General features: G+C 40.4%; 8 protein-coding genes across 9 annotated transcripts; 5 read left to right on the top strand and 3 right to left on the bottom strand.

Annotated features, from left to right (window-relative positions):
• Positions 1 to 27,943: 27,943 nt before the first annotated feature.
• slc16a1a (solute carrier family 16 member 1a) lies at positions 27,944 to 31,866 on the top strand (the record flags this gene model as incomplete). Its single annotated transcript, XM_079218276.1, is given in 5 exon segments — positions 27,944 to 28,160; positions 30,422 to 30,534; positions 30,538 to 30,565; positions 30,763 to 31,533; positions 31,640 to 31,866. Coding segments are annotated over 5 exon segments (1,356 nt in total).
• A 3,324-nt stretch (positions 31,867 to 35,190) lies between these two features.
• On the top strand, positions 35,191 to 43,111 carry sycp1 (synaptonemal complex protein 1; the record flags this gene model as incomplete). Its single annotated transcript, XM_079218275.1, has 31 exons — positions 35,191 to 35,319; positions 35,601 to 35,676; positions 35,753 to 35,796; positions 35,913 to 36,077; positions 36,213 to 36,280; positions 36,391 to 36,464; positions 36,579 to 36,637; positions 36,765 to 36,831; positions 36,978 to 37,051; positions 37,130 to 37,238; positions 37,444 to 37,538; positions 37,629 to 37,813; positions 37,906 to 37,973; positions 38,053 to 38,114; positions 38,218 to 38,334; positions 38,443 to 38,547; positions 38,661 to 38,764; positions 38,863 to 38,980; positions 39,111 to 39,181; positions 39,253 to 39,334; positions 39,441 to 39,503; positions 39,583 to 39,645; positions 39,728 to 39,790; positions 39,895 to 40,011; positions 40,095 to 40,205; positions 40,318 to 40,410; positions 40,506 to 40,580; positions 41,676 to 41,771; positions 41,861 to 41,968; positions 42,084 to 42,149; positions 42,262 to 43,111. 31 exons carry the CDS (start codon positions 35,191 to 35,193, stop codon positions 42,394 to 42,396), a joined length of 2,862 nt encoding a protein of 953 aa, XP_079074401.1. The 3' UTR covers positions 42,397 to 43,111.
• Positions 43,112 to 45,712: 2,601 nt separating this feature from the next.
• slc5a8l (solute carrier family 5 member 8, like) lies at positions 45,713 to 52,618 on the bottom strand (the record flags this gene model as incomplete). Its single annotated transcript, XM_079218874.1, has 15 exons — positions 45,713 to 45,826; positions 45,920 to 46,005; positions 46,118 to 46,227; positions 46,775 to 46,968; positions 47,064 to 47,150; positions 47,257 to 47,324; positions 49,482 to 49,594; positions 49,871 to 49,959; positions 50,096 to 50,225; positions 50,326 to 50,466; positions 50,726 to 50,880; positions 51,227 to 51,294; positions 51,606 to 51,657; positions 51,883 to 51,948; positions 52,265 to 52,618. 15 exons carry the CDS (start codon positions 52,616 to 52,618, stop codon positions 45,713 to 45,715), a joined length of 1,827 nt encoding a protein of 608 aa, XP_079075000.1.
• A 1,657-nt stretch (positions 52,619 to 54,275) lies between these two features.
• tshba (thyroid stimulating hormone subunit beta a) lies at positions 54,276 to 55,285 on the top strand (the record flags this gene model as incomplete). The annotated part of the gene is made up of 2 exons (XM_079217826.1): positions 54,276 to 54,437; positions 55,007 to 55,285. 2 exons carry the CDS (start codon positions 54,276 to 54,278, stop codon positions 55,283 to 55,285), a joined length of 441 nt encoding a protein of 146 aa, XP_079073952.1.
• Positions 55,286 to 60,705: 5,420 nt separating this feature from the next.
• On the top strand, positions 60,706 to 66,343 carry slc25a55a (solute carrier family 25 member 55a). Of its 2 annotated transcripts, none has more exons than XM_079218070.1 (10): positions 60,706 to 60,793; positions 61,471 to 61,579; positions 61,946 to 62,071; positions 62,401 to 62,456; positions 63,696 to 63,786; positions 63,878 to 63,996; positions 64,109 to 64,301; positions 64,398 to 64,552; positions 65,035 to 65,110; positions 65,217 to 66,343. In XM_079218070.1, the coding sequence occupies exons 2-10, from the start codon at positions 61,560 to 61,562 to the stop codon at positions 65,374 to 65,376; spliced, it is 996 nt and encodes a 331-aa protein (XP_079074196.1). In that variant the 5' UTR covers positions 60,706 to 60,793; positions 61,471 to 61,559; the 3' UTR covers positions 65,377 to 66,343. The 2 variants fall into 2 exon arrangements, with proteins under 2 accessions (XP_079074196.1, XP_079074195.1); XM_079218069.1 differs by having other exon boundaries at positions 64,106 to 64,301.
• Positions 66,344 to 67,028: 685 nt separating this feature from the next.
• tspan2a (tetraspanin 2a) lies at positions 67,029 to 82,475 on the bottom strand (the record flags this gene model as incomplete). The annotated part of the gene is made up of 9 exons (XM_079217663.1): positions 67,029 to 67,831; positions 67,929 to 67,997; positions 68,110 to 68,193; positions 68,994 to 69,062; positions 69,138 to 69,230; positions 69,332 to 69,406; positions 70,137 to 70,234; positions 74,433 to 74,535; positions 82,407 to 82,475. 8 exons carry the CDS (start codon positions 82,473 to 82,475, stop codon positions 67,932 to 67,934), a joined length of 657 nt encoding a protein of 218 aa, XP_079073789.1. The 3' UTR covers positions 67,029 to 67,831; positions 67,929 to 67,931.
• Positions 82,476 to 89,910: 7,435 nt separating this feature from the next.
• Positions 89,911 to 90,498, bottom strand: ngfb (nerve growth factor b (beta polypeptide); the record flags this gene model as incomplete). Its single annotated transcript, XM_079218960.1, has 1 exon — positions 89,911 to 90,498. The coding sequence occupies one exon, from the start codon at positions 90,496 to 90,498 to the stop codon at positions 89,911 to 89,913; it is 588 nt and encodes a 195-aa protein (XP_079075086.1).
• A 47,435-nt stretch (positions 90,499 to 137,933) lies between these two features.
• kcna3a (potassium voltage-gated channel, shaker-related subfamily, member 3a) lies at positions 137,934 to 139,382 on the top strand (the record flags this gene model as incomplete). The annotated part of the gene is made up of 1 exon (XM_079218129.1): positions 137,934 to 139,382. One exon carries the CDS (start codon positions 137,934 to 137,936, stop codon positions 139,380 to 139,382), a length of 1,449 nt encoding a protein of 482 aa, XP_079074255.1.
• Positions 139,383 to 141,766: the final 2,384 nt, after the last annotated feature.

Below are 141,766 nucleotides of genomic sequence, written 5' to 3'. Positions count from 1 at the left end.
CACAAGCCCCAAAAGAACCAGCTCAGCTTTAACTATGTTGTTGTTGTTTGTTTGTTTTTTACAATCTTTTCATCTACCAAAAGTTCCACATTTGATTACATGCGTCACAAAGTGTAAACACGGGAGCTTAGTGTGTGTCTCTGCTGAATCCTTGCAGTAAATATCAGTCCTGTTTCAACTTTCATTTTTCAGAGCTTCCCGTGAGTCAGCAGTTTTTCCAAAGAATGAAGTGAAAAGGACGGCGTGCACGTTGGGGATTCGAGGAGAGAAGCAGGCCGATGGTCAGAAGGAAAGATTGGCGGATCGATGGACGGAGGGCATGGTTGACTCCTCTTTTCTTCCACCTCTTGAATGATCAGAATCTTCATTGGAATTCGGGAACATACACGACCGGGGTAGTTAGCATGTCTCCAAGGTTAACATTTTTGATGCAAGACTGAGGGATTCAGAGAAGTGCTCCTTTGAAGTTTCTTGTTGGAGTCAGAAGGGAGGCTGCGAGGCTGTTGAAGACTGTCTGCGATATTGACATTAAAACTGAACACATAGAATGATGCCAATTGAAATTTCATAGTGTTCCCTTCGGGAAGCTGGGGAGTTGGGTATGCCAGTGTGAGATGAATAATGAAACCTCCCTCGCTTTGCTCATTTTTTATTTAAAGTGGAACTCTTCTTTGTTGCTCCCTGAAGCTCCGCTGGAGCCGTCGTGCACGTAGTACAGGTGTAGAGTCAAAAAGAAAAGAGTCAAGTTCTCATTTTATATATGCATGAAATTGGGCATGAAGGTTAAATGATTATGAATAGTCTGTTGTTAGGGATTGATGGATCACTGCTGGCTTTCACTACTGTTTGTCATCACATAGCGAATGTGTTTCCCCTGAGAATGACAAAGATACCTCCGGGTATAATTAAGTCATAACATTGACATCACATGCACAAAATATGGCTTCTTGCACATACAAAACAACACACGTGTGTTTCAAATTTATTCGCACTGGGAGTTTAGTCCCAATGGATTTAATAGGTGTGATGTCCCTTGAGTTACCTGCATTAAATACAGCTGGGTACAACATCTGGCCAATCAAAGGATGGCATCTCGACTGTAAAGTGCTGCATCTATTCCAACTTGGGAAGATACTTTGTGGCCACATAGACATGATGTAAGAGCATCGCAAACATGCCAGTAGGCATTGAATTAGTGGGAAGACATGTAGGCATGCTTTACTTAAAATATAGTTATTGAAAAAAAGAAGAAGCTCTTGTATGCTTTTCTTATTGTCAAAAAATCCGATGAAAAGATCAAAACAATTGATTTATTCTATTACCTGTATAGCCAAAGGCTGATGTGGATTATTCCTGTGAGCCATAGACCTCCATTATTGTCTAAAAACGTATTTTTACATCTCAGACTGCATATATCAAGAGAGTGTAGAAGAGCTAAACATTGCTAACACAATGTAGCATCATCGAGGATCGGCCTTAATGCTTTATCGCCCGATCACATATTTTTACTGGATGTCAGCTGATATCGATCGTCAGTAAAACTTTATTTCTCACTGTGACGGTTAAACTGTATAATTAATCCGCGTAATTAATAGATACTGAAATCTATCCAGACAAAGTAGCACATTTGTTTGTTTTTTCATTCATCTGTGAGCAATAGTTGTAGGCTCGATGCATTCAGACAGAGACACTGGGACTCAACTCAACAAGACTTATTAAACATCTGTTGTTTTTCTGTTTGTCAGAAACACCTGCCGGCTCTCCTCTCATGCACCCTTCTCCGTCTCCCTGTCGCTACATCACCTGCTAGTGTTACAGCACAGCCTCCAGGGACTCCGTGCCCACCTCTGAATCATCGGCCACCTCCCGAAAGGTTAATGAGCAAATGAAAAGTCAAGGTCATCTTTTTGAGCCGTGCCACAGCTGAGTGCTGGGGAGGCAAAAAATGTGAGAGAAACTGCCAGGGCGGTGTATTGGATTTTGATTTAAGTAAACAAAGGGGCTCCCCTGCTCCCGAAAGAGTAACTGTAAGAGCAGTGGAGCTTTGGGCTTTTTGTCTTTTTTTATTAGAACATTAGGTCAAGGGGCGAGAGGGTTGTCTTTGTCTCCCCATTAGGATTTGACGGTTGGGGAGATGGTGCGTGCTGCCAAAATATTAAGAAGAATAGCGTTGCAGGCCACACTGTCATAAAGAAAGATGATTCCCTTAACCTTTATATTGATAGGAGCTTAATCGTTCTGCTCCGTCCGGTGCAGACCTACTTCTGTGCACAGCGTTACATCATGAGTCACTTACTTTTCATTTGGTATAAAAGAAGTTATCTCCAAAAAAAATGGGAACGGGGGCTCGCACACATTTAAGAAAAGTTGAGATTAATTGCATGGCCTCGTTCATGAGGTTTCCTCGCTCTCTAAAACCCTCTGAGAGGGAAAATGATCCACCTGTGAGACTGTAGAATCAGTGAGTCATGCTAATTAGCAATTACATCTACAATCACCCATGTTAATTCACTTAGGAGGAGGTCAGTGTAATTCATTCTCATTTTCAGAAACTAGGACCGACATTAAATAAATGCTCCTAAAATAAGTGGCATTTAAGAAGCAGAGTTTTCCGCCCACAGGGGAAGCTGCAGTTATTTTCTGTACCGCACACACACACACACACACACACACACACACACACACACACACACACACACACACACACACACACACACACACACACACACACACACACACACACACAGTCTTTACTCTTTAGCTCTGTCGGGCTCTAAATCTAACTTCTGGTTAGAAAGCAGGTCTACTCTGTTTAAAACACGTGTCATAACGTGAGCGTCTTGTTTTCCACGTGTTTCTTCTTCTGACTGCACAGTTACAACCCTTGGTATGAAAATCTAATGCACTCTTCAGCTCAGGACAGATTAGATGTTGTCTAAAAGTCGGATAAAATCATGCAAACTATAACTTGACTGAAATGTGAGTTAAAAATACCTGCAATATATACTATATATTGGATATAATTCTTTCTTTTTTAGTGTAAACACAAAATATATATATATTTTTTACAATTTTCACATTTAAACTTGTCCTCTCAAGTGTCTAATATCCGGTTAAAATCCAGAAGAGATTTAATACACTTTTTATTCACACTTAGCCACATACTTTATGTGCGTCTCCATAGGGCTGATCACAAATCTGATTGCAATCCATCGTGGTTTTCCCCGGCTGAATGCAAATCACCTCGTGCACTCAAGCAGTTTAGTTCCAAACAATAAAAGCTTCGCTCGCCAGCAAACAACACAAATACACAGAGGAGTCATGTTTACTAGAGGAGAGACAATAGTATTGTTGTCTTCACAGGCTCTCGTTTATGCCCACTCCTCACCCACACCGATCACTCAGCCGCCGAACTGATCAGGGATCAGGTGAACGCACAACAGCGCCCTGTGTCTTCTGCTTTTGTGTCTTTTTCCTGTCGCTGTAACGAGACAGTGAATAGCAGCTAATATCTGTGTAATTTAGGCTGCTGTTATCACCGGGGACCGACCCTGCAGAGGTTACCTCCACACACATCTGGCTTCAATGTGAGGCAGTTTTGAGCAGTCAGATTTCAATTTGGACTCATTTACATGTAGCTTTTTCGACATTCGATAGCTATCCAATCTGCCTAAGATGCTTGAAGCGTAAATGGGGTCCGAGCTCATTAGAAAAAGAAATGTGTCTTTTCTGTCCGGTGGACAAACGATGCGCTGACACTGTTTGAAATCTACTTACGAAATATCCTTTGCATTTTGATATATAATTCATCAGTTCCCGTCTGACACAAACACGATGGCAGGGGGATTGTTTACCCATTTAATATTAAGCATGGCCCTTTAACAGGAAAACAAGCTTTCAGGGTCAATGTGTTAATCCATGAGATGTAAAGATATATTCACACACCACAACTGATATGCATAGAGAGTGGCACACAACCTTCAAAATAAATTCAAATAAAAAAAACATCTGTGGGGAAACAGAACCTACTAATGTCTTTTCTGTGGTCATACGTAATTGTAACGAGCAATTAAGAAAACATTTCAAGGAAAAGGAGACGGCACACAATCCATCACACTCTTCAGATGCCCTATCAAGAGATTACTTGATGAGTTGCCCTGCCTAATCTGGTTAACATGGTAATTTTTCAGATTTTAACGATTCATTTCCTGTCTGTGGACACTCCTTGTTCTAAATGGGAGAGCCAGCCACATTGATTGAACCTGAAATAGTACTCTTGTTGTTCTTGCGAGCGCGGCGAATCTGGAAAAAAAAAAACAGGCTCAGTGCCACAAAGTCTAAACTCCATTTTTGTATACGCCGTCATTATATGAAATGTGCATTTAGTTATGTGCAAATACTGTTTATGTCTGGTCAGTGAGCATCATTATTTGAAGCCTGTGCAGTTGTCATTTACCCGCCACACAAATCTAGTGAATTTTCCCATCTGCATCTGCAGATAAACAAGAAATCCAATCCCGAGGCTTTGCTGCTTAAGCCCGGAGTTCAATTCCAGCTGACAGATTCAGGGGAGATTTTCTCTTGCAACCTGAACTTTCACCATTAACCGAGAAATGTGAACCAGCAACCCTGGACGTGAAGTAAATTGCATGAGTTGATATCATCAATCTTTATCTGTTGGCAACATGTCTTACAAACTTAGCAGAGCCAAACTGGATTGTGTTCTGTATCTCAGTCACACAGGTCTCTTCAGAAAGACTTGTGTGACAGGCCATGAAAGATCCTGTGTGAGCTTGTGGAACACACAACATGTCTGATATTGAGGTTTTGTATTTGTATTCTCTCTTCTCCCTTTGCAACTGCTGGTTTAATTGTAGGCTTTCTTTTATTTATTTACTTTGTATTACATTGCTGAATCGGATGGAGAGAATTATCACAAATCCTGTATAATCTCATGTGCATCGTTTAAGCCTACTTTGTGTCAACAATTATATACATAATTCTTTCATCTCAGGTTTTTTAGAAAAAAAGTAGCTGCCCCTTAAGTAACTGCTTTGAAGAATTACTGCATTTTTTTGGTATTATCAATCTGACTTTTAAAACTTTCACAGCACCAAAAAAAAACAGCTACCCTCACTAATGATCTGCTACTGGCTGCTAGTGTTGAGGCTCTGTTTTAATCACTCTTGATCTCATCAGTGCCTTTGATACAGATGATCGCTCCATTTTACTCTCAAGAAAAATGAGTTGACGCCACAGGCACTGTGTTCTTACAGGCCTAACTCGCAGGTCTTTCTCTGCATTTTCATCTTTTCTTCCTCTGGTGTCCCCAAGGTTTGATTATAGGTAATGTATTGCTTTACAAGCTAAATGTGTTAGAGCTGAAACAATAGATTCACTCATCATTCATTTACGACAGCCTCTAGATCACACAACAACAAAAAACGGTTGGTGTATTCTGGGTAAGGGCTGGGGCTAGACAGGGCCATGAAAAAAGGTATTTATTGTTTGCAGAAAAAAATGAGCCGACGGCAGATGGTGTGTCTTTATTGCTTAAGTTCCATTTTCTGGACACGTTTCCAGTTTGGCAATCATAATGCTTTTTTATTCATAATGATGTACAACAAATCTGTCGATTCTTGTCGACCTGCAACAGTAATATCACTTCTCTCACTAGTTTAACATCCTGTTGCTTGCAGCAACCACTGCTGACACAGATCCACAGAGGTTTAACTGACGTTGTTACATCCAGTGTTTTGTCAGATAGCATTTGCTATCTACTCTCTGTTGGACTGTGTTCTCTATCTCTTTTCTATTGCAGCTGTTTTCTGACTGTTGATTTGGGACATAGTAGAGTTTAGTTTTCTACGATTAGCTCGCTGCTAACCAAGCTGGCCACTGGCGCTCTTGCATACTCTCTATGAACTATTAACTGTGCTGTACTAATTATGGGGGACTTAAAAGAGCTGGAATTAACATTCTGAACATTAATACAGCAGTGAATCTTATCTTATCTATGTGAAGATGGAGTGGAGTAATGTCTACCTTCTCCTTGCTCTGTTGACATAGCTGGGCCGGCCACGCGTGCATGTTAGTGCATGTGATCGTGCATGTTAGTGCATGTGATCGTGCCCCGCTGGTTAGCTCACAGCTACTGCACAGCACTGCTGTCATACAAAGTTTACAGCTGATAACACAACATCCATCAGGTAAACGCTATTAGCAACATTAGCAACAATAGCTAGCATTGAGCCGTTGGCTCGCCGATGTCGTGTTGAGAGCCGTCGCCCGGCAATCAAAAGTCTCTCCCTTTCTTGTGTCTTGCACAACGAAAGTAGTTGAGACTTCGGTGCCAACCATAAACATCCTTACTCTTATTCCTTATTCTGGGTTGATATCAGAATCTAATTTGGAAAAATTTGCGGGAGCATTTGTTGTCACAGTTGGAAAGGATTTGTTGCGGCCCATCGACGTGATGTTGGTGGAGCTTTAAATACAATATTGACTTTATTGGGTTGTTGGTTTCTCTTCATTAAAATCCCATATGCAAAGTGTGTAGACTGGAGAACATCTCATGATCCGCTGGCCTCAATAATGAACAACACATTAACTTTCAGTATGCTTCATAGTGGACCCATTTATTTTTGCAGGCCATAAAATGCGTAATATATGCTCCTGACAGTCATCCTTATTAAACACAGCCATAATTGTTCTACGCTTGTCAGCATTTGTGATTTGTTGAGAGAGAACTTTCTTCGAGCAACGGAGAAGCAAGTACACTTGTATTGTTTGCTCTGGACTCAAGGGAACTGCAATTGCAAGATAATATGCAAGTTTTGCATCAGCGCTGACATCTTCGGCCAGCAGTGCGTGACCTTTTTATTGAAGTATCTTTGCTCCCAAAACATAGAAAGAGATGAATAGAACATTGACTATACATGATGTCAAACTCATCACAAGCGCAACGGTGTTTTTCCACAACAATGCTCAACGTCTTCGCAAAGATGGTTTATACATTTTCAGAAAGGGTATAATCCTCTTCAGTTTCCTCCCAAAATCTTCCCAAATTTTCTTTTGAGAAGGCACAACGTATGTGGGGAGGTAATGTCGTTGAGGCAGAAGCACTTTATAATAATAATAATAACCAGTCATGATCCAATCATCCTAATTTTTCCCTTTTTTACTAATCTTTTTTAATCTTTTTATCACATCACATGGTCTTGATCAGTTGTTGTGACGTGCTGTGAGAATCTCTTTTCATACCGTATAAAGCAGATGTGGACAACATATAACTTGTGAGGTGATAGATGATCCTTGATCCCAGAGTAATAAGAAAACACGTAGCAACTTGCCCGAAACTTTTGCTAAAAGACCGATATTAGGGACAAACTTTACCCCACATGTTCTTCTTCTTAAGTAGTTTCTTCCTGAGTGTGACATTTTTATATTATCAGGCCTATATCAATGAATATGCAAGACATCAGGATGTATGGCGTCAAACAATATCTGCAGTGAGAGATGCACTGATATTGATATCGGAAATTGATCCGATTCTGACTCGAATGGCTTGATCTGGTATCGGTGACAATGGGCCGATCTGGTATCGGATACGAATATTTTGATGAATACAATTCAGTACATTTATATCTGTACATTCATTTGAAAAAAACACTTTTGACATCATAAAGTAATGTTTAAGCTTCAATGTTTAAGTCAAGCCTGATGTTGCCTTCCACAAACAATTAATGATCCCAGTCACTTCCACAAGCATACATTATTAATTAAACACTGGTACCGGATCAGTACTCGGTATCAGTCGACACTCAAAGACCAGATATCTGAACCGGGACTGTAAAAGTCGGATAATACATCACGATCTACAATATCAGATCTGTGTTTAAAAAAAGTAATTACTATCTAGATTTAGATCCATCCTTTTGTTTGTTGATATTCAATGGATTGAAGGTCAGTAAAATATTTGAATTTGAATAGAGATTGCCATGTTCATTGTTGGAAGGAAACAATCCCCTCTATGGTGTATATCCAAGAGAGAAAATCCTTCAACATGACAAATGTGTAAAATCTGCAATTTATTCTTCTTTTTTCTTTCTTTACAATGACCTTTCATATTCCAAGTTCAGTCACATCCGCCTCTCGAATCCGCCTCGTCCTCCTGATCTCAGCAAGCTGTGAAAAACAGGAATCATCATCTTACACCAGCGCCAGAAAGCCGGATCCTGACATTTAAATATAAGATGATGCAATTCAAAAGAAATGCCGGGCTTCATAGAAAATCTGATAACACAGAATAGCTTTTACCCCGATTTTATGAAGAGGTGCGTACTTGAAGGAAGAATTATTTTTATCTGCTGTTCTACATTGCCAGAAAATCAAATATTCATGGACTGCTTTCCTCGTATTTACATACAATGTGTTTTATTTTTCTGTGTTGGTGAGCCATTTTCAAGGACATTGTTTCTATCACGCTGATTCACTAACCTCTCATTTAATTGGCTGTTTAATTTTGAGTTTCTAATTTGCGTTGGCACTTGAGCACTGAATGAAACAAGTAGAAATGATGTAAGGCAAGTCCTCTTTTGGATATGTGCGCCTCAGACATTTGACAGTGAGAGACCACTGTTAGTGGTTAGTGTTTCATTGTCTAAAGACAGCAACGGATGAATATTTCATCCCTCTTGCCTACCGAACCTTTCCTGCCTGCATACAGATGTTCAGTGCATTAAAACCCTTCTTCCTGTACACCGGGTTGGAATTGCTCACCGGTGCAAGTCGGTCATAAAGCTGCATTTGGTCCTTTGTTTGTTGCTCAAATAAAATACTTTAAATGTATTGAACAAAATAAGAACCCAGCTTTTGATTAAATTGATCACTGCATATCTGATACAGAACAACTGCATGGGATCAACTTTATTGATCCCATAATCAAAATATAGTTCTCATAGACTAAATTGCATGACTGTACTATGATGAAACGCATCAATGCTGCTGTTAATCTTACCAAACTTATCAAAATTGGCAACTTATGTTTGTGTCATTTTGAAGTTTCCTGCTTCTTGTGTCCTGTGTTCACTTCACTTCCTACCTTTGTATGTCTGCCCCGCCCCCTGACTGAATCCTTCTGTGTCTAATCACCTGCACCTCCCAGGTGTATTTAAACCCTGTGTGTCTGCGTTCTTAGTGTTGGTTCCTCTCTTCTATTCCCGGTGTGTTCCCTGTTGTTCTGCTCTGCTATGTTCCCTGCCGTCTGCGCTGCCCTGATCCCTATACGTTTCCCCGCTACCCTGTTGGTGTTCCTTGTACTGTTTTGTGTTATGCCCGTTCTGGATATTCTTTGATTTTTGTTTGTTCTACATTTTTTTGACTCCCCTACCAGTTTTGTTTTGGAAGATTGGCTTTTTCATTCAACTCACCATTGATGATCCCTCTGTTTTCCTGTGTCTCTCTGCTTTTGGGTCCATCCCTGTTGCCTTTTTTTGTTCCCCTGGTGCCAGTCAGGACATTTTGAAAATGGCTCAAAGAACGCCATCTATTGTTTTTTAATTAGTCCTAATCTTTGAAGTTAAATTCTGAGATTATAGTCCACCATTTGGGACTGATCGTGAAATAAAAGAATGTTAACGGTCTTTAAGACCAACCTCTTCATGTATCTCCACAGCTTCTATCCTTTTTTTAAACCACTGTATAGCATTATAATCACAGCACAATGTTGTTCTCTGCTTTCTGTGTCCTAGAAAATAAACACAACACACGACGTGACACATGACTGATTATCTGCCGATAACAATGAGCTTTCCTACACTATGACGAGAGTGTGTAGATGAAGCATTAAGTTGTATATTTTTTCTCAAGCAGTGGTTGGCTAACCAGCTTGCTATTTCCACCATGTGTTCATGCCAACGTCAAACGGGAAAATGACCGGAACAATGGGCTGGTGGTTAGCAGCAGCGCTGGGTACCGGCTCCCCATCGCTAGGAGACAACTCAGAGGAGAGCTGGCATGGCGGTCCGTCCCCGGAGCTGGCGCCCCGCTCTCCTTCAAGGTGAGGTTGTCTCCCAGAGGTGGGGAGTGAGGCGGAGGGACAACAGAGTGTACTTCTTGTCTCCTTTGTTGTCTGATAAACAGTAAACTAATCGGTAATCAAATTATCTATTACTATTTTCCAAGCTACTGTAGCTGCCATATTTGTTGATGCTGTGTCTTGCCCACTTTTTGCTTTATTTTTAATTATGCAGTGGATCTGGGGTAAAGTTTCACTTTAGTCGGGCTACTTGCAACTCCTGCTACAGTTTGGAAATAACATCAGAAAAAAAAGAAGAAAAAAACCCTCCTAAACCAAAAATGATTCAGTATACTAATTTCAACACAAGCTTGTTTTGGTTCCTTAATCTTGTCTGTAGACAATAAACACAAGTTTTTAAAACTCTTTTATGTTGCTTGATCTCCCAAAACCAAGTGGATTATATTGTAAAGGGGGTCTGGCTGCACAGTCATGCTTTACCCATGCAGATCTTGCTGTTATCTTAATTTTGAATGGGCATGCAGAAACATTATTATGAGTAGAGGTGGTAGTAGTTGTGGTAGTAGAACGTAGCAAAGTTAGGTCATGTACTTTTGAGATACTTGGACTTGTATGCTGCCTTTTACTCCTCTACATTATTCACCAGCTACTGTATAGCTATTACATTTCAGATAAGATTTTACATAGAACACAATTGATCAGTTGATCAAATATGAATCAAATAACCCAATATATAGGACGTTTTTAAAATGAGCTTCAACCAAACTAACGATAACAATTAAAGTACTGCTTGTATGTTAGGAATAATAATGAAGATAATAAACACTGGCATACTGGTACATGGACCTTTCAGCATAATTAGTATTTTTTACTACAATATGCATGTCGTTGCTAATACTTGCATATTACGTACTTTTACTTCGGGTAACTTTTGAATGCAGGACTTTACTTGTAATGGAGTATTTATACAGTGTGATATTGCTATTTTTACTTGAAGAAAGGAATATTTTTCCACCACTCAGCAGTTGTAGTAGTGGGTGGAGTAGCATTCTAATCCTGACAGTGTAAAAACTGGCTTGGTAACTTACTTTGGCTCATACTGTATCTAGTGCACGAGACAGCGTGGTGGTGCGTTCACTGCTCCCCAGCCCTGCACCGCCGCTCTGCAGCCGTATTCCCTGGAGGCCACCGCAGCATTACGAGGTATGAGGACAGCTCCTCTCAAGCCATTTAGCATCCTGCAGAAAGGTCTCCACAAATCCGCCAGGCACACAGGCTGGAGGAGCTGCGAAGCATGCCAGGCCTTTACAAGAGGGTGGGGATTTGTTGATGTTATTGTTGCTTTTTCTAAATAAATCCTCCGGCTATGAGCTGTTGTCCCATGCATCTTTCCTCTGATGAATATTGCATGGATTCCTACTTGACTGGCCAGCCAGCCGCAGTACTTAATAAAATCACTGTGAAATGGTGAGGTAAATTATGCCCTAACTGCGGTGGCACCAATTCATTATTCATTAGGAGCTTTTCAGGCGGTGGAAGCCTACATACCTTTCCTGACAAAGCTTCTGAAGGCAACGCAGAATTAGCATTCAGAGAAAGTTCTGTAAGGCAGAAATAAAGGATTGTATGTACCTGTCGTAGAAACAGATGTAAGAAATGCAAATAGTACTGTATAACAGGCTTGTTCACTTCTTCAGAACTTTGTTTGCTCCGCGTTTGTCTCTAAATTAGCATTTTCATTCTCTGGAAAAAGTTAAATTATTATGATGGATGTGGCTGCTTTGCATGCTGCCGCTCTTTAGCTGAAGAGGAAAAGAACACGCATTGCACAAGGAACTGGTGAGCTGATGCGTTCAGTGTTTTAATCAAATTACTGTCCTGGCCGCTGCAGTGCAGGGTGTATGTAAAGAATGGGCCGTTCAAATGAAGTGGAAAATGGGAAATGGTGTCAAGATTGTGCTTTATATCAAAAGAAGCACACCTACCGGTACAAGAAAAGGAAAGCCTGTGTCATCCTTTCTAAATAGTCTTTTTTTTGCGTCTCCACAGGAAAGAAGCTGCATCTTAAATTCATCTTCAAAACCTCCGTACATTAATGAGAGCGGGGAGTGCTGATGTTTTTTTGTATTTACAGCACGGACGCCCCTGGTCCCCCGTCTGTTGAAAACCATGCATACCTGTGTGCCACACTCTGATGCCCTGTGTCTAACCATGTGAGTGGAGAGTCCTGCTACTTTGCATGGAGCAATTCTAAGTCAATTTTCCCAACTTCCTCAAGCGGAAAATGAGCAGAGCAGATAAGATGCGATAAGGTGCATTGGTCGACTGTGTAGTATATCTGCTTTATGATGGCATACAGTGAAAATCCTGTATAAGCAGGAACCGACTGTACCTCGAATCACATTCACATTGCATAAATATTCTCCTGTGATCGCCATGTTAATGAGTCCGCCGACCATTTCTGGCTCTGATTAGATTTTGTTGTGCTTTCATTCGGTATTAGCCAGCATACACATATATATATACTTCAGTCTTCAAGCTGACAAAGCTATGCAGTCATGAATTCATGGATAAATGGATTTGCTAAACTCAGAGTAAATGCTTGTGATGCAGCCGTGGCATTGCAAAGACACTAATGGATGCAGTTAAAACCGACACGTAATGAATGAGTCATTGACCCAAGCAGACACACAATGATGAGATTTGAATTGTAATAAGATGGAAAGGGGTTTAAAACTGTACAGTGCTTTGATCGGCACTTCACCACTAAAATAGCTGCTGAAAGGCGTCAGAATCTTCTCTCTTTTTATATTTTTTTGGAGCCAAACTAGTTGTCGGGCTCCAAGGATGCAAAGGATTGACATGAATTATAGCACAGGCATTCATGGTTCCCAGAGGATAAATCCTAATGAGTTTGGTCCCCTGAGGTTCTTGTCCTGAACCACCACAAGCAGGTTGACATTTCGGTTTATTCTTTTGTGACAAGTCTTGACAGCTATTGGATGGATTGCCTTATAAGTTAGTTCATATATTGATCTTCCCCTCAGCATGATTTGATTTACAATAATGTCCACTTCTGATGTTTGTCTAACTTGTGCAGCGAAATGGCAGGAACACAAATCAACATAGGCAAACATACAATAAACATACAGTTCATGTGAAAGAAAATTCAAATGAATACAAAACATAGTAATAATACAAAGCTATTTGATAGTTTCCCCTGCAACAAGAACCTATTTTAAGGTGTGGTTGTTGAAACTTGAAACTATTCCTTTGTGCTTTCTCTTTGGGATTTAATTAAGGAACTGAAGGGCCATGTTGGGTTTTCTCTTTATTTGTATAGCCTTTTGAGTCCTCCAGTGTCATATTAGGAACATCCACATGGTGCAAAATAAACTTTGTCCACAAGATATCCCAATATTAATATATTGTGTTTCATGCGTCTCACAATTTGGCTTTACAGTGAAAACTTTACTTTAGAAACGTCTCATTTCCCTCAAAATAGTCCATTCAGTTTGGAACAATCTGCATAGATGTCCTATATAAGTCACCATCTTCATTATGTTGGCCTGAGCTGTAGAGCATATGAGCTGGGCTCAGTCTGTTGGCCACACAGGAGGAGGAGATAATGAAGGGGAATTCAAATGTTATGCTGGAGTTATGTGCTCATTCCAGCCTTTACTGAAGCTGGGGCCCGAGCCAAAGAGTCCTGTGGTGTAACAGTGCTCTTGTCTCTCAAATTTTATCACTCAATAGACCTGCCATCTGGCCGGTCTCAGAGGTCCAGAGAGACAGTGATCCAAAATAGAAGCAGCAATAGAAAAGGTCAGACATTATAGTAAAGGCATCTGTAAAATTATTCTCTCTTGGCATTGCAGCGATGCACTGACAGATTTAGTGCAAATCTTTGATGTCTTTTCTATACAGGGGAGGAATATGCTTTGTTCACAAATGAGCGTGTTCAGTTTTAATGCTGGTAATAATAAGGACATTAATGCCTGTATCCTCCAGATAATAACCTGGTCCATGTCCTTGATATGTAAAATAATTGAAAGGAACATCGTGAAATTGGCTCTTAAAAAAAGATTTGATTTGGACCAGAGCCAGAGCGCCAAGGCCACAAATAGCAGGAGATAAATCTACTGATGCACGCTTTCCTGCATCACAAATCCTCATGATTACCCAGGTCTTCTGTGTTTTGTGTGAATGATTTGCCGGGGCTTGATCAGCGGCTCAGTCATTCGAAAATGGATCCATCCCAACCTCTCTCCCCGTGAAGGCACGCTCGGGCTCGAAAACTCTGATCTATGGTACTGCAGAAGGAATTGACCCTCATCGGATAAACCGCTCCAAATTGCCTCCCTGATATATCGCTGGCCCTTGTTACCGCTCTCCCCCCTGTCAATTTTCCCCATTCCCCTCAAGGTCAGCTCTCTGTGCTGTTGGACAAAGTAGCCGAACAGTTCCCCTCTTTGCTCCTGCTAAACCTCACATGCAGCTCTCCGGTCCTCGTGCCTCCACGCCTCTGGGCCCCGTGCTCCAATCCCATATCGGACACCTTAATGACTACAGCCACCTTCCCGCAGCACAACTGGGGTTACAGCAACATGTTGACAACATAAGATGGCTTCAACTTGAGGCGACGCAGGGTTTAGAAATACTATTAAAGCCTCAAGGCATTCAACCGTCTCCAGGATGCATATGCGTGTTCTGATTATAAAACGGCAAGTCACAAAAGAAATCCCATGAGCTTTATCATTTCATGTGTGAGTGTAGTCTGTTCGGGCTGCAGTAGTGAGTGCAGAAACAATATGACACTTTTGTGCATGAATTAAAACAGGGGTGCGTTTTATGGCTGATGAGTTTGTAAGAGGGAGAGTGTGTTATTTCTTTTTTTTCCCTTTTTGCTTCAGAATGATTCATGATCAAGCTAGAATGAGTTGTTATTGCTCATAGACAAAAGACAGTAATTTTGCTCCTGTGGAAAAAGGAGAAGGAAACAAAACTCAAAAGGGACTTTGTTGCCCTAGGATCTATTGCAGCGGCCCTCGCCTCGTTTCCTAAAATGCTTCTTCGTCAAAAACAATGGCCCCCCTGTGATGACGAAACATGCCGGGCCAAAGGTATTTCATCTGTGGACACAGGAAGCACCTCTGTGCATTACCCATTGTTGGAGGAACTTATCCTAACTTGTCATAATATCCAGACAAATCTGTGTGTGTGTGTGTGTGTGTGTGTGTGTGTGTGTGTGTGTGTGTGTGTGTGTGTGTGTGTGTGTGTGTGTCTGTGTGTCTGTGTGTGTCTGTGTGTCTGTGTGTTTTAGATTAGATAAGATTTTTATTTTTAGGTTAGATTAATCCGTAATGATCGCCCTGGGAAAATTAGGTTGTTTGAGCTGCAGGAAATCAGTTATAGATAAGACTGGAGCAAGAACAGAGAATATTGAAGATAATGTAGCACATATCCACAACAAAAAGAGCGTACCGAAGATAAAAACAACTAGTAACAAAACAAAGATGAATAGCCGTTGCTCCAGATTTCGATTTTTAGAACTACTGACGTTATCGAGCAACGGTTTTATGAGAGGGTTTTGTTTGACACAGTCCTGCCAATGGTTTTGCATTATTCTGGTAACATTGGGCAATACAAAATATTCAGAAAAAAATAGAAAACTGCTTAAAACATGTTCAAGGAAAATGCAGAAACTCTGCAAGTAACCTTTTGACAAGAAAACTCAACAGGACACATTCAATTTGCAATGAAAACAACAATATCTGTCTAAAGCGTGCATTGTCAGATTGCGTTTTTAAGATGGAAGTATACTAATGTTTAAAAAAACATCCCATCCCCTCCGCAGAAAACTGTCAACACGACAGAAATGTCCACTGCAAGAGACTCAAGGAGGGAAAAAAAAATCAGCCCTCAGTGGTAAATGAATGGGAGAGCCCTCGGTTCTGCACAACTTTTAGTGAGCTGAAGCGTTAATGACAGGAAGTACTGAGTTGCCGGTAATTTGACAGAACAAAGTAGTGCCTGAAGTGCTCCATAAACGATAAAGTATACACTCCGTATGTCTGCTGGAAAGGAAGGAGGCTTGTAAACAAACAAAGGATCAAAATAAAGCTGGTGTGACCGAGATATTTATCTCGAGCTGTGGTTTCCGATCCTGTCACCAATGCTGGGTACGCTGGTCACATTAGGATGCACAGTCACCCGGTAGCAGTGCAAATCAGAAAGATTCAATTGTGTAATGGCATTAATGCACTGAGGTGTATCTAGAAAATAACTGAGTGCTGTAGCTGTTATCATCAATATGCAGCATGCTGCATATTTTGAATGTTGAATCAGGTGGCTGCTGTTTGCCAGGGTCCAGATCTTTGATCCCACCCACTCCACCAAGTTTGAGTCGACTAAATTGCTTCGTGGCATGAAACAGTATTTTGTTCCGATTAAGATGTAATAGACCGTTGAGCACCTGTTCTAAATATCGCCCAATATCATGGGTTAGTTCTGTTTTTAGTTTACTTTCTGGTGTATCCCAGTACTACTTTTACTGCTGTTATTTTGAGGAAGTTTAACACTCAAAAGAAATCTCCAGTGTTTTTTCAACCTGGTCTTGTTCTCGTAAATTTGTCCAGAAGAAATATGAAAAATAATAAATGGTCTTTTTGTGTCACGTATTCATGTACTTCATTACTAGATTCTAATTAATAAAGTAGGCGTGTAAACTGTATTAATTAGCCTCAAGCGCGCTGAGAGTGTTTTGTGTAAACATTATAGGGACAAACATAAGTCATTTATTCCGAGCCATCATGTCGGATATATGTTCGAGATGTAAATTCATATTTACAAGATTGTTTATGTATTATTTGGTTTATTTCCTTCTGTTAACTGTTTTTCTTTGGTTATCAGCGACCACACAATTTATTCTTTAGGACAAAATGAAGTTGAATTCACATAACGGATTAGTTTTAAATTGATTTATATGCAGGTAAAATTAATGTTCTAAGATGTACCCATCTAATATGTTTTCCAGGATCTACTTCTCATAATTTAGTATTTTATGCAGCATTAATGTTTGTAGACATTTGTATCTTCCACCATCAGGTTGTGCTTTTGAGTGAAGAGAGAGAGAGAGAGATAGAGAGAGAGAGAGAGAGAGAGAGAGAATAAAAATAGTAGAAGAACAACTTCCCCGGTTGTTGTTGTACGTTACAGTACGCAGCACAAAGCTAATGGGTTTTAGCAGCAGAGAAAATGTGCTTGCAGACTGTAAGCAACATATATGTATTTGTTGTTGTTGTAATGTGCGTAAATACAGAGACTGCATGTTGTACTGCAAACCAGTCTCTGGCTGCAACACCTGGTCCAAACAGTTACCCACCAGTGTGGTGGATGGGCCTCCTAGGTTTACTATCCAAGTGTAAAAACCTACCTGCATTTGAACCCTTATTGTGGCTTTTCTGGTTTTATGCTGACGTTGCACTCTCTCTATGCAAAAACCACGAGTCTCCAATAGCCCATGCTGTATGTGTTGATATGTGAATATTGGACCTACATTGATCATGTGGTCAGAGACACAAAGAGCAACGTAACAAGTGTTAATATGTCAATGATGTGTTCACACAGCTTGTTGTCACTGTCTGGAAGTGGTCCCAACAAAAATCTATGTTTTATGTACATTTTACATAACTCATTTAAAAGCTTGTCTCTGAATCTGACCGAAAGTAAAGAAAGAAATGAACCACCTGGATTAGCTATTTTTGCTCTTGCTGGTAATAAATATAATTTACAGTAAGGGGAGATATGAGAATGACATATAAAATATATATATATGTATATATGTATATGTATGTGTATACATATATATATATATATATATATATATATATATATATATATATATATATATATATATATATATTTATTGTGCGGTATGAGTAATGACTCAACAGCTGGAGGTATGATTATGGGGCAAGCAGCCAGCATATTCAGATATTTTTTTAATCAGGAATTATCGAGAGAATGTAAACCAGACCTGGCACAGCGGGTCATTGCCAAGTGTTGGTGCTTAAAAGTACTTTGGATCAATCAGTATTTAAAAAGTAGTGTTCGTTCGATACCCAGCCATAGTTCTAACTTCTTCCAAGAGACAAAACAGACTTCCTTTTTCCCAAAAAGTGCATTGTCTCCCAGAATGATGAGTGTATCGTATTGACTCTCAAGGATCTAATAAGTGCATTACATCCTTTAGTAAGCCATTCGAAAGACTGATGTCCCCTGAACCGCTTTCCTGAGCAAATGATGCATCGCCGTCGAAGCCGGGGCCGAACAGACCTTCAGTCACTTTCAGGCTCAGTAGCTCCGTTACTTTGTAACCGGGTGTTGTTCCACAGCAGGAAATGTCTTTCCAAAAAAACAAGCATCTTGTCTGTCCTGAGAGGAACAGAGATAAACACACACACCGTGTTAATGCGAGTGTGTGTTTGAGCTGGAGCTGCAGTCAGGCCTTTTTATCCACTGTAGCAGGTGAGCTCTCTCGTCACCGCAGCCACTAACTGGAATAGATATTTTCGTACTTGTACGTGCGAGCTAATTGGCTTTTGCAACACAGTGCCCTCACCCTGACCCTTAATGAAGACCCCGTTCTTTCTCTTGGTGCACCAAGTCAGGATTTATGCCACTTTCATCTGCACTACCATGTCTGGGCAAAAGGTAATTGCCACTGACTCTTGACCTGCGAGTGTCAGTTCTGTGGGCCAAGGTGCAATTACATCCAGTCCACTGGAAGCTGGAGGCAAAGTTGATTTGGCTCTTGTTTACACTGCTGCTGCTGTTGTTTTTGTAAAATAACTAACCATGAGACACCTAACGCTCTTATTATATGCCAGATCAGATTTGTTTTTGTAATATCTGAGTAGTGAAGGAGCTGCGCGCTGTGCACTTGATGGGTATACAGTCCAAAGCATCGCTATTGATATCAAGGCAGCTCTTGTGTTGAACAAAGATCACTGGCGGTGTTCGCTGACTGCGAATGTCCTTGTTTGATTGAGAACGTATAGCAGTTAATGCAGCTTATTGTACCGTATAGGAGCTGTGTTTCGCAAAGCTCAGCTAATCAATTTGAATCCCCCTGACAATGCCATGAGGTCATTTACAGCCGTGGCTCCTAACCACCGAGCTGCAGGCTGAACCAGACCTCGGAAAATTTGCTCCCAGGTGGAGAGAGTCATTTAAAAAGCTGAATGATAATTCTTCAACTTTATTGGCTTCACTCATCACTCCCTGAGGTGCCCACAGAAGCTAGATACTAATTTTGAACTAAAGTATGTCATCAGCAGTGGCGGGCCGTCAGGGCCTGCTAAGCCTTCTTTGCTGGCCTAAACAGAATCACAAAGTTATAGCTATTTTATAATGTAATTGTTTTTCACAAATAAACTACATGTGTTATAATACGCCGGACAGCATCCCGTGCTCATATTTATGTATACAATATCAGACAGCAGGTCTAGGTAGAAAATGCACGGCCCGCTACTGGTCATCAGTACATTAGGTCACCGCCACTTCTCTCACTCGATCTGTGCGCTGCATTCCTTATGTTCATGAGAGCCACCTGGTGGAAAAGAATGAGTGCACAGCACGCTAGCGGTCCTGTCAGGCTTTTATTTGCTAGAGTCAAACACAAAGTGCATCCAAGGCTGAGTTGCCAAGGTACGTCACTCGGATCCACAGATGTCAACCTGCTGGTTGCGCCACAGCAAAGGTATGGGGGTTTACCAACTTCAGGACGCTTCTTCTTCTGGGGACCATGAATGTCTGTACAAAGTATTAGGACAATCTATCCAATAGCTGTTCAAATATTTCGCTGACTGAGGTACCGACCGACAGAACAGCTGTCAACAATCTGTCGAGCAAGGCAGCTATCATGGCTCAGTTAGAGGTTTGAGGAAAAGATGAATTTCTAAGTGAGTATGCAATGTATGTTTGTTGGAAATTGCAGATTGCATGAATACCTGCCGCTATGTAAGTGTAGGTTTGAGTGAGTGAGTGAGTGAGTGAGTGAGTGCAAATGGGTTGTTCCCAAATCCATTTCCATTCAGTTCAGAAGGCTTTCTTTCAGGTGGAAGAGGTTAACAATGTCTGTTGTTTAGGTAAATTGTATTTTCTATATATTCAATAGTGCTCAAAAATCAGCTAATGCAGGAAATCAGCGCCTCAGAAAGACATTATTGGATATCCTCTCAGATCACACATGCCATAGGGCATGTGAGGCACACCTGTGTGTGTGTGTGTGTGTGTGTGTGTGTGTGTGTGTGTGTGCGTGCGTGTGTGTGTGTGTGTGTGTGTGTGTGTGTGTGTGTGTGTGTGTGTGAGCTCAACATTTAGCACCATAGTGTCCATCTGGGCACTGAATGAACTGAACTTTTCAGTTTCACTCAAGTCACGTTCGACGAAGTCTGAGGCAGAGGTGCCGCTGGCAACTTTTGGGCTGTCACAGCGGATATAGATCCACGGATAACGTCTGGAGCATCTGTGAAACATACGCAGCGATTTTTATTTCATTTCATACATATTCAGAGATGCTCAGTCCCATTCAATGATGTCGGCAGTGTGTTAACGTGCCTCCGAGACTGCTGTTTATCTGTAGAGCTCATCTGTCCCTGTTGGAGAGCTCCTGCCAAGCTAAGACACTTGACACACAGACACTATGCACTTCTAACGCTTGACAGACGTCACTTTAAAAGTAATTGCTTGCATAAGCAGGCTATTTTCAGTTGGATACTCGTATAAGATGTGTTGCTTTGTCAGTGTTCTAACAATACAGTACTCACTATGCGAGTGTGTGATTTTTCCCCGAGCAAATATTTAACAAGCTTCCCTCATCTATAATTAATCAGACAAATTCACCAGGTCTAATAAGCGGTATTAGAAACCTGGGGTCATAAAAGACCCCGAGCATGGCTGCAGGGAGAATTAATGAAAACTCTTTGGCTGGAGGCTCAAACATTAAGCCAAAAATGAAACATTTCATGTTCATTCAACACTATTATGGATATTTTTGTTTGGAATTTTATTCAACTTTAACATCTATTCTGTTTAATTCAGCGCAGCTCGCTATTAATCCAAACACAAAATACATCTAAATAAACTAAGAAGAAGAACTGTTAAATTCCTTCTGGAGATGATGGACTACAGATGCGAATTAGCTGTAGCTAAAATCTTAAAAAGAGAGATATATATATATATAGTGCATCCGGAAAGTATTCACAGCGCTTCACCTTTTCCACATTTTATTATGTTACGGCCTTATTCCAAAATGGATTAAATTATTTATTTTTCTCAACATTCTACACACAACACCGCCTAATGACACAGTGAAAAAAGTTTTTGGGAAATTTTTGCAAATATATTAAAAATAAAGAACGAAAATATAACATTTACATAAGTATTCACAGCCTTTGGTCAATACTTTGTTGAAGAAACTTTTTGCAGCAATTACAGCCTCAAGTCTTCTTGAGTTTGATGCTACAAGCTTGGAAAAACCTATTTATGGGCAGTGTCTCCCATTCTACTTTGCAGAAACTCTCAAATTCCATCCGGTTGGATCGGGAGCGTCGGTGCACAGGCATTTTCAGATCTCTCCAGAGATATTCAATCGGGTTCAAGTCAGGGCTCTGGCTGGGCCACTCAAGGACATTCACAGAGTTTTCCCGAAGACACTCCTTTGTTGTCTTGGCTGTGTGCTTCGGGGCGCTGTCCTGTTGAAAGATGAACCGTCGCCCAGTGACGTCCCTAGGCTAGGTTTTTTAATTAGCCCTGAATATTAATTTTCAACAAAAAAAAAGATTATTTTTAGTTTGGTGATGTCATTAAATTAAACTATTGTTTCTCACATGGACAACTTATTTATAACTCTAACATGCTACATATGTGCGTGTGTTCTGGTTTGTATGTTTTCTCCCCTTAAAATTACAATCCAATAGCCTATCATCATACTTAGCTTTAGGGCACTAGGACCTTGGGGAGACTGCTGCGCTGGCTGTCTCACTCTGCCAAGTAACGTCTCTCATCAACCACAGCAGGATTACACCAAGGAGTTTATCTCACAGTAAACTAAACCAAGGAGTTTATCTCACAGTAAACTACACCAAGGAGTTTATCTCACAGTAAACTACACCAAGGAGTTTAGCTCACAGTAAACTACACCAAGGAGTTTAGCTCACAGTAAACTACACCAAGGAGTTTAGCTCACAGTAAACTGTACCAAGGAGTACCATTATACAATATTTATCATTCGATAATTAAGATGTACTTGAAATGTGTTTTTTTGTTGTTGTTGTTATTCATGTGTTTTTTTTTACTATTGAATGGTATATTTGACACTGAACTAGTTCATCTTTATCTCAGTGATAGTGTCCAAATTAGCATAAAATATCACTGGTTTGTAAAAACTACACAGACAACAAAATAGATGTAAATGTTGATCAAAATCTTATTCCCTTCTGCTCAAAATAAAACAAGTAAACAACTTAAAAGTTGACACTGTCAGGTCCATTCTCCATCCATTGGATTTGGGAGTGACGTGAATATGAAAGCTAGTTTATCCGTCTTTCCTTTACAAGCAGGAAAAGTATTTCTCTCGTTATTTGAGAAAAGTTCATATTTGTGTTCACTATGATCCTGAAATTCTGTCTCTTCTATTATCATATACTGAATGAATGCAAGCAAAACTAGAGAGCAAAATCACACTCTTTCTGATTGAACCAATCTATGAACTGTCTGAAACAATGGATATCCGGGGCGCTGCGCGCGCACACATGCCAGTTCTCTAGGGGCTAAGCCCCCCCTTTCCTTGAATCCTAGAAACGCCCCTGCCGTCACCCCAGTCTGAGGTCCAGAGCGCTCTGGAGCAGGTTTTCATCGGGGATGTCTCTGCATTCATCTTTCCCTCAAACCTGACTAGTCTCCCAGTTCCTCCCGCTGAAAAACATCCCCACAGCATTATGCTGCCACCACCATGCTTCACTGTAGGGATGGTATTAGCCAGGTGATCAGGGGCGGTTTTGGGCACGGGCGAACCGGGCAGCCGCCCGGGGCGGCACTTTTTCATGACACGTGGGGGGCGGCACTATATCATCTGGGCCGCGAAGCGGTTTTCCATTATCTATCATATCACTGTGTGGGGAATTGGCAAATTGGTGTCCCCTGAAGGTGCCGTCTACAGATCATGTGTGAGGGGGGGGAAGGGGAGGGGGCGCATTTTCGTGGACCGGCCTTCACGGTGTGGGCGAAAAATGTGACGTAATAAATATGAATTAATACGACCGGCATAAAGACAATTATAAAGTGCATAAAGATACAACTCACCATTACGCTGCATTAGTGGAGCCCTGAGCTTGTTTCTCTGCTACGAGCCGGTGCCGTCTCGGGGTGACCGAGCCCCGACGTGTGTTTATGTCCAGTCTACTGACTCTACTCCATAACTTAAACCTTTATGTCACTCTGTAACTTCATTAAAACCCTCTTCACAAAGACAGGATGTTGAAATGGAGGCAGGGTTTCAGAGCTTTTTTGGCGATCTCAGTATACTCTGCTTTGATTTTAATCCAGAACACCGAGTTGAAACGGACTTTTAAGTTTCATTTTTGGGGTAACGTATCAAACGTAACCTCTTCACATGTATCAAGAGGCTACGTTTGAGGCTACGCACAGACGGATGTATCCGGTCTTTTTTCACTCGGAGGGGGTCTCGCTCGGGGCGCAATTACATGTAGAACCACCACTGTAGGTGATGAGCAGTGCCTGGTTTCCTCCAGACATGACCCTTGGCATTCAGGCCAAAGAGTTCAATCTTTGTTTCATCACACCAGAGAATTTTGTTTCTCATGGTCTGAGAGTCCTTCCGGTGCCTTTTGGCAAACTCCAGACGGGCTGTCATGTGCTTTTTACCAAGGAGTGCTTCTGTCTGGCCACTCTACCATACAGGACTGATTTGTGGAGTGCTGCAGAGATGGTTGTCCTTCTGGAAGGTTCTCCTCTCTTCATAGAGCAACGCTGGAGCTCTGCCAGAGGGACCACTGGGTTCTTGATTACCTCCCTGACGAATGCCCTTCTCCCCCGATTGCTCAGTTTGGCTAGGCGGCCAATTCTAGGAAGAGTCCTGGTGCTTCCAAACTTCTTCCATGTCCGGATGATGGAGGCCACTGTGCTCATTGGGACCTTCAATGCTGCAGAAATGTTTCTGTACCCTTCGCCAGATCTGTGCCTCGATACAATTCTGTCTCGGACGTCTACAGACAATTCCTTGGACTTCATGGCTTGGTTTGTGCTCTGACATGCACTGTCAACTGTGGGACCTGATGTAGACAGGTATGTGCCTTTCTAAATCATGTCAAATCAACTGGATTTAGCACAAGTGGACTCCAATCAATTTGTAGAAACATCTCAAGGATGAACAGTGGAAACAGGATGCCCCTGAGCTAAATTTTTGAGTGTCATGGCAAAGGCTGTGAATACTTATGTACATGTTATATTTTCGTTCTTTATTTTTAATAGATTCGCAAAAAATTCCCAAAAACTTTCTTCACTTTGTCATTATAGGGTGTTGTGTGTAGAATGTTGAGGAAGTGTGGGCCTTGAATGCACCACATGGATGATGTTTCTATATGGAGCAGTGCTTTGCCTCCAGCTAATGATGGTCAAGTCAAGCAACAGGGTTTCATCGCTTCACATAACAAGCTCAGGGTGTCGAACAGTGACCTGTGATAGTCAAATTAATTTTAAAGAACATTGTTTCTTTTTTCAGTAACACCAACGAAGAGTTGAGTCGTTAGTGTTGTCTGCTGAACAGACCCTGCTTTGTGCTGGAATGTCTGCGTTGTCAAGTGGCGCTTTGACTGCTTTATTTAGAGCTTTACAATGTGACGGGGTTTAGAGTCGATGCCTCTGCCCATTTGTCTACTTATTTCATTCTCCGATACCTGGCTTAAATGAATCAACGCTGCAGTTTTCAGTCAATTGTTTGATGCTTTTCTCTCCATTTTAGATCCAAGCGATCAATCCTTAGTGGGAAATTATCCGGTTTATTCATTATTCCTGCGGTTTTGATGTTTTATCTGGAGTCCTGTCTGTCTCAACTCATTCCTCCATTCATCATCTAAAGTCAACCACTGAATTTTTCATTCTTTAAAATTGCAGCGCTGCCTCTACTGCCAGTGAAGAACATGTCCCCAGCACACTGGCCTATTTGAGAGGCTGCCTTCTGGATGTGTGGCAACTATTTTCAGACAGTGAAAGTCTTTCAACTGACCTTTCATGTAATTGCGGAGACCCTCCGTTTCCAGAGTGGAAGACGCGACAGGTGGGAACCAGAATCCAGCTCTTTTTATTTGACAAAAATTGTGTTCATACTACAACATAGATACAAAAGTAAAGTTCAACATACAAACATGTAAGTATTAACAGTGACAGAGGAAGGTTCAGACTTAACTTTAAAACTAGGAGGAAGTTGAGGAACAAAAGCTCATAGGTGCTCCGTTATGCTAAACAACATAAATTAGGCTTATGTTGTCACGGAATATAGACAGTGGTTTCTAACCAACCTAATTATTTTTCATTTAAAGTATTTCACAACACTTAAACATGATTACATGTTAATTACACATTGTTGTATTTCCAGAGAAATACTCGCTGTTTTCACAGACCTACAGTTGTTATGCTAAGCTAGGCTAGCTACCCAGGCAAGGACTGAACACACAGATTGATATGAATTTTCTCTAAGCGAGAAATCACAGTTCACCAAACTGTGAACTTTCTCTTTAAGTAGTCTTTGTCATTAGCAGGTATTAACCTTTCCTGAAGCTTATCTTAGCACTTGGTATTTGTTGAAATGTGTTGGTCTGTCTTACAAATGTGTCGGCTGTGACACCTTTACGCTATGTTGGCTGTTGTTCCGAACAATTCCACTTCCTCCTGTCGAAAAGTAAAAGCCTGTAACATTTTTAAATGCCATTTATATGCAAATATAATTTGTAACATCCAAGTGGTTACTACCTAATTATTCTAAATGACCCGTAATATCTGTGTGAATAAATAAAAGGCATAAGCTCTTGTTTCACCTCCATTACCTATTGCATGTGTAGAATAATGCAGGAGGCACGATTACAGCTGCATAGCAGCAGCTAAAATCCCAGCTCAATAAAAAAAGTTCTTTAGGACATTAAATATTCACTACTCGCTGCACACAACTGGCTTATCCAATACGTTTTCAGAGCCCTAAACCAATTCATCAACCAAATCAAGTCCTCCTCGGTTGAAAAACACTATATCAGCCCTGAGCTATTCAACAGTGTGAATTCTTCTAGGGTTCATGGTCTGATCGATGTTTTCTCTGGATAGTCTCCCCTGTGTAAACAATACAGTAACTTGTTTGACTCTGCAGACGGACTCTTATTCATCACCTCTGAGTGAGACTGCGGGAGCTCAGTGGGTGGGAGCTCAGTAAATACATGCAGAGAACAACTCAAAGCAAAGCGAGGCCAAAAACGGCATTCCTTAATCCTAAAGTCTCTTAGCGAGTTGGGGAAGTATTTTGAGACAAATCTGATCTCTTACCAAATATGCATGTGGCCCAAGCAAAGCAGAGGCACTCAGGGTTGCTTATAGGTCAGTGGTGAACATGCACTGCATTTTGCACTTGTTGAGGGTGAATTTATACAGTAAAACAAGTTTCTTTTGGTCAGTTAGTGCTAAAGATGAGGCACGGATGGCATCAGACAGATGGAAAAAGAGAAAATGCAGACACAAATCTCAGACACAATATCTTCTGCATAGGAGTTGAAATAAATACATCAATTACTCGATCACCTTGAGGATTCATTGAACTTTGAAAATAGCATAAATGTATCATATCTGAACCACAGATCACAGCTGTGACACTTTTCTACCGCCATGGAAAAGGTCAAGGGCGAGTCTGTTGCAACAATATTGACAAACCTTTTCTACAGAAGACAACTCAAGTTAGCCGTTATTAGAGTACCGGTAGGCAAATGGAGAAGTAAATGTGAAACCAAGCTGGTGGAAAAATCTGAGTTTTACTTTATTTTTTGACACATCTTTGTGAATTCAGCAGTAACGTTAATGTTATTATTGTCATAAAATTGATATATTATGTTTTTAGTTGCTTTAATATCCCTTTTTTATTATCCAATTAGATATCGTTTGATGAACGGCTTTTTAACCATTTGTAAGACTCCTTAAGTGTTAAGTTAAACTGTTGCTAACGTTGACACAATCTTTTTTGAGTTAAACTGTTAAAAATGTTCAGAGCTTTTGATGTAAAATGTTTCAAAGCTGAGGACAAAACATCAAGTATAGGTATGATACACTTTATTAATATAGCGTCTTTCATACAGGGGGAGTAGTTCAAAGTGTTTTACAACAATGTGCGGGAATGAGAATACATAAAAACTGATTAAAGTGTGGAAATACTGCACAATAAAACCAAGCAATGAAACAAAGGAAGGAAGTAGAACAATAAAACATTTAAAAGATAAGTATGAAACAAAAGAAAAGTGTCAGCTTGTTAAAGGCAACACGGAATAAATCTGTTTTCAATTGTCGTTTAAAAAAGAGCTTGCCTTTCTTATGGCCTTGAGGAGGTAGTAGTCTTAGTGTAAGAAGGCTGAGCTGCCGATTTGCTTTTTTTGTGTGATAGTTTTTATTTTTTTAAACGTCAGCAGAGGATCTAAGAGGGGTTTTAAAAAGAAGAATTAGTCATGTGGGCCGATCCCGAGCCATTAAGAGTTGCAGTAACCAAAGTTATGTTCTGTGCTGTTTTGTTCTCTCCTAGATCCTCGTAGCTGTAAAACGTGTTGAAAGGGAAGAGGAGTTTCGTGACTGGAAATGGCGCCCGCCGTCGGTGGCTCTGAAGGCTACACGCCACCCGAGGGTGGCTGGGGATGGATGGTGGTGGTCGGGTCCTTCATCTCCATTGGCTTCTCCTACGCAATCCCCAAGTCCATCAGTGTCTTTTTCGAAGAGATTGAGATGATCTTCGATGTGACCAGCAGCCAGGTGTCCTGGATCTCTTCCATCATGTTAGCGTGCATGTATGGCGGAGGTGAGCCACGAGTCCAAAAATCCAACCTGTCAAACATTGCTGAACACTTGACATTCAGCACATCAAGACGATTTATAGATACAATCAGTCTCTAGCTCTTAGCACAACTTGAAAAAGCTTTACTCCTGGAGTGTTAAAAAGCTGATCCATTGCTCCAAGTACAGACTTGCTTTGTAGACGTTCAGCCTCACTCTGTCCACAAAGAGGCCAGAGATTCTAAAAAGTTATAGTGCGGCATCAATCAAACATTTCGTACTGAGATAACACAACAGTGTAACTCCTCTATTGAAGATTTGCTCTTTGGAGCACATTAATTGGTTTTGAGGGTACCGGAGGTTAGGTTGTGTTCCTGCACTGATGAGATGAGTGACGGCCAGTCACGTTCCCTTCATGTGCGTGATATTCAACACGGAGAAAACCGAGTTCAAAGGAGCTCACCTGGTCCCTCAAGACCGTCTGCTCGGAAATCAAACCACTGCACTTCTCTTTTCTTGTGATAAACCGGAAAAAATGATGACTTGGGCATCTTTTTCTAATCTGGGGGAAGTTTTTGGAAAGTTGCTTTAGTGTGCCAAACTGATGTGAAGTGGAAAATATTACACCATATAAAACTACTTTGAATCAAATTCTCTACAAAATATATTTACAAGATCTGCAGGCAATAAAAGTGGGTACAGTATTTTATTGCCAGTATTGCATAATGTTGAACATATTACTCTTTGGCTACGTGAAGAGTGTAAAAGCAAGTTGCAAGTTTCAGAATTGCATATTAAAGGCGAGCAAAGCTTCATGTCAAAGTTAAGCCCTCATTACGGTACAAAATAAGTGCGTTAAAAGAATCAATGCTGCTTATCGTTCGGCAGCACATTCCAGTGATTAAAGGTCACAGAGTTGCACTTTGAGAACGTCCGATGCTTCTTCATTAGTCCGCCACTTCCCAGTGTGATGTTCAGTAGCAGTATTTATCAGCTGGGGTTGGTTTACCACCTTTTCCAAGCCTTTAAAAAGAGAATTATACACCTGTTCTGACAAGTTATGAGTCACATTCGACACAACATACATATTCAGGTGTATTGTTAATTAATTCAAATGTTTAGATGTAAATATACACAGATGAAAGCAAAGCTATGCATGGTAATTGAAAGTTAAGTGATGAAATGTTTGCCCGCGCCGTGAGCAGCTGACAGCCAAGTCTGTTATCGTATGTTAAACATTCTGAGCACATCAGCAGGAGAAGTTCATTAACAACCTACTGTTGCACACCTCTGTACTCCTTCAATGTTTGATTCATTACATTCATAATATTCTACATTGGTTTGTCTCCAACCTTTTTATCCCAGGCAAGTCTCCCTGCAAGGCGAAAGGAAAGAACTCATTGTTAGTGTGGAGACTGGCTGCATTACAATTTAAAAACCCTTTGTCTTGTACCGTGCTGGCAAATGAGTCTGGACAACCTCTAAACAAAAACTGTCAGTTTCTATTTAGGTTCATTGGCTAGTGCAGGGATTTGGCAGGAAGGCAGAAGTGTCTTCCGTGTGGGTCCTCATACTCATTTAGGCCGCTTGTTATAAGCCGAGGACGGAGATGGTGTTTGGCGACGTGAACCTGCCGCACATTTTAGTCATTTGTTTACAAGTCATACTGATTTTTCTGTATTGATGTTGAGTCCAAGGTGCATGCATATTGATAAGTTGATGTATTGTTCCCTCATTCTGTCACTGTTTCTTTGGAACTAATGTACCAGGTGCCGAAATTGCAAAAACTGTACTTAATAAGATACACACACACACACACACACACACACACACACACACACACACACACACACACACACACACTCACACTCTTACACACCAGTCCCTTCATCCCACCCAATAAAACAAACACACACACACTTATACTCCCACCCACTCATCTGAACTGAGCTTCTTCCAATAATCATTTCAAATGCATTTAGAGTCCATTTAAAGAAGAATCCACCAACAAATGATTCCTCTGTCAATTTTTATGAATCTCTCGAACAAATAAATGCTTATTTCATCAGCACCGTCATGGTTTTTCTGACACATCGCATTATTAATGAGACGGGAACACATCTACTGCAGTGCAGCACTGACAAAAATGATTGCAGAAGTTGTTTTGAATTTTCCGAGCCACGGCTGTGGCACTAGAGCCCTCTGGTGGTTCGAGCGAGACCTGTGCATTGATGAGTGGATAGAAATTGGATAGAAATCGTTCAGCAGTGTGTTTTTGCTCTTCAGGTCCAATCAGCAACATCCTGGTTAATAAATATGGGAGTCGTCCTGTGATGATAGCGGGAGGATGCCTGTCTGGATCAGGCCTCATCGGTGCCTCTTTCTGCAATTCTGTTGAATGACTGTACCTTTGTATTGGTGTGGTGGGAGGTACCTAATTTAACTTTATATATTTCTAAGTATAGCCATGAGTCTCTTTTTTTTCTTTTCTTTATTTTGTTACTGCGCACTGTTGCCATCTAGTGTTAATCTCCAAACAGTTTAACGTTCAAATCCCTTTTATTTCAACTTGTATATGTATAGATGTCAAATGCACTTGCATGTTTTCTTTTTTTTGATCATGTTAGGTTTGGGATTGGCCTTAAACCTGAACCCTGCCCTCATCATGATTGGAAAGTACTTCTACATTAAGCGGCCTATTGCTAATGGAATTGCTATGGCTGGAAGCCCCGTCTTCCTGTCCACCTTGGCTCCGGTAAACACCTGGCTGTTTCACAAGTTTGGCTGCAGAGGAAGTTTGTTGATCCTGGGCGGCCTGCTATTCAATTGCTGTGTTGCTGGTTCCCTCATGCTTCCCATTGGACCCAAACCCAAACCTGCAGAGAAGAGCACAGAGAGGAGGACGGTAGTCCAGAACATCAACACCGCCATCGACCTATCGCTGTTCAAGCACCGAGGCTTTTTGCTCTACATTCTGGGCAATATTGTCTTGTGTTTCGGTTTCTTTGCACCGCTGGTGTTCCTCAGTAATTATGCAAAGAGTAAGAACATCCCGAAAGGCAAAGCAGCTTTCTTACTGTCTGTGCTGGCTTTTACGGACATGATTACCCGGCCCTCAATGGGCATTGTGGCTAACACCAAGTTCGTCCGGCCCAGAATACAGTACTTCTTCGCTGCCTCGGTGCTGTCCAACGGTGTTTGCCACCTTCTGGCACCATTATCGGTAGACTACAAAGGCTTTGTGATTCATGCAATTTTTGGGGGGTTTGCTTACGGGTGGATGAGCTCAGTGTTGTTCGAGACCTTGATGGACCTGGTGGGAGCCCAGCGCTTCTCCAGTGCCGTCGGGCTCGTCACCATTTTGGAGTGTGGTCCTGTATTGTTAAGAACCCCTTTGAGTACAGCGCCTTCTAAATGAGCTTCCAAGTTCACTGTCACCCTTTCTTTTTTCTGTGTCTCGACCGTGACTAAAGAATCATGCGATGTGACTCTTTTTCTTCACAGGGATGTTCAAGGACGTGTTTGACGATTACAAGTACACATACCTGGTCAGCGGCATCATCTTCATTGTCTCCAGTATCATCCTGTTTGCGGGGATGGGGCTTAACTATCACCTGCTGGCCAAAGAGAAGAAAGAGGAGGAGAGTAGGGCCAAGGTGGGAAGTGGAGAACAAAAGTCCGTTGTTATGAAGGAGGTGACAGAGGCGAAGAAAACAGAAGACACCGTGTAATATTCTGTACCATGTTATGTGACGTTTTTGTTCAATTTAATCTCACATGTATACATGTATATATATATGTATATACATTTAAAAAAACAACGTTTTATAATGAATTGTTTTTGAAGACCACCACCGAAAGCCTCAATGGGATTTCATGTAAAACATGCATACACCGATTGATGCCCTTTAAACACATAAAATACCTCTGGTATTCATATAGGGACTGTGATGTGTTGGATTTAGGTTTGCTTAGCCTTTTATATCACTTATATTGTTGGGGTATTGTGATTTTTTAAAATCTCAGACGGTATCACTATAACCTTCCTGCAACACACTTCCTGCAACACACAGTTTCTGGTATTTTAACATTGTAAAGTGGAGATTAGATAATTACATTTTTAATAAGGTACATGCAAAGTGCTAAATGCTCAATTTATTTAAAAAGGTTATCTGTGAAAGTGTATAATTATATCCCCCTTAACATGCTTGCCACACTATCTCTCAAACACATTCATAAAAATGATTTAATGTTCACAAGGACCGTCTGGCTCTGTGCAGTTTTGAACGGTTTGAAAACATCCTTGGTGTCCATCCACTCTCACTTTATACATTCCACAAATGTATTCATACTAATTCCCGATTTCTGTTTGAAACATGCTTTGCTTGGTCCATTTGTGATGCTGAATGATGGGAATTTACTATAATTCTGAGGGTATTAAACCTCTTTGCATCTCTTTCTGTATTCACATGGTGAAAAAATGTGCCACTGACTGCAAGTTACTGTATACTGAACACGCTAGAAAATCAAACAAGCATTCATTTGCAATTCATTCTGTTTATTAAAATTCTGAGATAAGAAAAATGTTTGTTCTTTAGAGACGCACTAACTCTATTTTTCTTTGAAACTACACCAGTGTCATGCCATTAACCGTTATCAAATGAACTGGGTGGACGAATGATTAGATTCAAGCTATTGTCATCTGTTATATCTGTTGTATTATTGGACAAATGACTCCACCGCATTTAGTCAGTTTATCAAATTATGTTCTTGCCATTATATAACAACCACAGTAAAAATAAATAAATAATATAAAGTGGCTTAATAGAATATTGGCTTGATAATAAAAGCTGCTGACGTTATTTTTTGCTGGTTGAACATTGTAATCTTAATGTGCAAAACAGATTATGTATTGTTGATAGTATCTAAGATACAAATCAGTGCAATACTGTGCTTCTCATTAAACTGAATGACATTCAACCAGCAGAACCAAGGCTTCACTTGGCAAAGGTCATATGAATTAGGAAGAAGCTTGTCAGCACTAATCAGGTCCTCCTCTTGGATCATAAATTAATTAAATAAAATGTAGGATATGAGAAAATAGTCATGAGAGTGTATCTCTTACCTAATAAAAATTAAGTTATAGTAAAAATATAACAACATATGGCAATTTTGGTTTCATGTCTTTAGAGAATGGCAGTAGTTGGTATCTTGCTTTAGGCGAGACGGAATTATGGTGTGAAAGGAACTGAGAGCTGTTCCTCTGTAAACAAATGTCACCTGCAAACTTAATTGGATGCAATGCTCTGTATGAAACGTGTGCAGTCATGCTTGAGGATATTACAAAAAACTGAATTTCAGGGACACAGACAGGATTTCACATTCTCACTTCATTTTGCCTTGCATAATGCATGTCCTTGTAATCCCTAACCAAAAAGGAGGAAGAACCAAGGAGGACCAACGTGTTTAATGAGACCATCTAATTATTTTGGAACCTCTCTTTCTTCTTCATTAGATTTTACTCAAGGTTACATTGATTATTTTCCAGTTGCATGGCCTGACCCTTCCTGAATGTATGATTATGAACCTCCAGGCCTCACCTCATTGAATCAGTGCTTTACACTTCATAGGTAGATAATGTATATGGATCATTTTATGGACCATCATTGATTAGAATCAGAATCGTTGATTTACCAAGTAGATTTGCCGATTTGACTCTGTGAAAGGTGCCGAACAATAAACATAGACATAGAATAAAACAATAAAACAATACAAATAATTAAAACAATAAACATGCAATAATCAAGACATAATTTAAAGATAAATATGGGAAACAACAAACAGATAACAGTACTTAAAATAAGTATATACTATAAAATAAAATTGGCAAGTGTATTTTAATAAAGAAAATATGTGCAAGGGTGTTGAAGAAAAATTGGCTTGGGAGTCAGTGTCAGTAGGGGCTTTGTTGATGAGCCCGACTGCAGCTGGAAGAACATGTTCTTCAAATATGCCTTTTATTCAAATAAGCGTCTGAGGAAACACAATATTGACCTGGGACTTGGGGGGAAGTAACAATCTGGATCCAACCAACTAACACATACAGGGCTCTCAAGTTTTTAAGACAGGTAAGAGTGACATCTCTCTCTCTCCCTCTCTCTCTCTCTCTCTCCCCCTATTGGCTATTCGTGTAGCCCATTTCTTTTATTGATTGGCAGGGGATTCGGGGGAGACGTGCTTGATTCCTCCATGGTGAGGGCAGCGCGACCAGGTCATGTTTGCGCGCTGCGGCACATTAAATAGCCTAGAGTTTTTTTTCTGCGTGAGAAATACGATGTGTGGCGGGAGGGCGTGACTTAAGACCGAAATGCGTGACAGTCACGCTCAATGCGTGACACTTGAGAGCCCTGCACATATATTCAACGGTGAGAGAATTATGGGCCTGATGTCCGATAATGGATCTAACCTCCCTACAGTAACACACAGTACAAAATAAACCGTTTATGTAACGTATTGCGTATGCGGGCGCGCGAAGGAATACTCCAGTTGGATTCATGCCTGCATGCGCGTGCGTCGAATTGAAACCGTTAATTAGCAGTTAACGTTTTCTCACAGTCACCGTAAACCGGAGCTGACGAACGCTACCCGGCCGTTATTTGACAAAACAACGTTGTGTCGACGTTAAATGTTTTCACTGGCAGACATTTCGTTTTTTTATTAATTAGGAATACTTACTGAAGGTAAGTGAGGGTTCGCTAACATTCAAATTAACTAACTAAATAAGGTAGCTTCAAGTGGCGCCGGTTAACGTGATAATGTTAGCTAGCTAACGTCCAAATGAAATGCTAATTAGCGAGCATATCTTAACGTTAGTTGACCATACTGTAGCGTTATATAACTCTAGTTATATATAGCTTACATATATATGCTATTTTTACCTCTTGATAATGTACAAATGTGCATTAAGAGCGAATGTACGTTAAAGCTCGGTAAACCGTAACGTGTCTTTACGTCGGTTAACGCTAATATACACGGTATCTTCTGCTCATTTCAGGATGGAGAGAGACCGGGGATTTAACTTCAAACTACTGTTACCCTCCTGGGGGAGTAGCGGGCAGGTATCTACGGTTCGACCTCAGGAAATTGTTGAGAGCTGCGGGGATTTCATGAATTCATTTCAGCAGGTAAAGTTACTTTAAATAGCCAATAGTTAACTGCTAGTAAACATGAATGAATAAACGTCCAGGTGAAATACTGTCTATCAGCACTATGATAATGAAGTGAACCTGGTTTTCTTTCTTTCAAGCAATGTAAGTCTTTTAACATACAGTATGTGTTCTTGTGTGCATTGTTGTCCTTGTAGTAGGCTGAATGCATTGGTGACTAGAGGCAGCTGTCTAAAGAGGCAGTAATCATTAGGACATAATTCAAATGGTGACTAAGCATAACTGCGGTTTTCCTCTAGGGTCACAGTAAAGATTTTGAAAAAGAGCAGAGCGTGCCTTTCCACAATACAAGTGTGGTTGCACCAACTAGACCAGGTAGTTGGCAATTATTGTTAAGTTGGCAATTATCACAAAACCTTAAAGTAAATTGAGTATTGTCTCTCCTCTAAAGAAATCTCCAGGATGAAAGCTGTGCCCCCAATGGAAAAGGGCGAGGTAATATTTTCATTATACAAAAAAATGTGAAGCATGAATAGGATAGATTTGGTCTTTGCAAAATGTCAACTCAAAAGCATGTCAGTTTACTTCCCACCATTGTAAATATTCCCCAGAATAATTGCAGTCCTGGGCAGCTGTATTCCAAGCTGTTTGATGAAGTTGAGAAAATTAAGTGTTGGAAGGTTAAAGCTGACTCTGAGACTGTGCAAAAAGAAAGGAAACTCCAAGAAAACAAAAGAACAATTGAAACTCAGCGCAAAGCCATTCAAGACTTGCAGGTGTGTATCCTCATCTGTCATTCTCTCTCTAACTACTTTTATTCATTTGTTTATCAAAGGATTATTGATAAGAGAGGAACAGCATACTCTTTGATATCCATAGTGGTATGTATTATGTCTGTTCTGTCTCTACAGTTTGGAAATGAAAGTCTCAGCGTAAAGCTGGAGGAACAGATCAGTGAAAATGAGGATTTGAGAAACAAGTAAGAGTTTTGTTTGAAAATATCCTGAGACTAGACATGCTCTGCAAAAGTCAAATAAACGTAATAATCAAATTTATAAATGTCTTATTTGTGACGCATTTTAAATATAGAAACAACGGCACAAGGAACTTGTGTAATATACTCAAAGATACTTTCCAGCGGTCAGCTGAGAAAATGCATTTATGTAAGTATAAGTGCTTCACATTTCTCTGCCCCAAAAAGTGCCTTAACTAGCCATAGTAATACTGTGTTGCAAATAAGCACACATTGCTGCATAACAAATCTTTACATTTTCTAGTTGAATCCGAAAGAGAAGAAACACATCACCTCTTTATGGAAAATAGTGGTAGTATTCAGGTAAAACACCTCTAAATTGACATCACAATTCAGTTTTTTTTATGATGATAATTTGTTGAACAGGAGTCAATAAAACAGTCTGACATAAGGTTTGATGGTCAATTTACATGTAATGTTTTTTCTCTAGAAAATGATCACATCATTTGAAAGCCTTCGTATTCAAGCAGAAGCTGATCAACAAGAGTTGCAGAAAGGTTTTTCTTTTTACTATTACTGTAGCCTTTTCACAACAGTGTTTTAATCAGTCAGGAATAACTTAAAGGACAAACATATGAATTGCTTCTCCAGCAAGATAACATGTCCACAAGCAATAAAAATGTACAATTCCTTCATTTTCCAGTCAAAGAGGCCTTGCTGCAATTTGAAGATCTAAAAAAAAAGTATCATCAAGAATATAACATGAAAGCGAAAGAGGTCAGTCAAATAAAAAGTCTTTTCAGATCAGTTCATTTGTTTCACAAACAGCTCAAGGATTGACACTCACATTCACAGGTTGCAGTGCTTCAAACTAAAATGAAGGATAAGGAAAATGAACTACAAAAACTCCTGCTTGACCTCCATGAAAACCAGAAACAATGCAAACAACTTCAAGAGGCAACAAGTAAGATCGTAAGCTTTGACTGGGACATCAGCAAACAAATACTTATGGTAAAATGGTTCTTATGTCTTGTGTGTCTCAGTATTTTGGGATAACTAATAATAATATTAGTTATAATAAGTAATAATAAGATGCCTTACTAAAAAACTATAACTTGTTTCTGTTAGTTATCAAAGATGTTATCATTAAATATTTACTGACTTTACAGATGAACAATATGAACTTCTAAAAAGCTCAAAACGGGAACAAGAATCCCTTCTTCAAAGACTGAACGCTGCAGAGCAGCACTGTAAAGAAACTGAGGTGAGTGTGTTGAGATTCTTGTCATTTTCGGTGAAGCCTGGTTGTTTTGTGGATTACCTGCTTTGATTGAAAATTAACTATATTCCTCAGAAAAACCGTGAAGCTATTACTGCAATGTTGGCCCAAAGCAAAGAAGAATATGGAGAGACGATTCAAAACAAAGACTTGAGCTTGCAGGAGCTCACTAGAGAAAAAAATCAGCAAGCAGACAAGCTGGAGGAGATTCAGACCATCATTCAGGAGCTACAGGATGCACTGGCATTGGAGATACAGAGGTATACATAGCTTATGTAATTTCAGAGCATTTTTCTGACCAAATACAGTTTTCCCTTACACCATTGTGTTCCTGTTATGACCCATTTTAAAGGACCAAGGAGCTTGAGGATAATCTTATGGCAAAAAACAAAGAACTTGAAAGGAGGAACACACTTTTAGGTAAGCCTCTCTGAGTGAAGTTTGTCGATATTTTTATTTGATGCTCCTTCAAGCTGAAAGAAGATGTTCTACTCAACAGGAGAGAGCATAGAGCAGAGTGCAGAAAAAGATGGGCAGATCAAAATCCTTGAAGATGAACTGGTAGGGTGGATTTTAATGCATTCTTTGTTTCTAAACTAGTCATCATAGTTTGAACACAATAGACGAGAACTTGAAGACACTCAGAGTATGCTTTTGTTCTTAGGATACAAAATCTAAATCCATTGAGTCCATGAAGGGTACAATTGAAATCACTGAACTCAGAGTGGAGGAACTCGCAGCTGAACTGTCAAAGAAAACTGAAAAAGTGCAGCTATTTAAGGTGATACACATAGATACCTCATCTCAGAAGAAAACACTGTGTTTATATCGTAGTCTAATGCAGATGACTAGAAATGTAAGGCCCAAATTACATTTTTTGTTGATAAAGAATGATGCAGATATTGCGAAAGCAGAACAGATTCGACTGAAGAAGACTTGTGAAGATGCTGCAAATGCACAAGAAGACTTAAAGGAGAAGGCCACAGTGACAGAGGTTTTTACATGGTTTACTTCTACTTAAGCTATTTTTATAATGGAAAATGTAGTCATATTGTGTATGTACACAATTTATGGCTTCACCACATTGTGTTTTTTATTTATTCTCAGCTCAAAGTGCAAGACCTGGAGGAACAACTGAATACTGAAATAACGAAGAATAAAGAACAAACCTGTCAGATGGAGCAACTGAGGAAAGACTTTACGCAGCAGATGTGAGTTCTTAATAGCCAGCCATTCCATAATATCAGCATATCAAATATTGTATTGAATTGATGTAATCTTAATGTCTAATGTTTCATTTCATTTTAAGAGTGAAGTACAAAAAGCTCTCATCCACCTTTAATGAGCTGCAGTGTGAGAAGACAGCCATTCAACAGCAGTTTGAGAGTGGATCTTCTAATGTGAAAGCTATTGAGGCAAACATGAAGGTCTGAAATATCCATTCAAATGTGATCATTTTCCTATGCACATCAGCTGTTTGTATTAGGTATCCGTTTTTGTTTTTTATTCCTGTCTATTATATGAATAACATGCTGAAAGCTGTTTTGACTGAATCAGGTGAGTGATGAGAAGGTTGGGAAGCTCACAAGAGAAATTCAAAGACTGGAAGAAGAAAAGCAATGTTTACGGTGAGTTTTGCACTTTAGATACATGAAGAGGTTCAATAGGAGTTTAATATTTTATTATTTATATTAAATAGAGAGGAAGTAAACTCCATTAAAACCAAAAGCCAAGGGACATATCAGGAAACAGAGACTTTGCAGAAGAAAATTGAAGAAAATGTAAGTATGCCAACGAAACCCATTATCAACAGTAACACAAGGCCTGATGATGATGCCCGTCCTGAAAATTTGAAATTATGATTGTCTGTGATTGTTGTGTGTATAGTGTGAACATCTGCAGGAGGAAATTGCAGAAAAAGAAAATTGGATCAAATCTGTGGAAACAAAGGTCATTAGAAAACTAAAATCTGAAATGGCAATATTATCAATAATTTTGTGGAAATAACAAGAAATTGTTTGTTTTTTAGCTGTCTAATCTCAGAAAAAAGTTTGAAATTAAACTTAAAGCCCAAGAGGGATACCAGAAAGAGGTTTGTGACTATAACACTGTAGATTTACAGTACATGGAATAGTGTTATATATTCCGCTAACAGTGGAATTCTCTATTTTCAGAATAAAATGCTTAAGAAACAAATAGCAAAGGAGAATACGAAATCCAGTCAACTTGAAATTGTGGTATGTTTTTTCTTTTTTGTATCTTCCAGTATAATATTAATACAAAATATTTAAAATGATAAGTATAGCCCTGTATGATGTACATGGTTGTTTTTTGTCTCCAGATCAACAGTCTTCAGGAGGAGTCCCAGAACCTCAAAAGACTGAAAGAAGAAGACCATCATAAATTTCTTCAGGATCTTGAGTCCAAATCATCCTTTGCAGCAGAGCTTGAAAATGAGGTTACTTATACAATGTTTTGTTATTTACCACATTTGAAGTTCCTCATAATACAAAATTCCAATAAAAACACCCTTTCTTACAGCTACAAAAGCTCAGATTAACAGCAGTAGAGGCCGTCAAGAACAAGGAAGACACAGAACTCAAGTGTCAACACAAGATATCAGATATGGTCGCACTTATGGAGAAACACAAGGTAAGGTCATTATATAGTTAATGTTTTGCCGTCTGAAGATGTCTTCTCCAGTGTGGCTATCGATCCAAATACATGTTGCATTGGAAGGAATTTTAATTGATTGTTTTAATAGAGCCAGTATGACCGGATGGTTGAAGAAAAGGATGCAGAGCTTAATGAGAACAAGAGGAAAGAGATGGAGGCTGCTGCCTCAACAAAATCTCTGGTATGTTGCTGACAAATTATGAATTAACATATATTTACATATAAAACAATTCGCTAATCAATAAGTTATAAGCAAAACAAAATTCTAAAAATCAGGTGTTGGACCTCACAAAGCACAAGGCAGAGAATGATCAGCTGACGCAACAGCTGAAGACAGAAATAACAGAGAAGGTATGTGCCAGTTGGATTCAGATACATTTTTTGGGGTCTTTTTATTGAAACCGGTCGTACTTAACTTTTTGAGAGGCCGTTTATTCTTTGAGAAACACTTTTCATTGCTATTAGGAAAATGTGCAGAAGGAGCTGACTGACTTGAAGAAAGTAATATCGTCAACAAAATTCACTCCGCTGTTAGAAGCAAAGAACGAGCAGGTACAACATCTAATAGGTAACCGCTGATGACGTGGTTTGTCATCACATTTACTCAACCAAGAATTCATCTTTACATTTCCAGTCACCTGCCTCAGACTATAAACAGAGATGTTCCAAGACCCCAAAAGACAGCTCTTCAAAAAGACACACGTTTGACTTCTCCGAGACCAAGAAAACTCCCTCCCACAGCAAAGATGATGGAAGAACTGCATTTAAGAAGAAAGCTGTGAGTTTAATCTACCAAAGTTTTTAGGCAAATTGAGAAAACTGTCTAATCATCAAATTGTCTTAACTTGTATTGCATTCTTGTTGCTGGCAGTTTAATGCATGTTCATGTTCAAGACAGGTTGAGTAAAAATACTGAGGGCATTGTGTATTAACTCACCTGTTAGTCCCATTCAAACCGTCTTCCCTTTAAAGTATCCGACTTATAACCATTAAACAGCATTTGCCCTTTTCATATATTCATTATTCACCGAAACAGTTTGGAGCAAAATAATGGAGGCTGTTTTGATGTGTGTGCATGTGCAGGCAAAGGCTGCGCATTTGTATGTGCATTCATGTGTAGGGGTGATTCGTCTCAGTATGTACTGTACGTCATCAGTGAATGAATGCGGTGTGAACGAGTCACTAGAGGTTATTACTGAGTGATAGCCTGTTGCCAAGAGATAAATCAAACTATGATAACATTTTATGTCTTCTGTGGTTTAGCAATCTGACACCGAATCCATCAGAACATCGTGTGGAACAACCCCAAAGACCAAGGTAGACAACAGTTTAATCTATTTATAGAGTAAACGTTGACTTGATTTGATGATAAAGACCTGCGCAACATAAGAGTTTAGTTTATGTGAATCTAACCACTCTTGTGGAATTCATAATCATAAAACTCAGGCTGACACCGACTTTGTATCGAAGGAAATTCGTAATGAAGACCTGAAAACCCCAAGAAGTTCTGCAAACGGAGTTGGCGGAATATCAAAGATCAAAGTAATATCCAGTATTTTTCTGACATTTTCCAAAATTAATAAAAATATTTATGACTTTTGCTGACATTTCCTCTTTGAATTCCTTTCCAGTCGTACAGAATCAGGACTCCTCCTTCTACTGAAAAGTCAGCACTCTGGGGGAAGAGCAGCATCGAGCTTGACCCCAAGTCGGACAGCTCTGATCAGAGTGATCTCTTGGTGAGTTGTTCTTTGTCAGAAGAATACATTGTCCTTGTTTTTGTTTCGTGTTTTTCATCATTTGTGCAAGATTGACAGTGGAGCTGATTTGGCCTTCTATTTCTCTTCTTGGCAGACCTTTGCAAGTGCACCTGCACCCAATTTCTCTGCTCCACAATGCAAACAAAACATCTACAAGAAGGTAACATGCTATTAGAAAATTAGGTTTATGCATTGCATACATGGACAAAGAAGAAAATATCCCTGATAGTTTATATTTAAAAGAATTGGATCAACATTTTTTTCAGATTCAGAGCCCAGTCACTCATAAATCACCAGGGAACTCCTTGAAGTTAGCTGCGATGAAAAGAATGAGAGATGCTGGTTGGACTGCTGTTACTGGCGGTGACAAAAAAAAGAGGACGACCAATGTGAAGATCTTTGCATAAATAGTGCTGTTAGAGGTCAGATAGACAGTTATCATAATAGATGGGTTCAGGTGTTCATTTTCCAACTTTGTTAACTTACATATTTAGCACTGTTAGGGATCAAATAGACTGTATTAATGATAATAGCGTGCCAATTTGTTTCTTGAAAGTAGTGTTATAGATCAGTTAAACTGTATTGTTCAAAGCAGAAAGATTTAGTGTTCATATTCCAACTTTTTTAGCAAGTTTTTGTTGGTTTTAAAGGAGATTTAAGTGACTTGAGTTTCACGTCGCACTATCGTATTTATCTTTATGGGTGTTCACATGCAATCACATTTTGTATGCACAAGTTTATATTGTTGGTGTCGGAAATGGTTTATTATTTATGTACTACTAACTTAATGTATTCATGTTTCCTAATATTGACAGTGATACAAGTAAAATAAATGTTCAAATTGATCAGCATTGTCCATGTTTGTATGTTCTGCCCATCGTAAAGTTCTCTCCCTCTCTGCCGTCAGCCTCTCATGAAGAATTCAGATTTCACAGGGGTGAAGGGTCTTGAAATTGTACTAATTAGTGGAAGATGAAAAGCACTCAAGGTGACATCTCAAACTGTGGGAACTGCCTTCTCCTTAATGAAGGAACTGGAGACGAAATTGAGATTGGTCTTCTGAGGGTGTTGGCACGTTGTCGTATATTGGATGGCCATCATAAAGTCCTCCAGAAATTACGAGTGTGTCATCGTCTGCCACGAAATCATCTGCTGAAAATGGAAATAGGATTTTGAAATTGTTAACGACGGACAAAATCGTATGTACTGAGTGCATGATGAAGGCGAAGACCGTACCGGTGTTGTTGAGAGGTTGATGCAAGTATTGGATTTTATATTTGCATTTGTGAAACATGAACACAACCACTGCCAGACCAAAGACTCCAAGTATAACGCTGAAGACAATAGTCATGTTCTTTTCTGAAATGTTGAATCTCAAACCTTGTAACACAGGAAACAAAAAAAATCACAAATTCAAATTTTACACGTAAATTACATATTAACTCACATCGCGTAATTAAATCAGCAATGCTTACCTTGTGTGGTTCTGTTTGACTCTGAGGTTGTGTAGGCAGTGTGAGACAAACTTTCAGTTGTGATCACTGTCACATCCGCAGTGCTTATGTAACCTACTGTGGTCTGCGTTGTTGTCAGAGCAGTAGATGTAGGAGTGCCTGGTGTTGTGGTCGTCGGTGATGTGCCTGGTGTTGTGGTCGTCGGTGATGTGCCTGGTGTTGTGGTCGTCAGTGATGTGCCTGATGTTGTGGTCGTCAGTGATGTGCCTGATGTTGTGGTCGTCGGTGATGTGCCTGATGTTGTGGTCGTCGGTGATGTGCCTGGTGTTGTGGTCGTCAGTGATGTGCCATTTGTTTGTGAAGTCACGTTGGTTGTTGACTGAGAAGTCTGGAGACGACTTGTGCTCTCAGGTGTAGCCGCTGTCGTGTCGGTGGAGGTTTCATTGTCCCGGGTTGTGGCGGTAAATGGAGTAGTGTTCTCCTTCGAGTTTGAGATAGCGGCGATTTGTCCAGTAGAGTTGGATGAAGATAGCGTTGTTGCTGTTGTGTGCGTCATGTTTAAATAATGGCTCGGCATTGTTGGCGTGACAGTCAATTTCTCCTGTGGTTGCGCCACAGCAAAAGGAATGAGCAGAAGGTAACAAGCCAGAGTAGCAAAGATGGTATCCATGGCTGTTTAGTTCTGTACTGGGAAACAAAACACGGGCTGAAAAACACTGGAATACACTAACACATGTTTCTTTCCCTTTTCTTAGTAATACTCAGTCTGTGCAGTGAAAACAACACCATAAACACTGTGTTTGACCTTTTCCTAGTAGGTCATATGCGTTACATGAGCAGATCTGTTGCAGGAAATAACTTCAGACACACTGAACATGACTGTTGAGTGTGACGCACGACTCTGCTCTTTTGTAGCTACGATGGAAACATTTCTAATCTCTCTCGTGTGAGAGCTCGGTCAAGTCCAAACCTTGAGTGAGAAGTAAACGACAGATCTGGCTCACCTTGTTTTGTTCGTATCAACAGAAGCTCAGTTCAATTCCCTGACAGCGAGTCTGCCTACATGTCACTGCCGACGCTTCACTTCCTATAAACCTGGACCTGCTAGTGTTGATTTGCTGGCAGTGGCAGGTGAAAGTGGGCAGGTCCCTTCTTTGTAAACTTCCTCTATTGTATGTTTCCAAGGAGACAAAGGACACGGCTATTACCTCGACCAAAGCTCAATCTCTCTTTCTCTCTCCCTTCTCCTGTCCTTTCTTGCTCAGTTCAAATAGATTTACAGCCCTGAGTGGAAGAGGAACTGCATTGCCAAAGTATTAACTACGCTGTAAATTAATTTTTCTTGGCTCCACTGTCTTGCATTCCCGCTCACAAAAGTACAAAGGTCACAATACACCCGCTGGAGTTTACTGTGCTCAATGTGTGTCCTTGTGTACGTGTGTATTCAAACAACATGGTTGAACTTTGTACAAAATGTTTATTAACAAGTATAATTGGTGGCTTAATTCATGCAGGTAGTTCATAAAGAGTGCACAATTTCAAGATATAAATAACTAGCCACTAAACAAATACTCAAAAACAGATGGCCATTGTATCTTCAACACAGTAATGTTATCGCACGTATTGTCAACTGTCAGACAGTATTATAGTGTCCTGAAATACAGGAGGACAATGTTCAGAATATACGGCTAGCAGCCGCTGTCAGGGAGCACAGTTGAACAAAGGGGCAATTATAGTCAAGCTGCCACATTGCTGCTAAGCAGGAAATGGGAGCGGCTCAGTTATAGTGGGGCAAAAGAGGTGGTAACCTTATGCTATTTTAAAAGCTTTCCCCCCTAATGTTCTGGTGAATACCACAATAGCTGAAACGTTTTGGGTTTCATTCATTTATTAAAATATTCCACCAAATTCTTCTAAATATTTCTTGTTTTTTTCCTTAGTTGGGATCAACATAAATAGGCGAGCTTTTGAATTTGAATAATATTCTACTACAGTTCTGTTTTCGTTGTGCCAAGCTTTATCACTTTAAGCTCTTTCTTCATTTAAAATCTAAATTCATTTTGTATTTTGATTTAAGCAGCATGTTTAAAACACATCATAATTCATATCATAAATAGGCATATACCAATAATGACGTTACAAATTGTTTTGTTTTTTTACAAATCAAATGCACCACAGGGCCGTAGCAGCAGAACATCTGTGACTTGTCATCTGCGTGTTGAGAAAAAAGAATTGTTTAACGGAAACAAAACGTGCCGCTAGAGCAGCGTCACAGTTTGGTGCTTTTTTCAACATCTTTACTCATCGGGTCAAAGTCTTTGAATGTTGAGTTGTCAGCTTTCAAATGAAAGTCTGTGGCAGCCTTTTCTTTGACGTCTGATTCCTATAGCGGGTTGAGAACAAACCATTAAAAACACGACAAAATCGATCTATCTGTATGTAATATATCCTCATTTTGCTAACAATTATCTCCTACCTCTGATTTACTCCAGCAACTGAAGCAGATCAGGTCGCTCATTTTCACAAACAGATCAGGGTTCATTTCTTCTTGCTTGCATCCACCTAAAAATAAGTTCATATTTTCACAACCGTTTTAGGTTACAATGCTACGCAGATCATACGAGCGTTAATGTGCGTCTACAGCAGAAGTAGAGGTCGGAATGTAACGTCTCACCTGTGATCATGCTCACCAGCAGGCCGAACACCACTGTGGTCACAGTACCCAGGAGAGAGAAGTAGAGGTAGGACAGGGAGTACCAGGAGTCTGCCAGAGACGGCCTCACGCTGACACACAAAGGAAAGCATTTTAGGAACCGTCCTCCTGTCACTACGCATGTTACACCCAACCCGAGACCAGAGGATGTTTTGCATTTTTGCTTAATACAAAAAAGAAAACTGAGGTATTAATTGCTTATTAGTCAATCAACAAATTAGTTATATAATCAACCACTTTCTGCAGTTCAGGTTTGCATGTACAGCTAGACTGAGTGTTTTTGGATCCTCTCTGTGGAAATGGAATGCTAGAAATCAAATCTATTTCTGAAATATAGTGCAGAAAAGCAGTTTGGCGCAGCAGATTTGATTAAGTTGAATTAAGTGTATGCATATAGTGATACAGTATTGGAGCATTCCCTCTGAGAGCATTCTTACCTTGGTGACGGCAGAATGTGTTCCTTTTTACTTTAATGGTTTATTAAGATTCTACTTTTCCCGATGATTTGCTTAATAGAATCAAGTCTTTTGTCACAATTTTGTTTGTTTTATTAATTTGCGATGACCATAATAATGTAGTTGACAGCAGATGGACCTTTTTAGATGTAAAACGACTCACTCGGTATGTGAGGTCAGGGTCACCGCACTGGTCCACGGAGCTGCCGTTGTGTAGTTTTGGCCCATTGTGCTGTTGCAGCCCACAGTGCTGACTTGGAGAGGATTAGTCTTTTCATCTGTTGGTGGGAAAATCTGGCCTCCAATCCCCACCCACAGAGTCAACACTAGACCCAGGATCATTCCCACAAGTCCTCCCTGCAAAGTACACATGCAACTACTTCCTGGATGTGTCACTGCTGTTTTATTGGTGAGATTTCGTCATCAGAGGGTGTGAAAAGCAAAATGCTTACTATTGAATTGGATGTCCGGAATAGCATGCCCAATAGGTAAAGGCCGAGTAGAGGCCCGCTGATCATGCCAAATATAGACAGAGCTGCCTGAAAACAGAAAACCGATCAGGAGGCTTGTAGTTCCTAATATTCAGCTCTGGGTGGTGCTGTGGAGCAAGACTCGACTGCAGTCCTATCAGTGAATGGTGATTACCTGCAAAACGCTTCCCATCACTGAAGCAACTCCAGCCATCCCAATACACAGGGCACCAAAGAATACACCTGGGGGAATGTTACCACCAACTTTATTAACAGAAAGGATTTAATCATTTAACAGCTTTTGGTGCAAATTATATGGCAGGTTAGCTCAAGTTTTTCTTAACTTCTCATACATATTGAAATGTTCTCATGGGATAGATTTCAAAATAGTGCTTTTTTTCGGCTCAATGGATTTAAAAAAGATGTATTGTCTTGCTTTTATTTTTCCATCTGCAAGTCTTAAAGCATTAAATTCAGTTTTTTTTTTTAAACCTTGAATATTACCATAGTTATACAGTATGTTTGTAGCTAGTTGTAGGCCTTTGGGAGCTGTTAAACATAAACTAAAAGTAGGATAGTTGCAACAGTGGACTGTGCACGCAGGAGGCTGGTCGACCCTTTTTTATCTCAATTAGCATTATCAGACCTATAGTGAGTAGTCACTACTGTGGGCTACAGTAGCTCGGAAGCACCTTGTCCCATAACAAGTGTAAGCTTTAGCACAAACTTCAATAAAATTAATAATTTTAACCCTCCTGTTATCATTGGCGACCCCATTTTTATGTTTAACGTCCCGAAATAAATAATAATTTGAAGCGAACAACTGGCTCAATATATATTGCCTTGTGCACATTTTGTACACATCAGTATTATTTTGGATTAATTTGACCCTAGGCTGTTTTAGCCTCACATTTCACACACAACAGTTTATGTTTGTTTTGGACGATACTGACGGCACTATCGCGCGCAATTCAATAATCTTGAGGACCATAACTTTCCATCACCATACCTGTGATATTTTGCATGATGTGGGTGAAATATGGCTCCCGCGAGGACATTGATAGTTCACACAACATAGTGGAGGAACAAAAATATAAAAGTTTGTACAGCAGCCATGAAAAACATTTCTCTTTGTGCCCCTTTTGCTCTCTCTTTTTACTCTGCTTCAATTGAAATGAACCTCTAAACAAAGGTGTTCTGTCATTGTGACGTGGAGGAGATTGTGTGTGAGACTGAGGGTGTTGAAGAGGACCCTGATGCTTCCCCCTTTGGAGAGAGGGAGACCGTTGGGCTCGACCCTCCTGTTGTCTCTCAACCACCAGCAGACTGTGTTCTCACTCAAGTGGACACGTTTTCTTCCAAAACTGGAGAGCTGTCCTGTTCCCTTTCCCCACTTGAACAGGATGGGGACACTTTGAAAGGAAAGACTTGGATGTGACCCACTTGAAAGCCCACATTGAGTCACGCGTTTTCTTTTCTTGCAGGAGCGTCCACGTCACATGCTTGCAACACACTGGAAAGGCAATATTTCTAGCCACCATGTCTCCGAAGACTTTCTATGTTTTCCCCTGTGCCATACGCTTTGTGACAAACTCGCAGCAACTCAGGATGTCTGGGACAATATACCAAGCAAACACAGTCTCAAAGTATGTGCAGCATGTGATGTCCAGTCCAGCTGTGGCTGGAATATGCTGGTTATACTGGGAGACTTCATGGGGCGGAACCTGAAGAGAATACTAGACAGCCAATGGTTTTCTGCCCCACACGCTGGTTAAATGTTTTTTCATGAAACATATAACCAATGCTTTTGTTACAAAGGGCCTGCTCTATCTGTCATCTAGGACTACTCTGTAATTAGAGCGTTGTGAACTCCTTTAATAGATGCATAACTGAGCCACGCCCTTGATCTCACCATCCCAAAAATAGGTTCTTGGAATCTACACGATCCTGCCCATGCAGGTTTTTCGCCGTAAGCCTAACTGATGAAACTGTAGACCACTACTACTACAACCAATGTTTGCACTTTGTGCTCCTTTAAAGTTGTCAAATCTCTGCACAAATAAGGATTTCATTCAGTCGTTGGGCTACCAGGCTATCTCGTGTTAACCAGTTCTGGACATGTCGCAACCCGTCCAGTGGAACTGGAAGCACTTAGTTACCTCTAATAACACGTTAAGATAATAGTCCTCTTGGTGTCGACTGTTATCTCGTGAACTTTAAGGAGTCATACTGTACGATGATTACTGTGTTATTTATGATCAGAATGTACAGTGACTTCGTTAATGAGATATGGAAAGGTTCAGAACTGTCCTTCCTTGTTAGTTTGTCCCTCCAAAACTTTACGCTCTTCTGATGCCTGCTCAGTCTGTGGCCGACCGTGAAAGTGTTTTTTAAACTTACTCAGGCCCATGTTCATCCAGATCACCTGCTTCTCGGTGAGGTTTTTGCACAGCGGAAGAATAAAGTCTTCCACGGTAACGGCAACAAGGGCGTTAATGCTGGAAGACACCGTGCTGCAAACAAACAGTAATCTATTAAGTCTTTTTACAGAACAGGAAGTCTGATGCATTTGAATGGCAGATTATAGATTACGGATGAGATTAGTTTAGAATAGTCTGCAGATGCCGATGGCGTGGACTTTTCACAAGAAGTAACATCACCCAGGTATTGCCAACTCATTCTTTCCCTCCCGTTGTAACTTATCTACACGAGTATTTCCTTAAAAACACAGCTTTCTTTTTAATTCTGATTTAAAATAATATATTTTCCTTGTTCGTCTCAGGCCTCACCTCAGGGTACCACTGTATGCAGCAGCCACAAACAAGCCGGGAATGCCGGGGTAGTCTGCCAAAATATCCATCACAAGGTAAGGCAGCATCTGGTTTGTAAGTATAAGCAAGTCATAGTTTTAACGACAATACTTTGCTACACAACAACTAGAATGATGTCCATGCGATGATGATGATGATGATGATGATGATGATGAGTAAACAGACAATTGCAGCTGCGGTTACCTGGTCATAGGTGCCTACATCTCCGTTTGTAAGTGGGTCACAGTTCTTGTAAATGGAGAACATGGTGAGGCCAGAAAACACAGCCAGGCTCACAGTTACCCACAAGCCAACCATGTTCACGTACAAAGACCTGAGAGGTACAAAAAGGAAGAAAAAAAAAAGGAAGACGGTGCACGGGTCATGGCTATCAGCCAATAAGATACTGTTTGTTGCATTGCAGGAACACTCACATCTTGGCATGTCCCAGGGTTTTGCAGGAGATGTAGCGTTGCACCTGGGACTGGTTGATGGAGTAGATCGACACCCACATGACGCTGCCGCCGACGATGATGGTCCAGAAGGTATGTCGCTTCAGGGGATCTGGGTCGAAACTGATACAAGCCAACGACGTGTGAATGTGTTGAATGTTTGGGGACGAACATCTGGCAGTGTGAGATGGCACTTTTGAGGCAATAAGCAGACATGCGGTCTCAGTAATTTCCAGTGAACCTCCCTTCTTTGTAGTTCCTTGTATACTCAAGTATTTACAGGAAACAATTATAGGAAAGTTACGCCAATTAGTTTTTATGTGGCTGCAAACTAATTGATCTGATTCATGATTTAGAAACACAACTCTGCCTGTGAACATACTCAAACGCCTCTAGCCGGCCTCCTTGGCCGGCGTCTTCCCAAATCTTCGTCAGGCCTCCCTGCAGTACAGCTCCTCTGGCTATAACCGCCACGAAACCTGCCAGCATGATCACCATCTGTATCACGTCTGTCCAGATTACCGCTTTCAGACCGCCCTGAAACACAATCCAGGCTTCTCATTTCCTAGAACTTTTGTGAAGTATTTCCAATTAAGAGCTAGATGAGGCTTGTTATATTAAAATGTGTACAATTATACATTACCATGCAGAGAATAACTTGCATTAGTTTAGCAAGCAGATCAGACGTGGATGCTGATACTTAAGTGTAAAATCATAATGAACAGTTACAGAAATGAACATACATTCATGCTTGGATTTAAGGATTCCAGTCTATGTTTGTATGCATTATAGACCTCTTGTATAGGCATCTTGTAAACTCTTTGGTACACAGCTCATTCATTTAATACAGTACATCATATTCTTTAGAATGCACAATACTAACCAAAGTACAGTAGACGATGCACACCGCTCCTGTCGCCACCAGCACTCCCCATAGATTAAGTCCTGTGACTGTGTAATAAAAAAAGAAAAAGCTCCGTTACGATTTCAAAATAAACCTTCTGAGACATAACAACGTGTGACAGTGTTAGTAACTGAAATGGGGTATCTATCCATCTTTTTTTTACTTTGTACAAGCGATGAATTTTCCATTTATTCAAAAGAAAAACACATCTGGTCACCACTTTGGTTTTAGGGTCAATCTGTCTTTAAGACAAATGCAAGAGATGGACAACTCGGGACAAATTACATAAAAAATAACACGGGTACGTACCTGTGGAAGACTTATTATACATGCAACTACAGCCCTCGTATAGACTCACTTTGATTTAGTGCAAGAGCCGGAGCGTAGATGACCAAGCCGGTGTAGATTGCCTGAAAACAGATGCCGCCATTAGTTGATGAGGTGGAAACACAACGAGCGTCTGATTCATGTTCATCGTCTTCATCTTTATCTAGAATCAGTTTTATATAAATTCAAACAGGCATGCTTTTTACCGTGTTAATTATAGCTTGTTATATTATTCCTGGTTTTGTACTTTTGTTTGTAATTATCTAAATCCAAAACGTAGTTGAATATTGAAAGCATGTTTTACTTACCGTCTGCACGATGTACATTGAGGTCCCAATTATCCGGAGGTGCCGGCTGAAGCGCATCTCCAGGTACTAGGAGTGAAAGGAGAAACAGTCAGACATCATTTAACTGTTTACACACATTGGTTTAGTTTAACATTAACGAAATATTAAAGACGTTTGTTTCTTTGTTCACTTTTTAAACTCCAACTTAGGCACTCCTTTTGAAGGAAATACTTTTACAGCAGTTGGATTCTGCACAGCGTTTTATTGCCATTCAATAAAGATCACTTTATACCTCCATTACTGGGAATATCGTTAGCCACATTAACTTGTGAAAGTCATGTATGTATGTGAGCATGCTTGCTTTATTGATAATAATAATAACCGTGTACAGATATTTGCTCACCTCATAGGCGCTGGTGATCCCCAGTCTGTAGAAAAGCGGGACAAAGACCTCAGCAGTGATTGCCGACATGATGGCATAGGAGAAGCCGAAGAGCCAGAAGGCAGCTCCGAACCGGTAGGCCTCAGTCGGCGTGCCGATGACTGTGATGCCGGACATGAAGCTGGCAGTGAGCGACATGGCGACCGGCACAGCTGTCATTTGCCGTCCGCCCAGCAAGAACTCGACGCTGCTTGTCTCCTTGCGGCTCTGGATGGCCTGGAAAAGGCCGATGCCCGCTGCCACCAAAATTGTTCCGGCAAACACCACATAGTCCCACACAGAGAAAGTGGCCACAGGACCACCTGTACCGACCATGCTTAGTTCAGTTTTCTAACACGTCTCTTCTCTCTGAACTGTCGTTAGGAATGCTTATGTGTTACCTCAACTCCAGTTGTACATATACCAACACAGAGAGCAAAGATTAACACTGAAGACCGACTGAAAATTGCTTTTCAGTGCGTTTCAGACGGTCAAATGTGAGACATGTGTAAATCAGCTGCACTCATAATACACAAGTTTCCCTACAAACCATCTACAAAGAAAAGTAAAATCCTCAGAGTTCAGGGTTTTAGTCCTCTGTTGTTTTCGGCTTTTCCATTCGAACTATCAACAGCAAGAGTCGCTCCGACTGTAGTTGAAGAAGAATGAGATACTTCGACCGCTGAACATCTCCTGCAATTGTCGGCAGTCTGATGTTTTTTGCAGACTATAAAGATTAGTTCACTTTAGTTAATAATCCATCCAAGGACACGCAGTACTCGAGCCAGCTGTAATTTCAGTGATTGTAAAAGATACTGTGGTTTATTTGGAGACCTTCTGTTACATGTATTCATTCTCATCCAGGAATCTTTACACAACTCCAAAATACTCATGAGTGAATTGTTTTGTAAGGAATTTAAGGAGGCAGGGCAGGTTGAACCTTTATGCTTGGCACTTTGGGTCATGTCATGACTTTTGCCTTGCTTAGCACATCTTTATCTTTGATTAGCATTCAGCTACAGTCAAATCTGAGAAAGCTCATGTAAAATGATGCACGTTAATGTGAAAGGGAGTGAGAGCTGGGGAGAAGCCTGGAGCTGCTAAAACGAACAAAGACTGAACGTACACTCACTCACTGTCTTCCGATACTCTCTGTAAGCATTGTATTCATTAATAGACTCGCACACTATTGGAGAATGACGACGCTTGTCTGTGCCGTGGATTTGTGAGATAGAAATGAAAATAAATAGGCGATCAAAACAAACACCATGACAACACAAACAACTGCATGCTTCACAATTATGACTTAATGAATCAGAGAGACTTTGAATACCCTGAACAATGATTAAACAAAAATAAAGATAAGGAAATCAGTGCAGCCTCGCAGTCAGTTAATCACCTACGATCTCAAAGCGCTTGAAGACAGGAAGTGTTATGAGTAGTTCGCAGTTAGTTCAGCTTCAGTTAATGTTTACCCAAATGAGAGATGGATGAGGTTTGTTTTGGAAGATGAGGTCAAACTCGGGTTGAAATGTAAGCTCTTTACGAGATGTGCATTCTTCCATGAAGCTTTCATTTTCTGTGACACCTAGTGGACCGACCGCTTTGGACTGATTTGGGGACAGGCTTGCAGCTGCTGCAGAAACAATTTCTTTGGTTATTGCATGGACTTTGTCAATGAAGGAAATCATTAATTCATGTCATCCACATAATGGACTTCACTTTCAGTTTTTCCTGTTCGTCACAGATGGAAGATAACTGCTACCTCGGATTATAAGACGTTTGCATAAATACTGTTCAGCGGGGATGTTGGTCAGCCTCACTGCACCATCAGGAACCTCTCGAACAGGTGACCCACACATGTAAAGGCGAACACATGATATTTAAGAGACGAAACTTTGCATCCTCCGTGATATCTTGGTTGTCAGTTTGTCTCTGTTTCCTTCCAACGCAGGTCCCATATTGATTGGGGAAAAGCACATCATTGTGCAAGATGGAGACCACAGTGTTCACCTGTTGGCTCCTGTTTCTTCTGTTCAGCCCAGCTGTTCCCATGTGCTTTCCCACTGACTTCACCCTGTATGTGGAGAGGCCTGAGTGTGACTACTGTGTTGCGATCAACACAACCATCTGCATGGGATTCTGCTACTCCAGGGTGCGTATCTCCTCAGTTCTCAGTTGTTCTCAACCTTTTTTATAGTGATGTACCCCCTGTGAAATATTTTTTTCAGCCGAGGACCCCTTGTCCAGTGCAAAGCAATTTTGGTTGAAAAAAAGATGTAATACACAGCGCTGTGCCATCAGTGTCTGATTTAACATGTAATATATGCAATTCAGTTTATGAACTTACACTTTTATTTTATTGAATATTTATTAAATAACACATTTTCAAGGATTTTTTAATGGATGCTCATTTTAAATATGAAAAAAAAAATCTCACTTAGATTATCATTTGTTCCTTCAGATGGAATAAGAAGAACACTGAAAATCTGTCATACATTAAAAAATAACAGATGTAAAGGTTCATATCATGTTGTTTATGCTTATTGAAAGGTTCAAAGTTGTATTTGATATTAGGTCAAGTCACATACAAAATAAAACACAATTTTTTTCCCTTTTTTCCCCCTTAATTTTTCTGTTGCAAACAAGCCAGCAAATAAGGATTTGTGTTCTCTAGGAATTGAAACGTATTGTTGATTCATGTGTTTTTTCTCGGGTGAGCAGGACAGCAACATCAGAACGATAGTCGGCCCACGCTTCCTAATCCAGACCGGCTGTGCCTACGACAAGGTGGAATACCGCGCAGCAATACTGCCCGGCTGTCCCATCGACTCCAACCCCGTCTTCAGCTACCCGGTGGCTCTCAGCTGCCACTGCAGCGCCTGCAGGACCGACAGCGATGAGTGTGCGCACAGGGCCAGCGTGGGCAGAGCTCGGTGTACCAAACCAGTGAGACGCATCTACCCGTACCCTGGCCAGAGCACCTACCTGACCCCTTTCTGATTCCCCCCAATGTCATCGAGGTGTTCAAGTTACCGAGCTGAAACCGCATGAACCATGAATGTTTTGACACGAGACAGCAGTCATTCCTTAGCTTGTTGTGGATACAGTGATAACTGTCTGTGCTAGTACTTATTGTACCTGCCTGTGTTATTGTGTCTTTGTTGCGCAGCGTGTCTGTGCTGCTGCTCTGCTTATCAGTTTACAATGTGGGGGTTGATCCCGGTGCGTATTTTTTGTCGGCGTCATTATTTATCCTCTTGTGTGTGTGTGACTACAAGACGTATTATGTTTACTCTGACAGGGATACTCTGAATGCAACACGATTAAAGCTGAAGTCTCTAAATAGCTCTCTGACTAAGCCGTGCTTTATTTAATCACATGCTGGGCCGAACTATACTGTAGCTTTGTGTTTACTGAACACACACGAGGCCATGACGCTCCACAATGTCACCCCTGGATATTTTCCTCAGCAGTGACTGTGGGAGGCACATGATTGCTGATGCACCGCCTCTTATTAAATGGATTATCAGTGAGCCACAAAGATCAGACACACGCCGCACAGAAGAGCCATCAAACGGCAGAATTGCAGTGTGACTTGATCTGTTGAATCATTTTGTCTCATCCCGAAGTAGAGCTTATACGTGTAGTTTCCCATTCTCAAAGGGAATTTGGGAAGACAGCTGTAGCTTATTAATAGCACAGCAGTTCAGAGTGGGAGAATGTATCATGAGTTCATCATGTGGCGCTCGGTGACATCACTCTCTCCTCACATTGTTTTAACGGATATTCTGTCAGTGACAGTTTATGAAAGTGTCTCTGTGTTGAAAGGGAAAAAAAGATTATTAGGACGGTTACTGTATGTAACTGAGCCCTGTTGGTCTTGTTTTGTTGGTTGTGCGGCTCTGACGGGTTCTCGCATTTAGTCAAATATAAAATAGAATAGAAAGCCGGTGAAATCATTCATTTTGAATGGCTGCCTCACTTTGTCAGTCAACAGGAGAGCTCACCATCTGCACGACTCTCCATATCAAGTTATGCCTTTAGGCCGCTGATGCCTGACAGGATTCATGAAATGATAAACCTTGAATCAACTTTGAAGAGGAGGAGGAGGAGGTGTGGTCTTTTGGGGCAGAAGTGGACTGAACTCGATGAATTCCTCACTGTATGAGGGGGAAGTGTGGCTGAAAAACCTGTTTGCAAAGAGCTGAGTCACTATCACCTTGAGAGGAAGCTTGTACAACTTCTGACAACCCGACACCCTCATTAACCTTCCAGTCAGCTGACAGAATGTCCATTCTGGGATTTTTCGTCCATTGTTTATGTCTCTGTTTACTAGCGTCAATGGCTTGTCTTCCTTTGACCCACTGTGTTAAAATGTGGTTAATTATATTAGAGCAATGGTTTGGATCATATTATTATAGGGTATATATATATATATATATATATACACGTTTTTTTCAGAGCGCCATTTTTCCATCTCATAAATGAAAAACATTCCTGCCTACAAAGATCTATATCCTTGAGCATGACTTTACTCATAAACCCACATAACTGGAGGCTTAATTATGCTGTGAATTATATACGAACACTTGACCTTATATAACTCTAAAATCATCAGACGGGTATGGCACAATGGTTTGAATTGCCCAGCTGAAATTCCCTGTGTGTGGTGTTTTGAAAACCCTAATACCCAAATGGAAAAAACAGTGGATGAAATGGAATTTGCTTCCATCAGCAGAAGCAGCCATGTGGCACACATACCACTCTCTCATTCAGACAAACCCTACAGTTTGTTTGTGTTGTGTTTATTCAACTAGAAAAAAATGTGCGTACCATGCTATGGGGACGGCAAAGTCTGTAGGTCGGTTTGTCTGTCCACCACTTCAGTCTAGACGGAAATATTTCAACAACTACTGGATAGTTTAATATCAAATTTAGTACAGAAATTCACTGTCAGCTCCTGATCCCACTACTTTTCTTTTCGTGCCTTTGGTTTTTAGTGTTACGGATATACCTAAACATCTACCCTATGGATTTACACAAACGTTTCTGCAGACGTTCATAGTTCCCAGACTATGTGTCCCAGGGCTTTTTTGATCCCCTCACCATTCGTCGAGCACCATCGTGAAGTTCACTTTTGCGATTCTGAAAGTAATTTTTCCACAACTGCTATGAAATTCGGTACACACATTCATGGTCCCTTTGGGATGGATTGGAAGAACGTTGGTGATACCCTAATGTTTCCATTTAATTTAAAACTGTAAAATGAATGACATTTGCAGCCTTAGCTCATGCTCACAGCTGATTAACATGCTAGCATGTTAAACTAAGATGTGTTAGCATTAAGCTCTCAGACCCACCTATGTACAGCCGAACAGAGCTACTAGCATAGCTTAATATTTGGCTGGACCTTGTAACTGTGCCTTGGTGCTGCTGTAACAAATTTACATTATGACTGTTTTTTTTAATGATTTAGTTTGCTTTAATCGCACATACAGGATTGTTTATTGCAAAAAGATATATACAAAAGATACTGATCAAAATAGCCCAAGTATAATAGAATATAATGTAATCAAACAAGTGAAGGACAGGTTCCCTAATGGGTTAAAATGTGTCTGAAACCAAACCAAGATAAACCAGTTTAAATTCTTTGGCATTTACATTGTAATTGTATATTTTGCCCAAGGCACATGCAATTGAAACCTATTCAATTGACCAGATGGTCTGATAAAACATTTAAAATACTCCTTTGAGTAATTCGATTGGCCACCCTTTATTCCAGATTTAACCTAGACAAGAGATTCACCAAGTTTGTCTCATCACATCAATACTTTTCTATTTAAACAAACATTCCCCCCAGGTGAAATCACAGTCGTGCTTCTCTTTTTCAGTAAAACCTGCTTCTTTTATGGCATGCAAACTAAACCGCATCTGTCAGAACAATTAAAACCAGAGCTTGAAGACCAGTATGTTTCCCAGGCAACTCCTTGCTTATACTCGTGTTGTACACATACCTGTGAGTGCAGTGCCTCCCTTGCACATTAACAGACACGATGAGGGTGGTGAAATTTGTTCAGCTTTGCTTTTCTTGTTTAATCTGTGCGTCTTTCTCTGTGTATGTGTTGCATTCCCTGCATGTGTACGTCACCAGTTCCATCATACGAGGATGACATGAAGGAATTAGGCCCAATGACTTACATTAAAGTAGCAGTACCAGAATCTAAAGTTTACAAGTACAAGTTCTGAATATAAAACCCTTGGTAAAATGTTATATTAGTATTATCAGCAAAATGCAGTAAAACATATCAACACTCAAATAACGTATAATGCAGGATAATGTTACCTATAGTTATGTATTACATCGTTTTATAATCATTAGGCTACTAATGCATTAAGCAGGTAAAGAGGGAGCTAAATGTAACTATGTGGTGTAATGTTGTGTAATTTATCTGAAACAATGTATTGCGTATTCTAAACCTATGATGTGTTTTGTAGGTAAAATATCCATTTTTAAAATAACTAGCAACTATGTCTGTCAGATAGTGGAGATACAAGTTAATTATTTCACTAAAATGTAGCACAGTAGATAAAAGTACAAGTACTCAAGTGCCTAGAAACTGTTCTTTAATGCATTGGTATGCTCAGTTACTTTCCACCCCCACGGTAGATTAGGATGAAGTCATCTCTCAACTTTACCAGAATGTTCTTAACACCATGATGATCTCAACCCGTAGATTTACAATGGGACTTGGACTATCTTAACTTGTCAACAGGGTTTATAATGAATGTTAACATGATCCTTGATCATCTGATTCTACATTTACATTTATATACAAAAGATACTGATCAAAATAGCCCAAGTATAATAGAATATAATGTAATCAAATAAGTGAAGGACAGGTTCCCTAATGGGTTCAAATGTGTCTGAAACCAAACCAAGATAAACCAGTTTAAATTCGTTGGCATTTACATTGTAATTGTATATTTTGCCCAAGGCACATGCAATTGAAACCTATTCAATTGACCAGATGGTCTGATAAAACATTTAAAATACTCCTTTGAGTAATTCGATGGGCCACCCTTTATTCCAGATTTAACCTAGACAAGAGATCTCATCTCATCAATACTTTTCTATTTAAACAAACATTCCCCCCAGGTGAAATCACAGTCGTGCTTCTCTTTTTCAGTAAAACCTGCTTCTTTTATGGCATGCAAACTAAACCGCATCTGTCAGAACAATTAAAACCAGAGCTTGAAGACCAGTATGTTTCCCAGGCAACTCCTTGCTTATACACGTGTTGTACACATACCTGTGAGTGCAGTGCCTCCCTTGCACATTAACAGACACAATGAGAGTGGTGAAATTTGTTCAGCTTTGCTTTTCTTGTTTAATCTGTGCATCTTTCTCTGTGTATGTGTTGCATTCCCTGCATGTGTACGTCACCAGTTCCCTCATACGAGGATGACATGAAGGAATTAGGCCCAATGACTTACATTAAAGTAGCAGTACCAGAATCTAAAGTTTACAAGTACAAGTTCTGAATATAAAACCCTTGGTAAAATGTTATATTAGTATTATCAGCAAAATGCAGTAAAACATATCAACACTCAAATAACGTATAATGCAGGATAATGTTACCTATAGTTATGTATTACATCGTTTTATAATCATTAGGCTACTAATGCATTAAGCAGGCAAAGAGGGAGCTAAATGTAACTATGTGGTGTAATGTTGTGTAATTTATCTGAAACAATGTATTGTGTATTCTAAACCTATGATGTGTTTTGTAGGTAAAATATCCATTTTTAAAATAACTAGCAACTATGTCTGTCAGATAGTGGAGAAACAAGTTAATTATTTCACTAAAATGTAGCAGAGTAGATAAAAGTACAAGTACTCAAGAGCCTAGAAACTGTTCTTTAATGCATTGGTATGCTCAGTTACTTTCCACCCCCACGGTAGATTAGGATGAAGTCATCTCCCAACTTTACCAGAATGTTCTTAACACCATGATGATCTCAACCCGTAGATTTACAATGAGACTTGGACTATCTTAACCTCAAGATCCAAGGGGACTGTGCCTTGACCCCTCCACCGATTTGAGGGGTAATCCCTCCAAAAAAAACACGTCTTTAAATGTCCAACTTTATGCAATTGTATTTATTTACCTTTCACCATAATCATTTAAATAAACGTTCGATGAACAATGGTTTCTTTCACCGTCCACCCCTTCAACGCCCTTGCTGCTATCTGATTGGCGGATAGGAAGATTGACGGCTTGGCCTTCCAATGAAACAAGATCACGTCCAAGGAGCCAATCGGCTGCGGGCATGTAAACTGTCTGAGCGGTGACGCGTTATATTTCCGCTCCCCTCTAACAAACTCAGTGGAAATTTCCACTCTCTCCTCGCCGCTATATGAGCAGACAGCCCTGCCGCCCGATTCACACGGAAACAGAAGTAGCGGTTTGAAACAATCTGACAGAATTACTACAAGACAATCTTTTGGTGAGTACAATTCATATGTATGACGTAGTCTGTCTTTAAGTTGTTCGAGGTAAGCAGCTCCTTCACCTTTAGGGTCGGTGTGGGTCTGAACGTGTATCTTTGCGAAACTAACCAGCGTTAAAAACACGAAAGCAGCGCCTCTTCACTTCTTTATTTCTCTCTTTATGAAACAATTATGTGTGGAAATAGTTTTTGCGCTTTATCTCTAAATATGTAACGTGTTTTTTTTTGTTGCATTGCTTGAAACATGAATGCACAATCCTTTCTTTGAAACCGGATAAAGGTTCATTTTTGCAAAGATGATGGAAGCTTCTTATCTTTGGTTTGCATTGACTGCAATGTGTTCCCCACTTTAAAAACTCAGTTTGCAAACCAAGTTGGTCTCATTTCACGCCTCAACCTGCATGTTAACGTTACTTTGAAGTCTATCGACATGAATGGAAGTTGCCAATGCCCATGTGTGGCGTTCCGGTATGCGCGTTAGGCCACGCCCACGTTAGGGCACGCCCACGGGTTGTACTACTCATTCTGCAAGTAGCTGAGCTCCCGTGACTCTGATGCGCTTTCGATAATCCAAAGCCTCTGCTGTGGCTGGGATAAGGTCCATGCACGTCACAGGCTGGGTACTCAGGAAGCTTCTCCATTCTTTGGAATAACTCCCATTTTCTCTTTTGTAGGACCCTACTCTTTGATTTGACTGAAGAACACTTGGATCTACAAGCACTACCTGTTTTACACTTCTGTCTTTACTTATTTCAAAGGCATCATGTCTCAGAAGCAGATCAGGTGAGTCTCATACACGTGGTATATATTTAATTGGTTTTCATTATTGGTACCAGAGCTAAAACAAGACATTTAAAGACATTACCATGGGCCTTAGGAAAAATGTGATTGACATCACAGTTCACCAAGTGATGGCTTGCATCTTAATAGGTGATTTTTGAAAACATACTTTCCATTACTGATTACTCCACTGATCTTTAATAAAAAAATTATAATCCTTTGATCTGTAATATTAAAAACGGTCCTCCACTGTTTCCCAAAGCCCATAATATGACTATAATGAGTTAATAATGCCATTAAACGATACAAAATATCAAATCTTCAACATTAAGAAACTGTCATTGATTTATTTGTTTTGTCTCATTTTAGCCTCCCAGCTAAGCTCATTAATGGCGGCATTGCTGGCATTGTTGGGGTTACTTGTGTCTTCCCCATTGACTTGGCAAAGACCAGGTTGCAAAATCAGAGACAAGGTCAGCAGGTCTACAAGAGCATGTAAGTGTTTTTAGCTCCTTGCACAACAACACCCTGTGCATTGTCACTACCATCCAGTTTTTGCTGGTCTCAGGGGTTTGAATGTATGGATTTAGGGGAATTCCTTACTTTATGCACCATGAAATGAGGCGATCCAAATGCCCTTTGAAGGGTGGCAATGTTCTGCTCCATTTACCCGCCAAGCGAGCGTTGTGTTAATGTAGAAGAGCCGCTCGGTTCATTGAGTCTTGATAAGCTATTATCGCGATCAATAACTTAATAATTGGACCTTTTTTTTTTTTTGTCAAACGTTTTTCTAATCAACTACATTTTCCTTTCTTGTTCTGCAGGGTGGACTGCCTTGTCAAGACAGTCCGATCAGAGGGGTACTTTGGCATGTACAGAGGTAAGAGTTATGCTCATCTGAATATTAACAACCAGTAGGCTTGAACATGTAAAGAGGATTAAATGAAGTAGAAAGTAAGATCTCTCTATGCTGAGATTGAACATTGATTAGTTTGTTCAGATACAGTGTGCTTAGATTGCATCAGTTGCTTGATTGACTTTAAAGTATAGTTTTGAGTTAGAATAATGAACTAAGTTATAAAAGACAAGAGGCCAAAGCGGCTCATGTTTTTAGCTTGTTTTTAATAGCAGTCATGCAATAAGTAAGAAAACACTGTTTAATTTAATTAGCAGTTCATTGATTTTGATGTCGAAAAGAAAGATAAAAATCTTGTGAACATAGTTAATTATGAGAAAAATGGAGACCTTTTTTTTATACTGGGTCTCTGCTTGTGTGAGGAAAGCTGTTTGTTTGCATCTGTGTTTTTCATATTACAGACGTGGGTCCCCCTGGGATATTGAAGGCTAGCCGATAAGGCGCAGCCACGCTGGAGGCAAATCATATAATGGTTCTTACAATATTGCTCTATTTAAAACTATAGGCACACGTTTTTGTTTTGCCATCTACATGTTCTGTAATTTGACTTCTTGTTAATAACTACTTGGCTGTCTCTTCACTGTCCTGTCAACTTGTTGTCAATCCTTGATTTCTCGACTATGAAGACGTGTCCCTGCAGACTTTGGTTGATCTTTTAAAAATGACTGTGGCGGACTACTTTGTGGTTTATTTCATGACCAACAGTCTCACAGATCAGCTTTTAGGTTTGCTTAAAGTCTGCACACACAGAACATAGTCAAGGATTCAGTCTGTCCTTTCACTAACATCCTTTCACTGTTAGCTACTTACTGACGTGTAGCTTTTCTTTAGAACCAGACTTACTTTCTTAAAGTTTTCTCCATACAAAGTGGGCTATTTTTCTTTCTTTTTCTTACTCATTGTACTTCACACACTTTGTTTGCATTTTCCTCTGGTTATTCATCGCCCTCCTTACTTCCCCTTGTTTTTTGCTCGTCTCATTTTCCTTTTTAAAACTTGTTTTTGTTTAATTTCTTTTGACATAATCCCCCTCCATCCTCATGTCTGAAGATACTGTATATTGAACATTTGTCTTGTATGTGTGTAGATAAGCTATATGATGGACTAATAGACTTGTAATGCTAGTGGAGGGGACTATTTATGTTCATGTGCTGACTGAGAACCCGTTTGTGACTTGAATGCTAACTGCGTGTTTTTCTTCAGGCGCTGCTGTAAATTTGGCCCTTGTCACCCCTGAGAAGGCAATCAAGCTGGCTGCTAACGACCTCTTCAGGCATCACCTCTCCAAGGACGGGTAAGCCGGATCACCTCATAAAATCCTCATCTCGGGGAAATAAGGTACCATCGGTTGTGTTCCTGAATACTTCTCTTCTATCGCTTTACAGGAAGGGGCTGACTGTGTTTAAAGAGATGCTGGCAGGTTGCGGTGCCGGCATGTGCCAGGTGGTCGTCACCACCCCGATGGAAATGCTCAAGATACAGCTCCAGGATGCAGGCAGAGTTGGTGAGAATCTTACAACATCGATATAGAGAAATCCTCCATGTGTGCGCTCGACTCAAATCGGTATCATCGTGTGTTGTATATTAACATGTTTTTTGTTTGCTTTCGAAAGCAGCCCAGCAGCAGAAGCCGGTCATGATGTCTCCCACCAAGCTTGTGGCCACCAACACCGTGATCCGCCGCTCCTACAACTCCGGCACGGTGGTCTCGGCACCTCGAGCCGTATCGGCCACACAGATCGCAAAAGAGCTCCTCCACAAGCAAGGCATCCAGGGGCTCTACAAAGGGCTGGGGGCCACGCTGATGAGGTAAAACGATGAACTGGAACTGTGGCAACTTGTTAGACCAGTTGCTGCCCATCAGGTTTTCAGTCTAACACGTTTTTTTTGTTTTATTTCTTCCAGGGATGTCCCCTTTTCCATGATCTACTTCCCATTGTTTGCCAACCTGAACAGCCTGGGTAAACCCAGTGCCGAGGAGACGTCCCCCTTCTATTGGGCTTTCCTCTCCGGCTGTGTGGCAGGTTCTACTGCCGCGGTGGCTGTTAACCCCTGTGACGGTGAGTTTGAGACCAGTATAATGTAATATTACGTTGTTCTGGACATTTTTTTTTATTTTCCTTTTCAAAGCACCCCAAAACAGAAAACATTACTATCTGAGAGGGCTAAGTTGTGTTCATGGTCATATTAACGCTCAAATGCTGGTTTATGGACGAGAGCATTTTTTACTTTACACTACAATCTTATCTTCCCAACTTGTTTTTAAATTGCTGAATAATATTGTTAGCATGTTTGTTTCACTTTTTAAATAATTTCTGAGATCGAAATAGATTAGTTAAGTTATAGCCATTAACTAGTCTTTTTTTTTTTTTAAATCAGACTTCCATAGAGAGGAATACATTTGTGTGTGTGGTGCCATCCACGTTTGTCAATTCGCTGGATCATCAGTGAAATTTATCTCTAGAAAAGAGTGGGAACCTAGTAGCAGCACAGTAATGTTTCTAAAAGGAAATTTAAATATTTTGTATTTATATTTTTCCAGTGGTGAAGACGAGACTGCAGTCGCTGAACAAAGGGCCCAGTGAGGAGACTTACAACGGAGTCGTGGATTGTGTGAGGTAAGGCTGTTCACCCACTCTTTCATATTTACATGTGGGTTTTTTTGCGTGTGTGTGTGTGTGTGTGTGAGACTACAAACCAACTCCTCCCTCTGGCTCTCCACAGGAAAATAATGCGAAAGGAGGGACCCTACGCCTTCCTGAAAGGTGCTGGCTGTCGAGCTCTGGTCATCGCTCCTCTCTTCGGCATTGCTCAGGTTATGTACTTTGCTGGAGTTGCCGAATACATCCTGGAAAACACGCCTCTAAACTGCCTGTCGGCTTGAGCGCACGTCGCCTCGCTGGCTATGCGTAGGACCTTCTGAGCGTAGATGGTTGAAGAACTGGCAGCTACACAACATCAGTTTACAGCAACAAACAAATCTAACAGCCAGTAAGGCTAATGAAGACCTGTGATTTCAACTTCTGACAGCTGTGTTGCACTGAAACACTTTTGTGACTTATTCAGGAGGCTGGGGCCAATGTTTGTACTTGACGCTGTTGGCCTTACTGGGCTATGGGGACGCAGAGTTGCAGTGTTATTCTTTCTTTGTCCCCGAGACAGTCCCGTTTCCCTCTGTGAGGGAGGGGAGCTCACTCATCAAAGAGACACGCCCGTTTTTTTTTTTTTTTTTCTTCCATGTTATTACATTTCATATTTAGTACTACTACTTTTTGAATTGCTCAACGCAGCAGATTGTAGTACTTTGTATGTTTTTTTTGTTTTGTTCCTTTTCCGTCACCGTCTCGTTACAAAGCCTTCGAGTTGGAAGGCTTCAGATGGAGACACATGGGGCACAATTTACACATTTTATTGCAAAGGGATTATTTAAAAAAACAATTATTTTCAGTAATAACTTTCAAGTGTCTGTGTTTAATTTCACTGATCATGAACCTTCCTACTGACATGGGACCATATGGTTTGCCAAACCATAACGTGCCCTGTTATATACTTGATATTAGCCCGACAGTTGACTAGTAGTCTGTGAAGTGCAGTATCTTACTACCTGCAGAAACTTGAGATGCAGTTATGCACATTATCCGTTTGTTCGTCCACATTTGTTTGTCCACGTAACCTTTACAATAACTTATGCATACCTGAACCTATACTGTTTTGGGGTTTATGCCTTAACAGAGCAGATATTTCAAAAAAGCATTATTGCTGCGACTGAGCATGAAAACATGACTGTTACAATATTTTGTGATTTTTGTACATACCGTGTATATATGCATTAAACTTTGCAATGTACTCATTCTGTGTTCATGGATTGATTTGACTGCAGAGCATTAAGGAGTGTAATGCAGATGTAGGGAAACTAGCATTGACTGTTTATTTGAATGGAGTAAGCAAAATGGCGGCTTCAGCTTTGTTTGGGCCAGAGACGAGGGTTAGGGTTAATATTTACAGTTATTTAAAGTTCATATTTACTGACCCAGTCACCTTTTTTTTTTTTAACTCACCTGAGACTGCATGTCTGTTTATCTGAAGGCTTTGTTGCACACACTTACCTTTACTTTCATCATAGGACGTTTGGTAAGAAATGTATTAAAATGACAATGTATTGTTTCAAAAGCCCTGGGTCCTTTGTCATCATGGTCCATTATGCATTATTTAACTCTGGTTTAGCATTTTAATGGCTGCCATTTCTTGTCATCTGGCATTTGGGTCCAATCCCCCCCCCTAAAAGGCCTTAAACCCTGAACCCTCTGGGACTTATTTACATCACCTGCTAAATGGTGCGTTATGGTAATAACTTGGGCAAAGTTTGCAGAAATGTGCACTTAAAAGGGTTCATAAAGGGCTCAATATCTGCCAGAGAGCCCTCAACCATCCGATGAGTTGACATCGGGACAAAACTAAACACTCAAAGGCTTTACGGGAGCGCACATCGCAGTCCGATAAATAAAAACTCATCAATAAAAGCACCCAGTATTTGTTTTTATTATGATTAACATCATGGCGGAAACTATATTATTCTATAATCCACATCTTATTGGCACACCAACAAAATTTACATCCAAAAATAATTCCCACAAAATGCAAACTAGCTCACTGTTACAGTTCACACGGATGTACAGACAGAAGTGTTATTCGTGACCTTTTTTTAGATGAATTTGGAGATTCAGAGTGGCAGTTAATCGTCAGACCTTTCCTAACCCTTTGGGTTAATATCACATCTACGCGTCCTCTATTGTGCTTTAAAGTAGAAATACTTGACAGTGGTGGCATTGAGCCAATATGTACATATTGAAATCACAAGATGTAGGTAAATGGTGCCGTAGCTGGAGGCTTGTTTCCTGTTTGACTAAGTAGGCACATAATGGAAATCCACTCAGCAAAGGTCGGCTAGTCCTCAAAACGTTTAAGCACACAAAGTAGTATTGATTACACAAAACAGGCTATAAATGGCACAATAAATAAAGTTAACTGCAGGTGCATAAAATAGCTGCCCATATTTACAGCACATTCCTGTGTCAAAGAAGGCGTCATGCACTGACTAGTAGCTCACAGTGCAGCACTGTGTGACCAGACTGAGGAATGTCGCAGGCTTGTGCCAAAAGCAGAGCGTGTGTTACGTAGAGGAGCGGAGAAATAATCATTCCCAGTGCTGGTGGAGTTGAGGAGAAGGTGTAAAGATAATGATCCAGCGTAACGTGTGGAATTTGGCCCGTGGACAACTGGGATGTATGGAACTCTCTCTTTGTGGTTTTCAGTGAACTCCCCCACAAGATCTCTCTGGACTATGAGAAATGACATTGAAATGTAACTAGGGCGTTTTTTATGAAGGGATCATTGAGTGTGTGTTGGGTTGGCTGGTGGGTGGTGGGGTCAACTCACCATCTATATAACCTCCCTGTTGTTCCTGATGGCACAACACAGAACCATACTGAAGATCATTCCTATGATCTGAAACCAGATGCACAATGGGGACATGTTACAAGTGTAGAGTGTGGGGATTCGTGTAAAGTAGCCAGGGTAAAAGGATTAGATTCAAATGTAACATTTTGTAACTTCTCACCATTACTCCTGCAATCCCAATCCCAATGTATCCAATGATATGCAGCTTTTCATTGAAGAACTCGGTTATTGCAGTGAGGCAGTCCTAAAAACAACAATAAAGTCTTCATATTGTTAATGCAAGTGCTGCATGGAGCCAAATCCAGGAAAATAGTTTTGCTTATTTGAAAAAAAAAAAGATTTGAACCTGAAAATTCAAGTTTTGGTCTTGAACTTTGAAAAATTCAACAATGTGTTTTAAATAAAAATAAGTGTATGAAAAGTTTTTGGGGATTAAATATCATTATGATTCAGTTCTGTTTTTTTCTTGAATATTTTTTTTTTCATAATCCTGTTGATGCAATACCACACCAATACTGAATGGCAGCAACTCGCCTCCTCTTAAATCAGCTCTATACCGCCACCGTGTGGTATAACATGGTGTAGCGGGCATGAGCATTTACCTGGGCGCCTAGGCGAAAAAAATAGATACTTTTTTCTATTTAAAAAATACTTACATTTTCAATTGTATATTGCAAATATACTATCAAAGAAGTGTACTTTCTGCAAATATATAACAATTATACATAATTCACGCTTTCACCTATTTTAAAAATTACACTTTTAAAACACTTTAAAATAATTGTACTGTAGTATACTTTTAATAAATATATTATAAAACAACATGCTTTAAGTGAAAGTTATGTGCAATTACTTAAATGTACTTCTTTGAACTTTGTTTTCAAACTTATTTTTTCATATTTCAAAATGTATGCTCTAAATTACCATTGAAACAATGTATTTAAATCACATTTGATAAACACAGATGTTATATGCACCACATACTCATACAACTTAAACTCAATAATGCTAAGATTAAATATACTTAGTATATTTATTTTTTACCTGGTTCTCGTCCTCCTCTGGACAAAGTACGTTACTCGCCTCTGACGTGTAACCTCCGCAACAGTTCAGCTGCAGATGTGAAAAGTAAAAAGATTAAAGATGTGACGCCGGTGGTGTTTATTGTCACCACCAAGTTTTACTCACAGTTTTGTGGTAAATTAATGCGATTGCGGTGCCATTCGGAGTGGAGACGTCAGTGATGGAGTTTCTGTAAAACTTTTGGACTTCCTCAACAATCTGTTATTGGGACAAGAGAACAAAACAGTTATCAGAGTTAACAGTTGTTTTATATACATTGAAATCTGCTCTTAATAATGATAATTACTAAAGTGTTTTACCTGTTCCTTGTTTTTGAATCCGAACACTCCAGCAGCAATCTCTGCTCCAAAGATTATCAGAAGGCAAGCAAAGAACTGCAGAAGAAGAAGAGAAGCTTATTACTGCCTTATATATATATATATATATATATATATATATATATATATATATATATATATATATATATATATATATCTTTCCCACAGGAAGGGTTTGTAACACTTCCTTTTACGGGTCAGTCGTTTCTCTACTAATGCTGAGACTGAAAGTTAATTATTGGTCTTTTATATTGTTTTGTCAATTTCCTAATAGTTTCCTGGGGAGTTTTCAAGAAATAAGTATGTAATTCATACTTCACGAATGGGGAATATACAGTAGGAATGTCTTTGAAAGAAAAAAATAATTCTAACCAAAGTTAATATTAATTTATAATGAATGTATTAATATAAACTTTATTCTCTATATTCATAATTGTATGCTTGTCTACTGATGAATTTAACCTGCTGTGAACTGACTAAAAGACTCTTTACAATTCATTAATACCAATATATCATAGATCAAAACTCTAATTCCCCAATAATTACTGAACTGCACCTAAAGCTTTCTAAATGTCATGGAAGTTACTCAGAATTGAATTAGTTTATTTGTGTCCTTATTAAAACAATTCTAAAAAAGGACAATACGGCATTAGATTAAATGGAAATTAGAGACCATTACAAATAAAGCGTCACCTCACAGAATATGCTTAAAACACCAGTAAAGGAACATACAAATATGACACTAATGTGCATGAATATAAAACCACTGCCGAGCACATCAACTCACCGATGCTAGAAGACACTGAGACTCACGCACAGCTCCAAAGCAACCAAAGAAGCCGACGATCATCATCAACCCTCCTGCACCGAGGAGGATGTACACCGCTGGGTGGGGAGAGAAAAGGCAGAAAGATCATTGCTGTGTTACTCTGTGGAAATAAATCAGGAAACAATCCACCAATCCAGTCATGTTCACGATAGAGGAATTAATCGCCTTAATAGACTCAAGGACTCATGACTGCAGTTCACAGCTGTAACTGAGGGTGGCAGCATGGTCCAACTGATTTCATTTGTATAAAAGGGCTTGTTGTTGTGTTGTGTGAAAAGTGTAGGTGGAAACTCTTCGAGGGGCCTAAAAGCTCTGAATCGTCGCCCACAATTCAGTCTGATTATCAGCCCACTGCTTCAGTTCAGCCACTTTGAGCCGAGATGTAAGACGTCAGAAACGCAACACCTTTTGATGTTTGGATTGGTGCTTAAAATAGTTTGTCTTTGTTATTTTGGTGTATCATGAAACATAGATGAGTGCATTTAATCTGTCAGATTAGTGTTAATACTATGTCCTGGAGTTGTTAGGTTGAATTAGGTTACTTATACAAGAAGTTATAAAAGCTCCAAATTATGGTTGAATCATGAGCGAATTATGAGACAAATGGCTCCTGGACACAGACATGCAAAAGGCCGCGCCAGCTCCGATAACAAATAGGAGCACGTCATTGTGAATCTCTTTGTGTCTCTTTGCAGCTATTTTGGTCTCTTTGGTCTCATTTTGTCTCTTTGTGGTCATTTCGAGTAACTTTTCGAACAACTGAAACCTCTGAAAATAAACACCATCTGTCCCGATCCTCTCAGTGTGTTGAACAAAACAACACGGTGCATTCTGGCCTGCAGCAGGCGAGCTCCGAATAGCTGGAAATTCCTCTTATCTACGTCTCAAAAGGTGCAGTCAGACTGTATCAGGATTTTAATTTGAATGAAAGCTGCTGGAGTTATAGAGTCTATTGAGAAACAAGGCTTCCAGTTTGTTCAGACGTTGTGCATTCATGGTGCTGCAGGGTAAACAGAAGCCATCTGTCTGGTAAAAAGACAAATCTAATTTCTGGATATCTGATTGCTGTAGAATTAGACTACATCCTCCAGACCATGCCGGCTCCCCCGTGCGCCTGGATGTCGTCACCTCCCCTGTTCTGCTCCCCTTCTCCCAGCCCTCACTACCGGGCCCTTCACGCTGTAACTATACACCCAACCCATCCCCGAGGTCCACGCTAAGGGTCTAGTCGGTGACATAGACAGCAACCGCTGCAGCAATTTAATTAATCCACATGGGGAGGGGGGTGCAAGCTGTTGTTCTCCTGCCGCTGAACAAAAGGGGAGGTAAAGATGAGCTGAGGGCGGCTGGAAACGAGGGACACGCTGCTTTGACGCAGCAATGGAAAAACTAAGCGTCTTTGTGTATACAAAGTGTCTACACACAAGTGGTCATGGCTAGTGCTGCTTTTAGCACTTCCTCTCAGTGCAACTGCTGCTGTCTCGCAGAGCACTTCCTCCCTTTCTCGCAGAACACTTCCTCCCTGTCAATGCTGGCAGCAGGTTGCTGCTACAGCGATACACATGAGTGTAAACACCTCACTGTCTCTCAGGTTCCTCTCTGCCTGCAAATGCACACAATGGCTATTTACACGTACAGAGCAACAAGGGTGACGGAGTGGAAAGCTATAGTCACCCAGAGGGAATGCTCACACTTTGCCTTGTTATGGTATCACTCTGCTCAGGCTCTCTGCTGGAGGTGAATGTGGGCAGCAGCACCGTTCTGCTTCACTGTGTGTTTGTTTCGTTGCCAAGGCTCCGCTGTACGACGGTCCACCCTGCGCAGGATCTTTCAGATATATAGAGATGCACTGGGAACTTTGAAGCCAGCAATCTGCTGCCGCCTGTTGTTGTTGCCCAACAATACGGGCACATCAACACCCGCAGGAAGTATTCAGACCAGAGCTACAAATACTATGCTCCGCATACTCAATGTGTGTGTGTGTAGTCTGTCGTACTTCTTTAAACAGCGTGTCTCTCTCAGTCTGTGTGTAATTATCACGTCACTTCCTGAGAGCCTCTTTGGTGGTTGGAGATACGTAACCAATGGTAACCGGTGTCAACCTCATGAGACCACTCGATGATTTGAGAGAATCAGAGTCAGTGTGAACTTAATCAACACATATATTACGCCAAGCAAAGTGCAATCATATACTTACACTTACACCCAAGGGCTGTTGACGTCTCTGATGAACGTTGTTGTTACTACCGCATTGTATTCTGGGATATTTATGTGTTGGCGTATTGTCCCATAAATAGATATGCTATTGTGGATTTTCGGACAGAACCAAGATTTCAGTCCTGTGTAGCAGCCTGGAGTCTTGTAGTTGATACATGAGCTTCAACGTGTGCTTTGTTCAATTTTGTATGTGGTTTAAATGGAGAAATATTGTAAAACAGCATTTTTCTTTTCTAGAAATGTCACCACAGAGTTTGTAATACATGCCAGCATATACATATCTGCAGTTTTGGACAATAACCTGCAAAGTAACTGTATCCGGTTGAACCGTACACTATTTGGAACGTGTAGTGAACACAATGAAGTACAGTGGGGTTCTTGATTAAATGAGCACATCAACGATGTGTGTGATAAGTATAGCGAGCTCTGAGATATTTTGCAAGTCAGATGAAACCAAACTGTCGGGAAGTTATCTTACCTTCAGTAGTTTGCATAAACGGATTCAAAACTGTGAGAACAGAAGTATGTTGTTGCTCAATTACGTGGTGAATAATATCCTGTGTGCTGTGTTTGACAGCATTTACGTCCAGTTAATATTTTTTGGTTGTATTTACGATCGCAGGCTGTATTTGATTTGGGCTTTTATCCCTACGTGCAGCTTTCCCCCCCTCACATTTCTCCAAGCTGCTCACTTTGTTTCTTCCAAAGATGCACCGCATGTTACAGTATTTTGCCGACTACGAAGGTAGTCTTCAGGATCCTGTCACCTGCCCCACCCTGAGGGAGGCAGCCGGCTCCACGAAGCCAGAGAAGTGAAGTCACCATTTTAGGTCATGGTCTAAACTGGAATAACAAGAATAGGCTTCATTCTAATCATCTACTCCTACGCAGAGAGGGAGAGAGAGAGAGAGAGAGGGCCTATTGTGTGTTCTACTGCCCCACTACTACACACTGAAGGGTGTTTGTCCACTCCACTGTATGTTTTAATCACCTACACTGTGTGTTTTAGTCTGATTGATTAACATTAATCAAAAGCAACCCGAGCACAAAGTGCCACGGACTTAAAGATCTTCCAGTGGAGCAGCTCATTAATCAGTTAGAAGAGGCTCCGGTCCATTTGTCACTGCTTGAACATCTCTGATTGATCGATTTGTAAAACTCCAGTGAGAGGAAAATCAAATCAATATTTGTAAACATGAGCAATTATCTCCACGACCCCCTAAAACAGAGCACTACCACTAATGGCGCATGTCGATAATCGTTTGACATATCCTCTTTCACGCCCCCCTCTCCGGCTCCATATGTGCCGTGAGTGGCCCTTCCGAGCGAGGTGGCGCTTTTAAAAAACGGGCCGAATAAGTGAGGATGTCAATGATGATTAGAAACACTCGGAAACTCACTTTTCCGAGTGCTTCCAACGTGTGGAGGAAGTGATGAAGCATCATGATGCATTCAGGGTGAAATGTGCCTGCTAAGCGTTCATTACGGCTTCTAAGACCTGCTGCCCCGGAAAGGTCCTTCAATTAAAATGTCGGAGGGGAATCTCCCTCGGGACGTTTGTTGTAAATGATTATTACAGCGCGCCATAAAAACCTGATGTCATCAGGCAAGTAATCTGTCCTGAACACTCTGAAAAGGAGATTGATTGATTTGGAGCCATTTTTACACCAAAATTAGATTCATTTCATGGCTCAAAATAATTGTTATGCCAATATATCAAACTCTACTTTCTGGCTTTGAGAGGAAATTCATCAACAACAAATTTGATTTGCTTCTTTGTGGCTGAAAAAATCCACATAAGACGTTTCCTTCCTCATCCCATTACTTGGATGAATAATAGCTGAAGCTCATGTCGACATTTTTACATTAAGTGGTGGATACACACGGAACTGGCACGACTGAGTTATTAAAATGGCTTCACTGAATCAAGAAACATTTGATGAGAAGAAATAAAAAACTAAAAGCATTGGATTTCTTTATCTTGCACCGTGTTTTAGGAACTGTAGATGTCAGGTGAGGTGTGATTGGAGGACGTACCTAGGAAGAAGGTGTCGGGGGCGTCGTCACCCGTCAGCAGCTCCACTGTCTCTGGGTCAAATCTGAGCCATAGTCCCACAGCCAGCACCAACAGGCCCGACAGCTGAGGAACGATGCATTATTTAATTATTATGCACGTCATAATTACACACTTTTACAGAATATTACAGGTGTGGCGGCATTTGGCGGCATCTAACGGTGAGGTTGCAGATCGCATCCAACTGAAACTTCTCACATGTGCCGAGCATTCAGGACACGCCCCCAGGAAGTGTGCCATGCTTTGAAGCAAATTCTACTCAGTGGCCAAACAGTGGAATGACAATTTCCGGGTCCGTCACATGCCATGGGGCCCAAAAACACTTTTACTAGAGACTTATATTAGGAAAGAGATGTCTGTATGTCAATGAATCTGGTTTTATTCTTTAATAGCTGAGAATTAGGCTGGGCCGAGGACTGGGAGGCGGGGTTAAAGGCTAAGCTATGTGTATTTGCTTTTTAGGCCCATGGATTGCGAAGAAAGATCTGGCTAATTTGATGTTTTATCTTTTTTTGCTTTCTGGCGCCACTGAGCAACTTTCATAGGAAAGTACAGGGGGCCGCCTTTGATGCTTTATCCAGTTCTCTTCAAACAGCCATGGTGAAGGAGAACTTCGGCGGCTGAAGTATTGCATTTTATGTTTATATGATATTGTATGTCTGTCAATATATCCCCCTTAATGCTAAACACTGTTCCTTTAATTCCCAATGTTTGAACTATCTTGAATTGTCCCTTTTTATTTTTAGGATTTAAGTGTCTCTGTCTCTGGAGAACAGCTCTCAATGGCATTGCCCAGAATTCACTTCACAGTTAAACACTGAGGCCCATCACGTTGTTTTTTTTCTTTGGCTCCTCTGTTGATTAATATTCTGCTGGTGGCGCTCTCGTCTTTGTCTCGTCGACAGAGTGGCTCTTGAAGCTCACTGTCCGTGTCTTTCTTCTGTTTATTCCCCACACACTGCTGAAAGGAGATGTTAATCACCTCTTTATTGACTGACGGTTTAGTCAAACTTTTAGACTTGTTTGGACTCTTAAAAAGGAGGATACGCTGCACGTGGAGCCAAAAGAACAAAATGACATTTCTGCAATAATCTTGTCAGTGGTCATACGTTGAAGTACAGTGCCGGTTGAAAGAGAGAGTATCAGGTGTGATGTGCCTGAACACAAGACAAATAATAATTAAAAAAAGCATAACAAAGTTGGGCAGCAAATATCTTAAAATTACAGTACATAACCGTACCACAAAAATACATGAAATAAGCTGTAAAAATGCAAAGCTTTTAAAATGAACTAAATAATTGTTGATTACACTGCTTTAAAATAGACATATTGTGTCAAAATACATCAAAAACAACTACAGTACCTCTCAGGTTACCACTGTTCGTGTCCTGTGCAAAACTAAACATAAACATTGATATTTTGTAATGTCAGAATATTTTATTAAACCTAACTTAATAGCTGTGTTGCCTTAGTTGCAACACAATTTTAACGTTTTTAAAAGAGGTATTACATCATTGCTGAAACACCTGTATTTTGTATCTTGTGGATGTTTCTGTGGATGCATTTCTTTTCTTTTTCTATTTTCTTTTATAATTGTTTTTTAAACAAGCCTCCTGTGTAAAAAGACAGGTGTTGTAAATTAGCATTTTGCTACCAACAGCAAACGCATTGCATGGTCCTTGTGCATAAAAGTCTGTAAAATGTACTGCAGCGTACATATCTAATAACTGAACCTCCCGTGAAGACAGAGGTTTATTTTTAAGAGAATCTATGCATTAGTTATTATAAGCCAGCACTGACCGAGCGGACATATTTGACGCATTAGAGAGTGTTGGCTTCTCCACTCATTCATTCAGGTTTTCTATGTGCCTTTAATACTAATAGATAAACATTATTAAAATGATTACAAATACGTTAGCATCATTACATTTATTATTATAATTAATCAATTATTCACTGTGTCTCTCTGCTGGTCCACCTCTGTGCAGTGAGCTTCATGTATTCGGTGATTCATGAATAGTTATATTACCAGTAAATAATGCATATATTAAATATATCCATAAACCACTCAGTGATGAAGTTATTTATCACAGAATAACGATAACCCAAAATACAATTTGAAACATCTTGTTATATATTGAAACACAATATGCCTGTATTTAACCACACATGCTTATTGATTTGATTGTTTATTTAAATTTTTAGTTTTTGTTTTGGGAAAATCCTGATCACCAGGATAAAAAACCCCAAATGGATGAATGGTAATTGAACAGCGCATGTTTCACACGACACGCCGGCATTCACAGCTTGATGGGAGACTCTGCCACCACGCTAGCACCCGCCCACAGGACTACATTCATGCACTGTTGGCACAACTACGGGAGCAATTTGGGGTTAAGTGTCTTGCCCAAGGACACATCGACATTGGCTAGCGAAGCCAGGATCCACAGTCGCCCACGGAGATGGGATGGGTTGTTAGGGAGATGGGATGGGAAGTTAGGTCTCTACTCGTCTTCTGCTCCAGAGCGGCTTTTCTGCCAGGCCTCGTTGCTCTGACATAACTCTTGCGTGTGCGCAAATATTTTGTTGTCCCTCCGCTGGAGAGTCTTTGTCAGATTCTTTATCTTATGTTTAGAATTTGAAAAAGACAATTTGAGATAGTTAGGGGCTGGACTGTCCTGAGGTCGGTCCTGAAGAGCCAGAGGTCGGTCCTGATCTCCATCCATGGACTGACAGACTGGAGAGGTGTGGCAAAAGACACACACACAGGGGAGAGAACAGCAACCTGTGACTCATTAAAATCCTGAGTGCACACTTTGTGAAAGTTGACTCCTCGCTGACTCCTCTGCTAAAAAGTTTGGAGTGAAACTAAATCCAGAAATGTCTAAGTTCCAGCTGGGGGGAATAAAGCCTGACTGATGTTTTCTCACTGTATAACCTCTCTAAGCTGTTCTCTTTATAAATTCTCCCCCCGTCCCTCCCACCCCCCTCCTATCTCTGCCGCTATCCTTTTCTCTGCTTCTGTCTTTTCAACTTCATCTGCAGGAACAAGTTCAAACCCCCCACAAAAAACGTCTTTCCAACTCACGAGATCTTGAACTCCATCTCTGGTCGTGTCTGTCTGCTTGTCTCTCTGACCGACTGTCTGTCTGTCAAACCTGTTTGTCGTCTGTCCAGATGTTGAATATTTTACCGAAAGAAACATTTAAATGCAGGACAGGTTGTTAAGATTCTATGTCTACAAAGACGTTGCATTATACTTCATTCCAAACTGTAAAAATGATATCTTGTCTAATGTACCTCGACTGTTCCTTCAGTCTGCATGGTGAATGCGGTTTGAGCACAACATTCACACCTTTAGCCTTAACTGAGTGGATGCCTGCACTGTTTGAATGTCCAATAACATCTTGTTTTTTTCTTTATTTTCTTGCTCCAAACTTTGACTTCTTGTTTCTGGCTAAAAAAGTCAGGAAAAAAGCCCCAACTGCCTCATTTTCATTCATGCCCAGCCATCACTAGCCATTCTTGACATCGGGCTGGAGGAGCATTGAAGCTGATTGGCCTTGAGGGGATATGGCCGCTATGATTGGCGGAGCCCAGCGGAAATGGAGTTCTTATTGGTGGTAATGAAGAGGCCTGAAGGTGATCATGGCTGAGGCGAAGTAAACACGAAACTAAAAGACCAGAGAGGATAGGATAGCGCACACACACACACACACACACACACACACACACACACACACACACACACACATATATAAAATTGTAAAAAAAAGAAAGGAAAATTACCAAAGTTTACTTATTCAAATATGCCGTTTCATCCAATCAATAGTCCAAACCCCAATAATAATAATTTTTTAATCTACTAAATTCACTATCACATAAAACTGCAAAAAGACAATAACCAAATGTGTTGTTGATTCAATTGAATTACTCTTTCAAATCAGTACTGAATCAACGAAACCAAACTGTTTCTCTCAATTTCAACATTTTAGAGCTTTGAATCTGTATTCAAAATCATATTTAGACTGGATACAGAGCCAAGGAGGGAAGAAAAAGACGTTTCATCAAAATCAGACGACTCTAAATGGGCAGCATAAGAAAAGGGACACCAGGAAGTCATTTGTTTGGAGCAGAGTAAACCCGAGAGGATACATATTATTACACTGCTAAGCCTGTGTTAATCTAAAACAGTACTACACAGTGACAAAATAAGACCCCTCTAATAGGTCGACCTTTGAGAGGCCGGCAGTTATTAAGCAGACTGAGTGCTTTTATACGCACACAATGTATAGTCTGTGTAGTACCACTGGGTAACATCTCAGCAGAGCAATGACACAGCGAGCAGAAACAAACAAAAGACAGAATGAAAGAGACACAGAGGACCGACTGTGTGGACAAAGACACACTGAGTAGCTTGGCTATTGAGAACTGGTCAAGTTGTTGTACAGAACAACTAGCTAGGGGTCCGAGAGCCCAACCACGGGCTGGTGACCGCTACGTCCCTTCATAGAAGGACTACAGCTAACTAACCATTCGTTTCCGGAAGGTACGTTCGCTCTTTTCTTTGCGAGTTGTGACTACACTTTTACGGCCCCATGTGTTTTGTCACCATATTGCAGTGGCAGCTGGCCAATAGAGGGCCATGGGGCCTGGGCCTTGAGCCACACAAAAAAAATAATATATGCTTTTCCTGCACGTCCTCTCCGCCTGTCTGCTGTCTCAACTGTGCTTGGGCCAAGAGAGGCGGGTCTAAGAAGTAGTTTAGCCAATTACTGATTAAAGATATAAATGAGTGACATACAATTTAGCCAATCAGCGTCCGGAAATAGATTCAGCTTGGGGCCCAAAGCCGTTTTGGGGCCCAAAGCCAAAGGTGCGCACTCTCGTCTCTCGTTCTCGTCTCTCGTCTCTCGTCTCTCGTCGCTCGTTCTCGTCTCTCACGTTCTCGCAAGGCGCCATTATAACAACATGAAAATGGCGAGTGGGAGCACAAGCACTACTCCTCCAAGAAGACCCAACCCTAACTTGGTAAAATCTCTCCTCCAGGACCCGTTTGAGAGAAGAACTTTGGCACCATAAGACAGCTAGTGTTTTTAAAGGCACGTCAAAGACGGTACAAAACAAGCTGTTTGACTGTATGCTGTCGGTTATTATATGATATGTAAGTAACCCAATTTATGTTCTGGCTTTAGAAACTGTTTGTCAATCAGCATGTTTTTTGCCTGCCATAAGCTAAAGTTATCTGGTTTCCTGTTTTAAGATGAGATGCTTTTATTTTGAAGGCGGCTCGCGGAGTTAAAAAGGAAGTTGTATTTTGCGCAGATTTATTGTCGAAAAGCTACAGAAAATATGGTCAATTTTGTATGTAAATTAGAAACAGTCACAGTATTAGCACTCCCCCAAAGAGGCACAAGGTTAGTTAAAGTTGTAATAAATATAATAATTGTAACTGTGTATGTTTTAAGGAAATTAACGTAAGTGTTGGGTGTGTATGCTATTAATGCAAACGAGGAGTAAGCTAACATAATTATCTTTGTTGTGCCTTTGTACACAGCTCTTACGTGGGTTTTTTAATTCATCCATACATTTGAAATCATCAGTCAAGTGCAGGACCATCTTTTCGGAAGGGTATGCTACATGATAATAAGATGTCCTTATTATGTCAAAGTGTTGGAATAAATGTTTAACTGCAAAGTAGCAATGCATGTTTGATACCTTTCTTTGCATTGAATCATAGTGGGATGTTCGCTGAAATTGATTAGAGGGCCCTACCGAAAAGAAATTCCACCAGCCGCCACTGCTGCTGGTGAGTTTGTCACAACGTTGAAAGGACACCGTTGCTCCCCGGGCGCACTTGACCAGAAATAAACCAATCGATTGAAACCAGGTGTCACCTCGAGAAAGTGTATCCGTCTGACCTTCTACATACAACAAATAGCAATATTTGGTTACTGCCAATTGTATATCCACTGAAGATGTATATAAAAAAGTTAATACTAAATGTGTATCGTCTATAAGTGGATATTAAGATGTTTTCAACATTTTACACAATAAGTCTAAATGAAAGCAAATAATTAACAGATTAAAAACTAAATAAACCTTTTTTCTTTGACCTATCTTATGTGATATTGCATTTAAACTTGAACAGTGAACTCTATAATAACAATCAAGTTCTGAGGTGAACATATCGAATGAAGAGACTGCAATAAATCCAAGAAGGAAGAATGCAAGAAGATGGAGAACAGCATCTCATGTTTCCATATGGACCGTCAACGGCAGCATCTCTGCTCCATCTCCCATGGTGCATTTCAGCCACAGGCTGTGCCAGCCTCACAGTGCCTGGGTGATGTAACTCACACTGGCATTGGCTGCTTGTTTGGCTCTGCAGCCCAAAATGACAGCGTACTGTACGCCCCTATTTGGCTCCGACCACAACAGCTCTGCTTTCAGTCCTGCAAACTCCTCAACAAAGAGGCCGCTGTCTGTCCGGGTGACACAAGTGATCGTCTTACAGAGCACAGATGAGTCAATGCAGCCGTTTATATCCAAATATACTGTATCATTTGGCAGTAAACATGAGCATCCATCCACGACAACCGCAGAGAGTCTGTAACCGCACGCAATTAGTCAATTAATCCATCAAATGGATCTGCAACTATACTGTGGTAATCAATGCATTGTTTAAGTCCTTTTTTAAGCAAACAATGCCAAACATGATCTACTTCCAGCTTGTCAACTGTGATAATGTGCTGCTTTTATTTGTTTTATGTGATAATTAATTTAATATCTGTGGATTTTGGACTCTTTTTCAGTCTAGCAATTTGAAGACATTCTCGTTTACTCTAGGAAAATGTGCATTAGTTTCTATAATCACACATTTTATTGACCAAAAGATTGTTAAGAAATCACTTAGTTGCAGCTATTTGATCTATTTTAATGAATTTATTTGAAGTAGTTGCAACACGAGGGAGCCATTTAAACACAATACATGTACGCAGAGGATTGCAATGGATTGCAAAACGCCCAACGGGTTGCAGGACAAATGTGCAAGGTCCTGCAAAATAAAACATGCTGGAACTGAAGGATCTGTCTTTCACTCTTTAGTTGAACAGGTTGCATGTGTGCACAACTCTTAGACAATCGCCATGTTTAACAAATATGACCATCATCTACACAGATAATAATCAGATGATAGTAAGTTACAGCACAGGAACATCGAAAGTGACTCTACAGGTAACCTTATCTGAGCAGATGTTATCTAGCCATAAAGACCAAGACAAAACCTCCCATGGTGTTCGCAAAACAGATTAACCCTGTCTGTTTATGAAAAAAATAAAAAAAATAAATCCCTTAGACCTGCAGCAGAAAAGTCACAGCACAATGCCAGATCATGAGAGAGGATGTTGGAAAAGTGGCAGCACACTGCAGCGCTGATGCTGCAGGACGACAGTACATTACACTACTTATACTAAATCACATCAACTGAGTGGCTTGCAGTCTCTCATTTGATTTGACTGAATTAATTATTAGAAACAGCTCATAGCTGTAATGGGGCATGTATAATGGATTTACAAGATGATTGATACCCAATGAAGGTTTTACGATTTCAGGGAACAGAACAGAGTCAGAGAGGAGTTTGCACTAAGCAGGTGGATAGTAATCTGCACAGTATCCCAATGTATAACAGGTTAATTAAAAACCATATCTGACTATATAAATAGACAGACTATCAGCCAGCAGCGCAGCTGACCGTGAAAACACTTCGAGAAGGCGGAGCACAAGCTGGTGTTGCACTTGCAAACTAAGCTTAAAATAAATAAATCAGACATATAACCGGCGTGCATAACGGAAGAATTGAAGATGGCTTTCAAAAACACCATGGTGATTTCCAAAACAGCAATGACGTAGTTGCCATATTCGCGGAGCGGACTTACCCAGAAGATGAAGTTGAAAACGAAAAGCAGATATTTCACGCATTTCATCCCTCCCTGCACTTTGCTCATGGTGACTCCTGATTTGTCGATATTTCCGATCTCTGAACGCTGTTGTGTCTTTCTGCAGAAATCCTCGCGTCTCCCAGTTGGACATCAACCATGCAATTTATGATGAAGACCTGCTCAGCTTCTTCACCATCCAAACATGAGAACATGCGCACAAAGCTGCACGGGGCTTGCTGGCCGCTCGCACGCTGACTTTCACCGCCCATCCGCGCGCGCGTGTGCGTGCGCGTGTGTGCGTGCGTGTGTGTGTGTGTGTGTGTGTGTGCGTGTGTGTCTGGTACCCAAGGTGGCGTTCAGGGACTGTATGGAACCCCCCGAGGGAGACTACGGGATGTCCCACAACAACACAGGTAACAGGTTCAATTCAGTGTGTGACATCACCGCTTTGAGTTCAGCGAGGGCATGGTTTTTCAAACGTTATATCAAAGATAAAAATCCACCCAGCAAGAGTCCTGTTTAATCACATTTTGTCCAATAAACCTTATTTGTGAAGGAAATGCGTGGGTAGAAAATTAGTAAATACCAAATGATATAATCTATGTGGGTGGGAGATGTGACACTGGTGTATAAACAGCCATCTGTTTGGAGTCTCAATTTTTTTCCTGCTATACTTTCGAGTAAATAACATGCATTTAATGACCAATGTGCCGAGGACTCCCAGAGGCATCACTGCAGGATTGAGAAACGTATTTTTAAAATTCACTTTCACCTCTTATACCGTCATGACCTAAACGTTGAAGAATTGGACAGGAGTTTATCTTGTCTGCATTTAAATCTGCATCATCGTGCCCCTGATGTCAGTGTTTATTATGGAAATATGGGAGCTTGTGTAAATATATGCACCTCAGACACAGTGACCTGAGATCAGTCACATATGAACAATGCCAGTTGAAAGAAGTTATACCAGGGCCTTGGATGACATTTTTAAAATAACCTACATGGTGTTCACAAAACCAGAAGATTTCAACTTGAGTTTAAGTCATATGTTCAAATTACTTTAATTTTTCTTTAAAAATAACCCTTATTCATAATGAATACATATATTGTCTGTGTAAGGTTTAAAAGCCTTACCTCTTAAGACCTACCCACAATAAATCAATAGCTCCACAATAAGGCTTATATTCATATTTTGGGGCTACTTTTGAAAGGCAATATGATGAGGAATATGAGTTGTGTATTGTTAGTGAATTGTAAGTTCACCTGTTGAGTAGTTATAGTTCACCTATTCATTTGACTTCAAAACACTATTTAATGTCATATAACCAAATAATGTACATCTTCCATAAACATTTAAGTAGTAAGAACACAATGCAAAGTGATGCAATAGTCATGTATGGATGCAGAGCTCCATGCTATACAGGCAGATGGATGGATATGACATATCCACAGATTCGTCTCAGTAAAGGTAGAAATATTAATTGTTGTGTGCTTGTTGGTGTCAGTGCTTCGATTGTTTATGCTTGTTTATACCAGAACATCTAATAGCTTGAGTGCTGTGTGCAAAGGCTCCACAAGTGGTTGTGGCACTTGGTCGTCACAGTTTTTGTGTCTTGGCCCACACTGAATCTTGGTAATCTTGGTATACGATCACAGCTTTTAAACCACAAATGTGACAAATAGTTCACTGATAAAAGCACTATTAACATATTTTGGGATCTGAAAAAGATGACCAATTCACTTGTTAATGCTTTAGAAAGCGGACGTCTTAAGAATCTACATTTGAGTGCATATTTTGCCTGTCAAATCAAAGTGTGTACGGTGTATGCAACCATTACTCGATAGTGCATATGTACTGGGCTTCTTTCATTACAGGGCTTGTATGAAGGCAATAGAAAAGTCCATGAAGATGAGAAATTAGTTTAGAGTTAATAACAATTGCTCCTTTTGGGTGTTTTGCAGGTTACCCTTCTTCTTGCTTCTTCGCAGTACAATTTGTTTGAGCGCCCTCTGGTGTTTCGGAGAATAATGCAATGATGGTTGCTTCCAAAAGTCTCACTGATTACTGTAGAACAAGTAAAACAATCTGCTGTTTTGGTGAAAATAACACAAGTCCTGGCGAAGTGTGTTGGAATGAACATAGATTTATGTCGTTGTGACTGTAAAATGTGAAGTTTCACCGAAACACGGTGTGCTTCGAGTCATGATGCGTTTATTTAATTTAGAAAGCTCGGCACTTGTGCTATCCAGTGATACCAACACACATCTTATCGTAGACTAACAGAAAATTACCACAACTTTCTCTTTTATTTGGTCATGTCTAGATGGTAATCCACAATAGAATGGTGCAAAGATAAAAAAAAAAAAAGTAGGCCCACCCTGTAAATGACCATCACATTGGTTCCCTAAATAAAAAGCCAATGGGATTCCACTTGATTTTGGAATATTGCAGAAAATAAGCTCTGTGGCAAACACAAGATTTAGTGAAAATATCTCTAGCTTGTGTTAACCACAGACCTTAATTCAGACTTCTAACCAAAAACCTGTTCAATAAACTCATTGAAATAAAGACGAAGTGCAAAAATGCTAACTCATTTCTTTTTAGGCCTCATTCCTGCACCCTCCTATTTGCAAAAACATGCAAAACCTATTGCAAATCGCTGCCTGATGACCTAACCATAACCATTTAAGGTCAATGCCGAACCATAACCATAACCATCGGGCGAGAGTTTTGCAAATTGCGGGTTACCATCTCGTACGACTTTAAGTCATAGTTTGGACAAAATACAGTTGGTTTACAGATTCTGAAGCTGATTACCGATAAAAAAAATTACCATCCTCCATCACAACTGATGGGAAACAGGATGAATCCGACAGAGACCCAAAGTCCTGAAACATGATGTCTCTTTAGCTGCAGTCTGGTGGCGTGACCCTATGACCCTCAATGTTGGTTTGTCCACCACTTTGGTCCATAATGAAATAGCTCAACAATTGGATGAAACGCCAAAGAGCCTCATGGAGCTTCTATCATGGCTTGGTCTCCTGGACTTAGTCTATCTTTAAGGGGAAAAAAAAGTATTTTGTGTTCAGAGGAAATGCAAACAAATGATTATTATAATAACAGAAGTTTCATGTTTTGGATCTGTGTGCACAAGAGGACAAATCATCTCATCTTTCAGGACTTCAGGAGCTTTGTAGAATATTTTATTTGGTTACTCTTTGCCTACATGTAAAGACAGTTCATTTACATCTTTTAGAATACATATACAAAAATCCAAAATAGTTAGCTTAAACAAATAGGTGTTAGCTTTTAATTGTAGAACATAAACTCCCACCAGGTGGCTTAAAACCAAACCCAAGGCCATGACCTCAGTCAGCTTTACGGACATGAGTATTCACTGGTCACATCGACCTTTTTGCTTTTACCGGTTTCTGTGTCAATATGCAAATTGTAATCCACATGTAAACCAGTTCCTGTGAATGAAGGCCGCATATGAAGCTCCTCTGTGTCTCCTCTGCCGGCCGGCCGGAGGAGGGAGGGTCAGCACGGGTTCGCCCGCTCGGACAGTCAAGCTTCTCATGTTTGTGCCGCCTTTGTTTGCTGCTCTGATGTGGGAGGGAAACAGCGACCCCCTGTTCTTCTGCCAGAGTATCAGCGAGGATCAGATCATGAGACACATCACATCACCGCCTCTTCATTTATCAGATGACAGCTCCAGAAAGAGTCAGCAGATAGATAGATAGATGGAAAAATAGAGAGATGGAAGTGATTAATAGTTTCCATGTAACCCCGAATACGATCACTGAACTGCATCAACGATAACCTAATACTGTATCAGTTTAGTCATCCAATCCTGTGATTGCATTCAGGGCTGTAATTATCACAGTGGAAGTACAACTGAAACCATATCCTCGGAGTATAATGCAGTCAGAATCTCCTCACCCTCCTCGGCTGTGCTTCATGTGTAAAATCTGCAATAATGTAACCGGATCTCCAGTCATGCTTATGATCCAATAGACATCAGGGGTGACGTGCAACAGTCAAAATAATGTTGGAATTGTATTCTTTTATGAGGACAAGCCCCACCAATCAGTTGATTATAACTAACGGTTTAGATTATTTGTCGGAGACTATTATGAAATACGTAAGTCATTTCTTACTTACAGTCTTGACTTAGTTTTGAGAGTGTGTAAACTTCAAACGAAAACAATCGTATATTTGCACCTGTACCACCAAGAGAGTATAGCAGAATGGAAACCTGAGGATTAGACAGACATATTGAAATATTATGGAACTAAATATTTGGTTAGATCAATGTCTCCGTCTAGTGGACAGACAGAGATGTACAAGTACATTTTGTATACATGCCATTACATTTGTATATTACATTTTAATTATATTCAAAGTGAACATAGATTTGATTACAATTTTCATACATTTTCTTCTGTTTGCACCTACTTATTATACTTGTCAAATATATCCGAGGTGAAAAATCTTGCTCTATTAATTATCGTTGTTTTATTTCTACATTTACTTGATCTTAAAATATTTAAGTTGTGTTTTGTCCGAGTACATCGCCTGAGCCTTGAACTCAGCACGACGCATGTGCAGTCCACATAGTCACTAGCTATAGCTACTAATGCCCTATATACCGTGCTTAGACAAATTGATGAAGCCTCAGTATTGTTTTTTAATTAATTCATGTATACATGTGTAAAATGATTCCTTTTTAAACTCTCTAACTGAAAAATGTCTGCCCTGAAGTATTACATATATCATGTTAATGTTAATATCTGATCCACAGTCTATGATCTGATCCAATGTTATGAAGTTTCGTTTGAAGACATATATTTCCCCCCTCTGGCCTCTAGAGGGCAGTGTTGTATTTTATTTGGGAGCAGGGCTTTGGAGTTTGAAGTAAATAAGTCAGAAGTAAACTAAACACATTGGCTTTAAAAATGGTATTTACAGTTGGCAGGTCGACAGATCAAATTGGGATAATTCTCTTAAAAGTCTATAGTTTTCCAGAAACATATAGCCTCTGCAGTGTCTTGGTTTCTGTTTTATCTACAAGCTCTCTAACGTCTTAAATGTCAGCTATACGAAGATTGGGATTGTAGCCTAAAAAAACCCCAGAAATCCCCAGATACTGATGTTATTCCTCAACTACAATATGTTCTGCTCTGACAACACTGAAATGTCACTGGAAAAATAGCAAGCCATGATATAATCAGCTAGATTAGCTGCTGAAAAGCAGGCAATCTTATTCATGTAAATGTTGTTTTCCTTTTGTTTCATATGCCCTATAGAAAAAACACAAAGCAAAGCCAAAACACCAAATTACTGCTAGTAAAATGAAGCCACATGGGGTTTCTCATCATTTTCCCAACAAGATCAAATAACTAAATGTGTTGCTTCATGTTAAGCGGTTCACTCAGTCATCAAGGAACAACAGGCTATACAATAAACTTCAAAAACACACAGTACATGTATGTAAGTGTTTAATAAATAACAATCAACATTATTTTAACAAAAGGTTAACTTATATCAGACCTGGGTCAAATTGTATTTCCAAAGTGTGTGTGAGGCGTCAGTCTGCATGGGGGTGCTATAGGAATATATAATAGGTGGTGGAAAAATACCCATAATCAGCATGACTGAGTTGTGGTGCTAAAACTCTGTCACTAGCTCAGCTGCAGTTTAAAGGTTTAAGACAGGTTTAAACCCGTGTCTCCTTTAATAAAATCACATAGTTTCTAAAACACCATTGCTGTGTCTTTGCAAGCTACAATGTAAAATATCAAAACACTTGTTCAGTCTAATAAACCCAGTTATTGTGTCACTCAAATGTGTGTCTGAATTAAATCTCCTGCAGACGTTGAAATGAGGTTAAAGGTCATGTGGAACTGGACTGTAAAGGATTAAAATGCACACTGGTTCCATATATATATATATTTTTCCTAGAGCAGTTATTCATAATGGAAAAATCGTAATTACAACCTGCGAGTGTGTGGGGAGGATTTCATGAGGTACATCATTATCCGTTTGGTTAAGTGCAGTTTAGCTGTGGTTCAGCTGAACCCAGGCCTGTATTTATCAAACCGCTAGAGTGAAGGTTTGGAAGTTAAAGATGAAAGTCAAAAAAATCTACATTGTGTAAGACGGACTGTAGTGAGATGGGTCTGTGCTTTGGTTGTTATCTTTATAGAAGAGAAAATGATCTTCCTACTTGAAAATGTCTCTGATTTTAAGAGTGTCTCTTAAGAGGAGATAGAGCACTGCCACACAGGAACAGAGGTGAAGGCACAGACTGTACTAAATGAAGGGTCGTCATATTTACACTCCATTTATACTCCATCAAGAAGTATAAAGCTGGCTTAAATTTAGTTGAAATCCTTTTTCATGCATCTTCAATGTGATAATACATTCTCCTTATGACATGATTTTCTGATTTACCTTTCATATCAGATTTTTCTTTCCTGCTCGAGTTGTATTTTCTTTTTTAATTTTAATCCACATGTATCGATCCCTTTTGATCTCTTTGTGAAATATATTAGATTGTTGTTATTTCACATGGTAATTGCTATCCGGAGATATGAAGGATTTCACAAAATCACTTAACAGTTGCTCTTCAAGTTTACTCTTACGCTTCTCTGAAAACCAGAGAAGTCACTTGACCGTCATTATTATTATTCTTCACAGTCATCAGAGACTAAAATTCTCCTAAATTAGCTTTTAGAGCATTCTTTAAATTCACCTATACTCCACTGATTTAGTGTTGCAGTCCAGATTCACAATGGACAGTTTTGCAAAAAGAAGAGGGAAAAAACGATCAAAATTAATGCAGCAGAACTTCTAACATTGTCTTTTTATTCCATGCATTCTTCTTTGTTCTTAAAACCTGCATTACTACATTACCCACGATGAGCTACCCACAATGCAACACTAATGTAGCCTCCGGCCGCTAGCCTCAAGCAGAGATGAGGAGCGGACTGCAGAGGTTTGGTAAGCTCACTTCTTTGTAAATCCACACTTTTTTTTAACTCTATTTTCAAGCGTGTAGTTTTCGACTGGCAATGCCTCAAGTGACATCACACACTTTATCTGCTTCATATGGAGCCACAAAAGGCGTTATACTTATGCACATTATGCAGAAGTGCTAAAAGCAGACCGTGGTGTGTAAAATCGGCAGAGTTCCCCTTCAAGTGTAATTCTTAGGCGCTTGATAAATATGGGCCCAGCGCAATTTAAACCTCTGCAAGCTGAATCTGTTATAAACTGCAACTCAAACAGTCAGATATAAGTGACACAGCAACAACAAGCGCTTAATGTTCGGTACATCCCAGCTCAAAAGAGATACTATCTGACCCAGGGCTGGTGTGTATATACATGCAGTCCTGATACTTTGACATAAACCAATAATTTACTTTGTGCAGAGTCTTTGGTGGTGAGTATATCTGTGTTTCTACTGTATTTGACTGTGATGCGCGTGGAAGGTCGTCACTGCCGCCACGACTTGCGGCTCAGCACACACACACAGGCCACGTTGATGCGTATGAGCCTCCACGCCACCAGGTTCTTAAACGAAGTCAGCGCTCGTACAAACGTGTGTGAGTTGGTGCAGTAGGAGTTCCAGTGTCTGGCGTCGATCCCCAGACAGCCGGAGCTGCCCGTGCGGGCGCTGTGACACGTCGTCTCAAAGAAGTACTGCTTCTTGTTCACATTGTTGATGTTCACGTCCGGCAGCACCGTCACCTCGTTGCCCGAGATGTCCGTGGCTTTGGTCTTGTTGCCCACCCAGACGCTGATGCTCTCGCACACCGAGTAAACTCCGCGGTGCTGAGGCTGCGCGGCTCGCCTGCGGGTCCTGCCGCCGGCACCATGCGACTCTGCTGGCTCTGCATCGGGCGGCTGAGCGCTGAAGAGCACCCGGGCTGAGAGGTAGCGGCGCTTGGTGAAGAGCTTGGGGTCCACCGTGGGGATGGAGTTGGAGTTGTGGCCTGGACCCTGCTGCTGCGCTGCTCCTCCGATGGCGGCCACAGCCTGGGCACTGAAGAGGAGGAACAGGACCAGCATGGACGACCTCATGGGCACACGACCTGAGGGCATCAACAAGCACGGAAAGCACTCCATTATACACACACACACACATACACACACACACACACACACACACACGCACACACAATGTGTTCATCACACAGTGCTTTCCAGAAATACTCTCTGGGGCTTTCCCCGTGTTCCTGGTGCAGACAGGTAGATGTATGCACAACCTGTCCTGTATTTAAACCCGGTGCAGAGGAACACATTCAATGGATCGTAGTTAAACACCGGATTAAAGCTCCAAGTACGTGGCTACACCCCATTCTTCCTTCACAGTTTTCAAGGCGCAACACGTTGGACGGTGAGGATGACCGAACAGAAGCAGCTGCTTCTTTCAAGTGGAAACACCCCTCGTCTAATACTGAAGCTTTGATACGTAATGATTTAACTATAAGTGTCTTTACAAAACAGTACATCCAGAATGATATGTCTGATATCATTTTACAGGAGATTTACAGGGATTTCTGCTTCCACCTCCTAGACATACATACACACACACATATATATATATATATATATATATATATATATATATATATATATACATACATACATACTGTCTTGTTGGCTATGTATTGTTTTAAAGCTATTTGCAGCTGTGTGCAACACTATTGCCCAGGCATAATTTACTCATGGGGATTATATTATATATTTTATTATATTTTAACAGTATTGTCATATTGAACACAGTGGCAGGGTAAAGACCTTGTTTCACACACACACACACACACACACACACACACACACACACACACACACACACACACACACACACACACACACACACAACTACATTCACCTTTTACTTTTTAAAAATCATAGTTTTGGATTATGGTTGTTTTAACTCTGTTATTTAACCTATGGTTATATTTTGGGGATGAATATTTTGTATGTTCTGTATTCAGCATCATTTCCACGATTTTATGGATGAATACATTGAAGCTCGAATACCAGTGGAAGTTCGCTTCTTGATTCCAAAGACATCCATGATCTGATCTGATCTGAGCTCAGCTAAGCTCACAGTTGAATATCATCTTCAAACTGCTTCCCAGACACGAAAAAGGAATCAGACTATGCGTCCCTCTCAGCAGGAAACATATAGTGTGCGTCTCCAGAAATGGAACTGCAATTCCCATTTATGGAGCAGTGACGGATATTCTATAAACACATTTTGTACGTAAATGACAAGATAGGAAGTATCACGCTACACACAGTCAATCTAAGGGACACCGTGGTGACATGCCATCAGTTCCCCTTTGCATCACACTGTGCCTCCACACACCACAGCGTCTGTCCTCTCCGGCCTGCATACAGGCATGTTAGCACCTGCGCCGGCTCTGCTAGCAGGCTCTGTCAGGCAGGCGCATTATATGTTCGCCTCGGGGGTCAGGGTGAGTGCTGGCGGATTAAAATTGTTGGCACAACAAATACAAAGAGAGATCCCAGACTGTTCATAAGTAGACCTTGTGATCTATGTGATTACACTGATGTGAGGTCTGTTCATTTCAGGTTAGTGTCTCTCCTCAAAGGTCGTCGCTCTGCTCGCTCTTCCTGTGCGCAGGATAGCATTTTGACATGAACGAAATCATTACCGCAATGATTTCAGGAAGCCAGTTAGTGTAATTCATACAAACAGGCGACTGCAGGGGAGACTGGTCTCTGTTCGGTTTTGGAATCGCTTTAGGAGACACAGGAAGGTTGCTTTACAGTAGGAAGCAGGAAACATTCATCCAGTGGAGAAAAAAAAAGCAAAAGGCTGATAAACAACTTAAAATGAACACAGCGATTCCCCAATGGGAAGATGAAAAGGGAAGAAACAAGCAACAAAATCAAGTCACTGATGAGGAGGAAAATGATCTTGCCAGTCTCTTTTTTTTCAAGAGAATTATACCACGTTACCACAATTAATTCAGAAAATGATTAATAAATGAATAACTAAATTGCAACCTGAGTCAGTGTAGTTACAGGACATACATCATATTCATCAGCAAATATGTCAGCTATTATCATGGAGGCCCACTGGAGATTGTGTGAGAGAATACGAAAATGACAACTCTTTATATAACTATTATATTGCTGGTTTGCTGGCGTGGCTTACTGGGACAGCTAAATGGAGCACAGCCTTAATTAAGGTTATTAGTTACAGCTGTGTGTTATAAAATGATATGCAGTGACAAGTGGGACAGACAAAAACGAAAATGTAGACGGTACAATTTGTTCACACCTTCTGAGACAATACGTCTCGTTTTTTGTGTGAATGAATCAGGGAAGCAATTAAAGCTTGCCTGCATATTCATTGTCAATGTGATATTACATTGACCTTATTATATTATTTCTCTGATGCACCTCATCCAGTCATATAATTACTTCCTCCATGCTCCAGTTTAATTTTTTTTCAATTAAAATTTATAATAGATAAATACAAGTAGAGATTACATCATTGCTTTTAATTACAACCCTGGAGATATTAAAGGTTTCCCACAAAACTTGAATTTCCGCAGCATTTATTTCCATATTTTAGGCCGGAATCAGACTTTCATGATGTGCCATTTTGACCAAGACGAGTCTCCACTAAACAAAACAAAAAAAGTCTAAAAAGTGTTGTAAAACGTGGAAGAAATGAATGGCAAATGATGGCAGAAAGACCAACACAAGGTTTGCTCTATCTGCTCATCCATAGACAGAATAAGTAATTGTAGTGCACTTCCTCTTTTTGGAGACGCCCATCCATCCGTCTCTGTACCTTTTCAGTGTCTCCACGTGAACTGTAGCACCTGCAGCGGCTTCTAGAGGACGTGATCAGAGCTCGGTGTGTCCTGGGCTCCTGCCATCAGGCCCGGCCGTGGCCCCCATCCAGCACACCTCTGCCCTCCTCTGCCTCCGCTCTGGATCCCTGTTGAGAGACAAGCACAGAAAGTGTTTCCGCCGGCTCATAAACGCTCTGTAAACACATTCTCTGTGAGACCAATACTGGGAAGATAAAGTCAATATGTTATTCCCGCTCCTCACCAGATCCTCACATACTGAACATACCGAAATAAAGAAGAAGACCTGCATAATGTAGATTATCTGGAGTGGAAACATGTCGGGAAGCTCAATATTAACGCAGTAAATTCGGTCAGCATACCTCAATAAGAGGGTTGACAGGTTTGTTGAGACTTAAAATACATATATATGCATTGGAAATACAATAGATGTAATGCTGTTCATGATCTGTTTTGTCTCTCTCTGGTAAATTATTTCACCAGGCTTGATTTCCTGTATCCAGAGAGCCTCAATACATTTCTTAAACACAGCCACCGTTCCAGGAAGATTATCCATCGCAGGGAACCAGAAGTCTTAATTCATCTGCTCATTTTGTTTAATTTCAATGTCACTGTGCTCAAGTGAGCTTGTCGCAGCAGACTATACGTGTTTTGTTACACCTTACTTAGTGTCAATCACCTGACACACACTGAAACAAAAGCTACGCAATAATCCCAGAGAACCTCTCACAATAACTCGATCCTACTCTGTATGATATATTTTTTAAATCAGGACATCTCTGCCAGTAGTTTTCAAACATGGCTGCGGAAGTTAGAAACCGATTGTTATGGCTTGCTTGCAAAATGACAGGAATGTAAGCAACACATAAACAGAAGTAAATGGGCTGTAAATTTAACTGACACCAGACCACTCCTGTAAAGAATCCACGCCGGCACAGGAAGTGCTCTTGCTTTACGGCACTTCGACAACGGTGGTCCCTCTGGCTGTCATGGGATTTAAACCTGTGACCTTTCAATCGCAGGACGGGCTGTTTAACAATGAGCCACCCTGCTTTTGTGACTGTTACGTCTTTCCATCCTTTGTGCAGAATCCAAAGCATTTAACTGCTGGGCTACCACAGAGACTAAAAGACTGGGCAAACTGCTGGTGGTGTAAAACGTGATCTAACAAGACGCCACCTCCAGCTGTGCATTCAAGGTTTCATTTCCACCACTGACTCTTCTGAAATATGTTTAAGGAACATAACTGAACTGAAAAACTGTTTTACAAAAGTGCATAAATGACATGTGCAGCTGGCAGCTGATACGTAGAATGTACACTTTTTATGTATACGTGCATTGAAGTTCATTCTTGACACACAATACCGACTGAGATTGACTTAATGGCTTTTTCAGTGTCCCTCAGTGGATGGAGATTAGTCATCTCATCATCATGATCAGTAGCACTTCTTGGTCATTTAAAAGTGCAATAGATGAAATCCTGACGGCTACGGTGCTTGCATGTCAATAAAGTCATGTGATGTGGTTGGAAGCTGGATAGTTCTAAACAAAACAAAAAGGAGAAACAGCTCCACTGATTGGCTTCTATAATAAAACCTCACACAAGTCAGGAAGAAAAAAATCCAATAAATGCTGTTAAAGTCACCTAGTCTTTTTTTCCCTTAATGAAAAAAACATCTAGATAGATATATACTTAGATAGATATATACTTTATTAATCCCCAAGGGGAAATTTGTCTGAGATGTTGTGTGTATCACAGCCAAGAACGATGCAGTGAAAGTCTGCAGTATCACAGACCCTGAACGTGATAAGTGATTACAGGGAAAGGATGGATGGACTTGAAAACTGTTAAAAGTGAGTCTACTTGATTCATTCAGTAACTTTAGGCTGATTTGGCCTGCCAGTTAATACCAGCAGCGAACACTATAAAATGTACATATTCTTGTATAATGTGTCACTGAAGCTAATATGTGTAAAGATAATGAGTTAATATATGAATATTTGTGCTGCAAGCTATTATTTAAAATCTGCAGCATTATTGTTTGACATACAGCATGCAAAAGAGCAATCGCGTTAATAGAAAACAAATGTCTCGGTTATTTGGAGGACCAGACAGCTGTAATAGCTACTCAGTGGTTAAGAAACATTCAGTCAGCACTCTTCGTCCTGCGGAAAGAGAATGGCAACATTCATTCAAGCTACTAGGTGGGCTACAAATATGCGCATAACGCCGCTGTACAACATTAGTGTGCACCGGGGCATCTCACATCGCACTACTCGTTGAGCCTTGAAGCAGATGGGCTGCAGCAGCACACGACCACCTGATGACTGCAGAGTGGAACAATGCTGCTCGGTCAGATAACAGCGGAGATGCTGCGACTTGGAAGGAGATGTTAGGCCCCTCTGTGTATAGTACTGGTGGTTCTGGTTTGACTTTAGCTTCCTGAAAACGCCTGTCGCTTCCCAGACTTAACACAATAAAGCACCATTGGGATGATGTTGAGCAGGATGTTTGCAGCACAGTGTGCCAACGATCACACGGCAGAACATGCTCTTGGTTCACAATGAGCGTTCCCGAGATCTTGTTAAAACCCTGCCGGCTGTGGTGGGGTCGTGCTCTCCCCTCAAAAGCTGAGAAGTATAAACCAAAAAGCGTTGTTTTGTATTTGCTGCTATGAGGGAAACAACTGTATTTCAGTCATTTCAGCCTTTATCTTCACTTTAATTGTGATTGTGTCTCAAAGTGGTTTGTAGTAAATATTTATTCATGGGATAGGCTATAACGTAATTATAATGTAATATTTTCAAGATTAATATAGTATGTACATAATGTACATAATGTTGTTATTTAAGGTGTGATCAATAAAGTGATTTTTATATACTAAAATACATTTCATTCTCAACAGTTTTTCGAAAATGTATGGGCTCAGTGTTCAGGAAAACATCTACAATTTCGCTGATGAAGATCATGTTAATTGGTTGAAAGCTCCAAAACAACTATGATACAACTAAATATGTCTCTACTAACTAGAAGTCCTCCATTAAAAAAAGAAAGAAAAGTATACTTAAAATTAAAGAACCATAATCATTGCAGAACAATGTTCCGTGTCAGTGCGTTATTATTATTAGGCCTAAGGTGTTTTTGGATGAATATAATTGCTGCATGTTTATGTTGCATTCTACTGCTGCCGATGGTTAAATTAGTGGTAATTGTAACTCCTTTATCTGCTGTTGAGTTAGCGATGCATCATATTCTATAAAATCCTCATGTGTTTGTGACAATGCTGTGGCATGAGAACCTTTTATCTCTGTTTTTTTATTATTAAAAATGGTCTATCGGTCTTAATAAGTAGGAAAAAGTCTAAACCCATGAAGGAACACTTCATCCTTCAACTTAATCTGGAGATTATGGTTTTCACGGGACAGGAAGGTTATAAAAAATTGTAATCTGAGGCTTCATTTCCTGCAGAAGGACTGCAGAAGCTTATGAGTGTGGTAATATTTAAAACAACATGCTATACTAAACTGACAGTAGTGAATCAGGATTCTTCACTCTTGAAATAAGTCAAACTGATGACCTTAAGAAACCTCTGTGCATTGTGAAATTATCCAGGAGATTCGCGAGGAAAAGGAAAGGATATCATCAAAAAGAAAGCGCTGAAATTACACGCTTCACAACTTTGCATTGAATGTATCATTTTCCAGTAGTTTTACTACTAATGTAGCAAACTAGTCCAAACAGCCATCATGTCACTTTATGAGTTATAATGCTGAATGTGCTGCATTCAGGTACTCACATGAGCTGTCGTCTTAAAACCTCGCTTCAGGCTGGGGAAACAAACATTTTGAAACACGTGGTTGGTGAACTCCCCCAAAAGTTTAATCGACCCTGAAGATGCCAAAGATCACCGCTTCGCTTCATCAAGCTAATTACCTTATTGCTGCTTCTGCTGACATGCTTATGGATGTTGTGGCTTGGTTCAGTTGTTGTTTGTTTGCTTGGAAAGTATCGAGCTATGAGGTCCACTAGGCTGCTGTCTGTTTGCTGACTGCTACATGTTATGCTTGAATTGTTTTATGTTTTAATGTTTGAGTGCTTTTTTATGGGCTGGATTTCCTTTTTGGTTGTCGTTTGTCTTTGCCTAAAAAGTTTTTATAATAAACATTTTTGCTTGCTTGCTTCATAACTTCTGAGTCTTCGCTCTGCTGCTGTGTATCAGATGAATATAGCTTTTTTTTTCTTTACAGCACACATTAAACCTTTAACAGGAAAAACACAGGTGAAAACAATTACACTAATGGTGCCGTGTTGCATTCATGTGCCCCAGTAAACCACACCACGTACAACCTTGCTGTTAGTTACACCTGCTCTCTTTGCTACGATACAGATATATAATGGTCTGTTATTGGGTTTATTGATCCATCTTGATTAAGTTGTATAATTCTGGAATAGTTGGAGGTGTTTTGATTGGTAGTCTATACAAATAGCTGATGCATTGTCAACATGTTGAAGATGCTCACCAAAATGTTCAACGCTCTCATAGCTCGAGGTCCCTGAGTTCTCCTGGAGCCTCCACATAGTAGCGGTCCAACACAATTTTGGGGATAAAGTTAAGAATGAGTTGTGCTCAATCTTTAAAATTGAGCTTGGCGCATGCTTTTAGGAGGTGATGACATACAAGCGTAGCAGCTAAATATCTACTTTTTGTTCTGTCTTCACATAATAATCCAGTTTGTGTAAAGGAGCCGACTGTAATGTAAAACCTGTGTGCTGTAGTTCAGGCAAACAATTTAAAGTTGCACTGCAATGGGAGTGTGCTCACTGCAACACAATGCATGCCAGTCACATGCACAGTTTGCAGTAGAGCTGGGACATTCAGTTGGTTGTCGGCAAAACAAATTAAATCCTATTTCAAGCTACAACGCCAAACATTTCCAGGTTCCAGCATCTCAAATATAAAGATGTGTGGTACTTTTGTTTGTTTTCCATCATCGTGAACTTAATAGCTTAATATTGTTGTTTGACAAAACAATGAAAATGAATACTTTTTCTTGTTCACTGTGGAAATGTAATGGGCAATTTATTTCCTTGCAATATCGTGGTCTATTTAAGCTGCAAATGTTCTGCAGCTGTGTGCTGCTGCTGCACTGCTCATGTGCAAACTCTTGCCTGTAACACTGCTGCTATTGCTTATAAAGCATTTCAGCATCACCTGGGCATCCATCCGGGGAGTTAAAGTTGTCCTGGGGGGAGAGTTTGTTACGGTCACCTCTCAGTCTCTGTTGTTCTGAGCTTGGCGTCTTGGTGTGCTTGTGGAAAGTGAGGCATTACGTTGACGTTTGTTGCAGGACAGAATGAGGCTCCCGTATAGATACAGGTATAGGCAGAAATGGCGACCAAAACCGTTCCTCCCTTGTCGGTGTGAATTAACTGAATCAGTTATTTGGTCTGCTAGTCCTGAATAGAGAGGCCACCCACAACCACTGACCTACAACTCATTAGCTCTAATGGAGTCGGTTTAATGAGCCTCGTCTGGGATGACTTGACAAGCAGCCTGGTGGCACACAATCAAGCCTGCAGACCAAGAACAATCTACCTCCCTCTGAAAAAAACATGGCGGTGGCTTCATTCATATGGTAAAAGTCACACAGCCCTTCTCGTAACCGGATCCACCGGGGCTGGCTCTCATTCAAAGAGGAAGGGCGGTGCAGGTGACTTTATCTGAAAGCCACCACTGGGCTTTGAATGACATGCTGCTCATTACGTTGCTGTGGTCATTCATGCAAAACTGCATCTCTTTGTGCTGAATTCAAGCCGTTCAACTCTGAGGTTACTGGACCGACAGGCGCAGTAAAATGTGAGGATATTTATGAAATGCCTTGACACTGATGATGATAGAAGCTGGTATATTTTCAAAAACTTTCATTTCTTGTTGTTGGTGTCACAGCAAATATCTAAACTTTAAAATAGTTCGTCATTTGTGCCTTAGCTTTTGAGGGTTTTACCCAAATGTCGGTCCAAAGGAGAATATTTCCCCATAGTGGAAATTGGCCATGGCTTATATTCTATAGCCTAACTAATAAGGAAACTTTCAACTCATTTGTTTAAATTTAACCAAAACTTTGCACACAAATGTTTGAGTATCAATGTGTCTTTTTGCTGTGAAACATTATTAAAATATAACAGCATTAAACATTTCCCTTTATGTTAAAGGTGGTATTTATCTAGTATTTGTAAAAAGACAAATCTGATAGATGGTCATGGATGTTTTGTGAAGACTTGAATCCCTTAATCCTAATATATTATGTTATGCTTGTTTTCTACAATCCTAAATTACACTTTGCAGACTGAGCGATTGTTATATAAAACTGTAAATCATAGCTTGCTTCATGAAAAAAAAAGCCCCAAACTGCTGTATTTGGATGTATTGAACACCATAAGTGATATACAAGTGAAATATATGCTTTGGTACATGAAAAAATTAAAATGTCACAGATGTGCGCAAATGTGCCAAAATGCAAATTTTGGAGACCTTGCCTGAATTTTCTTTGTACTAAACCCTCTCTAACTTTGTTCTACTTCACTTTATCACAGTCAACCTTTGCAGAGAGAATGTTCACATATTGTGCTATGATTTGGGTTTGAGTTAGACCTTACAGCTGCATAATTTCAAAGAAACAATCATCTTGAAAGTGCTTTTTTTCGTTTAATTTCTGCTGTGTGACAGACATTTACACATCTGAACAAAACCTCACACCAAAATTATTCAAATAGTCCAAGCGGTCGCAAAGATACACCCTTTTTATTTGGGTATGCAATTTTCGAGCAGAGGCCTAAAAATAGGTTGGTTTTCTATTAAAGAAAGTACTCAGTCCTCATTTCAAAAAACATTGCTAAAACTTTCAAATATTTTTCTCTCCTTCGTGACTCTATTGCTAGGCTGTCACTGTATTGCTGCTCACCTCTATAATTAGACTTAAGTTGCTGTCGTGTCCTGCTTCTTGAGTCACTCACATTTTAATTGACGGATAGGAATCCATCAATTAACCGTGCATGCAGCTCTGCTGTGGTGATTTCATAGATACACAAGGACAGGCAGGAAAACGCAGGAATGATAAACATCTCTTAACTTGAAGAGTGTTTTCAGTAAAAGGTAAATATGGCATAATTGTGTTGCTATAGCAACTCTACAGTATATTCCTTCCTGAGGGTATTTTGTTTTTGAGTCACCAAAGTAGGTCGGCCTACATGGTAAGAAACAAAAAAAACATAAAGTTGCACACATCTCTTGTGTAGCTATATTCTGCTTTAATTATAATGGTTTAATCAGATAGTGACTGAAAATACTTCTTGTCTTGGTCCAGCACAAAAGGGTGAATGATAGTTCAGTTGTTATCCTCTCATTGATACTCCCCTCGGCCCTGTGGAGAAATGGTATTGTCTTGCATCAGGCAGCCCTCAGTGTATTCAAATTGGAGTCAGTTTGACAAAAAACCCAAGCACACCCACACACACCAACATAAAGCAAAGCATCCACAGATGATAGCTGGCGCTGGGCTAAAGACAGTAAGACAATGGATTTGTGTGGAAGATAAACTGCAGAGAGGTTTGTCTGTCACGGCTGTGTTCGATTAAATTGTAAAAGGTGTCAGTTGATCCAGGAAATACTGGGAAACATGAGATGAAGAAGAAAGAATGCGTCACTTGGGGAATAAAATCTTCAACAGACTCAAAATGATGTCAATAAATATAATTTAAAGGAGCTGTATTTAACATTCTGAACATTAATGTAGCAGCAAATAACTAGCAGTAATGTGAAGATGTAGTGGAGTAATGTCTAGCTGAGCAGAGAACGTGTCGCTATCCGAGTTTCTTCGCGCTTCGTTGGCTGTGCATGCTTTTAGTGCATGTGAGTGTGCCCTAGCAATACGGTGGCTACAGCTGATAGCGTTGTCCCGACCGACTGCGCAGTTGCAGAAGCTGAGCACCCACCCTCTGATTCCAGCACTTTCACTACACCGTTAGCATTGTTAGCCGTGAGCCGCTAACGTATTCCAACACGTTTATTGTGTTGCATCATCATTCTCTGCTGTTCCCTCAGACATACTAGCAGACGTACTCACACGGGGTATCGGATGGTGTGCTTCAACTGTGAACATTGCAACACATTTAAGGTTACATTTAAGGTTTTGAGGCATACCTGCCTCAGCTTGTCCTCGAGTTGTAGGGAAGTGAAATCTCTTATTTTGTCTTTTGGCAACTAGTCAAAGGAAACATGTTAAGAAGGATAATAGCATGCAATTGAAGCCCCCCTCCCCTGCTGTCCTGTAGCATCTAGTTGAGGCAATTTTCTGTTTTACTGTTATCAGACAACTATGTGGGGAAATGTTTCCAACAGAATATGACCTTTGGTTGGGAAATGGGGCCTCTGCTGGCAGTCAGTTGTGATTTAAGGCAGATGTGTGAAAGTCTGCCTGGCGCTGAGACCTGAAGACCCCATCAAGCCCAAACTGAGACTAAACTGAGTGAAGCTAAAGAGCCAGATCAGGGAGGGTCAAAGCGTTTAATGATGCAATAGACAGAAACTTTAGAATTATCCCTCAGTAGATACTTTGATTGCAACATGTGGATAGCAATAGGAGCTTAGTCTGTTTAAGTTTCCTGAGAGAGGATGCACATTCTGTGGAAATATATAATGTGGCTTTGTGATTTAGTATTCATAAGCTAATCAGTTCCCACAAGTGGACTATACTTCCTGTTGACCACTCAGATTATACAGCAGATCAAACCCAACACAATCTGTTGAACTTCATTACGTCAAAGGTAAGTGGAAACAGCCAGAGAAAGAATGTGTCATAAAGTGCACAGCGTCTTTCTTTATATCGCCCAAACCCGAGGACGTGAAATACAATCACTGATGACAGAAACAACCACATGAGAATGGTAAATGGCAGATTTAACAAGGACAGCTTCATTGCTCACTGATGGCTGTTTGGTCTCACTGCGCTGAGGAAACACAGCTGACCCCAGTCTCTATACACAGTGTCGGTAAACACAACAGGCTCGGAGGAGAAACGGGCTCCACTCAAATATTCCAAATTAGTTAAATATGCTCCTACAACAAGGACTAAAGGGGATCGGCGTGTGCTGTGGTTCAACAATGCGGCTGAAATTGAGATTGTGCGGTCTGGGATGAAGCCTTGAGAGACCTGATATGAACTTAATATCATCATCTGCACTTATCTAACTTTGGCCTATACGAGTTGAACAGCATCTTTGTCGTCTCAAGTTCTCCTGCTAATAAGTGCAACCCCACTTAGTCATATTTTTTACGGATTACGGCCAATTACATTATTTGAAGACATCACAATGGCAGACGCCAGATCAGATACGGCGCTCAACGCTTGGACCGAATAGCTGCTTTGATTTCTCCAATCACTTAAGGAATATTATTTGGCGAGACTTTTACATCCTCCAGTGTTTTCACTTGGCTGATGTGGAGGCTATTACTGTCATATTAAAAAAACATGCAGTTCATTTCTAAATGAAATGCCAGACACATCTTTTACATGTCAGGGATTCTGCTGAAAAACATTCAAGACATTTTTTCTCACAGTATTTTTCTGTAAAAACAGAGGACTCATTGGTTGGTTGGTCTGACTATCTTATCGCAGGTTCATACTGGGAAAGTATAATCTGACACGGCACATTAGCCAAAACCAGTCATTCCCACAGACTGGATTGCAACCCACCAGTGGGTCCAATTTCTTTCATAGTCTTTTATTTAACATTTATATCTGCAGTTCACCATTGTTTTTTGTACTGATGAAGGATATTTAAAGAATAAGAGCGCCTGTTAACTCCACTTACAGTGACTTGGTCTCCTTTATAAAGTATTCAACCCCTGAATATGTTTTCAATAACGTATCTTATTATCTTTTTGAAAGGTGATGTAGAAATGGCAGTGATAAAACAGTACATGTTTGGATCAAATTGGGTCTTGTGATTTACAGATGAAGTTTTTTCGGGTGACAATGGTTAGTCGGCTACATTGAATGTTGAATTATATCCAGTATTTTTCACTGGAATTATAATTCCTTTGTCATTCTAAATATTCAAATTTAAACGTTTGTACAACATTTAAATTTCATTTTGAATGTTTGAATGGTGATGGTGTTGGTATCAGCAGATACTATAGGCCTAGTTTACACCCCTGTTTATTCAATTCAATTCAATTCTGTTTATTTGTATAGCCCAGAAACACAAAATACAAATTTGCCTCGTGGGGCTTTACACTCTGTACACATGCAGAACCTCACATCGGATCAGGAAAAACTCCCCAAAAAAACAGAAAGAAACCATTCACTGGGAAAAAATGGAAGAAACTATTATTGCTGTTTGTGTCTGTCGGCAGTATTACTGAGGAGCATCATTTCAAACTGTTTCAATATGATGGTTTGGAAACATTATCCACAACATGTTTGTGGTATTAAAACAATCCAGCAGTCCCTGTGCTGTTTTGGCAGATATTGCGTTGTGGTCTGTTGTGTTTGCGATGATTCTGTAACAGAAATGAGGTTCATAGCTCGTCTGTAGCCAAGAAAGTACACATTTGCAGTAAAAGTACTACATATTGGCTTTGGACTTTGTCAGGTGCTGACCCTCCGGAGCGGAAATAATTCAATTCTTTGTGCAGCAGCTTCAAGTGCAAGACAGCTGGTCTAAACTATCACCTTGCGGAATGAGGACTTCATTTCCTTTGCTGGCTTTTGTTTCCATCTTTGCTTTGACATTTTGTGGCAAAACTCGTTCTAAATTGATTGTTTAACGTCTCGGTTCACTGAGCGTGTGATACATCTGCACCTTTATGACCAATCAAACCTCTGACACCTTCGGGCCTCTGCAGCTTGTGTTTTCCTCTCTGCAATTTCCCATATCCTCACAGTATATTATGGTCACACCATCTCCAAATAAGTTCACCTCTGCGGTTGTGGAAGGTAAATAAAGTGGTGACGTGTGTGTGTGTGTGTGTGTGTGTGTGTGTGCGTGTGTGTGTGTGTGTGTGTGTAGAAATGCACATGTGGTGCCGTGTTGGACGTTTTCTGTTTCAAGCAAATTTGACTGTTTGCATCCTGTCACTTTTAGTGGTTGTATGTTCCTTCACCTGATTTCGTGCCTCAAAAATGAAGGCTCCCTTACTCAGTTAGTATACACTCTATAAAGATATTCACTTTTACACTGATTTAAATGCCGTTCTAATCTGCTCTCTTCAGTTATACATTTTGAAAAGGGACCAATTCTCTATATTAGTGTCAACTGTGATATCACAGAGAGGTGCTCCTCAACAGAGACAGCACTGTTGTTATGCAGCGGTAAGTTTAAACAGGAGCTTGTTTTTCTTTCCATGTCTTGCAAGTGGGTACCGTGTTCCTTGAACTGAGCCTGAGGCTGCAAGAGATGATGGGACATGTCTACGTGGAGATGCTGATGCAATTATACATCAAGGATGGCTAATCGGGTTTGATGCCAGTGAAGGGAGGAATAACGTAAGCTTCTGTAATTGTAGGCAATTACAGTCCTGCTCTTTTAGAGGAGCGCAATTATCAAAATATTCATCTTTTGTATTAAGACGCCTAAACATGGTAAGACACAGGAGTTTTTCAATAGATCGATTTTTTGATTTCAAGGTTTTATTGTCGTTATATAATACAGGGCTGCTTAATGAAATGCATTCTCCCAGTCTCTACAGTGATTGGTCAGGTGTGTCTTTTGTGTGAGTAGTACATTATTTCATTCACATAACTGTACTCCTTAGCTGCTTACCATAAAACTATCTGAGTGAAATTAGTATTTGCCTTCATCATATGTATGTATATGCTCGTAATTGGTGCATATGCGCTTGTAAATGTAAAAATAGGCCAATCTTCTATTTATTTTTCATGTGAGGTGCATGTGGACCTTTAACACAGACATAGCCTACTGTAGATGGTAACTTGCACATATTGGGCGCCACAATCCCAGAATGACAGCTCACCATCTGGTTTTGCCGGTGACTCTCACAAGCCTTCATCGTACATGTTGCAGGTATAGTCAGTAAAGATACAGCCGCTCCGCGAGCAGTCTGCATTCGTCACGTCTTCTATGTAGTCTGGCCGTTACTGTTTTCTGATATCTTTACTTTTGTCATGCTATAATTGAGAGAGCCTAGGGACCAGCAGTAAACTGAATTTTATGCCAAGTTTTGCTGCCAAAATTCTTCTAAATAGGAATTTGAACTTTGAACTCAGTTAAACTTATCGCCCACTTGTCCAATAGCGTTCTGGCATTGATGGGAAGATGAGAAGTTAAATTTGGGCACTACTGAATTACTTCGGTTGTGTAACTCTACATAGAAAAAATGACTTTGCACAAACTGTATATATCTTGTTTGCTTGGTACAAAACTGGTGTAAAAAAGCTTCCATTGTGATACCGCTGACCAAGTGTTGAGTATGGCCACCAGGTTATGAATGTGAGAATGGAAAACAAACTGCTCGTATAGGAGGTGCAAGATGTAGATTAAAAAAAGCACTGTTAACATGCAAGGAACCCATTTATTGAGGTTTAGAGTTGCTGACCGTCGAACCAATTGATGACTGACGAAGTATGTAAATCTATTTGACTCTATTTGATCAAAAATGTCAATGGTTCACTTTTAAGTCTTGAAGGAAGGACTGGATCTCATTACATCTCCTACACAGCATAGTAAAGCAGAACAAAGTTATCCAGTCGGATTCTAGTCTCTCAGATGAATGGAAAGTAAAGCAGTAGTACGACAAAAAAGAAAAGAAAAACATGTCAATGATTGTCCAATGCAGACGGATCTTTCTTTGCATGAAGAGGTTTTTTTTCTTAGGTATGCAGAAGCCTTTAGACCCGGCTTCTGCTGGACCACACAGCATCTGTAACCTGTGTGTGAGAGTCCGTTCTGCCAGACCCTGTTCATCCACCTGTGGAACAGATTGTTCAGCAATGAGGAATGTCGGGGTGCAGAAAAGCTTCACTGGTGCACATTGTTGCTCTGCATAACAGCAAGAGATGGCAAGAATGTATTTAGTTATTTTTCTCCATCTTTTAACACAACATATTTAAGCTCAAGTCCAACATCATCTAATTTTGTTCACAAAAATGAAAGACAAACAAAACAATGTGTGGTCTTGTATTCAATTAGATTGCGGCCAAATGGAAAAGTCCGTTTTTGGGTTGGACCACACTTGGCTTTCAAACACTATTTCCACTGGATACTTTTCAATTTAAGACAACATGCTACATGTTTTCTATCATTGTAAATTAATTTTTTTTTTTCGGTTTGTACTGCTGGTTGGACAAACAAGCATTTGAACACTTCACCTTCGGCTGTTCCCCCCCCCCCCCTTTTTTTTGACATTTTATAGACTAAACAATTAGTCTCTTGATTCTCTCTTCAATGTAATGACTCTCTACAAGAATGAAAATAACTGTGCCAGCATAATTTGCAGACTATAATTTCTCAACAGAGTGAGTGACTCACTATTCTCACAATTAAAGATTCAAGCATGATTTATGCTAGCCACATCCTTGATGATTGCGAGTGTCAGACGCGGACCCTTCGCAGAGGTTCTGTGCGTCAGGTTTCCGCCTGTCCGTGCACATCCAAAATGTTCTAACTATGCCAATGGGTGGAGAAAATAGTGAAGTTAGAGAGTGTCTGTTTGCCGTAAGCAGTATAAAAGATCCAAACGTTTTCCTTGTCACGATTCCCTGTCAGCTCATGTACGTGCGACCGCCTATGCTGAAAATAAAAACGAGGCTTTAGAAAGACGTGCCAGCTGAGGAAACGCGATGGGAAAACACCTTCCAAAGGCCCGCCCCCTTTTAATAAGCACGTTAGTTTGGGAAGTTCAGACATATTTCAGTACTCTATGTTCAAGTAATTAGCAGCACTCTATTATAAGTTACAAGACACAGCATGTGCATGTAGAAAGAAACATGTGGCCTTCGGGAAGTCATGGTGCATAAATCACATATTGTGAAATTGATAGCATATTTTTGATAACACAAAAAATCATGTTTTGAAAATAATTTGCACGCTTGGCGTAGTGTTGTGAAATGAAAATTGTGTTAATTTCATCAAATGTGATTGTGTTTTCTGTTTTTCAGTAGTAGAGAGAATAATTAATAACTATTGCGCAATTCACAAGATCAGAAACGAAGGTTTAAGTTTTCACAAAGGCGTCTTTCAAGGGCCGTAAGCTTTGTTTTGTTTTTATTTTCCTTTGTCAAAATTCAGAAATCACAAAATCATTACCATTTTAAAAATTAATACAACAAGGAGTCATGTAGCGCCCACTTTTCTTTTTTCAGTTGCAACTTTTAACCACAACTGCCAAGCATACTGTATGTTCAACTCCCAATGTCAAAATACACAACCACAAGCTCCCTTTGAAGGCAGCATCGAGCATCAACCGCACAGAACAAGTGAATGTGAGTTCAAAGATGCCTCAAAAGGCTGGATGACAAGCTCCGCCCCTCATCGCAGAGAGTAAAGTTGGCCTTCAAATGAAGCTGCCATTGATGAAGATGAACTTGTGAGTGATGTAAAAAAAAACTTGAGACCAACCACAGATACCATCAGAGCTGTATAAAGGGAAACATGAAATCTGCTTTTGATATTTCCTTTTCCCTAATTAAGCACCGAGACCACCATCTCCCTTCAGCTCACCCCCCTCTGATTTCATCACTCTCTTTGTCGTTGTAAACTGACTACTGCCTCTTTTGTTTGAGTGCAGAGAAGCCTCCCTATTGATCCTGCAGATTGTTTTTCCTTCTAGTTGATAACAGCCATGTGGTTTAGATTATAAATGAGTTGCTCTGTTCCAATATTTACTATTTAGCTCAAATGCGGACCCTCTCTCGGTCTGTTAACTCACTGTATACTTGGAAACCAATAAAACCTCTGCAAACATCTCGAAGAAGAATCTTGTTGAAGCAGAGTGCAAATGGGTTTATGCTTAGGTGTGTTTGAATTCCTATTCCATTATGGCAATATACAGTATGGAAAAAGTTCCTATCAAAATAGCATGGCAAGTCTTCTCGAGTATAATCACCTGCTATTAGGACAAGAATGCAATAATATGTTTTAACTCTGTGTGGCACACATCATATTTGAGTAAAACTACCCTGCAGCAAGCTCCTTGTTTCCAACACAACATGCCATACAAATACAAAAATGTGCAGGAATGCTTTGACAATATCACCCGTCTTAGCCCAAGGAGACAAGTGCAGGTCTGATCGGTGCTATTGTAACCTGATGAGCCCGAGGCTAAGCTTCAACAGCTTCTGAGGGGATGGAGGAGATGATCAGTTCAACTACAAACCCCCACTAGCTGTCTAAAACATAGCAATCTTGATAAAATCCTCAGCGGGTAACTATCATGAAATATAGATACAGAAAGTATAAAAATGTGTTTTACTCTAACTTGAAAACTGCACATCTAAAACTATTTTAAAAAAAAAGAACGTTCTTTTTTCTGTAAATTATATTTAAAGTAATGCAAACATGTTAAACTGCTTTTCACTCTCCAGAGTAGTAAGTTACTGTAGATTCATGCAGTATAGGTTAAGGTAAAATAGTCCTCTACCTCTGCAAAAAGCTCTCGCTTCCCTCCACGGACACAAGGCTCCCGATGATCACTGAAATATATTCCAGTTTGTGTCCAATTCCACAAGATGCCAGAGAGGGGAAGAACAATCTCTTTGTCAATTATCCCAAACAGTCCTTTCTGAGTCTTGCACTTGTTTGAAAATTGTTCTGAAAGTAAGTGAGAAGCGTCCTGCAGGCTGCAGGATCTGTCTGCCTGCTGAATGCTGCAGGTCCTAGTGCCTGTTTCTATGAGCGGCCAGCAAGGGCTCATAACCCATTTATATGTTTCAGTATGGTGCAGATAACTCACCGTCATCAGAAGATGTCACTCAGCCAATGAAATATCTATAACTCTTTGGCACTTTTATTTTCTTATTGTTCACAGCAGAGGAAACCTTCTGACGTTTTCTTTAGCGCCAACATGAGATTCACATTTGTTTAGTTTTTTTGGCAAACTAAACTAACCTATTGCACGACTTGCAATGAATTTGGTATAGAGATTTATGTCCCCTAACTTTTCATCTGACATCATTAGGTCAGTTTTTCAATGTGTACAATACTTTGGTGTTTGCCTAAATACAACTAATGATATTCCCATCAGCCTCTATGTGTTTAGTGCTAATTAGCAAATGTTAGCCTGCCGACATTAGCATTTAGCTCAAAGCACAGCTGTCACGAAGTACAGCCTGACAGCTGCTAGCATGGCTGCACTCTCATTCATACCATTGTATCTGCTACTTGCAGTTTGATGCACTGTTATAGTTTATAGTTATTGGTACTCCATATGTCCATGTCAATGTCCATATTGTTTATTGTAGCATTCAGTTCTATACACAGTTCTTTTCCCTTGCTTATACTCCAATGTATTTGCTGGTATAGTGAGCATCTTTGGAACAATGAATAAAGTATAATCTAATCTTTGTGATATTATTTTACAGTATCAAACCCTTTTTTAAATATTGTACACATATATATTATATTGCATATCTCGATCATTTGGTGCATTTCTACTTGCAACTGAACTGAAAGGAATTTCTGATTATGTAACATATTTCATAAAATGCCCCAAAAGCAGAATGTTTTTTATCCTTACGTTTCCCAGTGTCAAGCCCACTTTGATTTAGGTTTCCTCTTGTCAGAAGCAACAGCAGATGTTTCACAAAGACAGATGTTCATGAGATCACCTTCTTTGAGTAATCCATTACACAAATCTGACTCTTTCCAAGGATTTTTCATTCCAAATACACTAATTTTGGCTGACATTCTAGTCAATACTGGTGATAACTTCTGAACTCCAATACTGGAATAGTGTGTTTTCTTTCTTTCTATCATTCTAAAAAGATGCAAAAATGAGAATTCATTCTTTCCTTTTCATTTCCCTTCAGAGTTTTTGCAGGTGTATACATCCCCCAGATGTTAAATTGGTGACATATTTTTTTTTTAAACTGACGTAATTGTCGACACCAAGTCTTGTACAGGATAGAGTTACCGAGTGTATTGGTGCATGAAACACAGAGTACGTGTGAGTGACTGGTGATAATGTTTCAAGGGAAGATTTGATCTTAGAGGTGAGACGGCATAAACTAATCCAGGTGTGGAAAAAGTACATATGTGGCAGTGAGAGTGTTGCTATGGAGCAGTGTGTCCTCCCTCCCTCATCTCAGCCCTCACAACAAGTGTTGCACGTATCTTCCTTTCTTCTTTTTTTAAAATAGGGGCTTCAATGTGTTTCTATTTCCGTCACTGCCAGACCCCACACATCTGGATCCTAATAAGACCATATGGAAGCGAAATCTGCTTACCATATTACACAAAGGATTACACCCTGGCTTTGATAATTGCTCTGAACTCATCATGGCTGGTATCTTTCAAGAGTGGTCATGGCCATGTTTTGAGAAAAGCTACCCTCGGGTTCTCTGATCATCTTTCAGGTAGTATGAGCAGCTCCATGCTACGTAATGAGTTAGAATTAGTCATCTATGAGCATTACAGTTCGACTTGTCTTTAGGGAATCTGAATGACCAGACACCCATCAGAGAAGAGTTACATCAGTGGCTTCTTCCTGCTTTGGCACCACGGGGCTTTGGGGATTTGAAACCCGGCCCTCCCACTGATCTCCTGTAAAACTCATTTGCAGGAGCCTTGTTAGTCACTCAGGCCAGACCAGACCTCCTCTGCTGTTAATCACAAATTTCGGACGTCTTTAGACATGGCCGGGAATAAAAATAAGGGCAGAGGAAACATGTCCGGGAAGATGAGTAACTAAGAAGGAAACAAAAGTCACGTGGTTGTTTTCAGAGTTCAGATTTTTTAAATGCTGTATTTTCCCATAAGGGTTGCTTGAGGTAAATAACATACAAGTATTGTTAATTGCTTTGTTTTTGATGTTGTAGCAACTTATGCAAGTACAAAATGTTTTTGAAATATGAATTTGGCAGCTGCTAAGTAGCCTTGGGAAACTATGTGTTTTCTTTGGGGGGGGGGGGGGGGGGGGGGGGTTATGAGCCTTTCTGTTTCCAGTAACTGCTTTTTGGATGAAAAAGGATGGGATGTACTGTACATCATTGCTTGATCTTATAATCAATGTCATTTGAGCATCCAGATCTGTTATTTAATGGGATGCAGGCCTGAAACGTTGTCTTGTTGGTAGGATAAGCTATTCAATGTGTGCATGACAGGAAGAGCGTTATGGCTCATGTTTACAGTAGCTCCTGTAGCGAGATGATGGGGGACGTCTGGCAAAACGAAAGTCGTCTTTCTTTCATGTCGACCTTGATTCTAATTCTAAATCAAGGGAACGTGAGAAAACGAGGATTTAATTTTAAACTCTGTCTTGCCGTCATTTTTTCCAGTACAAAATTTGATTTGAGTGGAACAACATAAAACAATTAATCTAGGTTGCTGACAAAAGGTGAGCCAAATAGATGCAACAACAGTCGTCGGGCCTTTACGCTGACTCTTTGTGACAAGCGCTTGGTTAAGATATACAAAAATTGAAATGGGAAGAAATTAAATATATGTGGTATTAAATCAATACATCCCCTCAAACTCAACCAAGGTGTTGCTTAATACAGTGTGAACTACCAGTGACATGTATGGTGTGTCATGGAGGATCACAGATCAGTTCGTCTGTTTGTAAAAGCAACACTGTAAGTCCCAATTACACTGAAGAAAGAAACTCCGCGCTGTGGCAATCCACATCTGGCCTTCATCAGCCACATCAACTCAGACCCAGCGTTTGAAAAGACAGCTGACTTCGTGGAACTGAGCAGGAAGTAGGGGCTTAATCTTTATTCTATGAAACATTCAGATTTGATTACCACAACGACATAGCAGAACAAGACGTAGCGCAGGTCATCTTCACAGCCAGCTTCAGCTTTCCTGGTCAACAACGGTTGTGTTACACATTGTTTAGGGTGCTCTGTCGCAGACGCCCGGAACAAGATCCTGTTCGGTTAAACAGATTATATGGAACCGTCCTCTGAATGAACAGCATGCCGTCTTAAACATGAAACTGCAAAGGTGCCAGTGGTGAATACAAATATATAATAAAACTCAGTAATCAGTGTTTTCCCGAGTCATTATTCCAGGCCATCATTCTCAACTGTGGGTGTAACATTTTTTACTTTTAATAAGAACAATCATCAGTGAACATTTGCAAATAATATAGGGCAAATAATATTATAATACTATTACAATGTTGGGCAGACACTTTAATCATAATTCCAACAACAGTTAAAACAAATTAAACATTTGATCCGTCTTTACCTGTTGGTCACTGTGTGTAACAGGCCATGTGTTGTACTGCAGTGAGGATGTCCCTGAAATGGGTTTGTAAAACGCAACTGGCTTAAATTTTTAGTGGATACCTCAAAAAGGAACAGAACACATGTTGGGTTTGCGACATTGCTTTAACATAATAAGACACTGCAGGGTAGTACTAGTTTTGCAATGATAATCATGGTGTAATGGTAAAATCCTGAAAAACACTTTATTTTTGATTACAGTCAGAAACAGGAAATACGTCTCATCATGTTCCTCATGAAAATAAATAGGTAGTGAAATGTGACTGTAGACACAATGTATTTTGGCATAGGCTAGATGGGTTGCGTTAAAATGTATTTAAAAAAATTGTGTACTCTTTTGACAGACAATATTAATGTGCATGTGAGCTGACTCTTAACCTCAGACTGTTTATTCTGGTTTTAGTACAAACATGGATCTTAAACTCACAGCCTGCGTCTTCTGCTACTAAACTACTGAAAAAAAAGTGAACCTATGAAAGGTATGTAAGCTCTTTTGTGCGCTTATCTCAAGCAAATTGAGCACCTGACCTAAGTAGTGATCTGAAGGATCTGTGCTCAGCCCACCAGCCAAAAACCAAGCGAAGCATGTGCCCTGTGACCTCCAGGCCACACAGCCCAGATTAGCCCGGGGCCACCAGGCAGATAGCCTTTCAGGAAAAGGCTCCCCAACTCCGGAGGACAATGGCTCTGTTGTCTTTGACAGAAAGGACCATTTCTGCATTGGATTCAATTTCTTCTCGAACAGAAGAATTCAAAAAATGTCTCCACCATTCTGTAATTTCACGTCAGACGGTTTGACTCATTGCGATCCTGAAAGCTCATTGTTCTCAACCAGAAATGTTCATCTGAACCCATATCCGCACCTGATACCTCATTCCTCCACAGTTATTCAGAAAACCTTTTGTCTTTTCATTGTTTTATGGGCTCCAGCCGCTCTTGAATGTGTTCAGAACCTCTACTGTACTCCCTGTTGAGCCGCTCGTCTCTGTCCGTAACATGACAGGATTCTCAGCACATCTGTGTTTACAGCTGTGTGATGATGATGATGATGATGATGATCGAGGGATCTATTCTCTCTAGTTAGTGTTTGTTTACAAAGGCTTCAGTGTGTGTGTGTGTGGGGAGAGGTTGACTGATGTGCCGATGGTTCAAACGCTCACACCAGCAGAGTATTTCATTCACTTCCTTCTCCTCGTTTTTCACTAAAGGTGGAATGTTCAACCTGGTGGTCACTTCACTTAGTTGTGATAGATGAATGCATACGATTTAAATGATTGGCGTCAACAGTTGACAATGTTGTCTGCATAAACCTCTTTGGTTCACCATCTTCCCTTGCTGCCACTGTATTATTTCATAGGCGGTGGGGGTTTGCATGATTTATCCCCGTTACCTACAGTAACTTACAAATACTCAATATTACTGGTGAACATTTTCTAAAGCATACCATGTGTGTACCACATAATGCTGTCACGAGAGACTATTATATATAAATACTACATGTACTACATTCAGACTCTCTGAGTTTTCAGATCAGCAATGTTTTCATGCCAGAAACAACCAAATGCATGTCATCCTTGTTTTAACAAGTATGTTTGGCACTTTCTTGTCTTTTTTGTTTAATTTTCATATCCATATCCACATATTAATGTAAATAAATAAAGGCCCCAAAATATGTATTGTAATGGATTAGCTTTCTCAAACAAGTTCACATTCTACAAACAGATGCTGGAGAAAGAAAATCAGTCAAAAAACATGCTTCGGAAATTAGTTAACAATCAGTATTGTGCAATTTGAAGCTAATAGCCGGAAACAAAATGATGTTCCACTTCTGCCAGCTGTATTTTACTGACCACACACTCACAGTTCTAGTCAGTGTGTGCATCAGTCATTGTGATCTCAATGCCAGATGATGTACGTCAGTCAAAGTGGCGTTCCGGCCACAATAAGGGTTTGTGATATAGTCCGCCATAATCTACGAGGCACTATATCTCTGGCTTGGCTCTTTGCCCACCGCTGATGCCCCGCGGCACAGATTCAGTGCCGCTGCCCAGCAGTTTTGTGCTGAAGGCTGTTGTACTGAATCAGTGGAAAGCACAGTTTGACAGAGGAGTCTGCTGTCACATCCATGAATGTTTGCCTGTCATCCAGTTGGAATGTTTCCCAATATGAAACGTACTTCTGGGAAATCGCCTTTTTCATTCGATGCCATTTCCTCTTGTGGGTACAGGCATCTTTGTTTGTAAAAGCTCAAGCACATTCTCTAGAGAGCAACCGCTGGGTTTCCATCTCAACTGAGTTGTCAAATGTCTTTCCATGATACCGTAGAGTCCATGCACCTAGTATTTATGCTTTAAAATGTAATCTATACACTATTTACTCATTTTCAACCACCTACTTATCGTATTTCTGTTCTATTTATAAACCACATAATGCTTTTTATAAGCACCGACAAATCCTTTCAAGTCCTGAACAAATTTATTAACCAGACCTCTGCGACCTCTGCAAGGACGGCTCGTGTGGCTCACAAGGCCATAACACTGATTATAAACCGGACATAAAACAACAGAAACACTTCACTATGAGTTTTTGATCTATTACAAATGTCTTTTCTTGACATTGATGTGAGCTGAGGCCATCACATTCACTTTAAATTAGCCTGACAGTGAAAAGTGTGCAGAGGAAAATCAAAAGGGCACAATCCTCTCCCTCTATCTCTTCCGCTTGCAGAACCCATCAATTCAAAGATCGGCCCTTGAAATCAAATATGACTGAGGCAGGACACTTTGTCTAAGGGCTGGAGAGGTTTGGCCCCAGGGGTGGGTTAGTGCCTATTATACTATTGCCCCAAGGTATTGAGGACCCCCCACTAGCACACACACACACACACACACACACACACACACACACACACACACACACACACGCACACACACATGCACGTACCCAGAGGATCAGGTGACCCTCCAACCTTTGAAACTGTGTACGTGATCAAACCCTCCTCCTCTGCTCAGGACACATTGAGGGGAAAACAGGCCTGTGTCTCTTTACAGGGATTTCTTTTCTCTTGCGGTTGCAGATACTTAGATGGGATGAATACAGTAAATGGTTTAAGTTTAATGCCAGCAAAGTATCCTTGTTTTGCCTTGTTTGTCTTTGCTTAAAGACCTCCTGAGACAGAGGAAACAGTTTTATTGAGTCAGTAACAAAAGTGAAGCCAACTTTGAACTGATTTCTTGAAATATAAAACATGTTTATGCTTACAGTCGTCCTGACTCCTGTCCATCTTTGTCTGTCTGGTCTCCCCCACTACTTTTCTCTTGTGTGTTCATCTTTGGGGATGTGAGAAACGTTAAACCAAACAACAACAAATTATGATATTTACGAGGGAATTATTATTACAACTGTTTCTCTCCCAATAGGATACTTTAGGATATCTGCTGTTGTGAGTGCTGATCCAAGAGTAGAGCTTTTTTTTTTTAACTGTACAATCTGTCAAGTTCATTCTTAAAAGATACATTTTATAAAATGTAAACACTGTCTCCGTGAATTACCCTTGGAAGCACTACAATGTGTATTAATCCACAGACAACTCGAAACAACTAATACAGCTATGTTTAAAAAAAAAAGTCCTTCGTCATGCTGTACACTTTCTGTGATGTAAAAGCTCATTACTGTATTTTAAACCAGCTGTGAAATGAATAAAACAATTGCATAACAGTATGTTTAGGAGCTATATAAATAAGATGCAGTATCTACGCTTTGAAAAAAGAAGTTATGGATCTTTGGAGCAGGAAAACAAAACTGCTAGTACTCCCATGTAACCAGTAGTGTATCACTTAAGTACTTTAATTACTTTATCCTCTGGACTTTTCTTTTTAGATATACGGCATTGGAGCGGAACAATTCTTCCATAATCACCTGACCTGATCTCACACAGCTAAACTTAATTTGGCCCACTTGTAGCATGAAAACTAACACGCAAGATGGCGCACACATATTTGACAATCTGGACGCCAGATGTGTCCAATCTATATATGCATAATTCCCAAAACGGCTGCGCTCCCAAAACAGTCTGAATTATTGTGCATTCTCCAAAAGTCGACGTATTGTAGATGATTTATGGGTATCATTTACTGTGGTAGCTTTTGGAATTTATAGTGTCCCGGCGGTCATAAAGGTAAATGTTTTTCGACAGTATAATCTGCTAGAACATAAATAAGGTTCAAACAGGTGCAACCAATCACTGAATATTGATTGAATATATTAAACAATATGTTCAGTTTCCAGCTTGTGACCTTCAGGGGTGATTTACCCCTGAACCCTGAACAGTTTCAGGGCGTTTCTTTGCTCCTGTCATCTTGTACTGTTTCCCACTGCAATATAGAAGTCCTATGGAAACAGCACAGTCACGGCTAGACATGGGGAGAACTCAAATGTTTGTTTTGGGCAGGATGACATAATTATAACGCCATGAAGCTAAAAACAAAGAATAAAAACACAGAGTTGACAGATACAAAATTGGAATCTATAGACTTGAAATTTGTTCAAGTACAACCTCTCCTGTCCTCTCCTCTATGCTCTGTGTAAACAGCCTGTAGTTCAGTTTCACCGACATTTTGTCATGTCTCAGTTCTGTCTAATTGCTTCCCAGTTGCTCTGGGTAGCACATCATTTATAGGGTTTGGTTAGTGCAAATGGTTAATTTGTCACACTTTTTTTTGATGCAATAAAGTGATTTTTCGATTTAAAAATCATAATTCTAATCTTCTAATTGTTTATGTTTCCTGACTCGAGCGTAACATGATCCGTCCAAGGGCACTCGGAAAATTGATAATTTGACGATAATATCAGACAGAAACCATGCTTTTCCAATTGGCCGGCAGGTTTGGGGGTTAAGCCGAAAGAGTAAACACAGACCTTTTGTGCACCACGATTAACTGCACATTTGTGTCCTTGGCCCTGAAGTTGCAGTGAGCGTGTGATTTTCAGTTTAAACATCCTCAATCCACACTCGGGTTGGTGGGTCAGTCTGCCACAGGAGAGGGTTAAGGGGGAAAAAAGCATTACTAATCCTTTGCTGTCATTTTCAATTAATCTGTCTGTTGTCCAGCAGTGCTGCTGCTGAATGCCACAGAATTGAAACAAGATGGATAGAAAAATAACACCTCACTGTCAGCCGGCAGTGTGTGGATTAGCAATCTGCTGCCCTCCTGTGGAGTCGTGGTGACACTGGTCATAGTAGTCGCCCTCATGATGATAGATTGTTTAATTTAAGGATGGCTTAATTTAATTATACCACTCCCACATAACCAATTCATGCATCCATCAGCCTTTTAATTCCGTCCTATTGAACCAATATCTTAATAATTTTTTTTTGTATTATGCATTGAACCTGCCCCAAGCGAAGGAGTTCAAGTATCTCGGGGTCTTGTTCACGAGTGAGGGTAAGGTGGAGCGGGAGATCGACAGACGGATCGGTGCGGCCGCAGCAATAAAACAGGCGCTGTACCGGTCCGTCCTGGTGAAGAGGGAGCTGAGCCGGAAGGCGAAGCTCTCCATTTACTGGTCGGTCTATGTTCCAACCCTCACCTATGGTCACGAACTCTGGGTTGTGACCGAAAGAACGAGATCTCGAATACAAGCGGCCGAAATGAGCTTCCTCCGCAGGGTGGCCGGGCTCACCCTTAGAGATAGGGTAAGGAGCTCGGACATCAGGAGGGAGCTTGGAGTCGAGTCGCTGCTCCTTCGTGTCGAAAGGAGTCAGCTGAGGTGGTTCGGGCATCTAGTCAGGATGCCTCCTGGACGCCTCCCATTAGAGGTTTTCCAGGCACGTCCAACTGGTAGGAGACCCCGGGGAAGACCGAGGACACGCTGGAGGGATTATATCTCCTGGCTGGCCTTGGAACGCCTTGGGATCCCCCAGAATGAGCTGGAAAGTGTTGCGGGTGAGAGGGAGGCCTGGGTCGGCCTGCTGAACCTGCTGCCACCGCGACCCGACCCCGGATAACCGGCTGATAATGGATGGATGGATGGATGGATGCATTGAACCTTTTTATAAAATAATTTCATTTTAGTAAAAAACAATTACAAAAATGTCAACTTTTTGTAATTTAGATGCTCAAAGCATCCATTATTTTCTCATCTTTATTTTACCTGCTCTGCACCTTGCCAGTAGATGTATAGCATAACAACTGTATAGCATAACACATCCTGTTGTGATGCCTATATCCTCAGAGGAGCAGCGACAGGGCATGAGCTATGCCCGTCCAACTCCTCATTAGAAAGAGCAAATTAATCCTCTCAGGGATGTTTTTTTTTCACTGAGCGAGGCCAACAACAACACATGCACAGACCGGCTGCTGGAAAACTCTAAATGATCGGTTAATTACGCTTTCTTTGTGGAAGAAGATTTGCCCAGATCTTATTGTGAGGAAGTAGACTCAATGTCAGCAGTGGCAGCAGCAGCACGGCGCACTGAATACAGCCTCCAAGGCATGAGTGACTTCATCCTTCTGATAGTCCAAGACTGGAATGCATTATGGTCTGACAGGTGGAAGACATGGTGCTGCAGGATTCTATCAGATGATGTGCAGCGACTGATTGTTCCGGAATAGACAAAGGCTTTACAGAAAACTACTTTACAGGGAATGCGTTATGCATGCTCATCCATAAGAAATTCCTGCATAATAATCATGCCTATATATAGAGAGCAATATACGGTTCATGCTGCACAGAGCCTCAGAGGAGAGTAATGTCTTGTTTGATGTAGGATCCGGTGTTGGGAATGTAAACACTGATGGATCGCATAGTTTTTTGTCAGTTTCCTTTGTTATCGTATCAACTGTTTCACCATCTTGTTGTAGTGAATCAAATATTGCAAAAGTTATGTACATTAGTGTAGTCATATGTGGGGCTTTATAAAACAAAAAAAGATGCTTAAAACGAAGGTGTGGTATTGAGGAAAGATCCATGCAGGTGGATCAAAAAACTGTTCCTTCTTCAAACTTTAACCATCCTGTCACGACCATTTGTAGCAGCATCACATACACTAAAGTGCAATGTCGGATTACCGTTGCACTCGGGATGCTGGCCTCATGTGAACGTTGCTCACTCCAAACTTCGAGGACTTTCCCATCTCAGTGTTGCCTCTCTAGAGCTGAGTGGTGGGACCCTGCCATCCTCTGGTCCGTCATCAAACATTCACTTACGGCTCACAGCGTTGTGGTAACTTCATTTCGGTTAACATAAAAGCTGAGACAGAAACTAGCGTTTCCAAGTCATTTAACAGTGGTGGGTCGACGCAGCAAGAAATTCTCCACTCCTGCTGAAAAGGAAATGTACAAATGACAGTTGGATAATAGCATTGCTTTTGCTCAAACGCAACAACATTTTGACGTGTAGTTTGAGCTCTACAACTATAGTTGCCTTATGAGCAAAAACTGGGACAGAGATGTAAACCAAATTGTTTCCAGTTTTTTCCGTCGGCAGTCTGACACCCCCAGACAATTTCCTACCGGTCACTCCCCGGTACATCCCTTCATACTTCATATTTAAATACTCTTGCCACTTTCCCATTATACTTTCACATACACCTACAGTACACTTGTTTAGGGCTGTTATCTGTTTGTCTGTGCACTTTATTTTAGATGCTATTGTAAATGTAATATGTTTCTATTTCTTGCACTGTGTTGATTGTTGTTGTTTGTCTAATGTATGCAGCCGCCATACAAATTCCTCGTATGTGTAACATACCTGGCATGGTTCTGATTCTGATTTAAACTGACTCCAAAATTACTTCCACCCTCCACTGTTAACAGAGAATGATCAGGGAAACACTAGATCATTCATTGTCCAAAAAAAATAAGACAAAAAAAATAAGACAATATGACAAAAGGCACTACCATCCTTAACGTGCTGTTGGCTCCGAAATCACTAATATCTGTAATTTTTTAAGGCAGTAACATATGACAGACAATTGTGTGGTTTACTTTGGAATACTTTTTGTCCTCCTTCACTGGTTGACTCAAACCAAGCAGCTTCATAGAACAGTAAATATTAAAGCAGCTCTTGTTTTACCCACAGCCAGTTATTAACTCAGAAATGAATGACCATCCAGATGTGTCACTTTGTAGATTTACTCTATAAACTGACACTAATGATAACTAGTGCCATGGATGATACTGAATTGTGGAGGCTGACGTCAATATATAGTGGTATAAAATCAATACAGTAGAAAATATTATTTTTTTGCAAAAAAACATATACATATATAACATAACATAACATAATAACATAAACATATTTCAATTGCATTTTTTCCCGACTACTTTTCAAGAAACGTACAATATAACCGGTAAACTTAAATCAGCCATTTATGTCGGGCTATTAAAGACTTGATTCACAATCTAAGCAGAAGTTGCTCTGTCAGAACTCAATGCAATAGTTAAATGAGCATTTTACTTTTGGAGGGTTTTTCAACACAGAAAATTGCTTTCGATTCACCTGGAATCCATGAAAAAAAAAAAAACCCTGTACTGATGTGTTGACTCGGCAATGAGCCGGCTGGATCAGGTGTAGGTAGTAAACAACGTTGGGAGTCCTGAGAAGGCACGCGATTAAATCTCATACCGATTATATATCAACGTGCTTGATTCATTCGGCTGCACATTTATTTATTATGTCATTATATAACAACTCGAGAAGTTGCTTGTTGTGTCAAAGACCCGAAACAACCAAGATAGCTAAGCCTTGATGGCTTGGAGCAAGAACACATAATTCAGCTCCCCCCTTTTGCTTTGTGAGTTTTCCCCATTTTTCTCCCTTTTTTATTGGAGGCATTTTGAAAACTCGCAGCACGGCTCTAATCTTCTGTGTGCACCGTGTTATAGATCACTTGAAAAAGAGCTGCAGAGTGGTCTGGCCTCCTTGTGACAGGTCAGAATATTTATATCTATGTCCCATCTGGGCCCAGATTGTTCTCCTTTTCATAAATCATTGAGCTAAGGCAATTGCACAGGCAGGAAGGAGTGAGACCTCCCTCTGGTGTGGCAGCAGCAGCCACTGTGTCCAATATCTCTTACTTGTTTGTTTAGTGAGATGTGCTGAGAGAACAAATGTGAGCGGTATCAAACGCGACACATTTAAAGTCTGAGCGGATGTTTTTGAATGAATGTGTCACTTTCTGCCGTCTTCATTGTGTGCATGAATTACTGTGTGTGTGTGAGTGTTTTGCAAGCGCCACTCGCCCCAGTAAATGAGCCCAGCACTCCTCATATTTTATCACATTTGTACAAATGTTTGCACCAGATAACAAACTGTGTTTGTGTGTGTGTGTGTGTGTGTGTGTGTGTGTGTGTGTGTGTGTGTGTGTGTGTGTGTGTGTGTGTGTGTGTTTTTGCAGTTGTGGAAACGCCATATTTCAGCTTTAAATAGTCCCATGTTTTGATAAGAAATTACATTTTTCATATCAAAACATCTTATCAGTGTTGGCATGAGAAACATTTTTTAGCCATCATGTGGAACTTGATTATTATGATTCCCTTTCTGCCCTGAACTTTATTAAAAAGACAGCTCACATATTTTTCAGCCTTCTTTTATTCGGTTAACCTTTTAATCCCCAAAGACCTGCCGGCGCGGTTAGTCATTTCTAACTTTCACACCATGCAACCAAACATTGTTCAAACCCACAGAACTTTATTTGAAATTTGAATAGTTTCCAAAGTTTCTAAAGACACCAAATGTGTCAGGCCAAAGTTTGAAGAAATTAAACATGACATCTATAATATTTCCATGTGATTGAATGGTGCTGTCATAAAACCAGTGCATACCATTAGCCATAGAAAGAGTCAGGTTTGGTAGTCTCTCTAACGAGATACATTTATTGATTGCTGTGATTTAGGTGAAGTCCTTTATATGTTTCACTACTTTTATTATTATTTTGTGATGATAATTGTCTCCTATCGTTCCTCACCTGGGCCGCCTTCTTCTGGTTGGACAGTTATCAAACATGTGACTTGTGTTTGAGGAAGAGGGCCTTCCCTCAGGGAGGCACTAATCATTGCACTAATCCTTATTACTGTCGATACTAAGCTCATTAAACGGATCAGTTATTGGACACAATGTGACCAATCCAGATTAAATACACCTTCTTCTTAAGTGTTGGTTTGAAATCCATTGTTTCTGCTATTAGTTTAATTTGTTCAGTCACATCTTTAGTTCCACATCAATTCCCTGACCTCAAAGCACCTTTTAAAAAGAAAGCATTTCCAATCAGTGAGGTATACAAATTAATTCTGCCTCCACAACACCGAAAGCCGTGTTCTCAAGTTCTCCGTCCGCTACGTTCTTGTAAACGCAATATTTTAGGACTTCCTGGATGGGGCTTCAAAAGGTTACTGTGACTCGGAATAACATGTTTTTGCATATAACTCATGAATTAATATGCTAATTATGACAATTCCACAAACATGTCTTATAGGATGAAAGGATGAAATGATGACATTTTGGACAAACGTGAATGTTAACTGCAGTGCCTGAGCTCCGGCGAGGAAGCAGATCTCTTGTTTGAAATGTAACATCATTTAGTTGTGTTATTTTCTGACAAATGCTGTTTTTCCAATGCCACAATTGTTTGATCAACATGAAACTTACTAATTCAGATAATTTGAGTTAAAACATTTTAAGCCATTTCTCAAGCAAAATTAACAAACATACTCTGGTTCCAGCCCCTCAAATGTGAGGATTTGCTGTAATTTTTATTTTTATAAATTGTAAATATCTGAGTTGTGGTAGCAATTTAAAGATGTTTTTCTCTATATTCAGTCATTATATTAACCAATGAATTGCAAAAAAAATATGGCGTATAATAATACAGAATAAGCTCCATGTGATTCTATCAGGCAGTGAGGCTAAAGATGTTTTCCAATTTTAGTTGCATGTATTGGGAAATACACAAGGCAAACTGGACATTGAGGGGTTAATAGTTGATAGTTGAGGCCATACAATATATTCCAAAACTCACAAATAGGCCAATTACAAACCATTTCCTATAAAACGTTATAGTAATTGGCTATATTTATATCTGATCCCTGCAGCCAGAATCAGTGCAAGCACCAAACCTCTTAATAGAGCCAATGAACAAAAACTTCCTTGGATTTATGGCCGCACTTTGGCACTGCACAGCCTGTCAGCAGCACACTTCCAGCGGTGGAATTGATCACACTCGTTAGTGATATACATACACACGCACCAACACCACTCTGCTTGTCACAGGCTCCAGATAGACTACTCATTTAAAGCCAAAAACAATACATTCAGCTAATGTGTTCATAATTATGGAGACCCAAGTGGGAGCAGAACAGAGCTTTTAGAGAGATCCATCTGTGATGTGGCACTGAGGATTGCTGATGTCTCTTCAAAGGCGTAGTATGTCTAATGAGGACTCACGCTTTGAAGTCTGTCCTCATAAAGCTTTCTGCTTTGTTTGCTTTTGTTTGGATTTTTGCAGAAAAGATGAATTGCCGGCCATTAACATTAAAAATAAATGAAGGGGAAGCTTACATCATGGCTGGATGATTGGATTTGATTGTTGTGGTTTGGTAATTGTAATAGCCCCTTAAAGTGACATGGTGTGGTTAATGGAGCACGGTAGCTCCCGACACACCGTGTTCTTTACGCAACACAAAAAGATGAAGCACCTTGAAAAGCAGTAGCAGGACGCATCCTCTGTTTTATACTTCTTTTGGGAGATGCAAGAGAAAAATCTTGTTTTTAATATTGCAGCATTATATCATTATTATTAGGCAGAAATGAATACTCATTATAGTTCAGATTACATTTGCACTACCACACTCCTCTCCTCCATAATACATCTGTAAGCTAACACAGGATGTTTTTCCACTGGGTCTTTTCCCACAGCTGTGGCCAGGTTCTCATCATCTCCACTGACCTAGATCATCACCTCAGTCGGGCCCTTGCAGCGCTATCTGTTAAATATTTCAGCGCAAATGCTAGGGTGGGTAAATGGTCCCGCAGGGCTACTGTCGCTAGCATCGCGGTTTTGTTGCTTTTTGTCTGTTGACCCTAGTTGGGCTACTTGGAATAGCCTGTGCGTAGGCCTTTTGGAAATGGAATTAAATTGGAGGTGTGACAGGCAGAATTATCAAGCAGGTAGTAATAGACTCTGTGACGTCACCCATAGGTTTCTAAAGAGCTCAAAGTGAAGCTCAAAATGGCCATCGCCATCTTGGCAGTGACGACGCAGCCTAATCCAAAAACTAGGCTGAGAAGTGAAGCGTGGATGGAGCCGAGGCGGGCCGAATAAAGCCTAATTGGTGAAACAAGCCCATCTAGTTTAAAGCTGCCAAGCTAGCTAAGGGTAGCCAGTCCAACAAGCTAGGCTAAGAAGCCAGGCAATATGCTACTTTGTGTTGCTAGCCGGCTAACGTAACCCTGTGTTTTTGTTGATCCTGGATGGAGCAAAAGTTTTAGATAATTTATGCAATTTTTGAGAAACGTAATTGTAATGATATTGTGTGTCACAATATCTAGGATGCCATTGAAAGAAAAATAAATTAGCATATTGATTAATCGGCCAGCTCTAATTGTCATCAAATATATTCCCTGGAAAACTGAGCTTCAATGTATTGTTCATATCACATTTCAAACAGATTAATTTCAAATTAAATCCTGGATTTCTACTTCAATCAATCAATGATATTCCAGAGCACTGATTTACTTTCCCACTAATTATTTGTGCAATCTGATATAGAAGTGGGCAATATGCATTACATTTGTTATCTCTTTAGTGTATGACAGGGATCTAAATCATGTTAAATGAAAATGAAAATCATCTATTGATAAAATGATGGAAATGACAATTCAAAGTACTTCATCACATTAATGCAAAAATCCTGTAATCCTGTGAATGCAACATTTTCATAAATGCCAGTCCCATTAGATAGACTACGGCATACAGTGGCCTGATGCAACTAGAAATATTAAAGGGGCGTTCCATGGATTTACACACACAATTAGTTTACTTGTTAGACAGACTCGGCTAGTCGTCTGTGGCCTTGGGAGGAGCTGAAAAATGACCCAAATGATGTCATTATGGTTATGTCAATTTGGGATTGGAGATGGCAAATGTATAACAGAAAGCCTGAGTTACAAAATATATATTTGCGGTTGCCTTTTGGCTTATGTAGGATCCAGTGTTTACGAGTTTGACTCGTACTAAAGTCTGCATATATTTGACCATTTCTTTAAGTCTTCTGGTCTGTTTAAACATTAGTGGTCAGATAATTACACAGGCTGAAAAGAAGCCAACATCCACCTGAAATGTATTTTAGTTTGCACACAACTACGGCAAGAACAGTAGAGTAAGGTTGGTTTATGAACTGTGAAAGATGTTTATGATGGAACGTGTGTGTTATATTTGTATCATCCACATAGTTTTCTTTTTCAAAATAAAGTCAGAAAAAAATTTGTGTTTCCTATTCTGCAATTACATTGGTTATTGGCAATTAAATGTTAAATACGACGCAATATGTGATGAATCAGAATGATCCTTTAAGAGATTAATTTTGCGTCAGAGTGCTCTAATCTATACAACCTTCCTAAAGTCTATACAGCATGTGTCAGGGTGAAACAATTGGAGTATTAATGGTGTTCCTGCCCTTGCAACGATGCAGAGACTGTGAATCAAAAGTGGCAGGAAGGTAATAAGAATCTACTCTACCTTTGGGCTGCAGAGCCTTTGGTTGGAAGACAACATCTCTGACAGACAATCACATCATTATCTGCTGTTGTGTGGCGGTTGAAACTTGGGTCTTTTCTCCATGTGTGCGTCTCTCCATGCATGAGAGTATGTGGGTGAACTATTTGCATTCATGCACGTGAGCATACATGTGTGGCTGTATATGTTTACTGTAACTGCACACTGTGTTTAGGTTTTCCTCCCTATGGCAGGAAATGTATAATAAGTATAATAATATACAAATAAGTAGGATATATCTAATCCTGCTTTGCATATCGTCCTACTTGTGTGTGTGTGTGTGTGTGTGTGTGTGTGTGTGTGTGTGTGTGTGTGTGTGTATAAAAGCATGTTAGTGTGTGTTTGTTTGTATCTGTATACATGTGGGGGTCCAGCTGTGTTTAGTGGGAAGCAAACTGTGAAATGTAATCTGGAAGTTCTAATTTACAGCCTGAAATACAGAGCAGGAAAATTCCTTTTTTTCTTAATCGATGTGCTGGGTTCCCCCCTTTTACCATGGTTACCATGGTTACCACCCGCCTGCCAAAATACCATGAAAGCAAAGTCACCATCTGTTTGCACACTGATATTAGTTGTACGTGCTGTAGTATTGTTGGGCAACTGGACTGGTATTACTTTCTTTCTTTTTTTTTTTCATCCTTCTTTTATACCTTTGTCTCATCCTCCTCCTCTTCCTTTATATCCTTAAATGAAGACCAAAACAAAAACAAAAAGTTGAAACAATGGTCTGGTCGGGACACAGTCTTCTAAAGGTGGCCTACACAGTCTAGCAGCCATCCAGATTAATTTGGTTTCTACATAAAGAAATTGCAACATTCACTGAAATGTATGTGTATTTGAATTTTGACATGTCTTTTATACTTTGGTATCTATCCCTTTTAGTTTAGTATTGTGGGTTATGTTGCGACTTGATAAGCACGACTGCCTGATGGCATAATTGGGTTTTTAGTCATGCTAGTTGCAGTAGAATAGCTCAACGTCTACTTGATATACCCTTGTGATTTTGATAATCCACTGACTTCTCACAAACGTCTCACAACTATACAGCTATTGAATGGATTAACATGATATTTGGTAAACATGTGTCCAATACACCTGCACAATTAATGACATTCTCTATGACATACTCTATTTTGTGCTAATTAGCAATTTGACCATGCTATCATGCAAAGAGGAGTTGGTGAGCATTGTAAACATCATACCTGTGTTTATGCATAATAATTATTGGATGCCAGGTGTAGCCGGCTCTTTAATACACGGTTTTCCGTCATGAACATCTAACATTTCTATTGGCTCAATTGTCTAAGAGGAGGAGAATCGTGTCCTCATCTTTTCTCACAAGGCTGGAACGTGCAACGACCAGTCTGCTTCCCTAATGTCAATATACTGATAAACAGGTGTGAGTGTTGGTGTGTGGTGCTAAGCTTGGAACCTTGAGGAACGTTTCTCACAGAAACTTCTCACAGACAGTATCTGTTAAACTGACCTCGCATAACCTGAACTCTAATAGACATACGAATAATGAAATGCAGAATATCAGAATATAACGATTTATATTATCAATCCCCCTTTTTACTTAATGTATTATGTAAACTAAACAATAATATAAAGCTACAACCATGGGCTGTATCAGTTCATAACTATGTGTGTTAATTATTTAACAGACTGGAAATCTCTAACAGACATGGGCTATATCAGTTCATAACTCTATGTGTGTGTTACTTAACAGAGTGGAAATCTCTAACCAGACACAACAGCACACCTATGTTATAAATGTTGTTATAAAAAGCTAGCATAATTTTTTCATATAAAAAAGCTAAGCTAGAACCACCTATATCCAGGAGCTTATATATCCCTCGTACTAGAGAACTGTTGTCTCTAGGTGTTTGTAACCCTCACACTCTACTGAATAATCCTCTAAGCACATAATATGGCACAATCAAAAACTGTATAAAATCTCCCTCTCACACGCTTTCTACGTTTGTGGGCAGTCCCTTCTCCAATGTCCGGTTCTGTCGCACATGTAGCACAAAAAGTCTTTGGTTCGTGTGTCAAAGTCTCTTCCCCTCTGTCTTCCTCTTTGAGTCCTGTTTTCTCTTTGGCCGCCTCTGTCCTCACGCCTGCCCTCCCTCTGTCCATATTTTGGGTTGCCTTGTTCTCTATCACCTCCTCTGCTGGATGCCATGTCCCAATACATTGTCAACTGGGCATCCTCGAGTTTGTGCTGAAGAGACTTGTTTTTTTCTTCCTTCCCCGGCTGGTGGTTGGATGGATGGTTTCGAGGAGCGTAGGACGCGTCGCGGATTCCAGGATCCAAGTGAACATGCACCTCAGACAAAGAATGATAGAGTTTAGCAGTGCATTCTTTTCCCTTTCTTGTATCCATTCCCATTACTTTTATTCTATTATAACACTCATACTCTAATCTTTTCCTCTCCCTACTTTCTGCATCCTCTCTCCACATACTATACGCCCTCCAGTCCGCTTTAAACGGCACAAAGTTCTTTCTTTCTTTCTTAGACTTCCTCTCATGTTCTACCGCTTCGTCTTTCTCTCTCTGATCCAAACATGCTCGGAGTTGCTCCAATTTCTCTAGGCTGAAACTGTCCTTCTCCGGGAACCCCATTTTCACCTTTTCACTCAATTGGTTCCCAGTGTGTCTGTCCTTCTCCCACATATATTGTATCACTGGAGATATGACTTTGTAAACATGCACACTCGCAGGCTGGAAAAGCTGCACAGGCTTGCTCTGATTTTTACCCATACTCTTATTTTTTTATAAAGACTCACTTTATCCTTATTTACCTGGAGTCTTAGATTAAAATGGATATGTCAATCATTAGTTTGTGAGTGTGTCGTCAGTCCACTTAATTATCTATTCACTGCAACGCACAAACCTACTATTTGTCGTGTTCGAGGTCATTCAAATTACTTATCTTGCTTCTGGAATTCTCAATTCACAGCTGCACACGAACCTGGCACATCTTAAAAAAAAAAACGACACTTCAATCCTTATTTTAGTATTAACTTGCCCAATGCCCATTAAATTACCCGTTAATGATCAATAATTTCATCAATTCCTTTTTCCCCGAATATCATTTTTGCTTTACTTATAGTTATTTTATTCCAGACCAAAGACAAAGATGATGATAACGATGATATCGGGATGATAACGATGATATCGGGAGCGTCATTACTCTCAGACTAGGCTCTCCTCGTCTCCGCTCTTGTTATTTTATTTTTTATCAGGCAAGAAGCGCCTTTTCACACAACACAGCCCCGCTTGACCTCCGGTCAGATTCTCACACAAATTCACCCCTGTCAACAATCACAAGATGAGTTTCGCTCAGCTTTTAATATAATCACTTCTTCCTTCCGTTCATTATTTTATAACTATTTGCTCTTTATTATATGTATTGAATAACGCACACACCAGGGCTTCTCAGCAGAATGATATACAAAATATGTGTCTTGAGATGCTCAAAAACTCTTATTCTCTTATTTTTAAATTCTGTTTCCGGTCTTGCTTTTCCTGTTATGCTAGGAGGATAGGATACTGCTCTCCTTTTCCCTGTATCTCTCCAAAGTTTCCACTCTGCAGCTTCTGAAAGCGTTTCGCAAAAACTCCGTTCCGCTCGGCTCTGTCCTCCCTATCCTATCAATCCTGATCTCGTCCAACCGGCCACAAATCAGCCCACCAGAGGACACGTGCAACGACCAGTCTGCTTCCCTAATGTCAATATACTGATAAACAGGTGTGAGTGTTGTGGTGCTAAGCGTGGAACTTTGAGGAACGCTTCTCACAGAAACTTCTCACAGACAGTATCTGTTAAACTGACCTCGCACAACCTGAACTCTAATAGACATACGAATAATGAAATACAGAATATCAGAAATAACGATTTATATGATCAATAACAATAAACATCATAATGTATTTAGTATAGCACTCTTTACAGAGTAAAGTTATAAAGTTATTTACAAAAGTGATATTGAAAGCACCGCTGTGCCTCACAGAGCTGCTAGCATTTTCTTTGGAAGTTTAGTTTCGACACTGTAGTTGTTTGGCATATTTATATATATATATATATATATATATATATATATATATATATATATATATATATATATATATATTATATATATATACAGACTTATTACAGGCATATTTATATATATATATATATGTATTTATATATATACATATATATATACATACATATATATATATATGTATATATATATATGTATTTATATATATACGTATATATATATATACATATATATATATATATATATATATATATATACAGACTTATTACAGGCATATTTATATATATATATATATATATATATATATATATATATATATATATATATATATATATATATATATATATATATATATATATATATACAGACTCACATTAAAGTGTGTCTGTATGCATTATGCAAAAATACACTATTCTTTGTTAAATTACTGGCCGATGCCTTCTGCTATGTAGTAGTCGTAGTAGCAAGTAAATCAATCTCTATTTAGCATTTGAAAATGCCATAATTGTCATTGCAAAATCAATTGCGCCCTCACATTTAATTAAAGACAGATCTTGAAAGTCTGACTTTGAAATATGTATTGACCCGTTGTGCACATCCCTCATAGAACACTCATTGTGTATTCTTTGCTTATGGATTTTCCATGAAAGGTCAACATGCCTCCGGGGGTCTTTACTCTGGAATACAGAAATTCTCGATAGTTTGGCAGCTGTTTGGCAGCCCAATACGTGTATTATGTGCAACCCATCCAGAACTAAATATCTTCTTTTAATTGTCGTTAAGCATGAGTACATTCTCTAGTGCTGAGATATAGGAGACTCACACTTCTCCAGCAGCCCATAAAGCCGAAATTAAATAAGCATATGTCTAGTGGTGTTTATTGTGATAACCATTTTAATTGAGTTCTTGCTCTTTTTCATCCTGGTGATTCCTGCTGCAGCCTGGTACGTTCCCAAATGAGCCATTCTGCTATCTCTCACTGTGATTTGGCAGCGAGACATTCACAGCTCCACTCAGGAGTTGCATTAGTCAGCCCATCTGCTCCTTACAAAACTGTGGTTCGCACTTCAAACATGTCTCTCGCGCCGGCCATACTGCAGGAAGGTGCAAGCCTGCTAATTTGCAGAAATATTACAGCACACGAGAAGAAGAGTTTAAGGATTACCATTAATTTGACTTTTTCCTCCCCAGCTACATTCATACTGTTTATTCTGTTGATCAAATCATCCTGATAACTAATTAATATTACCTGTTGAATGTGTAGTGTTATAGAGAATTCCCCACTTTAGTTTTGGAGCCGCAATCATTAGTTGTTTAATTGATTAGTAGAGAAAATATATCTGGAATAATGGTTTTTGTCATTTATCTAGCAAAAAAGCGAAACATTTGATTGTTCCAACCTCCTAATTGTGAGAATTTGCTGCTTTACCTTGTTAACATAATAATACACTTGATTATTTTTGGGATTTGGATTACTTAGACATCTGATGACACGACTGTGGGCTCGATAGGAAATTGTGATGTTTTTCCCCCCGACTATTTTCGGCGGTTCTATCAGCCAAATAAGAGATCACTGCATATTAATTGATGATGAAATTATTATTTTTTGTTGCAGGCCTAATTTCCTAATCAATTTGCACCGTATATGAGCGTCTGGTTTAATTCCTGAATATATTGTGTAGACGTGGTGATTAAAACTCATTGCTATTCAGGTGTTGGCTCTCATTCTGATTCTGTTCAACAAGACGAGCCTCGCAGTGAATGGCAGAGGGCCTACGATCCTCTCTTGATTTTGTCAGTCCTGTGTCCCTCGTGCCTGTCAACCTTCTGACAAAATAAATGTCCAAGCTCAGTCCACAATCAATTGAAGAGACCATATTAGCATCCAGGTCCATGCCTGTGGTCTTTCTGCTGCTGGAAACTCCTCTCAGGTCAGACATAAAGCATTGGTCCAATGCTCGGGGGGGTCTTTCTCCGTAGCGGCGCCAACCTATTTCTGTGACAGCATGTCATGCAGGGGCCAGGGAGCTTGGTCTCCCCAGGGATCACTAATCCAGGAGGCTGTATCTTTTCCCCAACATATGCCCTCTTCCTTGCCAACGACCTTCACGTTTCACTGCAGGGATGTCGTTCGGAATAGCAACGACACATGCACCATCTCTGGCTCTGTAATTCTTGCGACTTGCGTCACATGATCCCCCGAGGAGAGCGCGGCGGCTCTTGCTCGCGACTATTCTTCAAATGGCAATTTGTACCCACCTCGAGTGGAGAGGAACCTGATAAAAATTTGTATTTGAGGCTTCTCAGGTTGTTGAAGGTCATGTGATGCTAATCAGACGTATGTATCATTCATTTATGGGATTTTTTTTTCAGTAAAAAAAAGATTTTTTGTCTTGGAAACTCTGTGTGGTCTGGTTTCTGCCTTTTTGTGTGGCACGTACAAACACAAGTATGCACTGTATATAAGTAGGCACTGGTAAGTGGCATGTCGGTGCTCTGTGTTTTGTGTGTTTGTTTTTTGAAGTGCAACCGTAACATTAAGGCACAGACGTTGATGAGATGCAGAGTTTAATTCCCTCGTGGACTTCCATGTGTGTCACGCTTGTTTAATGCATCGCTGTGGCAGCAGCTGCTCGCAGTTCCTTGGTGGTGAAAGACTTCCTGAGGCGTACAGAAATTCAAATACAACATCTTAGCATAAACAGAACAAATATTGTGACCCATACAAATAAAACCACTTGTGTATCTCCTTCTATTTTAGACTGAAATAGCTTAACTATTGGATGCATTGCTTTGACAGTTGGCTCTTATTCAGTGAGACGGTATGACATCGACTGGATGGATTGACACACAAACTTCTACTGGCTTTTCCTTCAGTGCCACCATTGGCATTGACGTTGGCATGCTTGGTTTTGTGTGAAACATCTTGATAACTATTAGATGGATTGCTGTAAAAGCTTTCCTACAGATATTCAAGGGCCCAAGAGGATACATTTAAATGACTTTGGTAATCCGTTAACTTTTCATAGTGCCACCATGTTAAAATCCAATTATTTGGTTTTCGACCAAACACCTGCAAAACAAAAGGAAATTTCCATCAGCCTCAGCTATACTTTGTGTTCAGCAGGCAGCAACCTCCGGTTCTCAAAAGTGAAGCCAAGGTGTGAGTGCCGTAAACTGGCACAAGAAGTCTGTTTGTTTTTATTTGAGAAAAGGACCCTACTTCTCCCTCGATTTATAGCATCAATAAACATGAGTTTATGGTTTCAATTGCTAGTTTCAAGTCATCTCCGTTACAGTATGATGCTCATTTAGTTAATTATGGTACCATTTAGAGTCAAATGTATGATAATGCAGGGTATGCTTTAGCGCGTGGCTACCTTGTGATTGACATGCCGATCCCACGTTGTCTGGTCTGGGACTTGACCGTGTTTTTGTCTTACAACTTTAACCCTTTCCCTGTGTGTTTTCAGTTTATGAAAGATAATTGTGTTGGTTGCCAAAACATGTTTTATTCAGCGTTTAGTTGTACTTAGCTCCTCCCTATCGTGTTACTGCTGGTTGCAAAAAGGCAAGATGACAACGGACAAAATGCTCAACTTCTGTGAACCAATGGGTGACATCACGGTACATCCACTTCTTAAATACAATTGATGGCGCTTAGTACAATTGTATAATAGTTAGTTAGCATTAACGAGTCAAATATTTTCCCAATGTTGACCAAACCCCAGTCTTTGATTCAAAGGTTTTGTGCTTTGCACGCTCCACCTCCGGGTGTTCTTCTAGATAAAACAAACATAGACAATGCACATATATATATATGCCCAACGTGCAAAACAAATTTGAAGTATTTAAACGTAATTCCTATGACACGGTTGCCTTTTTATCATCTGATAGATTAATTGGGCCTTTTGAAATGTTGATTGGATCTAATTTGTCACCTTCAGCATTTCACAGGATATTGACTGAAGGAGTCTTCAAAATCGGTTACATTACTCATCATTTAACCTCTCGCCCGGCAGCTTCCCATTGTGACGAGGAAAAGTGTTGTTGCATTATTTATGACCTTGGCCTTCACCTTGACTCATGATAGCTGTGGCAGCGGACAATGTGAATGCGTAATGATTCTGTGCTGGCAGGGCTCACAGCCAATGCATGACTGATCGATAGACGCTGCTCTCTCTCTCTCTCTCTCTCTCTCTCTCTCTCTCTCTCTCTCTCTCCTCTATTGATCAGTGTGTGCCTGAGCAGAGACAAAAAGCCTTGCCCGTCATTGCTCAAAGAGCAGTCCAAGCGTTGTCATGTTTGATGAAAACCAGGCCTCTTGTTAGAGAATGAAAAACGCAGTTCAGATCTTTTAGAGAGATTATTATATCAAATGCCCTCGTCTCCCTACCGGCCAGAAGCCCAATGTAATTTGTAACGTAGCTTAAGATGGCAGCTTCTGCCAGCGTTAATAAGTCATGTTTTAACTTCCCAGACTGATAACAAAAAGTCTATCTTTAGCGGCCTTCAGCTCCTGAGGTTTGGATGCATAATAGCCTTTTTTTTATCCTCAGCTGGCAGCCAGCAGAATGGGCTAGAAAATAAACTGCATGACCTTGTGGAATAAAAACTCAATCAAGCATTTATGGATGCCTGTAAGATTGGGCATATGCATGTGCTCAACAAGGTCAGCGTCTAGGGGGTAACTTTGCCTCGTGTTTACGAAGACAATAAATCACCTGTACAGTTGTGACTGACAAAAAAAATGACTTGATATCAAGTCTGACACCTCGGCTCTCACATAGATGGTATCTGCATGGGAATTCCATTATGCCGCCGCTGTGAAACACACACATGCATTCAGTCCCGTAACAATGTAATCAGGAACTTTAACCGAACGGAGAAGTCGGTCAGCGGCCATCAATCATCGCAATACACGACCCTCCGTATTACTCAAAGGTTCATCCAAACTTTCAGAGCATATCAAAACAGTATTTTATCAAACCAGTCTGTTTTACAAGCATGCATAGCCCAGAGGAATTTACTTTTTAATTTGTTTTTAGCTATTATATTGAACTGGATAGTGACTTGGATGAAAGGAACGAAGAGGGAACAGGGAGCGTTGTAGCCAGAGGCTATTCCATAATGAGTGTTGTTACAAAATGAAAGTGTGTCTCCTGCCTTGGGTCTCAGTTTTCTATCTGTTCCCTTTTTGTTGAGCTGATTCTTCAGTGTTTTGATAAGCGGCCTTGCCGTCGACACAAAAAACAACAGCCTCATTCTGGTTCCTTTTTTTATCCTGATATGTAATGTGTTCATTCCTCAGCGGGGATGTGAACAAAAAAAGTCTCTGGTCTAACCGCTTTGGCACGAGTTGGACTGCAAATTATGTAACTTCTTCAACTTAACTGCTTTTCTTTTTTTACAAAACACTTGGTATTTTGTTGCCATGGAGACAAAAAAAGAAAACCCCCGACAAAAACATCCCATGCTTACTGAGATGCAACTACTGGGAGGTTGATATTAGCAGCAGGATTTTTGTTTCGCTCCAGATAACACATTTTTTTATGTCATCACATTTCTAAGCAGTGATTGTATTGTGTTGATTGGAAAGAAAGTGTCATTATCTGAGAATCACAAATCAAATAATGATCCTTAACATTGACATTATTGTCTGTTGAAAATTAATTAAGGTGCATGTGGCACCCTTTCTCGTCAATGATGAAGGGAAGCATTTTCATAAATCATCATTGAGATGCATGTGAAGGGAGAGAATATAATGTGGACTTTTAGGCTTTTATGGTGGCATGTAAGATTTGTGTTTTTAGCCTTTATTTTCAAACGGGGTCTAATATGCTTTAATGTACTGTCGCTGTATTATACCGCTAAAACCTGCTTTTCCTTTGTACACGGTTCTATACAGTGAGAGGTTTTCCTCGCTTTTTTTTTCAGGCAATGCAAAAGAGGTCAATAGGTTTTTTTCAGATCAGTGTCATCGGCTTTAAGAGGATTTTCTCACATGTTCAGTCCATAATATGTTCCCATGTTTGGACAGAATGAAGGCTCAGCTTTTCCTTTAGGGTTTGACATGTTGAAATGAAAACCCAGTTGCACAATGAAAATGGGGGGGAAGGAGCAGATTGGACATACATTATAGCCTTGCATCCTGCCCGTGCACGTGCTCCTAAAGCCAGGACAGTTATGGACGCCTTTGATGATTGTCAGTATGAATTACACATAACACTGATTTAGCATTTTCCTTATGAATCATCTGTAACAAAGACTGACACGTGAGACGCTTCTTTGAGGGTTGTCTCTCACCCGATTGCAAACATTTACATCTACATCTAAAGTGTAAATGTGTTGACTGATCCCGGGGCTTCTATCTGTTAATAAAAAAGCATCTTCCGAAGAATACACGTGGTCTGTGCACACATGCAAAAACTCCACTCAACACTCGTGCGCGCATCGATTTACAAGCTGGCGCGCGCTTGTTTTCAGCACCACGGAGAGCAACACCTCCCCTCAACGAGAAGACACGAGACGCGAAGAAAAAGGAGATGAATAGTTTCATTCATGTGGGTTGGACAGTGGACATCTGGACGTCCACAGTGCAGCCTCTCTGCTGACGGTTTGCCCGACAACAACCTGATTACATCAGCTCAGTTTCGCTGAGAGATGTTGACGTCGAAAGTGATGTATCAGACTTTGTTGCAGACACAGTGCGAAAGAGGGCATTGCTCGTCTTATTTGTTGTATTTTTTTTTCTTGAAGTAAACTCGCTACAGACTGAAACATGTGAATGCTTTACGACAGCAGAGCCGATCCAATACTTGAATGTCTGATATCAGAATTCGCACGAGATCTAAAGGAGCTCACAGTGAATAAAATATAAGTTGACAGTTGTGGATGTGATTTCATCGAGTGGTTTTGTTCCACCACCTGAATGAATGAATGAATACATGAATGAACGTGTGCACGCGGACAAAGTGTCAAGTTAATTTCCGATTGGGCGCTATGGACGTATGTCAGACATATGCGCGCCGTGGGCGGGTGTCGGCGTGTTTGTAAAGAGAGGGGAGAAAGAAAAAAAGGCAGAGGGGCGCGCATGCGGCGCTTCAGTGAGTGTGTGTGGAGACGCGGCTGGAGGAGATGTAAGATGTAAGTGGCGTCGGCCTCAGCTCTCCAAAGCTGCTGTGCTTTGGCCGGGGAGAGAGGCGTGGCGCGGCGCACTCTGCGCCTCCAGGACCCCCCAAAAAAACCCCACCTGTATAGATGACCAGACCTTTCGCGTGATCCAGCCCCGCTCGACCGCCAGGCACCAAGGCAGCAACGCGACCAACGGCCGGGGTTATGCCGAGGTGGAGAAGGGCGTCATGACGGCGGAGAACATGCTGGAGGAGCCAGTCGTGCTCTCGGCTCCTCACCTGTCGGTGGATCGATACGAGCGCGGCCGGCAGGGATGCTGCGAGAGGGTGGTCGTCAACATTTCGGGCTTACGCTTTGAGACGCAACTTAAAACTTTCAACCAGTTCCCGGACACGCTGCTGGGGGACCCGAGGAAGAGGATGCGCTACTTTGACCCGCTGAGGAACGAGTACTTCTTCGACAGGAACAGACCGAGCTTTGATGCCATCCTGTACTACTACCAGTCAGGAGGGCGCATACGGAGACCTGTTAACGTGCCGATTGATATTTTCTCCGAGGAGATCCGGTTCTATCAACTCGGAGAGGAGGCTATGGAGAAATTCCGCGACGATGAAGGGTTTATAAAAGAAGAGGAGCGCGTGCTGCCCAAAAGAGAATTCCAAAAGCAGGTTTGGCTTTTGTTCGAGTATCCTGAAAGCTCTGGACCGGCGCGGGGGATAGCCATAGTTTCAGTGCTTGTTATTTTGATTTCAATCGTTATTTTCTGCATGGAGACTCTGCCGCAATTTCGGGATGACAGAGACCAATCCAGAGTGGCCCCCACGGTCAACGGCACTGACCCCTACTTGCCAAGCCCGTTCACAGACCCCTTCTTCATCATTGAGACCCTGTGCATCATATGGTTCTCTTTCGAGTTGCTGGTCAGGTTTTTCGCCTGCCCCAGCAAAACTTGCTTCTCCAAAAACATCATGAACATCATCGACATCGTGGCGATCATCCCCTACTTCATCACTCTGGGGACCGAGCTGGCCGAGAAGGAGACCAACGGCGGCCAGCAGGCCATGTCCCTCGCGATCCTCCGGGTGATCAGACTGGTGAGGGTCTTTCGCATTTTTAAGCTGTCGCGTCACTCAAAGGGACTTCAGATTCTGGGACAGACTCTCAAGGCCAGCATGAGGGAGCTCGGCTTGCTCATATTCTTCCTTTTCATCGGGGTGATCCTCTTTTCCAGCGCGGTTTACTTTGCGGAAGCAGACGACCCCTCGTCCAGTTTCACCAGCATCCCGGATGCGTTTTGGTGGGCGGTGGTCACCATGACCACGGTGGGATACGGGGACATGCACCCGGTGACGATTGGTGGGAAAATCGTGGGCTCGCTGTGCGCAATAGCGGGCGTGCTGACCATTGCCTTACCCGTGCCAGTGATTGTGTCCAATTTCAACTACTTTTACCACAGGGAGACTGATGGAGAGGAGCACCCTCAGTACGTGCACACCAGCAGCTGCGAGCACCTCCCTCCGGAGGAGCTGAAGAGGTCGTGCAGCTCCTCGTCCCTCAGCAAGTCTGAGTACGCGGTGACTGGGGAGGGCATCAGCAGCGCGTTAAAGCAGCCCGACTGCTCCACCGAAAACAACCAGAACTGCGTAAACATCAAGAAGATCTTCACAGACGTGTAAATGACTGAATGATTCACTCGTGGAGCATGAAGATGTAGTCGCTATAATATGATATATTTTATTTATATAAATATATAGCCCATCATACTGTGTCCGTCCATGGATGCACACGTGCGTCATATTGTTTTTTTTAATGTAAGGCTAAGCGAACTAGTTTTTTTTTCTTGGTTCCATGTGGTTCACATGTTTCGAGTATTTCTAAGAGATCAAGAAGTATTAGTATGAACCGGAAAGATTCGCACTGGAAAAGTAGCCTCATCATGTCGGCTCCAGCTGGCAAAACAACAACAAGAACATTTAATGAAGGACACGCGATATGTTTGTACAGTGCCACTCGATGCCTCCATCTTGATGTTGGTGTTCATGAATGGGATAGACGTGTAGCATATAGTCTACTTACTATATCGCATTTTGTGCTTTGTGGAAAGCAAAGTTGTATTGTCCAGTATGTAATGAATAGACTGATACTTTATACAGCCAAATGTCTGTTTTAGGTTATATTTAATATCATAACTTGTCGAGATGTTGGACTCTTGATTCTTGTTCACATAATTATTCAGGTAATAACACAAGAGTGGTGTAGATGGAAACACTTATCATGAGATATAAGTCTATAGATTTTCGTAAAATTGTATTTTTATTCAGAGCTGCCTATAAAGCCTATATTAAATAAAACGGAAATGAACTGATCCCGACTCAAAATGTCATTATAACCTCTCGCCAAATATCTAATATCATTGCAAATTCCGTCCAATATGAAATATGTGAAGTGTGTTTGAGGTCATGCGCGCTCTGGATGAACGGAGGATGCGCGTGCGTGCGGAACGTCCCGCCTCGTGCTCGATGGACCCGCCTTGTGATGCAGTCTCCATGACGACGGTGGTTTCCTGGGTAACCCCCTCTGATGTGTTGCATTTTCACAAAGACTGTTTAGCAGTGTATCAGCGTGTGTGCCCTTGAGGGGTCAAAGGGGGGAAACAACAGGTGAATGTTTTTTTTATATTATCAGACTAAGATAATCATTTATCTTTTCTTTTTTTTCTTCTTTTTTTAAAGGTGGTGTACTCATCATCATTCAGCACTATTACCCAATTGCCTCAGTAGTCTCATATAATGGAAGCATCTCTTTTGTGTCCCATCACCGCCTCAGCTGCTCCGTTTTTTCAGACGTGAGCTTCATTCTCTGAGTTGGCATGCCAACGAGTGTGACGTCAGCGATACTTTTCATCCCCTCCAGCAGACAGTCGGCGAGTGCTTTGGGTGCAAAGTGTCCAAGACCTGAAGTGACGCAAACAAACAGAAGAACAGTTGACAATACTCACAGGGCTTTTCTCTTCATGTTGCAATATGTCTTTCAAAATGTCAATTCTGACTTTACTTTAACAATTATTAGGGCCTTTTGATTGTTTTCATTATCGATTAATCTGTCAATTATGTTTTTGGTCAGCTTGATTGATCATTATATATATATATATATATATATAAATGTCCTAAAATAGTGAAACATGCCTGTAATAGTTTATGTGAGTCCGAAATGATGTCTTCAAATGTCTGGTTTTGTTCAACAGTCCAAAATCTACATTTGTTCAGTTTATACTGATGATGACATAAAATGGTGAAAAGCAAACTTTGCAGAAACTGTCATGCAGAGAATGTTTGACAACAATTTTCAACTTTAATCAATAATTTTCAGTCAAGCAAAAATGGCAGTTAAACCGATTGGACGAGAATTTTTCTCATAATTCAAAAGTAAAGACAGCAACGTTTTTATAAACTATTTTGTAGTTTAAACTATACATTATTGCTGCTGAACTGAAGGTCCAGTCAGTTAACTGGTGTTTTTGAACAGAGCGTCATCATGCTGAAAATAGCTCAGGGCTGCCCTCTAGTGGATTTACTGAGATATTACTGTTGGGAAGGAGTTCAATATTGAGCTTGTGCTTATCATATTTATCCCTGTCTTATTAGTTATTAGGGTGGATCTGTCATTGTGTTTTTTATGTTCATGCTAGTGTGGCATACTTATAACGTTCCAGACGTCCGCCACAGAAAATGCGTTTCTTTTGTTTGACTTCTATGTTATATAACTGTGATAGGATAACCTACTGTACATTTATTTCTCTGTGGATTTTTATTTTTTTGCAAGCATATATATATATATATATATATATATATATATATATATATATATATATATATATATATATATATATATTTGTTAATGTATAGCCCATGTAATATATAAAACATATTTATATTTTCTTTTGGTCTAATAACAATGCCTTTATGGCCATGTGACGGCCATGTGAATGTCTGGGATTATGTCATGCAGGTCAGGAAACTACCTTTAACATTTCTCCCATAGAGACTTTTAGTCTGACCCA

This window comes from Taurulus bubalis (genome assembly GCF_910589615.1).
Source record: "Taurulus bubalis genome assembly, chromosome: 5".
NCBI classification, from domain to species: domain Eukaryota; kingdom Metazoa; phylum Chordata; class Actinopteri; order Perciformes; family Cottidae; genus Taurulus; species Taurulus bubalis.
The sequence above is the reverse complement of the archived record's forward strand: the minus strand, read 5'-3'. Positions and strand labels throughout refer to the sequence as shown.

What these genes read in the sequence shown, in the direction of transcription:
- slc25a55a (XM_079218069.1), top strand. Translation starts at nt 61,560, where the DNA reads ATGTCTCAGAAGCAGATCAG. An exon ending in CATCACCTCTCCAAGGACGG is followed by an intron (nt 63,787 to 63,877) that starts GTAAGCCGGATC and finishes ATCGCTTTACAG; the next exon opens with GAAGGGGCTGACTGTGTTTA. An exon ending in CTGGGGGCCACGCTGATGAG is followed by an intron (nt 64,302 to 64,397) that starts GTAAAACGATGA and finishes TATTTCTTCCAG; the next exon opens with GGATGTCCCCTTTTCCATGA.